The 125686-nt window shown below is 40.0% G+C and overlaps 3 protein-coding genes and 1 long non-coding RNA gene across 5 annotated transcripts in view; 1 reads left to right on the top strand and 3 right to left on the bottom strand.

Moving 5' to 3' along the window:
• TNNI2 (troponin I2, fast skeletal type) overlaps positions 1 to 3051 on the bottom strand; it is an 8198-nt gene extending 5147 nt beyond the window's left edge. The window contains exons 1-2 of the mRNA XM_087716653.1: positions 3012 to 3051; positions 937 to 1065 (exon numbers count right to left, since the gene is read on the bottom strand). Coding sequence (XP_087572779.1) covers positions 937 to 1059 — 123 coding nt within the window. The 5' untranslated portion in view covers positions 1060 to 1065; positions 3012 to 3051. The remainder of the gene's footprint in view (positions 1 to 936; positions 1066 to 3011) is intronic.
• Positions 3052 to 7145: 4094 nt separating this feature from the next.
• On the bottom strand, positions 7146 to 8787 carry LOC148049573 (uncharacterized). The gene is made up of 2 exons (XR_015696791.1): positions 8635 to 8787; positions 7146 to 7182 (listed from the first exon to the last, which is right to left on the bottom strand). It is a non-coding gene; the product is annotated as an uncharacterized LOC148049573 (long non-coding RNA).
• A 14716-nt stretch (positions 8788 to 23503) lies between these two features.
• On the bottom strand, positions 23504 to 60517 carry SYT8 (synaptotagmin 8). 2 transcript variants are annotated; one of them, XM_087716637.1, is made up of 9 exons: positions 60371 to 60517; positions 52095 to 52238; positions 46817 to 46977; positions 45113 to 45208; positions 41115 to 41282; positions 39455 to 39622; positions 27140 to 27257; positions 25500 to 25633; positions 23504 to 23962 (listed from the first exon to the last, which is right to left on the bottom strand). In XM_087716637.1, exons 2-9 carry the CDS (start codon positions 52219 to 52221, stop codon positions 23729 to 23731), a joined length of 1206 nt encoding a protein of 401 aa, XP_087572763.1. In that variant the 5' UTR covers positions 52222 to 52238; positions 60371 to 60517; the 3' UTR covers positions 23504 to 23728. The 2 variants fall into 2 exon arrangements, with proteins under 2 accessions (XP_087572763.1, XP_087572768.1); XM_087716642.1 differs by lacking the exons at positions 52095 to 52238; positions 60371 to 60517 and adding an exon at positions 51285 to 51364.
• An 11151-nt stretch (positions 60518 to 71668) lies between these two features.
• LOC106549899 (cytosolic 5'-nucleotidase 1A) lies at positions 71669 to 84934 on the top strand. The gene is made up of 7 exons (XM_087716628.1): positions 71669 to 71781; positions 74985 to 75042; positions 78222 to 78389; positions 79816 to 79945; positions 80395 to 80517; positions 81898 to 82076; positions 83786 to 84934. The coding sequence occupies exons 2-7, from the start codon at positions 74998 to 75000 to the stop codon at positions 84098 to 84100; spliced, it is 960 nt and encodes a 319-aa protein (XP_087572754.1). The 5' UTR covers positions 71669 to 71781; positions 74985 to 74997; the 3' UTR covers positions 84101 to 84934.
• Positions 84935 to 125686: the final 40752 nt, after the last annotated feature.

Below are 125686 nucleotides of genomic sequence, written 5' to 3'. Positions count from 1 at the left end.
AGATCTGAAGACAACAGGACATTGGGGGTGGGGAATGAGTGTAACTACTTTCTAAAAAACAGAAGTCTTCAATCAAGGAAAGAAACGGGAAGAAATGATTCATAAAAATATGCAGTGCTATAACCCAATGTGTCACTGTAATTGTACCTGTAACCTATAATTGTTTGCTTAGAATTTTATTTTTACTTAGTATGTGTTTAAACCTGCACTTTGATATGGCCTACACTATAGCCTAATATATATATAACAGCAGCTTCCTCAGCAAACTGCAATGGGGACAAAATGCAATATCAGCATATTGACATTATCACATAAATGTTGCCCTCAGATACTTACTGTCACGATTCCTAACACAAGCGTATACCGTATTTTTCAGACTATAAGACACACTGGTGTATAAGACGCATCAAGATTTTGAAGAGGTAAGTAAGAAATAAAGGTTTTTCTCCTCCCTGGCCCCCAGGAGCACTCTGCAGGCTTCAGAAGGGCTGGGGGAAAGCAACGATACCCCAGTTTCTGCGAAAAACTGGCAAAAAGGGATTTATTTTTGCAAAAACAGCAGCATTTCCCCCTTCCCCCAGCCCTGCTGAAGCCTGCAGAGTGCTTCTGGGGGTTGGAGGAAGGGGGAAACACCTCTGTTATTGTGAATAAGGTGGGTCTTATACTCCGAAAAATATGATAAGTTTCAGTTTTGGGGCAATAATCATTTGTCTCCTCTCCACAGACAGTCAGGCCTAGGCCTCTAATATGTTAAAAACATAAGCCAAATTAAGAACATATATTTATATTTGGGGATGATGGGTCTTTATAGTTTGCAAAAATCTAATTTGGAAAGAAACGAATTGTCAGATCAAATCAGCAAATCAACTAATGCATTATACGTGAAGTTTAATGCTCCTGTTCTTGGATAGGAGATGGAAGGGATGAAATCATTACCTGCAGTTCTTGCATGGAACTTGGCATGTGCAGAGGTGGACAGTGTTCTGCAAGATAATTGGCTTTTTCTTCTTCCTTAGCTACAGCTTCTTTTTCAAGCTCAGTAGCAGCAATCTGGAGCATAACACTCTGGAAGATAATTGGAAGAAGCAAAATTACATTGGCAGAAGAAGTATTTGTCAAGGAAGAGAGAGAGAATGCATCATAAGGTATATAATTGTGCCCAAAACAACAATCACCTCTGCTAACATCAAAATAAAGAGCAGGGCTTAGAAAGTAGCATAGAACAGAGTCAGTATAAAGGTAAAGATTCCCCTCGCACATATGTGCTAGTTGTTCCCGGCTCTAGGGGCAGTGCTCATCTCCATTTCAAAGCCGAAGAGCCAGGCGCTGTCCGAAGACGACTCTGTGGTCATGTGGCCGGCATGGCTAAACACCGAAGATGCATGGAACGCTGTTACCTTCCCACCAAAGGTGGTTCCTATTTTTCTACTTGCATTTTTACATGCTTTCGAGCTGTTAGGTTGGCAGAAGCTAGGGACAAGTAATGGGAGGTCACTCCGTTATATGGCACTAGGTACTCAAACTGCTGAACTGCCGACCTTTCTGATCGACAAGTTCAGCATCTTAGCCACTGAGCCATCATGACACAAATGGGAGATCTTTCAGATGTTACCAAAAACTACAGCTCCCAACAGCCATCAGCACTGGCCAAAACTGGCTGGATTACTACTATTTCTGGTTCAACAAAATATGAAGATCATCATTTCTCCATTCCTATGACTAGAATGTTCATTCATGTTGAGGCTACCCCATGAATTCCTAGCAGATTATCAGCAAATCAGAATCACTCAAGTCTCAATAAAAGGTGTTTAAAATTCAAAGTGTAATTATTCATGATTATTAATTATTTTCATCATTACTAGAGGTTAAGCACAATGTCCTTTAGTTCAATGAAAGAACTATCCCGATCATGTAGAAAGATGGAATGAAAGTCTGATCGCACTAACTTAATGAATTTGCCCATAAGCAAGAAGCTTTTTCCAATCACCAGTAGGTTACTGAATGTAGACTCTTTCCAGAGCATTTTCCCCGAGATTAATTTGTTATCAGAAATGACCTCAAGAGCAAACTGCGTTGTTGAAATGGGGTTCATGGAAGGTATGGGGATGAAAAGTCTTCCTTGTGTATCATCTTCTTTTAAATTTGGAGGGAAGGGAAATAATGAAAATCCACTCCTAGCACTTGGGCCAGACTTGCATTTAAAGTATCATCAGAATTGTCACTGTCACAGCTAACTTGCAGCTCCTGTACTTGAAAATGGGACAGAAATCTTAAACTGATCATTAACTTGAAACATTCTTTGTTAATGAATCACAGCAGATATCTGTATACATGTGGAATGTTCAGTCCAGTTCTAGTTTTTTCTGTCTCATTCTTGGCAGATGCCCAGTCATCATTTGAGAAGCATTTTGCTAGATATTGTAGAAGAGGAATTCTTCATGGCATAACACCGTGATGGGGAACCTATGGCACACATAGGTTGGCATGCATAGCCCTCTCTATGGGCACACAAGCCGTCACCCAGCTCAGTTCCACCACACATGTGTGCACACCTTCCACCGGCCAGCTGTTTTCCAGCTCTCTGCCACACATGTGGGAGATGTGCATGCATGTGCAGAGGGGCATGTATGGAGGGGCAGAAAGGGAGTTCAAGGAGGTGCGGTGTGCCCCCAAGCACCCCATTTTTGGTCCCAGGAGGCTTCAGGGAGGCCTGCTAGACCCAAAACAGGGCACAAGGGGGTGTCGCACACATGTGCCAGGGGGTCACAGGGGGTCACGCATATGTGCAAGAGGGTGGGGCACATTGCATTTTAGATGTGGGCACACACACATGTGCTGTTTTGCGTGCACACACAGGTTTGGCACGCAATGACAAAATGGTTAGCCATGACTGGCGTAGGACTTTTTACAATTACCTTCCTTCTTCTCTAGGGAGAAAGGCAAAAAGACAATAAAATAGCACTGCTTTTTTTTTAAAAAAAAATGATCTCCATAAATATGTATATATATACCTTGAGATGTTGCCGGCGGGCAGTGATAGCCCTCTTCTTTTTCTAAAATTAGGAAAAAGGAAAAAAAAAGACTTTGAGCTTTCACTGTACCATTTCCATGAGCCACATTTTTGTCTGCATCATTCCTAGAAATCTGACCACCCTTTACATGTAAACATGAAATAACATCACAAGAATAACATCCATAGTTGAAGTAGACAATAAACCCACTTCTCTTCTGTCCTGCCATTTGCTATTCAAAATTTTCTTTTATCAGGCTTGCTTTCACAATTCAAAGTGGTGCAAAGATTGAATTTGAGCCTCCCACACTCTGGAGACAGGAAATATTCAAGTCAAAATTTGACTCCTATTAATATTGTCCTAGTTCTACTCCTGATATCTTTTTTTTTTAAATTAGTTAATATAGATGTCAAAACGTGTCCTTAAATTATATTAACTAAAGAACTTTAACTTCTAAAAATTGTCTTCTCAACCTTATATTTTGTCTCTAATGGTTTGGTGTAACAGGAATAGTTACTCGTGTTTCGAATAGCTTCATGTGCTACTTGTTGCACATCCAAGTTAAGAATGTTTAAGAAATCTGATAAGGTCACTTCATTATGTGGACAGCCTCAGCTCAAAATTTGTCCTTTTGAAAGACTCGGTTCAACTTTAGTAAGTTTTGATCAAATATATCGTTTGTAGTTATACGTTTGCTCTAAGATGGCTGTTCCAGAAACCAATTGTGTAGCAGCTCTTCTTATGTACAGATAATCCAATTCAATATGGATGGGATTAAACAAAATAAGAAGTTCTGAAGTTATTTTTTAAAAAGGCAAACCCTGTACATTAAGAGAAATATTTAGAGGCAGAACAAAAGAACTGTATTATATTGTCTGAATTATTAGATTGATAATTCCTTCAGTTTGATCTCAGTGTAATATGTTAAGTCTGGAACACAAAAAAAGTTTGTTTATGCCAGCTTGGACCAGTGGTCCAGCTAGTTTAGTACAGTTGACGTTAGGTTTTCAACTGGAGTTTTCCAGTTTCATCAGGAAGTGACCAGGATTGAATCATTAGATAGGAAATATGTAGGTCCCAATTTGATTTCCATAAATTCTGTCATATTTGTACCCATATATTTTTCATTTTATACTGAAATAGAGATAATATTTCCATAAAGTATACTAATTAGCGACTTAAGTTTTGTACTATAATTTCACTTCTCTGGAAGTGAAACAGTACATTTTTCTAACATTTTGTTCCAAAGGGAGTAAAGGTTTAAGGAAATGCCCAGAACTGAATCCCAGGATATTTTTACATGCATACATGTGGTCTACCAAACATATGACTTTCAAGATAGGGCTTTCCCAGTCATTGCTAAAGACCGTGTGTATAAAATTGAATCTACCATGAAACTTTGTCAACCTACATTCTCTTGGTGAAAATAATATTTTTCCTATGAAACCTTTAAGAATGCAGCCAAGTGTTGTAGTATTGATATCTGTTCGCTAGTTTGTATTGACACACTGGTTTTCTTTATTGGTTTTGACTGATTATTTGAATGCAACTTATTACTTCACGTAATTTAGCTCAATTCAAGGTAAGGAGGTTGGAAAGAAAAAAACTAACCATGACTTCTTTATGTCTCTTTCAATAACTCAATCCCGCCTGGTAATACATGAGCTTAGAAAAGCTGTTGGTCTAGAATTCTTCAAATAATTTACAAAGCAATTACATAAAGAGAACAAATATAATTAGAGATAGAGCAAATTCTTCTGCTGTTACAAATTTGCTCTGGAAAACAGGATTCTAGTTATAGCAAAAGGAATTGTAGAATCATTACAGGGAGGGACAGGCTGTATATATTCTAGCAGCTTTTTAGTTCAGCCTGTAGCTATCTGCAGATTTAAGCTTGTAGATTTTTTTTCAGTTCTTATTAAGGTGAGGGACATGGAAGTTTAAAGAAGGAAGGATGCTTCTTTATTAAGGAGAGGGACATGGAAGTTTAAAGAAAGAAGGATGCACTTCACAATTGATTTCATCCTACATCCTCCTTTAAATAGCTCTTCAGATAGCAACTTTGCAAATCCTTCAAGGTTACCCACACAATTTATAAGAAAACAGATTGCCTTATTACAGTGCCATGATAGTTACCAGGAGAGAAGGAACCCTTGAGGTATTGTCTATTTAAGCTTTTTAAGTTACTTTAATAGCTTTTTATTATATAAGGAAAGCTGTGCTTGGCAGGATGACTTGTATAATGGTAAAGTTATCTGGTCCATGCAGTGTGTAGAGTGGTCCAAGGAGACTCTTTAAGAGGAAGGAAGGACCCCATCATTCTTCCCCTGCTTTACTGCTACAGCTGTTGCTCCTTCACTGCATGTTATGCAGTCAACATGCACTGCTTCCAATGGATCTTGAGAGTGCAAAATTCTGAGGTATTAAAAGATTTAAAACAAACCATCTTTGCCTGAAGCATGCCTAGGGGGCCGCACCAGCTGATTTCTTGCATGGTAGGGCAGAACAGGCTGGCTTTAGTCCTTAAAGTTTTGCTTTGGGGCTCCTCAGAGCATAGCTTTGTTTGTTCATAGCTCTTCAGATTACCCCAGAGCTTAACTCCCAAGAAGATAGAGGAAATCTTTGGAATGGCAGAGCCATTAGGGAGCAAGAGCAAGATACTGGAGGTCAGCATGCACTCCAGAGAATCACAACTGCTTTCCATTTGATACTATGAAATAGCCACTCCGAGGAGTGGGATGGGAATTTATTATAATCCAAATATTTTTCTTGTGTGCTACCTAAACTATCGATTTCATTTTACTTAACAATAAGGAGTTGTTAAGAGAATGCTGTTCCCTTTTGAGGGATGTTTTGAAAAGGATATGCAATCTAGTATCAGAAATGGGAGGGAGGCCTTCGCTTGCTATGACAGTAATTTGGGGAGTAAGATCAAATGTTCATTTTGGGAACAAGTCTCATCTACAACTCAGATCTTTTAATATATCTATCAAACATAAGCCTTTGTCCTGTATATGCAGCCCTTCCTCTTCCTTTGCATAGATTGTTTTCCTGGATTCTGTTGCTTTGTCACCCAAGAATATGTGATGCAATGTTGAGATCAGAGATGCCGTTTCAGGGGGACTTTGGACCAAGAACAGAATGTTTCAGTATAAAACAATGTCCCAACCCAGCAGGATTGGCTTTACCCGGATTTAAATAAACTAGTATATATTGTATATGTGTGTGTAGACAGGGGTGGATGGCTACTGGCATTACTGCTGGTTCGGCATGCAAACAAAAGTGTGTGTGTGTGTGTGTGTGCTTGGTTTGCTTGCATGCACGCCAAATGCGTGCTCTGCACGCATGCACACTTGCACCTAAAAAGGTCTGAGCGTGCGCACAATGTTAGAAAAGGAGAGAAAATGCATTTTTGCAATGAAGATTGTTCTGCGCATGCGCAGAATCAAAAATCAAGATGGCGGTGCTGACAATAGAACCGGTTCAGGAGCATACCAGGCCAAGTTACTACCTACTTGGCTGAATCGGTAGGAACCCACCTCTGTGTATAGTGGATGTCTAATAATCTATAATAATAACTATGTAATACAACTGAATTGAACTGGCTTTTATATGAAGAAGCTAGAAAATCTGTTATAATTATCAACTATTCATTGTTCTTCAGTTTCTTCTACCCAAGAGAAAAATTATGTAGGCCGACAGTATTACCAAGTTAATCATATTCTAATTCTAAATAAAGTCTCTAAAATAATCAATTTAAAAAAACTTACTTCTTCTCTGTTGGGAAAGAGGAGATGATCACAAGAAGAAAGGAAAGGAGGGAGGAGGAAAAAAAGATGGTTAGTTTGAAGGTCTGAAAATGAAACATAAGTACCATTATCCCTAAAATAAACATGGGACAGTAAGGGCAACACCCAAAGGTTACAAGAAAAAAAGCAGAGGAAAAAGTTCAGTGCCAGAAGTCCATAACTGCAAATGCACTTCCCACATCAAGATGAAGATAAGACTCAAAAAACTCATTTTCCACCTGCCTGGACTTCATATGGTTGGGGCACAGAAAACAGTTCTTTTTTTTTTAAATTGAGAATAAAAGATATTTGAATCTCATAAAAACATCCATATTACAAAGAACAACTTACTCTGAGGACATCTTGGTTTTGTTGACGAGACCCTGCAATAAACCAGAGGGAATAAACTTTTTAATAAAATTGAATTCTTCAGATTAGTTATTATTGGACACTGCTTTGAACAGAAAACAAATCATGTGATACCTAGCTCTTCTCCTTCTGTTGAGTGGAGAAAGTTACTACATCTATGGACAGCAGCCAAACATGTTGTTAATCATAGCTGGAGAAAACCATGGTCCACCAAGCATTTCAGAAAGTTTCCAAACTTTATTCCTTTTCTCCTAGAAATTGTGTCTACCTGAACAACTGCAAGCACTTTTTATAGCAAGGGATATTTTTTGAACAGGTGAGCAAAACATGTTTTGAGATTTAGTCCAACATCTCATATTTATTGTAAGGATTCTTGGTCAATGACATCTTCTACAGTCAATGTTTGCATACTGATTACTGTGGGTATGCTCACGGGTGCTGTGTATAACTATAACTGGTGTCTCAAGGATACCACGATGATAAGGTGACATTTTCTCTTATTAGTGAAGCTGCTGGTGTCCTTTTTTATGCTAGCCTCAGTCACCACCAATGTCCTTTTGAGTTGGAATAAAATGAGCAACTGCTTAAAGATGCCCAGCAAGGACATCCAGAAGGCGGTGGCAAGTCTCCCAAAAGAAATCTTATCCTAAAAATGTGTAGGACCTATCACATAACCAAGAAGAAAGTGCTTCTAAAAATGGCTTGCAAGGAGCTGCAGCTGTCTCCTTGGATTGTAGCCTTTTCCAGTCCCAACCACATGAGTTGTGAGGGAGTCGCTGTGGCAACGACAGCAGCCCAAAGTATGAGCGACAATAACTTTGACAAAAAATGTCAGCCCACAGCCTGGGAAAGCGGCACAGCTTGCCCTCCCTGAAATGAAAAGCAATCTCTCCCTTCTAATTTATTTTTTACCAGCAAATGTGAAAAAGACCAGGCAGCCAAGTAATAACTTCCCGGCTCCCTTTGAACAAGTGGTTTTAGTGTTTTCTGCCTGCAGCCTCAAACTGTTTCCATTTCTTTCTGCCCCAAAACGTCTTTTGGCAAAGCAAAAAATTGCTGCTTTTGTCCAAGCTTCCTCATCTGACAAGGTGGGATGAAGGGGGGGGGGAAACCAGGTAAATTTAGCCAGCATGCAAATGTATATTTTTCAACTTTAATGTATTGAGAATTAGAACAGAGGAGAAATGCCAGAATTTCCCTTCTGAAGTGCCATGAACCGGCATTCTTGAATGGAGTAAGAGCAGCAAGAAACATAGTAGGGAGAATGTCAGATGAAGATGTGTAAATTAAAAGTGGGGATTAGGGGAGAAATGGGACTTCCTGAGGTAACAGCTTTTTGATTCAATGCTCATCTTTAATCCTATAATTCAGCCAAGCACACACTGTTAATCTAAGCACTTCTATTCCTTCGTTTTAGTTCCTTAAAGGTAAAGAGAGATGAGTAAGAGACATGCAAAATGGCTCACCCAAGTCCCAAGAAGAAATACAGAGAGCGCTGGTGGGAGGGCAGGTTCGACTGGCAAGCCACAAGCAGCCGGCTTCCTCAGGAGGTATAAATGGGTTTCTTAAACAGCTCAGCAAAAAAATACCTCTCTTTAAGGGCATGAAGCCTTCCTCAGACCAATAGTGTGCAAGGATCCAGAAATACAAATCACCACCCTCAATTAATGCTGTCTGGTTGGGAAACCCTGAAGGAACCTTGGAGAAATCAGGCCCCCTATGGCTCTATCAGGCAATCCTCCTAAAGAGAAATAGGAATCTTTACCATTGGGACAGTAGGTAGGGAAAATTAATCTGGTGAATCAGAGGGATGGAAAGATGAACACACTGAATTTTGCATTAATCTTGCGTGTTAACTATGGCACTGATTTATCTAAGTTGTACAGATCTTTCCTTAAGAAGAGAGAGGTAGATTGGGCTGAGCACTAATATTTATTTTTAGTTTTATTTATTAAATTTATATGCTACCCATGTCACTGTTCAGAGACTCTTACAGGTTGTATGTGTCGTCAGCTCTTTGTGAAATATACTTTAAGTAACCTCCAGCATAAAGGTAAAGGTTCTCCTCGCACATATGTGCTAGTCGTTCCCAACTCCAGGGGACGGTGCTCATCACCGTTTCAAAGCTGAAGAGCTAGTGCTATCCAAAGACGTCTCCATGGTCATGTGACCAGCATGATTAAATGCCGAAGGCGCACAGAACACTGTTACCTTCCCACCAAAGGTGGTTCCTATTTTTCTACTTGCATTTTTACATGCTTTCAAGCTGTTAGGTTGGCAGAAGCTGGAGCAAGTAACGGGAGCTCACTCCATTATGTGGCACTAGGGATTCGAACCACCAAACTGCCAACCTTTCTGATCGACAAGCTCAGCGTCTTAGCCACTGAGCCACCACTCCAGCATAGGTCTATATTAACATTGCCATGAACTGTTATAAGGGGCAATATAGTACTTAGCATGTTTACTGCAGAGGGGAATTCTGAATTCCTGACTCCTCAGTGGAGGCTGTGCCTAACAAATGGTTCAGAGAAGTATTCTTTTCATGTTCCCACTAGGAACTGGAGCAAAGGACAGGTGCTCACCCTGCCCCATGGTCTGCACTTGGGTCTTGAATGCAGGTTTGCTGCTTGTCAACCCAGTGTCCTAACCACTTTACCCATCATGCTCCCTAGGCAGGATATAAATAAATAAATCCATATGGATATGTAAACATTTGTATCTCTCTCAAAGATTAGAAATGTATTTGTATGTATTCTCAAACTATGTGGGTCGGGAGCAGTGGTAGGTTTCCAAAGTTCACTCATGTGCGCACAATGCTTCTGCGCATGTGCAAAAGTGTCCAGGTGGGTGGGCGGAGCCTCCTGCCGCTGCTACTACCAGTTCGTCTGATCTGGGCCAAACTGGGAACAACCCACCTCTGGTTGGGAGGTGCTTTTTGAAAGAGTTTTTTCAATAGATTTTACTAATAATTTGTCAATTTACGCTAAAGATTCTGTTTTAAAACTACTTCAACATTCAGAATTTGAGTACAAGTTTAACTGCAAGAGATTAGTAAAGAAGAATGGCATTATTTGTATGAAGTAAAAGTTCTGAGATTGTGAAAAACTCCAATATCTGATTTATAATTTCCGTCAAACTGCAAACCAGAAAAAAGAAAGGCTAATAATCCATTAATTCTGTTGAAATGCCAGGCATATACTAACACTCCCCGCCCCCACCAGTCCTGCATGCAGATTGCAGCAGGGAGAAGACAGATGAGCTGATTCTGCATAACATCTCCTTGCCAGAAGAGTGGACATTTTTTAATATATATTTGCAATGAAGAAGGGCACCTTCCTTAATATTTAAATGCCCAAGTTATACATCACTTGCCTTGCTGGAGACAAGATAGTTTTCTTTTGCCACCTGCTGGTAGAGCTGCAACCAAAACACCAGCAGATGACAGGCAATCCAGCTAATGCCAACAGATCCTTGTGGAAAGGAATCAACAGGTACAGTGAGAGTAGAACCTCAGGCCAACGGAATTAGGACTGTTTCCACAACCACACCTTCTTCCTTTTGTTAGTGTTTCTTGAACCACATACCTCCCACCCCCACAATATGAAGTGACTCCCAAACCAAAGCAAAAGAGGTATCTGAGGAGGTGGAGCAAAGCCAGTATGAATAAAGTATGTGCTCAGTATGCATGAAATGGTTGATATACTGTAAAGGTAAAAGGTAAAGGTTCCCCTCACAAATATGTGCTAGTCATTCCTGACTCTAGGGGGCGGTGCTCATCTCCATTACAAAGCCAAGGAGCCAGCGCTGTCCAAAGATGTCTCTGTGGTTATGTGGCCAGTATGACTAGATGCCGAACACAGAATGCTGTTACCTTCCCACCAAAGGTTATCCCTATTTTTCTACTTGCATTTTTACATGCTTTCGAATTGCTAGGTTGGCAGAAGCTGGGACAAGTAACAGGAAATCACTCCCCTATGTGGCACTGGGGTTTCGAACTGCCGAATGGCCAACCTTTCTGATAGACAAGCTCAGCGTCTTAGCCACTGTGCCACCATGTCCCACTGACATCCCTCTAATATGGACCACAGAGCAGGATGAAAACATGTGAATGGGCTCACCATTATGCAAAACTGGCCCAGGTTTGGGCAGGAACCTACAAGAGACTGATTCATGGTAGAAAATTTGAAGATCTACAGACTTTCCACTATAGAGGGCTCTGCCAATCTAGTAGCTGCAGATATAGTTTCTTTAAATATATATTCCTCTATTTTTGAAACATCCAGGAGGTGGTGCTGGGTGACTATCGTTTGACACCTAGGCCACTAACCTAGGATGCCCTATATGGTTCTATCTTGCCCTCTGTGCTGTTTAGCATCTAAATGAAACCAGTGGGTGAGATCATTTAGAGTACTGAGTGGGGTGCCATTAGGATGCTGATGACAGCCAGCTATACAGGTCCCTGTAGTCTAATTTTAAAAAACCAATTAGCAACTGGGAATGTTATCTAAGATCAACAGGGGGAGGGAGAAAAATGGGAAATTAAATGCAGGCAAGGCAGAGTCAGTAGAAGAAAACTGAATTTAGGGATTGTTCTGCCCTTCCTGAAATGAGTAAATTTGAAGTTTGGAGATGCTCCTTGACCTCCAGTGGCCACTGAAGGTGATGTCTCTGGTAAGGGGTACATTGACTTAGCTAGCTACGGCTAGTGGTTAACTATAAACTTTGCTGAGGTGAGTGGACTTTGCAACCAGTATCCGTGTATTGGTTACATTCCCTCTGGACTACTGTAAGATGCCTTTCCTGGGGCTCTTCTTGAAATATCACATTTGGTATAAAATGCAGAAGCTCCAATCCAGTGAAAGATATTGGGATTATAGGATGCCTGAAACAAAGGATCTTCAATGATAATCTGAGCCCAGATTAAGGTGCTAATATTGAACTTTAAAGCAATGATCTTAGGGTTTGACCAAGCCCAACTCTGAACCTTTTCAGCTATTTACATCAGCAAATAATTCTTTTTTACATCTTTATTGCTGGAACTCACGTACCTGGCAGAAGATTATTTTATCCTATGTGGCTCCCAGACTATAAAATATCCTGCACAATGGAGTATATTTTTCACCCTATTTTTCCAGTATTCAGGAAAACAGTAAAATATAATTTCTTACACCAGTTATTGACTGAACTGATTTAAGTAACATTGATTTTTAAGTTTAAAATATATTTATTTATTAAATTTATTTCTTGGAACCTTCTTGTTGAAAGGACTGTTATAGACTGGAGATATATATTGTATCCCTCCCCCTCTGTTGAGAGAGGGCTGTTCAATTTTGACATAGATGGCTTCTTTGACCCCCATCTTTCAAACCAGCAGTCCTCTCTGTCCAAAATATGGACTTTGTTGTCTTCAAAAAAGTGGCCTTTGTCTTTTAAATACAGATGGACCTGGGAATCTAGTCCTGATGGGTTTGTACTCCTATATTGTGTCATAAGTTTATGAAGTGGTTGTTCTGTTTCCCCAATCTACAGATCTGCACATGGTTCATTGCAATGTACTGCATATACCATATTGTTCAGTTTATGTTCTGGTGTTTTCAGCTTCTGAAACCCTAAGATATTAGAACAACATGTTAAATACGTAAAAAATACTTTAAAAAAAAATCTACCATTTCTATGGATTTTTGTTTATCATAAATGAATGTGATAAGAAATTGTTAAGGCATGAATGGAATAAAGTATGAGAGGTTTCCATGTTGCCTAGACAAGGGGACAGCATTTAAACTTTCATAGCAAGTGTCAATGGATCTCAGATACAACTTATACAACAAAAAATAATATTTAGAATGTATTGGGCTTCATTGCATTTAGTGTGTCTAGAAAAGGACTGTCAAAAACAGAATTCTGTTGAAGATATAACAAAAGTTGCATCTTCTTTGAAAGACATGTTTTTGCAATCTCCTACACTTACCTAATTTTGGAGAAAAGAATTGGATTATATAAATATAACTGTGCAACAAAAGCTAACATTTCAGGCTATAATATTTTTTGAACAATATATCTCATACTTGAAAGTTGATAACCAGGCAATATAAATGGATTCATCATGCCCTTACCCTGATCAAAAGGGTGATGTTACAGCACGGGAGAGATAAAGGTATGGCCCATTTCAGCCAAAGGATTGAAAACTTGATTGCACTTGCCACTTATGAGTGGATTAACTATAGGCATAGGCTTTGTGCGGAGAAGTATAATGAACTATGGGACTCATTTATACAAAATACAATACATTAAAATGATAGCTATATAAATATGTTAGAAATGCACTCATGCACAAACACACTTCAATAACTGTGTTAGATAATTATATAGAGAATTCCAACATTTTACTTTTAAAATGATATATTATACCTCTTTCCGTTTTCTTTTGTTGATTTTTTTTTCATTTTTTAAAAAAGCACTGGGCGTTTTTCCTTTTTCTTTTATTTTTCTTTTATTTGACATGTACTTTTATCTTTGTGGAGTTTTTATGAGCAAAAAATAAAATAAAAAGGACAAAAAGATTAATCATCTCATTCCTATTTGGCAACTTAGCTAACCAGAAAGAATGAATTTAACCAGGTAGCTTCAAGATTATTTTGGATTTAAATTAACTCTTCCCCTTCCCCAATCCTACCCCAGAGAAACACGACATGAGAACAAAGCAGACAATTCAATGACAATTCAATGAGGATCAAAATCTATCCCAATTTATTCAAAGTTTCTAGATAGCAAATCATTTCATCAAAATAGTATGAAAGGAACAACTGTATAATTCATTCTATTAACCCCCTTCTCACGCACACACAAAAAGGTGCTTCTTCAAAAAGCAACTGGGGTTTATTTCTTTTTCCTTGAAGACGTTTCTCTTCTCATCCAAGAAGCTTCTTCAGTTCAGTCATTAGCATGCCCTCTGAGAGTTGTTGAGGCCTGCGGGATGTTTTCTTCCCTGTGTTCTTACACTGTACACAGGTGTAGGCTGTTGAGGATGAGTTTGTCTTGTCTGCATCTCAAATTGAAGAGCAAATGGTTCCTGTAGGCTAACCATTTTCTGGAAATCCATTCAAATTTCCGCACCATTTGAAGGGTGTTCATCCCACAGTGAAAGCTAAATATCTTTGGAGATTCTCAGTCATGGATGTCCCAAAGGTGCTTTTTCAAAAGTCAGCTGGACTTCCTTTGTTTTTCCTTGTAAATGTTTTGCTTCTCATCCGAGAAGTTCTATTCATTCTATTATCTTGAACCTACATTCTCCTGCAATTTGGACTAAGTGAAATCGGTTCAATGAGGCAGCTCCTGTGCAAGGGACATTTCATCAGACCAAGGCAGTGAGTCAGAGCATTGCCTTAAAACAACACTTTCAAAATGATGTACCCGTGAAGTAATTCAGGAAATGGCTCCACTTATTGCAATGAACTGCATGGGCTGTTTGCTTACAAACTTTACCATCTTTCCATAAAAAGACAGCCCTTAAAACTTCAATCTTGCAATATGTTATCCACCGAATATTAAGTTAAGTAACCTGCACTATAAATTTTATAGCATGCTAAACAGCATGGTTTAAATGCAAACAGGTGCCAAAGACTGACCAGTGGCTTAATTCCATCAAAAGGAAATTTCAAATGGATAGGTACTTGTCTGTGACCCACTGAAGCGAAGAGGGAAGAAAGGGAAATAAGAGAAGTTCTGTAACACCAGATTGTCACAGAACATAAAAATACAATGAAAAAGTAAAATTATCTAGTGGGGGAAAAGGGGGAGGACCCTAACCCTAACCCTAACCCAACAGTACAGTATCATCTTTCTTCTCCTTTACTGTAACTACTTTTTCCTTGTGTTACATTTTTTTATTCAGCATTGTCCATGTAACTGAGTTTGAATGCAAGCCGTCAGCTCCAGTGCGCATGTGCGGGCTGGCCAGCTGATTTTCAGCCTTCCGGAGGACTGGGAGAGACCGTTTTCACCCTCCCCAAGCTTCAGGAAAGCCTCCAGAACCTGGGGAGGGTGAAAAACGGGCCCAACAGGCCAATTGGAAGTTCAGAAACAATCTGTTTCTGTCTTCCAGAGAGCCTCCAGGGAAGTCATTTTCACCTTCCCCAGGCTTCAGGAAAGTCTCCAGAGCCTGGGGAAGGTGAAAACTCCCCCACATGGGGAGGGGGTTTGCGCACATGTGCGGGGGGTCGTGCGCGCATGAACAGGTGGGCGGGGTGCATTGCATTGTGGGTGTGGGCACACGCGGGCACACAATTTTGGCACACATTTACAAAAAGGTTCACCATCACTGCTATAATCTGAACTATGGGAAAAATGGTCTGAATTTATAATACAAGTGCTCACTTGATTTACTGAAGATTGCAAAGAGATTTAGCATGTTTCAAGAAAAAAACTAGAAAGACCAATTTGTTTGAGATATTGTGATGAAGATATCCAAGTGCATGTGTTAAATCAGGGTCTCCAACCCCCGGTCCAGAGAGTGACATGCCAGCCACTGGGCTGGTGGAAACAAGCAAAGCCGCATCTGCAAAATGCAGGCCGTATGCAAAACCACGCTTCCTCTGATTCGTGGAAAAACCACCCTTCACAGAACTGGTCCCCTTGTGTCCAAAAGATGGGGGGTTCTGTGCTAGATAGAAACAACTTAATTCATTACACACACACAGACACACACAGACACACACACCAGAACTTCCCTTTTCTTTGCAAGAGGCAGATGAGTGATTTTGCTGTTGGATGGGGAGGCAGTGAGGGAAAGTGAGATTGACTAGGAAATTGTCACAGAAATCTGAAAATGAAGACCATGTAATCGTAGCAACATCCCAGCAGCACAGCAGGAGACAGAGGGCCCAAAGGAGTCACATCTTCCCCAGATTTCACTCCCTCAGGAGGCACAGATCCCAGAGTTTAGACACATTCTATAAGTTAGGTACTTTGAGGTACTTTGTTTTTTTTTAAATGGTTGCTCTGTGATGCACCATTTCACCCAGTTAAAGGTCACAACAGAGTTTTAATAGTACTTAGATTAAACCAGAGGCCCCCAACCTTTCGGGCACCAGTGACCAGTTCTGTGGAGAGAGGTTTTTCCATGGGCCGGAGGGGACATGCTGCCTGCATCCCGTGGATGGGGCTTTACTTGTTTGTGTGGCCTGGTTTCTGGCATGCCGTGGACCATTGCCAGTCCACAGACCAGGGGTTGGGGACACAGTGGGTTTAAATCATAACAGCAACTGCAGCACTAAACTCAATGGCCCTAACGTGTGCAAAATGCTACTATGTTATGAGTTTGTCTGTGCTTCTGTGTTTTGGGTGGTGATGACTGATTTCTTAAAAGCTGCAGCCTGTTTATAATACATTGCCCTGGGAATCACATAATTAATACATGAAAAGATTAAATAAACAGCTTATGAATACAAATAGCTTTGTGACGCAAACAGCCAGCAGTCTTCCCTCCTATAGTCTATGCATTTACATCAGATATTTTTTGTTGACACTTACAAACAGATTCATCATCATCATCTCCCCATAGAGATCGATACATTTAAGGTTCTCTGCTCGGGGGACCCTTTGATTTGCTGTGCCTTTATTCCTATAAAGGTCAAGATGCTGAGCTCTGCTTCTGGGTTCCACCCAGAAGTTTTGCTTCTATGCCTGAATCCAAATCCAGCAAAGGTTTAGACGGGCTTTCAGATTTTAATTGAAATAACGTTTAGACCTCCTGGTATGTTCACTTATTGCCTATGAGATCTATATCCTCTAAATAGAGCATTAGGTGCTGCTGACCTGGATTTAAAAGAAAAGACAATTAAGCAAACTCTAATCACAACACAATGCTCAGAAAGTTTAAACAAAGAGAAGTATATCTGATGAAACAATAAAATCTTCAGAGGACTTGGGAATTATCACTGATTCCAAGCTTTGGGAGCAATAAGAAAACTCTGTTTCTTGTACGTTTTAGGTAATTTGTGGGTTATTCTATTGTATCTGAATGGCTACCCTTGGTATCCTGCCATTTTGAGGCAAGAAATATACACATCTGCTAAATAAACTTTACATCCTTAAGTAGGTTTAATATACTTAAAAAGCCAGAAAAGCAAAATGAAATATGCTAGCCCCTTCCAGTGGGCCCCCTGGCTCTGCCAAATTGCTCTCCTCAAAAGGGAGGATCCCTACCACCTATAAAAGTCACTTGTTAATTTAAAAGTAAATTATCTTGCAAACAAGATCCATCTTACAAGGAGCCAGCTGGTACAGAATTTAGCTTGAGCTGCCACCCCCCAAAAAACTAGCCTGGGAACAGACAGGCTGCTGCTGTATGAACCATTCAACATGCTAACTCATGAACTTAACCCCAAGTTACTCAATTTTCCCCAAGGTTTTCATAACAAACTCAACCATAAAAGGGTGGGCAGCTTTGCACAATTCACTCTGCTCAAATTTAGCTGGATAATTTATGGTTCAGTAAGTATGTGAACATAGGGCAATTCTGCATTGCAGTTAAAGCTGCTTGTCTCCCATGTTGCTGCTGCTTCCAAAACTGACTAAAAATTCTAGTCCAAATTGCAATGGGTTGGCAACAGAACTGGATGGGTGCCAGTGATGGGATTCATTTTTTTTTACTACTAGTTCTGTGGATGTGGCTTGGTGGGTGTGGCATGGCTTGGTGAGTGTGGCAGGGAAAGGATACTGTAAAATCTCCATTCCCTCCTGATCAGCTGGGACTTGGGAGGCAGAGAATAGATGGAGGTGGGGACAGTCAGAGATGGTATTTACCGGTTCTCCGAACTTCTCAAAATTTACACTCTCCAGAACCGGTCAGAACCTGCTGAATACTACTTCTGGTGGGCGCTAAATCTGGCCACCACAAGTCTTAATCCTTGCTTGGGTTTTCCTTCTCCTTAGTCCCCAATCTTTTCCTTTACTTTACCAGATGATTCACATATGTATGCATGTAGCCCCTTTCTAATTATCTCCTTTGACCCTTCCTTTCCTCCCTACCCAGTGGTGGGATATGACCGGTACGCCCCAGTAAGGGCATTCTGGTGCCTGCTGGGAGCACCAGGTACCATTCCAATACGGTACTCCAGAGGGCCCATCCACCCGCCATCCTTACCTGTATTTGAGCCGATTGGGGCCTACACACACGCACACAGAGTGTATGGAGCATCACGGAGCATCGCATGTGATAAGTATGCATGTGTGTGCTGCACACATGTTGCGCACATGCATGTGGTGGACGCCCAGCCCCGTTGCACTGTACTGATTGCAACAGGATCTGGAACCCACCACTGTCCCTACCCCAATTATGTCATCAAAGCTCCAATCCTACAATGATCAATGCGAAAGGAACAATTGTTTTTATGTTCCTCTCTTCCTTTTTAGAAAGAAAGGCAGTGTGCTTATTTTGCAACCTAAAGATATATTTTTAAAAAATAAGGAAAGGAAGTTTTGCAAGAAGGGAGTTGAAAAAGCAAAGGTTTGCTTTACCCAACCTGGGTAGAAATTGAAAAGATGCTCACTGAGAAATGTAAGGGTTGAATAGAATTGAGTTTTCAGGATTACAAATAGTCCATTGACTTAACAGGTTAGCATTGAGCATCAGAGAACATAAGTCTGATAATTCAGGGTGAAATGGCTACCCAGGACAGCAGCCAGCCAGTACAGGAGAACAGACATGCCAGGCATTGCTGTGGGAACTAGTGGGAGCTGAGGCTGCTATCAAAATAGAACAAGTACTGGAGAAGAGTTCATGGCAACTCAGAATGGGAAACAACCATTCTGAATTGAAACTCAAACATACAGAAAAGGTGTAGGATGTACTGAGATAAGGACAAGATCATCTGTTTCTGTACTCAGGAACCAGTGAATGACCCATAAAGGTGATAGTTGTCAGCCTTGCAGGATAGTTCAACCAAGATGCACACCCAGAAGTATTAGTTCTAATAATTAGTTCTAATTCTTTATTAGAAGGTTACACTCACTGAAACTTGCAAGTCTGAAAATGCACCTCTCCTTCCCCCACCTTTACAGTCTAAGATTCTATGGAGGGTCCTTTCTGAAAAGTTTGCCATGCCCACATTCCTTTTGCAGGCTAAGCTGTCACTTATGGAACTGTTGCCCTGGCTCTGGCTCTTCCCTCTGTATCTCAAGGTTATTTCCATATGCCATTACAATAGTAAAGGACTCTCAAAAAGGGCATGCACCTCAATCTTTGCTTCTAGGTCACATATATGACCTCTCATTTGCTTTTCATCTTAAGGCTTCACCCGATGAGTTTTAATGCAACTGAATTATGTGTCTATAGTATATTCTGAATTCCGGATTTCATTTCCCACCCTCATATTCAGATGTCTTCCTGCTTTTACATCACACTCTTTATTTAAGGCAACTGAAATCATTCAACAAAACAGATCAGCTTCCAAATTTAGTTGTGCAGAATGATTAAAGTAATTTAAAAACAAGGCTGTTTTCACTGTATTTTAACTACAATGACTCCTTTGATATCCTACTTGTTTTACTTGACTGGCAGGATGAGTTGCTAGAATATCCATAATTAAGTTATATGAATGGTGGAAATTATTAAAATATCTGTATGGCGGCACATTTGATGATGACATCAATCTCAATAAGAAAAATGCCTTGAGGTTCAGAAACACATTCACATTTTTCTCAGTAGGTGATGCTAAATTTTGAACATTTGAACATTGTGCTGGCTTCTTGCTCGATAAGGGTATATATCTTTATTTTCTACATACAGTATATTTCATATATGTATATGCATATGCAATGTGTGTTAGGGGTGGGTTGCTAATCCCGTTCCAACCGGTTCGGTTGGAATGGGGCCGGCGGCGTCCTCGTGCACATGCACAGTTCGCGCATGCGTCCCACAGAGCCTCGCGCAGGCGGTGTATGTGCCATCCAGCTGCTCGCAGAGCCTCGCGCAGGCGCTGTAGGTGCCATGCGCCTGCGTGAAAGCGCAGAAGCCTTCAAAGACCGGTAAGGAGCGCGGGCGGGCGGGTGGGCCCTTCGCCGTTCCTGGAGGTTACTTACTTTCAGGTTCGCCGACCAACCGGTTCGTGGGGACCGCCGCGAACCGGTTGAAACTCACCCCTGGTGGGTGTATATCTATATATGCTTACCTTTTGCATGCAGATATATATATGCTGTTCAATATGAGAACTCAAGACTCAAATATCAAAAAGTCAAGACTCTTTGATATTTGATATAGAGAGCCGTGGTGGTGCAGTGGTTAGAGTGCAGTATTGCAGGTTAGCTGGATAGTCAGCTGGATGCTGACTATTGGCTGCCTGCAATTTAGCAGTTCAAATCCCACCAGGCTCAAAGTTGACTCAGCCTTCCATTCTTCCGAGGTGGGTAAAATGAGGACCCAGATTGTTGGGGGCAATAAGATGACTCTGTATATCGCTTAGAGAGGGCTGTAAAGCACTGTAAAGCAGGATATAAGTGTAAGTGCCATTGCTATATTTTGCAACAAGTTGTCATTTGGTCACAAATGGCACCTGTGGGAACGGGAGCCAAATATCATGAAGGAATGTCTGTCTTTTATGTGCTTGTGGAAATCATCACTCTACCTCCCAAAGAAATGGCTTCTAGCTCTTTATATTCTGAAGGTGGAAAGAGGCACAGGGATGTGAAATTGGGTTTTTTTATCAATAGGACTTACTTTTGATAACCTGCCGTCCCTGGAATTGTTTTGTAATGGCTTCATTAATTTTTCTACAAGAAACCTCTTTATCAGAAATCCTTGTATTCTTGAATGCCTCTCTGTCTGTTTGCAAACTAGCTTTCCAAAGAAGTTTGATTGTTTAATGAAGCGGGAGATGTCTGCATATTATAGTCAGGCAAATACTTTTTCTTACAATTCTAAGCATGAATTGCTTGCAATAATCCAAATGTCACCTAGTTTTAAAAGCACTATGTTTAGCTGTTTTGCTTTTGCTTTGCTTCCTGTTGCTATTCCTAGACTGCCTGGTTAAATCAAGCAACCTCAACTAATAAAGGATACATAAAAATAGATAACCTCAGCTAATAAAGAGTAGATAAAGGAACACTTCTTCCACAGAATTGGCTAAGGTGGCTGATTTTTGCTATCTAATACAGTGTTTGCCGTGTGATGCCCCATCAGATGTATCGTGTCCCATATCTCATATCTATATGATGCCGCTAGTACTACATTTGTGTCGGGATCACCAAAGTGCTTCTAGGTTGAAAGGATTGAACAGTGACATCACCATTGTCCAGGGGACATCCAATTGGCGGCCCCTTCATGACCCCATTAAATTGCCCATCAAAATGGTACCCATCTATCTACTCGTGATCTCCTTCAGACTGCTGGGTCGACTGGTGGTAGAACACATGACAGAAACTTACTGCATCCCACAGCAGCAACCGGATTTTGAAAGACAGAAAAAGAACTTCTTTGCAATTGTATTGCACCAGTAGCTACAAAAAGGCTGTTGCAAATATCAATAGGGAAACAATAAACCCAGGAGGGATCCTTGAGAAGAAGTATCAGATAAGGGACATTTATTTATTTATTTATTTATTTATTTATTTATTTATTTATTTATTTATTTATTTATTTATTTATTTATTTATTAGACTTATATACCGCTTCATAGGGCTTTCAGCCCTCTCTAAGCGGTTTACACATTTTTTAGCAAATTGAGTCAGCAACTTGCCCCCACAGTCTGGGTCCTCATTTCACCCACCTCGGAAGGATGGAAGGCTGAGTCGACCTTGAGCTGGTGAGATTTGAACCGCTGAACTGCACATCACAGTCAGCTGAAGTGGCTTGCAGTACTGCACCCTAACCACTGCGCCACCTCGGCTCTTTTCAATGACATGACAAAATAATGTATAGCTATTCTTAAAAAGAATCGATTAGCTTGTTTTATTGGGTTTGCTATGATTTTTAATTATTACTCATTCCACGGAGAAGAAATCATATGTGTCATGGAATTGCACAATGAGGGTAACCCAGAGAAATTGCGACTTTATCTCAGGTGCAAACATAATGGAGAAATTAGTATTCGTGCCATCCAATTAATAGTCCATATCTTGAAGCATTCCATCAGGCAAAGGGGCATTGATACATCTCTAAAGAGATAGAATGGTAGCCTTTCTTTGATCCTTGAAAACAAAGAATCCACCATTTAAATTATTCATTTCATATATACAATCAGCATTTGCATTTGTTTCATCTGAATCCTTTTTTAAGCTCCCCTCCCCCCAAAAAGCAAAAAGCTTCTAGCAATGCCAAAGGAAACATTTACAAATGACTGCACACATATCTTGAATGGCAAAGTAAATTATTTTTTAAATATTTAATAAGGACAAGTTTAATAAGTACAACTCTAACCATGGTTATTTTCACGTTTTGTTTTCCCCTTAAATCTAGAGGGAAAAACCTGGCCCATACAAGTCCATATATTGATATGTTAACAGTTTGATTTTGAAGTGATACATGTTTCCCCCACCCCATCAAAGTAAAGCAATAGATTCGATCCATGGCAGTACATAACATTGTTGAACATGTCAATTTTTGTTGGATTCACAAGATTGTATCTAAGATTGGTCCCACATCTCTTTGTCTTCAGAACACCTTTAGACTTAGGGAAGTCATCAGCTGATGAGTTGGTTAACTTCCACTTCTGCTTTTTTGCTATGTGTTCTCTGCCACTATGAGGCAGATAGTTTTCCATCCCATCCTGATCTCCCCTTCTTCCTAAAGTGCAGTAGGGCTTTGTCATTCCTTCCCACCCAACCATCTCAATTTACACAGGCAGTGGGTTTTTTCAGCCTCCATGTTAAGACATTAAAAAGGAAGGTTGGTGCACTGGTTTTTCATCTCCCACTTCGGCCAATTTGTCATTCTATTGCTTCCTTATCTTCTCCAATCCCAGAGAACACCAATAAAGAGACCTTGTGCAGTTGTTCAAATTCTCTTCAAAAGAATGATCCTGATGGCAGGGTGCCTTGAGATAACTAAAGGTAAAGGTTCCCCTTCCACATGTGTGCTAGTCGTTCCTGACTCTAGGGGGCTGTGCTCATCTCTGTTTCAAAACCAAAGAGCCAGCGTTGTCTGAAGACGTCTCCGTGGTCATATGGCTGGCATGACTAAATGCCGAAGGCATATGGAACACTGTTACCTTCCCACCAAAGCTGGTTCCTATTTTTCTACTTGTATTTTTTATGTGCTTTCAAACTGCTAGGTTGGCAGAAGCTGGGACAAGTAAGGGAGCTCACTCCTTTTAGGCGGCGCTAGGGATTCGAACTGTCTTAGCCATTGAGCCACCACGTCCCTTTGAGATAACTATGGTTACCTAAATGTGGGATTCAGTGGCACAATGTCTTGCCTTCCCTTCCCTTGCCTAGAATAATTACAGCTATATCTTTAACTGAACCGGATGTGGTGATTTGTGCTATCAGGTTTTCCTTCATAAATAATAGCTGTGGGTTTCCTTCTGGAGTGGAGAGGCATAGAGAGAACTGTTTGGGGTGGTTGGGTTAGCTGGTGGGTAGTGGCAGTTTGAAGCGTGTCTTCAGTCCCAGAGTTTTGTCCATAACTTCCACAGGCTGCAGGCTATGCCACTGTGCGATAGGCCTGCGAGGATTAGCCAGCATATCTGACCAGTGGCGCAACTGGTTCCCTGTAGCTCGGCAGCTGAGAAACAACTTTCCGATCTGGTCATCCTTGGTCACTTTGTCATGATCCCAGACTGAGATCACCAGGTCCACATTCTAGCATGAAAATTACAAAGCAGAGAGATGAGAGGAGGAAAAGGAAGGGAACACAGAGATGGTTTTTACAATGCAAACAGAGAAATCTCATATCTCCTTACAAGGTGCTCTCTGCATGGGGAGCAGTGGTGGGATTCAGCCAGTTCGCACCTATTCGCGAGAACTGGTTCTTAACTTTCTAAGAGGTTCAGAAAACCAGTTGTTGGAAGAAATCTTTTGTTTTTTCCCACTTTACAGGGCTAATCCTATAAGGAAGGCAGGAAGGAAACATTCTGGTGTTGTTTCTAGCTTAATCTTTATTGCCCTGCTTACAGAAACTGCCTCTCTGGTTAACCCTTATTACATTGTAACAGCTAAGGCAAAGTGCCCATCGACCTGAGTTATGTTGAGTTGACGACGCCAACACAGTCACATGACCACTAAGCCCCACCTACCCACCTGGTCATTAGGACAGAGAACCGGTTGTTAAATTATTTGAATCCCACCACTGATGGGGAGCATTTGGAAGAGTTCATGCCTTTTTACCATTACAGCTTTAGTTACTTTCTGTCCATCTTTTGTACTCACTTATATTATTATTTTTCAAATGTCAGCCCAATCCTGCTTAAAAGAGCTGCATAATAAAGATTCATGGGTAAGGACTTTAAACTTTCCACGATGCTTTGTGATGCCCCCTGCCAAAATAACACTTATAATGTTACTGCAAGATGTCAAAAGAGGAAACTCCTCTAACCCTGTTTGACACCATTTTGGTAGGCATTAAATATGGTGTTGATTTTTTTTTAATTCTTAGTTGTTATGTTTGTTTAGTTTAGGGCCAGAAAAATAATACAGAAGTTGTGAATGCGCCAACACTGGAAGTTTTTAAGAAGATGTTGGATAACTATTTGTCTGAAGTGGTGTAGGGTTTCCTGCCTAAGCAGGGGGTTGGACCAGAAGACCTCACGGTCCCTTCCGACTCTGTTATTCTATATTCTAATAGCTTCTTGTAGCAAAAGAGAAGCAGAGTAACAGGAAATAAGTCACAATAAGAAGCAAAACTGACTTCAGTACAAGTATTCCTCATTTAATAATCATAACTGGAATCAGAATTTCTATTGCTAAGTCATGTGATCATTAAGCAAGACATCATATGACTGCAACTGAGATATGATCTCACTTCCATCATGGCTGCTAAGCAAAGCACCCATAATAGCTAAGCAAGACATCACGTGGTCATGACTTGTAATTTTACTGCTGGTTCTCCATCGACTCTGCTTGATGGAAGCCAGCTGTGAATCGGGCAAATGGTGATCACATGACTGCGGGAAACTGCAATGGTTATATATGCAAGGACCATAAAGTTACTTTTCCTTTGTAACTTCAAACAATACAGGGCAACCATTAAACAAGGATTATATGTATAAGAAGATACATTTTTTACAGCAGGCCTTCGTAAGGTGAGCTCAAAACATCTGCAAAAGCAATGATGCTTCTAGAGATTATTTCGTTTTCCAGTAACCTCGTTCTGCTATGAAATGGCTTCTACTGGGCCTACCTGGATCAAGTTGAAAGGCACTTCAAAAACAAAGGCCTCATTGAAATAGGGGCTCAAGGTGTTTTTCTTCACAGTTGTCTTCTTTTTCTTCCATTTCTTTTTGTTCAGAATAAGTTGCACTTTGACATATGGGTCTGGCATGGAAAGTAAAGCAAAGAACAGTTGAGGCAATTTAATCCAAAAAGAAGTTTCCCCAGACATTAAAGTGTTCCTGAAAACCATATTGCAGCCTCCATGAAAAACTCCTAACCCAAATATTAGCTGCCTTACTATAAAACTCAGTGGTTCTGCCAGAAGCCCTGTAGGGTGACTAGGTATTTTGAGGAAAAAACAACAACTGATCTTTCTGTAAAGGTCACTGTGAGACTAATGCTGTTGTGAGTTTTGGGAGAAAAATGTAATTCATCCCCACCAGCTTTCACAACCATATTACACAAATCATATTACTCAAATGTTGTATGGTTCCTCTTTCCAAAACAAAAATAATAATAGCAATAGCAATTAGACTTATATACCCCTTCACAGTGCTTTACAGCCCTCTCTAAGCAGTTTACAGAGTCAGCATATTGCCCCCAACAATCTGGAGCCTTATGTTGCTGACCTGGGAAGGATGGAAGGCTGAGTCAACCTTGAGCAGGTGAGAAATGAACTGCTGGCAGTTGGCAGATTTAGCTTGCAATACTGTATTCTAACCACTGCACCACCATGGCTCTTACAAAAATAACAGTAATCTCCTTTTGTTCCAATGATCAGGAGGAATCCAATAGCCTTTCTTTTCTGACTAACACATTTTATGAAAAGGCATCAGCTGTTCTAACCTATAGCTCATTTCCTCAGCTACGTAGATCCACTTATGCCTTTGATGAAATGAACTACAGCTCATAAAAGCTTTTATCTTTTAATAAAATGTGTTTGTCAGAAAGTCAGATTCCTTCTGATTTTGGTTACCATAGACTAATACAGTTCTCCTATCTCTTTTCCAGAGCACTGTGATACCCATAACAGCAGCTGTAACAAACTCTCTTTCATAGCCGAGGTGGCGCAGTGGTTAAATGCAGCACTACAGGCTACTTCAGCTGACTGCAGTTCTGCAGTTTGGCTGTTCAAATCTCACCGGCTCAAGGTTGACTCAGCCTTCCATCCTTCCGAGGTGGGTAAAATGAGGACCCGGATTGTTGTTGGGGGCAATATGCTGACTCCGTAAACTGCTTAGAGAGGGCTGAAGGCCCTATGAAGCGGTATATAAGTCTAACTGCTATTGCTATAATGCAAGAGAGGATTATAGTTCTTACAATAGAGTTCCATGCCATGTTATATCGTCTCTGCTGCCAAGATCAGCAGTAATTCAAATCAAGAGAGCTAATAGGGGCCTTCACGTGTGTCAAACTGGCGGCCCACGGGTCGAATGTGTCACACACAGGCCACGCCCACCCAGCTCCACAAATGGGAAAAATGTCATGAAACATCACATGATGGCAATGTGACATGGTGAATTTGACACCTTTACAAGTTTAGACAAAAAGGATTCAAAATAAAGCAGGACTCCGGGATGAATTTCAGCAACATGCATTAACAGGCTCTAAATAAGCATGACGTTCCTCTGCTCTCCACAATGAGCCTTAGGGATATGTCCTTCATACCTGATAATCCATCTGCATCCATAACCTTGAGCTTTTTGGCTTCCAAGATAACTACCGTTAATTTGCTGGTAGTGGGGACATATCGCAGTGAGAAGCATATTTCTCCAAGGTGCTCTTGCTGTGAGAAACAAAAAACACAGGAGAAGCCAGACTGATATAGTGAGGAAAGATAAAGGGATGAAGCCAAAAGTCCTTCTAACATAGTGCTAAAATAGGAACACTCTGAGGAATACTTCGAAACAATTATTGTTGCTCCAGAAATCATTTTTCTAAGCTCAGAAAAATGGAGAACTATTGACACCACAGAGGTGAAAGTATTCTTAATATGAACCAACTATTTTCTGCTGTAACAACCCTAATTCTTTTTTTTAAACCATTGGTTTTTGTTTAAATGTAGGCAAATTCAACTTCAGCCAAGCGACGTATGATGAATGATGTCTATGATCAGATTTTAAGTATTTAATAAAGATGACGTTAATAAAGGTGACTGACTGCTCTTTAGAAAGCCAAATCCTGAAGATGAAACTCAAATACTTTGGCCACCTAATGAGAAGGAAGGACTCACTGGAGAAGAGCCTAATGCTAGGAAAGATTGAGGGAAAAAGAAGGAGACGACAGAGAATGAGGTGGCTGGATGGAGTCACTGAAGCAGTCAGCGTGAGGTTAAATAGACTCCAGGGGATGGTAGAGGACAGGAAGGCCTGGAGGAACATTGTCCATGGGGTCACAATGGGTCGGATACGACTTTACAACTAACAACAACAACAACACCAAAATGTTGACATTGTTCATTTGCATCCATGGTTTATTTGGACACCTAGGACAAATGGGCAAAAAAATGTGAAGTGGAGGGTCTCCACATGCAGTCCCTGTGTATGTCTCTCTCTCTGTGCTTAAGAGTCAAATGGAATGTTCTCTTCCTCCTCTTGGATTTCCTTCTCTGTAGGTAGTTTTTGTAGTTCTTAACAAATCTACGCTTCAATAAAGGAGAATATTTGTAGCTCAGGGTTGAAATGAGGAGTCCTTGGTGCTCCCGGAGCTTGCTTATTTTCTTGCAAATGTTTCATTACCCTAACTAGTAACATCATCAGTTCAGAGGGTACCAAGGACTCCTCAAATCTAGGTTTTAAATCAAATGCAATGCATGTCTGTTTGCACTCATCCTCTTCATCCACATCAGTGATATTCTCTTTTGGTTAGGAGCAGTGTTTTGACTGGGATGTCCTCCTGCTTAAATCACTTGATATTGTTTCAGTACTCTGCTTAAGTTCTTAGGCAAATCCTTCCAAACAGCCTTCTTCTGATTTCAAGTGTCCAGCAGGGGGCTCCACCCTTAAAGTGAAGCAATAGTGCAGGGAAGGGGAGGTTTAAACCTATCCTTGACCCCTCCCTAGGTCCCATCCTTGTATGGATGTTATTAGCATCACTGGCAACTGGCATTTTCCAAACTGGCAACTTTGGGAAATGAGATGGGAAAGTAGTTTTATTTCCATAAAGCACCATACCCACAGGAAAAGGGTGATCTGATCAAAGATCTCCTGCAGTACAACTGCATTAATTGAACACCTTGCTCCTTGGAGGAGAACCTAGGCATAATTTGAAAAATATTTCTATTCCAAAAGTATGACCAAATATCTGTTTAAAACTAGGATCTCCCTCTTTTTTTAATCCCACAAACTGAACGTGTTAGGTTCACATACTGCACCGAGATAGGAGTTTGTTTCACTCATTAATTGTTGAATAAGACATAAAGCCTGCTTTCTTTTATGCTATTAAAGCATAAGCCATATTGACCAACTACAATGGCTATTTTCACACTGCATGAGAAACAATCAATGAAACTTCATTATAACTTGGTATATATAAAACCATAATTATGAATCCACCAATTGCATGTTGATTCATTGAATAGGAACGTGTGTGTGTGTGTGTGTGTGTGTGTGTGTGTGTGTGTGTGTGTGTGTAGATCAGTGGTGGGTTTCAAAAATTTTTAGAACCTCTTCTGTAGGTGTGGCCTGCTTTGTGACAGTGGCTTGCCGGCCATGTGACCGGGTGGGAGTGGCTTGCCAGCCATGTGACTGGGTGGGCATGGCCAACTTGTAAAATGTGGTGAAACTCACTTAAGAACGCTCTTGCTTAGCAACCAAAATGTTGGCTCAGGAACTCTGGCATTGAAGTGTGCAAGTCTTAAAGCTGTCAAATTACAAGACTCTTGCACCCCTAACCCTTTAGAAAAAAAAAACCAGGGCTGTTCAAACTTGACAGCTTTAAGACTTGTGGACTTCAACTCCCAGAATTCCTCCTCTCACTCTTCATCTTGATGATGTGCAGACGGGCGGGGGGAGGGAGCTGGAACCGGTTCTAAACGGCACTGTAGATTTCTATAGAAGAGGTTAGAACTGGCAGGAACCCACCCCTGGTGTAGATACAGAAATAAACACACTCAATTTGTAATATCACAAGCTTCAACCATTCATCACCGTGAGCAAGCTGCCTGTGTTACACATCAATAAAATCCATGCTCTGGGCAATTGATCCCAAAGTGAATATGGTTTTCTTCAACAAAACGTGACATTACTGCTCAGTGGCCTCAACACACAAACTTCATTAACTATTCATATTCAGCCTGAGATATTACTAGTTCCCTGGTAATATAATTGCTAATAGCGCCCTCTAGGGGATATTCCATTTCTACATCAGTAATATAATTATTAGAATTATCTCACAGATGTCAAGGTGCTATCAAGCTAGCATGCTCACAAGCCAAGCATACTTATTTTTCTTTATTCACTTCTGAGATTTGTATACTTTCATAATCCCACTGATGATCAGCAGCAGCAACCCAATTCTTTTAATGAGCTTAGGGAATGAAATGTGCTTCTTTCTATCTTGGAAAATTGATGTTCACCATCTTTTGATTAAAATGGATTTCAATTTTCAAGAGAAAGAAAAACAGCCTGTCTCTGAAGATATAATAACATCTGCTATCAACATATGCAGAATTCAAATGAGATGCCTTCAAAAAGCCTATGTTGATGATCAAGAGAGACAATACTTGGTTTGATATACACTGCAATAGACAAAAAAAAATTCCATTATTTATTGAACCCTTTCCAAACGCTTCGTTTTCCACTATTTTGGATTTGACTGTTTAATATCCCTTATTATAAAGTGCGTTAACATTAATGTAGTTTGGGCCTTGTCTCCACAGTGTTGCCCTTCTCTCTCACTAATGAAGGAGATAGGTATCAGCCATTATTAATTACATTGGTATAATAGTAGAATTTTTCCTTTAATCCAACACCATTCATGAACAGCTTTGATACGGGTAAAATGTTTCATCATGAAAGGTGAGTCAGGAGGCTAGAGGTACCTAGAAATGGTGCGGTTTGGGAGTGTTGGAAGCATAGACATCTCATAATCACCCTTATGATCATGAATGACCTGTACTTCAGTTATTTATCCCTCAGCTTTTATAAATGTCTTCTTTATTTCCTGACTTCCTTTTATATCTATCCAGGCTTTAAACAACTCTTTTCACTGAGAAAAGAGTGTGCGGGTGAGTATATGTTCAATTGCTCTTTCCTGTATTGGTTCAGACCTTGTTCCTTCCAAAATCAAGTAGACAGTTTCAGTTCTCCCACCTTATAGATTCTAAACTTTCAAATCTCTAAAACCCTGAGTCTCTATATTACATTATTTACGGTAAACCTAAACATAGGATAACTTTAAGAGATTGCTATTCAACCATTATCACAGGATTCTGTGGATCTCTTGGAAGGTATCTTTGAAACTGCAAGACATATTGGAGATAAAATGTGTAAAAAGTTCCAGCGTCCAATGGTATAAATGTTTTGTAGATTTGCTGAGCCATTATTGTCAGAGTTCTATAACGAATTATTTAAATCCAGTAAATTGTCTTTGTATTTTTATGAGGCTTCTACAACAACCCTGATTTTAAAAGCAGGTAAGGATTTTTAGTTTTGTACAATTTATATATCCATATGGTAGATGCAAGAATATTTATTGCTTTTTGTCTAGATGATTTCAGAGAGCGTCACCATGCATAATTCATCCAACTCGGTCTGGATTTTTCAAAACCAGACAGTATCCGATTATTTACACTCATAAATAGGTATGTTATACCTCAAGATAAATTGGATTCTGATGTATTAATGTTTTTGAAAAAGCTTTAGACACAGGTAAGCTTAATTTTTTTTAAGCGAGACATGTGTAGGTAAGGATTCCCAACTTCTTTTATTAGATGGATTGAAATTTATTATTTGAAACCAACAGCAAGTATAATAACTTTTTTTAAATTTTTAGACCAGTTGAGTTATCAGATGAGTTATAGTATGGCAGCTGTCATGGTTGCCCAATTGCTCCATTGGTTTATGACTTAATACTTGAGCCATTAACAATTATTCTCAGGCAATCTTATAATATTACTGGTATTATACTGGCATATGCCATGCTATTTAGATTCAGAATTTAATTATTTTACAGGTTGCTGCTATTTGGACAATATTATTATCAGATTAACTGGGACAATCTAATTTACTTTAATTGGAATCTAATTTATAAATAGGTCAATATAAGTTATTGGGCTTTGTAATTTGTACAGAATGTATTAAATATTTTGCTTTATATAATTTTAAAAACATCTCAAAATATGTGGAAATTAGTATATTGAAAGTTAAAAGTAAGATTCCAATGGCTAATGCATACATTTAAAATCTATTAAATTTAATGTTATTAAAATGAATATTACTACCTAATTGATGCATATTTTAAGATATGTACTGTTGTTCATTCCAAAAAGTTATTTTATTCAGATCAAGAGACTATCAAAGAAAATTATACGGGAAAATAAACTTCCAGGAATTTTACTGGCTAAGCTGAAATTATCTTTGATAATTTCTCAAAAATATCATTAGACATTTATGTTATCATTTATATTTGAATACCAACTTTTATAAGTTTTATTGTAAAGTTGCTATGTATTTCTGTTAAGATCTTAGCAATGATTTAAATTGGTATCACATAGCAAAAATAATCTTTCATTTCTTGGTTTACAAGCAAGTGGCTATATTTGGGGCCATCCACTAATCTCATGAATATTTGTTTTATGGAAGATGTCTACTATAAACCTAAGAGGTAAGGCTTTCTATTGGAAAATATAAGAAGGCTCTGGAATATTTACTTTTAATTAATTACTGTAATGATTATTTAAAGGAATGTCAACAACTCCAGATAGAATTTTCTTTGCCTAATACACAACTCTGGCAATATAAACCAGTAAATGTTTTGCTTCCTCAATATGAAGCAAATATCTAAGCCAAAGGTGGGTTGCTCCCAGTTCAGCCCAGTTCGGCTGAACCAGTAGAGGAATTCAGGCCGGGGTCGCAGAACCAGCAGCTACCCAGGCCTGCCAATCCCCCAAACTGGTTCCCTCGCCACCGCTGGGCCACCACCATTTTGGATTTTAGTGGCTGTGTATGCGCAGTTCACTGAAAATTTTTCTGCGCATGCGCGAAGAACAATTTACATTGAACAGCGTGCACACACGTTGCGTGCGGGTTGCAAACTGGTAGTAAAACGGGCAGCAAACCACCCCTGACCTAAGCCACCCCAAAGATACTATCATTTTTTTGATGGAACCTATTCTGAAATCAAATAAATTTTGCATCTAAAGCAGAAATTTTAAAATATTTTTGAAGTTGAAGTTAACTGACCTTATGACTTACGGAATGAACAATTGACATAACCAATAATGGAACATCAGTAGATGCCAATCTTTAAAAAATGTTTAAAATATTACTTTGGTCCTGGGGTTGATTCTGAATTCTTTGGACACTTAAAGAATGTTTCAGAAAGGATGGACGTAGTGTCTTAATGATGCAAAGGTGCAAAAATTATATGATTTTGGCTGTGTCCCTTTTCGTTTCTTTGTTGAATGATATTAGAACATGTCTTTGGTCTGCTGCACTATTATAACTTATCAATTAATTAGATTATCTCTTGGTTGCATGTACTTTAATTTTTAACATTTGTTTTATTCATTCTTAATGCGTTTTTATTGCAAATGAAGATAAATATGAATAAGAGATGCCAAAATGGGACTTCAAAAACCAGACAAACTTTGTGTGCTAGAGTCCCTAAATCAAGCCCATCCTGCAGACTCCTGAGTCATTTTTCCCCCCTGTAGCAGCTGACATACTGTAACAGCAAAGTGTGTGCAGAAAATTATTCATAGTTATATGAAAGGGCATGTTCAGAAATCAAGACACCACCTTTTGTCAATGACTCAGAACAGAACACTCAGATCCAGCCACAGGGGCAGCCAATTTTATGCCAGCATTGTTTTGAGCTGACTCATGGATGGGTGGGATAATCCTTTTCTCCAGCAGTAAGAATGCTCTTTCATCACAGGTTAAAATTTAACTACATTTCTACATCTAAACAAGATGGTTGAAGTATGAAGGGGAGCAGCAGCTGCTCAAGATATAAATGTGTGGTATCCAAGGCAGCGGTGAAATCTAATCCCCCCCCCCCGGTTCTGTGGGCGTGGCTTGTGGGGGGAATCATATGACTGGGTGGGCGTGGCCAACTTTTTTTCCACTTTTTAAAGCATTTTTTCCCTACCGGTTTAGACAAACTGGCAGGGAAAAAAATGGTTTAAAAATCTAAAAAAATAGCTTCGGACCATTGAGCCACGCCATCGTCGGAAGCTTTTAGAAAAGCTTTTTAAAGCACTTTTTCCGACCATTTGCCTGAACCGGCAGGGAAAAATGCTTTTAAAAGCGGGAAAAAGCTGAATCATGCAATCCTTGGAAGCTTTTTTTTAAACTACTGGTTTGTAGAACCAAGGACAATTGTCCCTACCGGTTCAGCCAAACCAGGCTGAACCGGGAGGATTTTACCCAAGGTGTGCTTGCAGATATTCCGGATCCATTGACTGATCAAGGTTTTCCTTGATGCTCCATCCTACTCTTCATTGCATTCGAATCCCTTGTCTGTCAGGCCTGTAGTTATGTTCCTTTTAGGATCTTTGGCCTGCCACACTTTCTAATATTTCATTATGCTGTTTCATTAGTGTACTAGTTGGAAGGGGGGAATAGAAAGGAGTAGAATTGTGGAATGTGTTGTTGTCATTCTTTTCTAGAAGCCAAGGTCATCTTTTGTCTCCGCACCTCTGCACCTCACCGGAACAAGCTGGGTGGAGAAGCCAGCGTGGCCGAAGAAGATTGGACCATGTGATGGATTTATGGGTGTGGGGATAAGTTCATAGACTTTCAACTGGGTGGAATCCCAGGAAATTTTCAGAATTGGGATTTTCAAAGATGTGCCAACATGTCTGTCTTATTAAATTGGAACTTTAAGGATAGATCTGCCTTGGACTCTGATTTAATTCTGCATGATAGTTGGAACGCTGATATTGTCCTTATTTTATTCTCTTACACTCTCCTGCAGAGTGTTTCAACCACTAAAAGAAATTAGAGAGGCTGGGTGGGAAGTTGAAACAACTTCCCTCGACAGCTTCACTGAAAATGCTGCACAGGATGGCTTATTGATATGGATTTTAATAGGGGACATCGAGTTTCTTTGATTCAAGGCACTTCTACCCTGCCACTGCATACATATCCCAATCCATCAGTCTGAAGGTGGTACACAATAAGAACAGGGATTGCACTGGATCAGCCCACTAGCCAAGAAGCAATATTTTCTTGTCTGACCTTTCAGTACATGGAATAAAAAAAATCACCATCCCACTATATCCTGGAGAAACAAACTTGTCCTCACCCTCATTCCAAACAAAATAGAAATAAAACAAATTGCTTGTATACTTTCCTCTGTGTCTTACTTGAAGTTGCACACCGTATGTCAGTTAGACATATGGGTGCGGGGGGGGGGACTTATACAGAGAGAATAGAAATGACACCAAGGCATCTTTCTCATTTTTTTTATTTAAATGAAGCCTAGGAGAAGCCAGAAGTTTCTGAAAACGGGAAAAGAGACAGATCCACAACATTTCTCATATATTTGCCCAGCCTTATGGTTTCAGTTACTCTATAGCTGCCTTGGAAGAAATCAGCTCAGCTTCTGAACATGGCCAATATCATAGGATCACTGTGGCCCAGAGTTGGTTCAAAAACTTTGGAAGTGACCTTAAAGAGCTTTTTTCAGTAAGCTTCATACATTCAGTTTAGCCTACAACTGGTGCAATAAGCTGCAGTGTTTAACTATGCCAAACTGAAACAAGGAGATTGGATGAATCCTAATTGTACATGCAGCTCCAAAAGATTAGTCCAGGTTATGCTATTAGAACTGACTCCTTGGCTTCATTCCCGAGACACAAAAAATACACATAGTTCTCACGTACTGACCTCAAATTGGGACTAGCAATTCTGTCACTAAGCAATGCAATCATTAAGTGAGCTGTTGTGTGACCATGCCAAGCCAGTTCTCCTGCAGTCATTAAGCAAATCACTATGGGTTGTTAAGCATGAACATCATGTGACGGAGACTTGTGACTTCCTGCTCCCCATAAATTTTGCTTCCCAGCTGTTAAGCTTGCAAAGGGCTCAGATTACAACTGTGCAACCACAGGGACATCACAATGGCAGCAAGTTTGAGGGCCAGTCATAAATCTATTTTTTTTTCCAGCGCTGTCGTAATTTCAAATGGTTGATGAACAAGGCAGTCAGTAAGTGAGGTCTGCCTGTATGGTACACTTGCCAGTTGCAGCATTTTGTAATTGGTTTTATAATTGACAAAAAACAAGAAGTATATATTGCAAGCAGATCTTTACTTTGAAAAAAAATGGATTATGTCTCTCCTCTTAGTTTTTATCACATAAGTAGCCTGATATTAAGTGATGGGTTGACTTTGCTCTAGTGGTACAAAATGGGTAAATTTCTTGCCACTACATTGTTTATGTAGCCCTATTATTTATTTAGTTATTGGAATTATAGCCTACTTTATTACCAAATGTGAACATTTGGTAAAAAATAACAATAAAATCTAGAATATTGATTAATAAATTAATATGACATATAGTTAACATAATTAAATAATAATTAGTGATCCTCCTAATGACATCAACTTACCCTAACCTCTTCTCTATTGGAATAATTTGATTACTTCAAAAGCAAATTTGGAGTAAGAGACTTTTGCAAAGAAAAGTGGTTGTTTGAACTGTAGGAAGTTAAAACCCATCCCTCTCCCAAAAAAATGAAATATCTTAGGAAATATTGAAAAGGGAGAATATTATATTTCCCTGGATGTGAAAAGGGAGAAACATGTTTTAAAGACAAATTAGCTCCCTGCCGCTTCCTGCACATCCCCTTTGTCAATGGGCCATTAAGATACCCAAGCCAGTCCCTTTACATAATAAAGAGTTCTAACCCTAACCCTTCATCTCCAGGGTGATGGGATTAAGGCATGATTAGCCTTTACCCACTCACCACATGGCATCTGAGAACTCAACCAAACCTGGATTCAAAACACAGCCTAGAGATTTGCCCCTGCATTGCCCCATGGGAGTCTGACAACCAACCAGAATACATTGCTTACACAGGAACAGGAAACAGATAGGTGGGGCCGAACAGATTATAAAAAACCCTGCAAGCCCCTTCTTCGCTCTCTCTTCTTCTCTACCCAACATTGAAGCATGTGATCATCTTTTCTGTTCAGGACTCAAGTCATGTGGTCCTGTCCACCATTAAAACCATCTTTCCAAGCAGCCTCCATGTCTCCAGTGTCTTTTTCCCCACTTGGAACCAAACCCAGAAGGACATTTCTTCCAACAGAACATGCATAGAATGTCTTACTAGTAAGAACTAATTTTATCAGAATATTCCAAATTATTTTTAGGAATTTTAATAATATTAAATCTATCATGTCTTCCTAATATGATGCCCTTCAGAAGCTGGAATGCAATACCCATTAGCCTAATATAATTATAAGAATAAGCAACTCTTTTTACCAGAATAGAAGGCTGAGCCAACCTTGAGCCAGTCAGGATCGAACTCCTGGCAATAGAATTCAGAGTTAGCCTGCAATACTGCATTCTAACACTGCGCTACCATGGCTCAAACCATAGTGTGCTTTGTTTGGCTTTGTGTTAATGTATTAGGCAAATCCAGCTAATGCAGTTTGTGAGCCATATCTGAATCTAGAAAGTCGTAAGTAGTTTAACAAACTATGATGAGCTGAAGTGTGGAGTTAGGCGATGCAGTTTTATATAAAAATTTCAGCATCCTGGTCAAGTTGGACATGCTGCTAACTTCCTAAGTGAACACAAGGGGACACAACCTCAAAACTACAAAATTAAATGCAGCATCTTTCTATCAATTTCAAAACATGACATCTATTGTGCAGTTCTTTATAGCTTCAAAATATGAAAACAATGAATATGGTAGGTGCAAAGCTGGAATACTTTGCAATATCTTCTTGGACAGAAATAAGAATGAAGTCCAAATGTTTTGTATAACGAAGTACAAGTCTTTCTATTTGTGATTTTTGAAAATGTTTTCTGTTTTTCTTTTCAGGAGTCTTCGGTCATTGTTGCATTAAGGTGCTATATTATCTGTTGCTAAACTTTTCAGTAGGTGATTCACAGACGATATTCTTTTGCAAATCTGACAAATTTTCAAGTAGTTCCACCAGAATTTTTTATTGGTTTTTTTTTAGATCTAGTCTTGACTTCCACGTAGTTCCATGTAGCTTTACTCTCACAATGTTTCTCACTGTTTCTAAAATTGCTTACTTTGTAAGACACAATTATCGCCATTTTCAAATACTCAGACAACTCTTTTAGAAGAGTCAAGGACCATTAAAATAAACAAACATCACAGCCTGAGAGATTTGAAGGTTCAGAATGTTTATATATCCAATGGAATTTTCTTCACCTCGGTAATTGTAGGCTTAATGACTCAATCACCTTCAGGGGCCTTATTAACCACTCTACTGTAAAAACTATAGCATCAAATCAAATTAATTTCTGCACCTGCCGATAGTCACAATGTTCTTATTGTGAATCTATAATCAACTGCGCATAAGTTAAGAATGCATTTAAATTTGTAGAAAGATGGCGAGCTTAACATTATACTATGTAAGAGTTGTGATAGCATCTGCTCTTTTGGGGATTTATCAAAGCTTACAATCTGAACAGGGCGACACAATATTTTGCACACAACAGGAACTAAATAGATTTATGATTGTATTGATTCCCTGCCTTTCTACCAAATAATGGTGCTCAAGGCACCTAATAGTACACAGAATAAAATAGTTCACACGTTCACAAATTAGGCACAAAACAAACAACAAAGCCATTTTTCCAGTTCTCAAAAGCCTGCCTGAAAAAAAAAACACCCTTTTTATTGTTGTCTTTTACTAGCAGAATAACAGAGTAATTTAGTTTAATCTCTTTTCACAGGGACTGCCAAATCTGAAAACAAACACAGATTCTCTCTTTGCTAACTTTATCTTACAGGTAAGGAGGGAAAACAGCTAGATGTTGTGTACTTTGTAGTTTCAGCAATCTCAGCCAGGTTGCCCCACAACAGAGAATTGAAGTTCAGCAACATCTGGGGGGCCACAACCCCCTCAATTTCCACACGTCCTATTATATTGCCTCAAAAAAGATCTTTCCTTCCTTCCTTGGCAACATATGCCCCACATGCAGAAGAATTTACAAAACCTTCAGCATGGGAAATAACTCCTATATAATTAAATTCCTTTAACAGTTAAGTAATACAATCTGCATAATTAAGCTTGGAAGAGCACTTTTGACTGGTCAAGAGAATCAGCACCAAGATCTAACTCTTCATTTAAATAGAGACAGTCAGCATTTTCCTTCCCCTGCTCCAGAGTTTCATAATGATGTCACGTGGACTTTTGTGAGATTTATTCCAGTCTGTGCATCAAAGCTGAGCAGGTATTTTGTGATCAGGGTCAGAGTTAATTGAGGATTTTTTTTCCAGCCTGGGGGTCCAAAAGAGGTCTGGCACTGAGAGAGTGAGATGACTAATGAGGAAAGCATCTAAATTATTTGCTTCTTGATTTTTCATTGAATATTTGAAATGAAATAATTATTCAGCTTATCACTCTCAGTTTACCGCTGTTGTATCTGAAGTGACAACCAACACTGCTGAAGGCAAACCATTTGTTTCCATATTCATATGATACAACTTCGGGAAGCTTTAGACCCATAAAAATTGAGCTGGGAGTTGTTTCCCTTACCCCGAATGAGTAAGATGCCAGATCACCCAAATTAGATAAAATTGTCACTCTCACTTCTGAGTTATGTACCTCTATCTTGCCAGCTGGAGAGAGATCAAGCCATTGTTCCATTACATGCTGTAAGTCCACATCCACAAGAGGCAGAGTCACCTCGCCAATTATGTCATGCTTGGAAAAGCGGTTGAAATCATACACTTGCATGACCAGTATAGCTTCAGTCACCTCTGCTCGGGAGACCTAGAGAAGAGGGGAAAAAAGGGAATGGCAATTTCACTTCTACCAATGGATGAAATCCCATGTCCTTCTGAAACGATGAAGCAGTGAATCTGAGCGATACAGGACAATCATCCTGCAAAGAATGGTGTCAAAAAGTTGCATCCGAAATCCATTTTGCTCAAGATTGGTTCTCCAACATTGGTTCTCCAACAGGTTAGGACCTGTATGGATCTCGGGGGGGGGGGGAATGGGGTTACCAAAATCAGGTGCTACAATAAAGAAGGTTTTGTAGAAAGTTAGCATCCACCGCTCTCTTTGAAGAATGAAACATTCTAGGAAATATTAAAAAGGCAGAATATGGTATTTTCCTGGATGAGAAAAGGAGAAACAATGTTTTTAAAGACAAAGCAGCTCCCTGGCCCCCACTTCAACTCCAGGGTGATGGTATTAAGATCTTCACCCTCAGGACATGATAGGATTAGCCCTCACTCAAGATACAAACCAGGACAAAGCCATTAAGCTGTAATAGGAATTGCCCAAGGCCCCTTCATTACATCACTCAGCAAGATTCAGTAAAGCCTGGGACTCAAGACAATCTACAAAGTTACCCCTGCATGGCCTCATGGGAGTCTGACAACCAATCAGAATACATTTCTTTCACAGGAACAGGAAGCAAGCCCAAGAAAGGGTATACATCTCTCTCTATCTTTCTCTCTCTCACCCACGTGCTCGATTGCCCAGGACCCCAAACCATGTGGTCCTATCCACCATTAAACCATCTTTCCAATCAACCTCCACATTTCCAGTGTTTTTCTTCCCACTTGATTTGATTTTTGATTTTATTAACATTTATAGGCCGCCCTTTTCCCTGAGGGGACTCAGGGCGGCTTACATAAAATAGGGAGGGGGGGGTACAAAACAATAAACATAAAACAATACATGAGAGTAAAATAGTACACAACATTCATTCATCATCCCGGTGGGGACAGATTGTGGTCTTTATCCCCAGGCCTGACGGGATAGCCAGGTCTTAAGGGCTGTGCGGAAGGTCTGGACGGTGGTGAGGGTACGAATCTCCACGGGGAGATCGTTCCAAAGGGTCGGAGCTACTACTGAAAAGGCTCTCCTCCATGTGGTTGCCAGTCGACACTGACTGGCAGATGGAACTCGGAGGAGGCCTAATCTATGCGATCTTATTGGTCGCAAGGAGGTAATTGGCAGGAGGCGGTCTCTCAAGTGGTCCTATCCACCATTAAACCATCTTTCCAATCAACCTCCACATTTCCAGTGTTTTTCTTCCCACTTGGAACTGAACCCAGATGGACCTTTCTTTCAACAGTGTGATTTCAATGGAAGACAGGGTTTGTAAACTCAACATCACAAATCATACTAAAGTCAATTAAACTAACCAAGAACATGAAATAGCAATAAAAAATGTGTTAATGAATATTTTTGCAAACTTCTAAACTAAATTTTAACAATATCAAACTGAATTGAAACAGGTCAATCCTACCTGAAAAATGAAGCTTTCGTTGAAAACGGGGCTGAGTGTCTTACGATGGACCTTTGTTTCATACTTCTTCCTTATGTCAGATGTCAGGAAGACAATCACGTAGGGATCAGAGGTACCTCCACTGTCCATGGCCTTTAGATCTGCTGCCTGCTTCACGCTAACCTTTAACTTAGAAAATCAATTCAAAAATATGAAAGTCTTGAAATGGATGTATATTAAGTTTGCAAATCTGTAGAAATGGACTAGAATTTGACTAGACAAGCAAACCAAAATAGAAAAGTATTTTCTACGGCCCCTCCGAGGCGGCGGATCCCGGAGACCCCCTTGGTTCACCGAGGAACTCCGGGAGATGAAGCGCCGGAGGAGATGCCTAGAGCACCGATGGAGGTCCGATAAGTCCGAATCGAACCGAGCAATGGTAACCACCTGCACCAAGGAATACACCAGGGCACTTAGGGCAGCGAAAAGATCTCACATAGCCACCTTGGTTGCGTCCGCTGAGTCCCGCCCAGCCGCCCTGTTTAGGATAACCCGCTCCCTATTAAATAAAAGGGAAGCGGGGGAACCCTTGCAGGGCAGAGCTGAGGATTATGCCCAATTCTTAGCGGACAAAATTGCTCGGTTTCGGTCGGACTTGGACTCCATCCCCGCAGTTCCAGCCGAGGCACAAGAGGATCAAGTAGAACATCTCTGGGTTGAGTTTCAGGATGTTACCCCCGGGGATGTGGACAAGGCCATGAGGGCTGTAAGTGCCTCCACCTGCGTACTGGACCCGTATCCCTCATGGCTGGTTACTAACAGCAGTGAGGTGACACGAGGCTGGATCCAGGCGGTTGTGACCGCCTCTCTTCGGGAGGGGAACTTCCCCGCCGCACTGAAAGCGGCGGTGGTGAGACCCCTCCTAAAGAAGCCATCTCTGGATCCAGCTGTTCTTAATAACTATCGCCCAGTCTCCAACCTTCCCTTCCTTGGGAAGGTTGTTGAGAAGGTGGTGGCCTTCCAGCTCCAACGGTCCTTGGAGGAAGCAAACTATCTCGACCCCTTCCAGTCAGGCTTCAGACCCGGTTACAGCACTGAAACCGCTTTGGTCGCATTGACCGATGATCTCTGGAGGGCCAGAGATGGAGGACATTCCTCCATCCTGGTCCTCCTTGACCTCTCAGCGGCTTTCGATACCATCGACCATGGTATCCTTCTGCGACGACTGCGGGAGGTGGGAGTGGGAGGCACCGTGTTGCAGTGGTTCTCCTCCTACCTCTCGGACAGGTCGCAGTCGGTGTTAGTGGGGGGGCAGAGATCGTCCCCTAGGCCCCTAACTTATGGGGTGCCTCAGGGCTCGGTCTTATCCCCCCTACTATTCAACATCTACATGAAACCGCTGGGAGAGATCATCCGCAGGCACGGGATCAGATACCATCAATATGCGGACGATACTCAACTGTATCTGTCCGCCCCGTGCCAACTCAATGAAGCGGCAGACGTGATGAACCGAGGCCTTGAAGCCGTTATGGACTGGATGAGGGTTAACAAGCTTGTGCTCAACCCAGAAAAGACCGAGTGGCTGTTGTGTTTCCCTCCCAAAGATTCCACCAATATTCCATCTCTCAGGCTGGGGGGTCAAATTTTATACCCCTCAGAGAGGGTTCGCAACTTGGGAGTCCTCCTGGATCCACAGCTATCATTTGACCACCACTTGACGGCTGTGACCAGGGGGGCATTCGCCCAGGTTCGCCTGGTGCGCCAGTTGCGGCCCTACCTGAATCGGGAGGCTCTCACAACAGTCACTCGGGCCCTTGTGACCTCTAGGCTGGAATACTGCAATGTGCTCTACATGGGGCTGCCCTTGAAGAGCATCCGGCGACTTCAGCTAGTACAGAACGCGGCCGCGCGAGTGATTGTGGGTGCACCTCGGTTCACCCACATAACACCTATCCTCCGCGAGCTGCGCTGGCTGCCTGTCGGTCTCCGGATGCGCTTCAAGGTGTTACTAGTCACCCATAAAGCCCTACATGGTAGTGGACCTGGATACTTGAGAGACCGCCTTCTGCCAATTACCTCCCTGCGACCAATAAGATCACATAGATTAGGCCTCCTCCGTATTCCATCGGCCAGCCAATGCCGGCTGGCAACTACAAGGAGGAGGGCCTTCTCAGTAGTAGCCCCGACCCTTTGGAACGAGCTCCCCGTGGAGATTCGTACCCTCTCCACCGTCCAGGCCTTCCGCACAGCCCTTAAGAACTGGCTAGCCCGTCAGGCCTGGGGATAAGGATAGCCGCCCCTCCCGAATGATGAATGTATGTTGCGTACTATTTTATTATATGTCTTTATGTCAATGTCTGTATTCCCCCTCCCTGATTTTATGTGAGCCGCCCTGAGTCCCCTTAGGGAAAAGGGCGGCCTACAAATATTAATAAATCTCTAATCTCTTCTTAAAAGTTGTGACCTTAGGCTCTCTGAATGAAATTTGACTCTAGGACACAGTTGGATTGTTCTGCTGTATTGGTCTCCCTACTGCACAAAAACACCCTTTAATAAACTTCTAGATTCTTTCACTGAGTTTGAGAAACTTTAATTTGCCTAGATGGCATTAAGTCATGAAATTGACTTAAGTCAATGAAGGTCCAAAACATGCTTGGCTAAATGTTAGATCTATTTTTTTTGTCCCAGACAATTGTGACAGGATCTTAGTAGAAGACTTTACCCTCAGTCCTTTGCTATGATCTGATCATTCTCTGATTGTTTGCTAGTGTTGCCCAAACATCATGGAGTACTTGGAGAACTCATTTCTAATGATCTAAGCCTCAGAGCTCATTGCAATAGAATTGCCAAAAAGACATTAAGAGTTGTTAATCTAATCTTGCGAAGCTTCTTGTTCGGTAATATTGTATTGCAAACTAGATCGTATAAAACCTTTGCTAGATCTATTCTTGAATACAAATCATCAGTCTGGAACCTGCACCGCATATCAGACATTAATACAATTGTGCGAATCCAGAGATATTTCACGAGAAAAGTACTACACTCCTCTGCTCATAACAGAATACCTTATACCACCAGGCTTGAAAGTTTGGGCTTAGACAACTTAGAACTATGCCACTTTTGATCTGACCTGAGCGTAATACATGAAATTATCTGCTACAATGGCTTACCTGTCATTGACTATTTCTGTTTCAACTGCAACAATACAGGAACTCACAATAGATACAAACTTAACATAAACCGCTCCAAACCTGATTTCGGAAAATACAACTTCAGCAACAGAGGGTCAATGCCTAGAATTCACTACCCGACTCTGTGGTTTCATCCCCAAACCCCCATAACTTTAACCTTAAACTGTCTATGATTGACCTCACCCCATTCCTAAGAGGTCTGTAAGGGTCATGCACTAGCACACCAATGTGCCTACCGTCCCTGTCCTATTGTCCCCACTTGTTCATATCCATTTCCTGTATTCATAACCTTGTTTATACTTATATCTGTCATTTATACATGCTTGACAAAATTAAATAAAGAAAAAGAAAGAAAGAAAGAAATAAAGAAATAAAGAAAGAAGGAAGGAAGGAAGGAAAGAAAGAAAGAAAGAAAGAAAGAAAGAAAGAAAGAAAGAAAGAAAGAAAGAAAGAAAGAAAGACCTATTGAGCATCACAACCAATCAAAATACTGGACCCATATTGGTTTCAGTGAATGCTTCAACTTTTCCCTTAAGTTCTGGTGGATAGCACTGAGGCCTTAGTCACTGCCTCAAATTTGTTGTAGTAGTAATGAATAGGAAGAACCCAGAAGCTGTGCAGGTTATCAGCATTTGCCAATAGGATGGTAGCATTTCTAAAAATGATCATCATTGGATGAAAGAATCAATGTAGAGTAAAGGAAGATATACAAGGCTGCCCACATGAAAACAAATATGCGAAATGCAGAAAGGAAAAGTATTGTTATTTAATATTGCTTTATAATAATAAAGAGTGCAAATTTGTCACTGTGGGATTTGTGAAATATACCTCCTGGCCACGGAAGTCATATTCTAGGGAATATTGCAGCCGTCCTCGTTTCTCATCTTCCAGTCCACATTCAATGTCTTCCAAATCAGGTTGGACCTACATCAAAATATTAGCACCTTTCATTCAAACATTCAATGCAATTCATATAATAAATGGTCTATGAAATATGAATGACTTTGGGTTGACTGTATATACTGTATGCCATCTTACATTCAGGAAGTCAGTGTATCCCCCACCCCCTCTTCTATTTTTCCCTATAACAACAATCCTCTGGTGTTTATTGTATTACATTCAGTTCTTGGAGACACAAAACCAATTCAAAATCTATCAATTCTTATCAATGGCAATGAAAAAATGCATGACCTGTCAAAACCGCGCTCGACTAAGCCGCGCCCGATTAAACCGTGTCGCTGACGTCATCAACAGGGCGACAACAGCCAGGGCGGAGAAAGAAGGGCGCTTTAAATAGTGCTTTGAAAGCAAGCCGATTCAACTTAAGGTAAGGGTTAGGTTTAGCATTAGCTTTAGGGTTAGGGTTAGGATTAGGTTTAGGGTTAGGGTTAGGTTTAGGGTTAGGTTTAGGGTTAGGGTTAGGTTTAGGGTTAGGTTTAGGGTTAGGTTAAGGGTTAGGGTTAGGGTTAGGTTTAGGATTAGGTTTAGGGGGGTTAGGTTTAGGTTTAGGGATTAATTTTAGGTTTAGGGTTTACAGCGTACTTCTGTCTCTGCGCTGTTGTCGCCCTTTTGATGATGTCAGCGACGCGATTTAGTCGGACGCGGTTTAGTCGAGCGTGGTTTTGTGGTGGAACCGAAAAAATGTACTTTGAAAATATGATGCAGGGAATCTTTGTGTAACAACAGTAATTGTGGCTGAAATTTCCATCTCTAAGTGATGCAATTGTAAAGTATGCTTGGTGATACCACTTAGTGACAGCAGTTCTGGTAATTCCTGGTTACTATTGTTAAGTGAATCCTCATGGATTGTTAAGTGAGGATCTCATGTGTCCACAACTTCTGATTTTCTGCCATTCCCCATTGAGTTTTGCTTGTGGGAAGGCAGAAGAAGAGGTTGCAAATTGTAATCCCATGACTGTGGGACACTGTGTTGGCCAGAAATCTTGGCTGGTTGCTGAGCACCCAGTTTGTCCTCTGTGTCAGCCAGACCCCTGAGCACCAGTCATAAGTACCCCCATCCAGTGCCATCACAAGTTTGAATGGTCACTGAACAAGTGGTTATTAACTGTGGACCACCTGTAGGTATTTGGAGCCAAGGAGTAAAAATCAGAGCTATATATGATTTCATCAGTGATCTATCAAATATATTAATGCACTCCAAGATTGAGCTTCCCAATCACTTAGCTACCAGGACATCTGCAAAGATTATCAAAAAGTCAAGGTGGCATACAAGTGCACAATTGAAGCTCTGCCCCTTTCCTAACAAGTACCATAAGTTTGATTATGCATTCATGGCCACCTATTTGATTTTTTTGACCGCCTGGTTGTCAGTTCTGGCTTAAGCCCTACTGAGATCAGTTGAATTGTATCCATCTTGTTTTCCTATCCACTTGCCATATATTTGTACTTCAAGCCTAGAAGGAGTTTTGTAACTAAGAACTCATTGAAAGTTCTCTGGGGTTTACAGTCCTCTTGAAATTTGAACTTAAAAATCAAAATGCTATTCCAATTCTAAAAGTCACGGTTACCTACCAAGCTGGCTGTTGTGGAGGCACCATTGATGTTTGTTAAGTTGAGTTTCTCCTTCTTCTTCCGTTTCTTCTTGCAGCAGCAGCACTTGATGATACAGATAAGGAAAAGTAGCAGGACTAAGCCTGCTGCTACAGCAATTGCAATGAGAGCCCATCTGGGTACTGTTTCAGCAGCAGGAGACAAGAAAGAGGAAAGAAATCATATAATGCAAATCAGGGAATTGTTTCTGGACGGTGACAAAGTCTCGGAGGCTCTAGTACAGGAGGCCCCAATCCCTAGTCCATGGACCAGCACTGGTCAATGGCATGCCAGCAACCAGTCTGCGCAAACAAGTGAAGCACCATCCATGGGATGCAGGCAGCATGCAAAACCATGCCTCTTCCAGTCCACAGAAAAATCTTTCTCCATGGAACTGGTTCCTGGTGCCCAAAAGGTTGGGGGATGCTACTCTAGTATAGCAGTAGCACTTAGACTTATATACCACTTCATAGTGCTTTACAGCCCTCTCTAAGCGGTTTACAGAGTTCAGCATATTGCCCCCAACAATCTGGTCCTCATTTTACTGACCTTGGAAGGATGGAAGGCTGAGTCAACCTTGAGCCTGGTGAGAATTGAACTGGCAAACTGCTGGCAGCCGGTGATCAGCAGAAACAGCATACAGTACTGCCAGTGGTGGGTTTCAAATTTTTTTAGAACCTCTTCTGTCAGTGTGGCCTACTTTTTGGGAGTGGTTTGCTGGCCATGTGACTGGGTGGGAGTGGCTTGTCAGCCATATGACTGGGTGGGGGTGGCCAACGTGTAAAATGTGGTGAAACTCACTTAACAATGCTCTTGCTTAGCAACCAAAATGTTGGCTCAGGAACTCTGGCATTGAAGTGTGCAAGTCTTAAAGCTGTCAAGTTACAAGACCCTTGCACCCTAACCCTTTAGAAAAAAAAACCCCAGGGGTGTTCAAACTTGACAGCTTTAAGACTTGTGAACTTCAACTCCCAGAATTCCTCCTCTCACTCTTCATCTTGATGATGAGCGGACGGGTGGGGGGGGGAGGGAGCTGGAACCGGTTCTAAATGGCGCAGTAGATTTGTGGAACCTCTTCTATAGAAGAGGTTAGAACTGGCAGGAACCCACCTCTGAGTACTGTAGTCTAACTACTGTGCCACCACAGCTAACTTCCAAATGTAGGCAAATCATAATCATTATCTGCAAAATAGAGGATGGGGCTGCTGTGTCAAAGAATTAAGCATTTACAACAATTAATGCCTAACCTAGTATCCACCAAAGATTTATTGATTTGTTAAATTTAATTGCTGCCAATCTTGCCTTGTAAGGCAGCTTACAATAATTAAAAAGAAAAAAAATGAAAGGAGTGTAAACAGAAGTAAGATAATATAGAATAATAAAATAAACAACAAAAAAGGAACACGAGAATACATCAATATGATAGCCAAATAGAGTTTGCCATCAATTTAGCAGACAGCTCCAATGTGAAACTCCCCCATTTGGTACCCAGGCCAAACTCCAGAGTCAGGACTCCAGTCTTTTATGGAAGGATAGGAGGGTGAGGGCAGATCTTAGTTTACAGGGTAAGATGCTTCAGACACTAAAGCAGAGATTACTCTTCTTCTGAATCCCGATAATCAGAGTTCTTTGACTGATAGGATCTGAAATAAGCTCTCTCCTAGCACAAGAAGGACAGGCCTATGAACCTATGACATCAAGGGCTTTAAAGGTCATAACGAATACCTAGAACTGCATTCAGAAGCAGATCATGTTAGACTCCCATTTCCACTACCCTCAGCTAAGATGCCTATTGACTGACATCATTCACCATGTCAGGGATTAGAATCTAGCACATCTGGAAGGTGCGAGGGGAACCATTACCTTTTCCTATCTTTTAATTCTTATAATTACTATGCCAAAAGGGTATAATAAATTATTGAGTCAGTTCCTTTTATTTTTTTAAAAAAAGAAGAGTTTCATTTATTCATCCAATGCCATCTCCCAATGCTAAATAATTTGTTCCTTCATCTTATCATGCCAAAGTCAATTAGCAAAAGATTAAAAAGGACATGCACAAAAGCTATTGTGGTAATAGCTTATTGATGCATGGGATCTATTTGGTGACTTTTTTCTTTCCCACAGTCTTCCAATTTATCTGTAAGATGGCAGATCTTATTGTCATCCTCAATGAATGCCTGCATTTTAATACCTCTCTGAAACATGAAAGCAAAAATGGGACAGTAAAGAATGAATGAGGAAGATTGCAGAACCAAAGACCGTGCTGATGTTAAGCTTGGACATCTTGACCCATGATGAACAGATACGGCAGGGACTACACTAAATGCTCTTCTTTTCATATAGATTAAAAACATTTTTGTCCTTTAGAACCGAAAAAGGGAGGTGATAAATGTTTACTGTCAGTCACTGTTAGAGAGAGAGGGAGGGGAGGGAGGAAGGGAGAAGGAGGCAAGGTCTCCCAGCAATCCTATTGTTTCAGTATGAGTTCAGTTTGAGTTCAGTCCAGGAGTACTTTTAAAGACTTGTTTTATAATCTCAGCAAGGTTCCCGGGCATTATGTATGTGTTGCCATGAAAATTAAATGGACAACTAATTTCTCTTGAATAACAAAACAAAATAATGTTCTAGAATAAATAACTATGTAGAATGTTACGAACATACAAGGAAGATTCCTCTTCTGTTGCTAAAATGATCTGATCAAGGCCGATTTACAAATAACAGGTTTTTAAAATCTCATTAATGAGTCTGCCTACTTTCATACATCAAATCAGGCTGTAGTTTCATTAACCATGGATTGTGTTACATTGATGAACCACATCTGACACTTTAAGCCTCATTCTATAATGACTTAATGTAATGTAAAGCCATAGACAACTATTTGTCGATACATTCATTCATTCATTCATTCATTCATTCATTCATTCATTCATTCATTCATTCATTCATTCATTCATTCATTTATGAAAATTTATATGCTGCCCAACTCATTCTTAGTGACTCCGGGCAGCTTACGAGACAAAAACCCAATATAAAAAAAATCAATGAAAAAATTAATAAACCTCCCACCCACCTGTGACTACTATTGATCAAGCCAATAAGCCACTTGATGGGCTCCATCTCACACTGGGTTCCCCAGCTCCATTGGCAAAACCAGATCTTCAGGGCCATGTGAAGGAGTATCAAAATGGGCCCAATTTATCTCCTCTTTTTCCTCTCTATGCCAATCTCCAGGATTTACTATCAAATATAGAACTGATGTAGGAGCAGTGGACATTAAATCAAAGCTTTCATTGCTTATTAGAGTTGTTTAGCAGTGTGTACATCACCATTTATGCCAGTGTTTCTCAACCTTGACAACTTGAAGTCCTGTGGACTTCAGCATAGCTGGCTGGGGAGTTCTGGGAGTTGAAGTCCACAGGACTTCAAGTTGCCAAGGTTGAGAAACACTGATTTATGCTCTACTTTTATATTTGTAAAAACAATCTTAAAATTCAAAATTGAGGGTGTCTTCTTCTCTAATCTAAAAGAAGCTAGAAAGATCAACAGAGACAAGTTGCTGCAGCCATCTCAGTTGCAAAGCATAAAATAATTGCTGTGTTAGAGAGGAATATTGGTTTTTTTAAACTAATGTTTGTAATACCTAAACTAAGTTCTCCCCTCCTTTTTTATTCTTATTCAGTTCTCGTCTCATTTCCATCCATTTTTCCATCCCTTCTTTCACATCTCACTACAGCTACATTTTCCCTATAAACTATCCTTCTCCATGTATATTCCCTCTGCTTTGTGGCTGTTTCTGATGGGAAAAAAAAAGGAAAGGAATACAGGCATGTACTTGTGTGTTTGAGCATTTGAGCAGTTTGTATACATGAAGAAAAAAAATGGTATGTCCAGATTTGGGAGGAAGGATTAAATTTAGAAACAGAGTATGTATATTTTAGGTAATTTTCGTCAATGTGACAATGAGGCCTTATTTTTCTGGAAGGTGGCTTTTAATGAGGACACACGCTCATTCTGCAACCACTTATTGGTTAGTGTTCTTGTGGTAGGGAAATTTCTGGGAGTAGTTTCAAGTGATGGTGATTGCTGTTAAATCAACAAGGTCTCTAATCTAAGCTAGGAAAATTATACACACATACACACTGTTCCTTGGAAGTCTTAAATTCATGGTCATCTTTTTTTAGTAAATGTATTTTAAGTCATGTATTTTTAGAATACATGAGTAAATGTTTTTTAGTAAATGTATCTGGTATAGAGGTTAAGCCATCAGACTAGAAACTAGGAGACTGTGAATTCTAATCCTGCCTTGGGCATGAAGCCGGCTGAGTGGCCTTGGACCAGTCCAGTGGTGGGTTATGACTGGTACACCCTAGTATGGGCATACCGGTGCCTGCCGGGAGCACCAGGTACTGTTCTAGTATGGTACTCCGGAGGGCCCACCTGTGTTCCTTACCGGTATTTGACATTTTTGGGGCTTCTGCACAGGTGTACTGAGCATATGGCACCTGTGCGATGCTCCACCGAGCAGCTGGAGCATCGTGGGTGGTAACCACGCATGCGCACGCTGTGCATGTGTGCATGTGCGTTGCGCACATTCATGTCGTGGGCGCCCGGCCCCCTTGCACTGTACTGGTTGCAACGGAATCTAGAACCCACCACTGGACCAGTCACTCTCTCTCAGCCCTAAGAAGGAGACAATAGCAAACCACTTCTGAACAACTTTGTCAAGAAAACTGCAGGGACATGTCTAAGCAGTCTCCAAGAACCAGGCAAAACTGAATGGATGAAAGAAAATAATAATAACAATAACTACACGGCTATGGATGAAGCATGTAACAGTGATAACCATTGTCATTGGCGCACTTGGCACCATGTCCAAGAATTTTACAAGATACATCAAAAAATTGCAGATTCTTACAATAACACCAGTGGAACTGCAAAACAACTGCGCTACTCGGAACATCTTATATTTTAAGAAGGTTCTTGGTTGATACCTAGGACGCTGCCAGCAAACCGTATCAACCATTAGCACCAGTCACTGGTACTTGTAATGCATTTTTGAATGTTCAGTTGGCTGACTCTCATGTTTAATGAATGAAGTATATAATGATAATGATTATTATTATACAAGTGATCCTCCAATCACTTGTGGAAAAGAAATCCAACAGGTATGAACTGGACCTTCTGGAACCTCTCAGCTGAGCTACACATAATAAGATCATTGAACAAACTGTTTGTTCCATCACGCCTTGAATTGACTCACATGGGATTTTGTTGATAAGTCCTTCAATGAAGCTGGGTGGGGCAGTGGTTAGCACAGGACTTGTAGTGAGGTTACTGGAGCCTCTGGGAGCAACAACAGTGATGCCAGATGATGCTTTAGAAGCCATGGTCCAGGAAAAGTGAGCTGGAAAAAAAGGAATAATATAACTATTTACAAGAGGCTGATTATGTTCCAATGTCACCATATAGATGACTATCATCTTTCATATAACCTGAATTTAAATTATACCTCAGTATCTGCATCAGCACTAGCCAATCAGATTCTAAACTAATACCAGGCAATGGCTCCTCTGAGCACCCAGAATATAATTTATGATATTAATAGGATCATTCCTTGATAGACGCATGCCTTTCTGCTCTTTTCTGTAGAGTCAGCTTAACTGACAGCCCTTCTAACCCAGAATTGGCTTTCCTATCTGTCAGCTCTTCAACTTCTTAAACAGGAGGTTTTTCAGCCCTAGCTGGCAATATCAGGCTTGAATTGGCATCTCTTGCTTGCAGAAGACGTATTCTCATTCAGCCCCGACCTCTCTCATGTTCCCATAGAAAATGGAGCTTTCAAACCCGGACATGCATGTAGGTATACATGCTGAATACTTTTCTAAGGTATGCTTATTCTTGTGAATGTGACTTAACCAAATGCATAAGGAATTTGTGGGATTTGCCTCAAGGAGCCACTGTGCTTCCTTCTGGCAGTGCTCCAGAGGTGAGTTCCTGCCAGTTCACACCAGTTCAGTAGAACCAGTTCGTCAAATCTACCGAACCGGTTAGAAGATGTTCCACCAGTGGACCTGGTAAGCAGGCCACACCTACAGAAGAGGTTCCAAAATTTTTTGAAACCCACCACTCACACACACACACACACAGAGAGAGAGAGAGAGAGAGAGAGAGAGAGAGAGAGGGAGAGAGAGAGGGAGAGAAAGAAAGAAAGAAAGAAAGAAAGAAAGAAAGAAAAGAAAAGAAAAGAAAAGAAAAAAAGAAAAAAAGAAAGAAAAAGTGAGAGAGAGAAAGAAAACACATGGCTGGCAAGCCACTCCCACAAAGGAGGCCACACCCACTGAGTAGGTTCGAAAATTTTTTGAAACCTACCACTGCTGTGTTCCTAGTATGAAGGTTAACAAATTTGTAATCCAGGCAGATGCATGTAGGAATTAGAACCAGGTATTACCAGGAAACTTTAGATATGTGAAACCTCTACTCTGGCTGGGATGGTCTTAGATATTGATAAGTAAAATGTACCTATAAGATGCTGTTGCTACCCCTGCTTTTGCTTTGCTTGTTAAAACTGTATAAAAGCCAAATAAACTCTGTGTAAGGCAGACAGACATTTTGGACACCACTGTTTGATGGATTTCTGAAACTACAGATGTGGAGATTAAAGTCCTCCCTGACAACCCAAGAGCCACACCAGATCAGGATGGTAGCCACATCACTGTTTTACCTTGGATTCTAAACAGCATCCACTTGTGTTGAGTGTTAACATACCTGGAATTAATCAAGGAACAGTGCTGGAAATGGCAAGTCCTATTTCCCCAGCTACATAAGAATTATTTTTTCTCAGAGCATTCCTTAATAAGAAAGCTCAGCTATTCTTCCAGGAGATAAAAATGTAAAATAGTTGTTAAAACAGAATGTGAGTACTGCATAAACATCCTTTACTAATTAATACCATTGCTCTTTGAGTTATTTTAATTGTTACATTATACAGAATAAAAGAAGCAAAAAGACAGGTTCCTCTCTTCTGAGTCCCACTCACAATGCCAGAAGGCCTTCCCAGGGATCATGGATTCATGGGTGGCCATGGAAGATAGCCTAGAAATTGCAACTAGCTGAGAATATAGAGGCCCTTGCATGTATATGCTTGATATGGTGTCTTTCCCACAATCAGAGTGCCAGTTTAAGGGATTTTCAATGATACATAAAACCACTATGTGACCTAAGGCCATTGAACTTATAGGATCACCCAATAGGAGAGAATTGTTCTGCATTCCTACATCATTCATTGGCATCAATGCTTAATTAGCTCTTTTCTGTGCTATGAAACAAATGTCCCAAGATTTTCTATATTTTAGTTTTTTAATGTGGTTTTACTAGATTTTTTAAAGTATTTTTGTCTTTATTATTAATGGGATTTTAACATTTTTATTATCTTTTTATAAGCTGCCCACAGAGAGTCTTTGTTTGTTGAAAGCCATGACCAACTAATCAACCAAGGTTACTCTAGGCAACGTACGAACAGTAAGGCATCAAATAAAGCCTAATGAAAAGAACATAAAACCATGGTACATGACCTACAAGCAATAATAAAACAAAAAGACAATTAAATGCCAATCCAAAGTGAAATAACACTATTATCCAACTGGGACTGTAACATGTTCCAATTGGATAGTAGTGACTCAAATGTCTGACAAAGGAAGCAGGCCTTGACAGACTTCTTAAAATCCAGCAGGGTTGAGCGTTTCATTAAGTCAGAAGGGTGTGCCTCTTGGATCCCACATGATTCCAATGAAGGTACTCAGAATAGGCTCTTCAGAGTGAATGAGGGGAAAGATATATTGGCGATAGGGCAGTTCCCAAAATAATCTGATCCTATGCCATATGGTTAAAGGGATGTGATGGCTCAGTGGCTAAGATGCTGAGCTTGTCAATCGGAAGGGTGGCAGTTTATCACTAGCACCGCATAATGGAGTGAGATCCCATTACTTGTCCCAGCTTCTGCCAGCTTAGCAGTTTGAAAGCCCATAAAAATGGAAGTAAAAAAATAAGGACCCCCTTTGGAGGGAAGATAACAGTGTTCCATGCACCTTCAGCATTTAGTCATGGCAGCCACATGACCACGGAGACGTCTTCAGACAGCACTGGCTCTTTGGCTTAGAAACGGGGATGAGCACTGCCCCTAGAGCTGGAAACGACTAGCATGCATGTGTGTGGGGAATCATACCTTTACCATCATGCCATATCATAACCAGCACCTTCAATTGCACCCAGAAGCCAACTGAGAGTCAATACAGCTTGCAGGGTATTGGTGTCACATGGGCATTGTGAAAAGCAACCATAACTATGTACACCACCACATTCTGCACCAATTATAGCTTCCTGGAGGTTTTCAGGGGCAGTCCCACATACAGCACGTTGCAATAATTCAAACAGCAAGTGACTAAGGCATAAGGCACACAAGACAAAATTGTGCAAAGCCCCTGATTACAACTGCCACCCTTCATGCAGGAGTAGTGAGATCAAGAAGATTCCCAAATTGCAGAGGGAGCCCAAGCAAGGCAATGAAACCTCACTCGGAGTTAAGGATGGAAAGTTTCCACTTCTAAGATCCACTGCCATTCAATCTTGGCAGGGTTAAGCCAAGCCTGCCAAAGCCTCGAGGCACTGGGACAGAACCTTAATCACTTCATGAGGATAGGTGGGACAGAGAATACAAATTGAGTACCATCAGCATCCTGCACTCCATGCTGACCCAGCTGCTTACTTTCTCCTTTGGCCAGTATACATTCAAAGACCTGCTATAATTGCTCAGAAGTAGTACAACACCTACTGACCATATTAACAGACCTGGGAGGATGGAGGTTCTCTAAAATATATACCTCTATATTTTCTCTGTTCATTCTATAGTTCTGTAGTTCTATGAAGATGCTGTGAAGAGCTACATTTCACCTGTTTCGTTCATAACCATCTTAGGTTTAAAAAGGACAACAAATCTCCTATTTTCTTCCTTCATGCTCCTTGAATTTCTGTTCCTCTTTTTCTATTCTTATACTACTAATATATGCATTACAAGATGTTTTTCCTTCACCACTGAAGAGATTGAGATGGATCCCAGCTAGGATTGACCTTTACTTATCCACAGGCATACATTGTTTTAATATTCTTCCTGTTCACACTTCTCAGGACTTATGTTAATTGCCTAAATCTTAACAGGTACTGGGGATCATTGGGTCTAGAATCTTTTCTTAATCATTCTTAATAGTTCCGTTTCTAGACCATTAAATCTCACTTGGACATTCCTTCTGCTCTTGTCTTTAGATTCCTTTCTCTTTGTATTGTCTTGCATTATCTTACTGGTGTAAAGTTTACCAACTTACTTACACAAGCAATGTGGCAGACCTCGTACCAATAAGGAAGAGTATAGATAAATAGAGGGATACCTGTGCTATGCTCCCACCAACCCTGGAATTCAAAATAGCATGTCTTTCCTTTTTTCCCATTGGCAAATTTCCTTAAAACTGCTTTCCTTTTTTTTTTTTGTTTCTTCCTCCTGCTTGCCCTCCATTTAATTTCTACACCGGCCAAATCCAAAATGATTCTAGGTGGCATACAAGGTAAATAAAACAAGATGAAAATATAAAGTGCAATTAAGAAAATTATAAATTCAGAAAGCCACCCTAAACCATATGCAATGTACAGTATGCCAAGGACATTTAAGAAGGAATTTCCTTCTCTCTTTTTTTGAAGGGGGGATTAATAAAATCAGGGATCCAGGAGAAAAGTCTTCTCTGCTGTGGCTCCTGTCCTCTGGAACATGCTACCCTCTGAGGTGAGATTGGCTCCTACCAGTGATAGGATTCAAGTAATTTAACAACCGGTTCTCTGCCCTAATGATTTCTTCTAAAAACCAGTTTGCCAAACTACTCAGAAAATTAACAATCGGTTGTCCAGAAGTGGTGCAAACTGGCTGAATCCCACCACTGGCTCCCACCATCCTGATGTCTAAAACCTTGCTCTTTCCAATGGGGGAGGGGCTTCATACAAGAGATGGTTGACCAATTAAAACCTAATCCCACCTCTCTGCCAGGTGTATCTGGCTCCCTCCTTTGCCATCTTGTATTCATGATTTTTAACTGCTTTGTTATATTACAATTTAGGATGTTAATGTTTTTTTAATGTCTTTATGTTCTAAGCCACCCAGAGTTGTTGGACACAAGAAGCCTGGCAAATAAATTTCATAATAAATAAATAAATATTTTTAATAATTAAGTTATTATATATTACAAATCAATATGAACAGCAGTAGTTTGCAGTGGGGTTTAAGATAAAAATCTAGACTATTCATAGGCATAGTACAAACTACAGCACTCAGCCAGCCTGAGCAATAGTACAGCAGTTAGAGAAGAGGTGTCAAACTGGCAGCCCATGGACCACACCCATCCCAGCCCCGCAAAGGGGGAAAATGTCACTAAACGTCACATGTCACAGCAACGTGACACCACAAGTTTCACACCACGAGTTTCACAACTCTCTCTATAACTTTGAGAGTTATAAATTCCTTAAACCCATAAATACACTTCTTGATGTGTGGTTTTAGGATTCAAAATATGTAAATAATGGTGTTTAGGATGTTTCATATATTTAATTCCAGATCTCCTGACAGGTATGCATTTGATATTTTATACAAAAATGTAATAAACATAATGCACCTGTTAACCTCCTGCATTTATTATTTCTGATTTCTGACACTGTATGCTGTGGGCTCAATAGCTATCTATTAGTCTAAGTAAGCTATTGGTAAAGATATAGCAGTTCCTTCCAAAGACACAGGATACAGACAAATGGTCAACGCACAACTTGTAATATTTTGTATTATTATCTAAACCAGGGCACAGTAAAATCAGTTTATCTGGTGAGTCCCAAGACAAGCTGTGCTTTTAGAATACAGAAATTATGTTGCATGAGATAATCAAAATGTTGCTCCTGCAGTGGTGCAATCAAACAATGAAATTATAATTGCATTCTTGGCTATGTATAAAAGAGACTGTTCACATTGTTGTAGAGCACAAACTGTGCACTGTGAGCATCAAATGAATGTTACACATCAAATGAATCCAACTACTGAACTGAATAACCAAATGCTGATTAAGGCATAACAATAGCTCTAATTGCCAACATTTCCTGCATAATGGTTTGAGATTCCTGGCTGGCTGAATATTCTGGAATCTAATTGGTTTTGAATGCCTGAATACGTAGGAGGCTTGTGAAATTAGTATGTGATTAAGTGCCCTCGGATTTCAGTTATATATCAGTTTGATTGATCACAGTGTCTACTTTTTTTTTCAGTGCCATTTTAATTTTGAATAGTCACTAAATGAATGGTTGTAAGTCAAGGACTACCATAGGCATGTGGAGTTTATTTTTACTTCCAAACTTCAAATTTGTGCTCATACAAAGATGTAGTCCCTCAAAATACAAGAAAAAAAGATAGAAAAAACATAACGTTATTCAATATACTATCTAAAGCAGACATATCTGCTTTAGATACAGTATATTGAATAACATTATGTTTCTTTTTTGTTATAAAATAATCTTTATTGGTTATACATTTTTAAAAAAAATAAGACATACAAATACAAATACAACTTTAAACATACAACCCCCCCTCCACTCCCCCCCACCCCCACCCCCGCGGTGACAGTCATTCACAGCCCAACTTTTTTTTTCTTCCTCATTGTTTAGTCTCTAACCAGCATCTTCTTGTTACAAAGTTCAGGGATCTATTACAATACCCATGTTCACTTCTGGTTCCCATTGTTAACAATTGCTATTTAACTTTCCCCGTTTTAAGTCCCTGCTGTTCTCCTTGTCGCCCACATATACCATAGGTTCCAGCTAAGATAATGTTCCGTTTCTCCTTTGTCCCTCAGCCAACCCGTCATTCTATCCATTTCTGCACATTCATAAATCTTTTTAATTATGGCATCTTCCGATGGTATGGTAGTAGATTTCCAAAATTGCGCATAGGTTATTCTTGTGGCCACAATTATATGTAGGCTCAAATGCCATATAGATTTACTCATGTTTTCTGGTTTTATGCTTAGTAAAAAGATCTCAGGTTTCCATTCCATGCTTGCCCCGGTAACCTCTGTTAGCCAGTTTTGAATCCTTCTCCAGTATTTCGTGGCCTCAGTACAAGACCACTAAATATGGTAGAATGTGCCATCCCTTCTTCCACATTTCCAACATAGTGGAGATAACCCAGAAAACATTTTGGCTAACCTCGTTGGGGGGAAGTGCCATCTATAAACCATCTTGTATATGTTTTCTTTAAACACTGTAGATATTGTGTCTACTTTTGAACTATAAAAGGAACTACCAGAGATTATTATAATAACTATGTACAAGCCATGGGACTTGTTATACTAAACAAAATTCAACATAAGCAGAAGCTATTCACTGTGGAAAGATAGCTGTGGTATTTCTAAACACGCTCTATGGGTCTTGCAAGTAAAAATATATCAATAAAATTTCAAAATACATGGAAATTATTTTCATATTCATTCCTTTCTTATGGAAGATCGGTTATGTCAGTGTCCAACACTTCCTCTCCAAGCAGAGACAGTGCTGTTTCAAATCTGAATTAGCCTGCAGGAAGTTATATGTATGAGTGATCCACAGGAGGAAAGGATATCACTGAAATGGATATACACGGAAATTATTAAAATAATAATGATATTAGAAGCCATTTCTTTGGGGGGAACTTTGCCCTTTTTTTATTAAAAAGTTTTTTTAAAAATTTTCTCTTTCAAATTAATTCACAAATATACACTCTTATAGTTACTATTTAGCATTTATCTATTCACCATTAATTTTATCGTTATTTTCTTACAAATATATAGAATACAGTTTGGGTCACTTCCTTGCCACCTTATGCCTCCATCTTATTTTGCAGCAACCTTACTCCTTCTATCTTCTCAACCTCCCTTCTCTGCCTTTTTCTTTCCTCCTCTCCTTTCCTCCTCTCCAACCTCCCTTCTCTGCCTTCTTCTTTCCTCCTCTCCTTCCTCCTTTCTTCTTCCTCTCTCTTTCCCTCCCTCCTCCACTCTCCTCCTTACCCTCTCTCCTACTCTTAATTCCCCTCCCTTACTTCCTCTGCTTACCCTTTCTTCCTTTCCCTCCTCATCCTTCCTCCTTTCCGTTGTTGCCCTTGCTTATTTACTTTCTCTGATGGGTTCTCGGGGTGGCATTTCAGCAATCCCAACTTTATGTTTTCATACAAATAATTTAATTTGTTACATTTTATTTCTAATAATAATTCCACTTGTATCATTTTTAACTTGTATGCATGCATTTTAATGCTTTCCTACTTCCGGGGTGGGGGGGGGAATGTTGCCTTTAAAGGCTCATTAACAGTGTGCATTTCCTTAAATATTATACATGGTAATACCTAGTTTCAATAATCATCAACAAAGTTAAGCTAGCAGTTTCAAAAACAAGCATTTAACTTACAACTAAAATGAAAACAAGACCACTTACTTTATTTCTTTTAATTTCTCTTCATTGTCCCTCAGTGGAAACTTTCTTCCTTATTTTCAGCCATACCGCTCCTTGAAGGGAGCACATCAGTGCTAAATCTGCAACCTCCAGCTAAGCATGTTAATATAATCTCAAATGGGATGAAGGTGCGTAGGTGTGGGTAGGTAAAGCAGAAACTAAACCGGAAATTCTTCTTTTCTCAACTAAGAAAAATGGATTGGAATGTCTTGGTTAGCCCCACCTGATTCATTGATCTATGTATCTTTATAGGAAAGGAAAACAAGTGTTGACACTACCAAGAGATAGCAAATTTTATCAAACTGCCAATAGCATTCTGTTTATTCATCTTTCTCTTTTATGATTTTTTTTCTTTTTTTTCCTCCTGCCCTTTCTATCCTTCTTTTCCCTCTTTTTCTTTTAATTTTATCATTTCATCTTTGTTTCACACCGAAGTTCTTTTTATTAATTTAGATGGTTTTTCATCAGTACTGCATTCTATTGTTCTATTTAGTCCTGTTCAAATATTATTGCTCAGAAGGTTTTATATAATATATTTAATTCCAGATCATCTGTCAGGTATGCTCTGTCTCTCTCTGTCTCTCTCTCTGTCTCTGTCTCTGTGTGTGTGGGGGAGGGGGTGTGGGTGGGTGGGTTTGTGCAGGGCTCACAGGGTCAGTATTCTCTCCGCTCCCATTCACCATCTACATGAAGCTGTAGGGTGAGGTCATCCATCACTACAGACCGAGATATATCATCAATATAATGATGATGCTCAGCTATATATCTCAGCCCATCATGAGTTGTTGTGCTGTGACCTGCCTTTCATTGTGATCTGCCTCTCACAGTGCTTGGAGGCTGTTAGGGGCTGGATGGGGAGCCACAGGCTGAAACTAAACCCTGACAAGACTGAATGGCTCTGGATTTGAGGTTCTTTGGTCCATGGAGAATTGCCACCTTTGATCCTGGATGGGGTGGCACTTCCCCAAACAGACCCAGTAATCTAGGGGTTCTCCTGGACTCACGACTCCTGCTGAAAGAGCAGGTGGCAGTCAAGGCCAGGAGGGTGTTTGCACAATTGCAGATTGTGCACCAATTGCATCCTTTCCTGGACCAACAATCCCTACTCACAATCACTCATGCCCTGTCTTGACTATTGCAACACGCTCTACATGGGGCTGCCACTGAAAAGCATCCTGAAGCTGTAGTTGATGCAAAATGCAGCAACCCACATGGTTTTGTGCAGACTTTGGTGTACATATGTGTCACCTCACTTGCGGGAGCTGCATTGCATGCCGATTCGCTTCTGGGTGCAATTCAAGATGTTGGTTGTCACCCTTAAATCCCTTCATGGTTTGGAACCAGGTTATCTGAGAGACCTATTTGTTGTGGCCCAGCAGGAGCCGATGGAGCTGCCACCAGACTCCGACAGCGAGGGGCCCTATGAGTCAGCCCTGGAGGATGTGGAGGACCCTGGACAGGGTTCCGACCCCGAGCAGGGCTCAGAGAGACTGGTTGGCCACCAGGTGGTGCCTGAGCCTTAGATCAGTGGGGAGGAGACAAGAGAGAGTGATCCAGAAACCAACAGTGAGTTGTTCCGGGATGCAAGCCATCAAAGGGCTACTCAGCGTCAAGAACAACTACGTAATTACAGGAGGTAAGTACGCTCAGCTAATGGTCATTAAGCTCCTCTCCAGACTATAAATGAGACTGCTTGTGTCATGCCCTTCTTGCAGAAGTCAACGCTTGGACTAAAGAGAAATGAACTTGGCAGGCTAGATTGCTGCTAGAGTTAGTCTGATTTGCTGCCAAGGTTTGTCGGACTTGCTGCCAAGGTCTTTGTCCGTTTGTTTATTTGGCTTTCAGCCACCGAGAGTCTGGTCTTGTTATTAAAGGACATTCCATTTTATGCCTGTCTCGGCTTTCGTTACTGGATGCAGGAGTGGGGTCAGAACACCTACTCTAGTGGGTTGAGACATCCATCCAACCCACTGGACTGGGGAGGCAAGGAATATTGCAATATTGCACGTCCTGTCCACTAAGGAGATACATCCATAAGGGATCCAGAAGTAGGGCCTTCTCTGTGGTGGCTTCCTTCCCTCTGGAACATCATCCCTCTGGAAATTAGATTGTCCCCACTCTGACACTCTTTTGGAAGGCCCACAAGATGTAGATTTGCCAGTGAGCCTGGAAAACCCAGCCTGGGATAGATAGCCATTAAATGGCTGGTATGATTGTGTGTTGTCACTGGGGGGGGGGGGGTATTATTTTATTATTTTTACTTATTTTATATTGTGTTCTTATTTCCTGTAAGCTGCCTTAATTCGCCATGAGAGAGTAGGCGGCAGTATAAATTTTCCAAATACAAAATATAATAAAATAATAAAATAATTAGGCTTATATTTGCCACAAATGAAAATGGAAGTTTCCTCCTTTGTTACTTTTTATCTGCTTCCTGCAGTTTTCTCTTTTTTCTTTTTTCTCTCTTTTCCTTTCATTGTTTTCTTCATTCCGTATTAGTTTGTATTAGTTTTTACCCGCCATTTCAAACTTTTAATAAAACATACACAAAATAATCGATACTCTGCTTTCATCAATCGCTCTGTTTCCACAGGAAAATACCATCTGCACAGGCAAAATGGCTGCCAGATGGTATTTGGTTATACATCTGTCTCCCTAATTGTAAACAAAGTAATTATGAGATTTCAGAGTGCTTTTTCAGTGTATTCTTAACATGTAATTAAATTAGGAAAATAAGAAAATGCCTACTTTTGCCCAGCAGGGTTGAAGTATATTATGCTGAATGATTCTAAGTTCTTATAGGCTTTGTCCCCAGTTGCCCTTGATAGCAATGGTGGCAGTAGCCTGTTCCTGCAAAATTGTGCCATCTCAAAAGCTCTTTGGGAAGCAGGAAAGTTGCTCACTTAGAATCAACTTTCTGCAGGGTCTCTTGGTGGCTGGATGGCACTGCCAGCCCCCCCCCCTCCTCACTTCCCTCCTCCAATAAGTTTTGTCGCCTTCCACTTTGCCACACTTTAAGAAAAATCTTAAAATGTTCATTCATTCTTTAGCCTTCCCTCCATAAGCAGCCTCACTTAATCTGATGCTGGATTTTATTTTAATTTATGTTTGACTCTATCCCTCTCTATAATCTATATTTAATCTATAATTTATATTTCTAAGAAGAAATTTCCTGACATTGAGAACAATTGGTCAATGGAACAGCTTGCCTCCTGGAGTTGTGCATGCTCTATCACTGAGGGTCTTCAAGAAAAGATTTGACAACCATTTGTCCAGGATGGTATAGTATGAAGTCTGGGGCAGCAGTTTGGACTAGAAGACCTCCAAGCTGTTTAATTCTATGATCTGGCTCTATGATTCTATCTACAATAGCTCCATCTATCATAATGCTTATTGTTACCACTTGAAGTCAGACTATTTTACATTTTTAGGATCATAGAGTTGGAAGAAGCCAATGAAGCCTTCAAAATAAGAGATCTGGTTATCAGCAGCAAGTAGATAGTTTTAATAATCCCACTTCACAACACCTAGTTTGTTGCATTGTCAAAGCAAGGCCTCTCTCCTTCCCTCCTCTTTGGAGTTATTTCTGGCGTGGGGGGAAAAAAGAGACAAGCCAATCTAGAGAAGGCTAGGCAAAGTCAGGTTTACTATCTTTAAGGAAAAGTATTCATTTTAAAGTCCTGGATCTCAGAACACACGAAGGAAGTATCTCTCATCTTTTGCTGTTCTTCCGCATAAACTGGTAATAACTTCTGCTCCTGCAGGTACATTACATCTAGCCAGCATGATTTCACCAATGCCCTTCTAAGACAACATAAACCAGTCACCATTATCACAACATGTGGTTACAAATTCTATTATCCCCCATAAATTCTTTACAGCTGTTTTTTTTCTCCCAAATGTGAATAAACAAGTTCCTGGGGAACTGTCCTCTTGAAATGCTTTTTTAATTTGGACACTGCATAAATTAATATTAGTTTAATCAGCCTAGTTTTTTAAATGATATCTGTTCATCTTGTTATATTCAAGAGACAAGTCCATGTAATGTAAATGCTCTTTCTATGGTATTCTACTTTATTTAGGAAGAAGTACGCAAGAGATCATTTGATGTGACATTCACTGAACCTTGAACAATCATGTACATCAGTGGTGGGTTTCAAATTTTTTTAGAACCTCTTCTGTAGGGTTTGTGGGAGTGGCTTGCCAGCCATGTGACTGAGTGGGAGTGGCTTGGCAGTCATGTGACTGGATGGGCATGGCCAACTTGTAAAATGTGGTGAAACTCACTTAACAATGCTGTTGCTTAGCAACCAAAATGTTGACTGAGAAACTCTGGCATTTGAACCACGCAAGTCTTAAAGCTGTCAAGTTACAAGACCCTTGCACCCCCTAACCCTTTAGAAAAAAAACTCAGGGGTGTTCAAACTTGATAGCTTTAAGACTTGTGGACTTCAACTCCCAGAATTCCTCCTCCAGTCATGTTGGCTCAGAAACTCTGGCATTGAAGTGTGCAAGTCTTAAAGCTGTCAAGTTACAAGATCCTTACACCCCTAATGCTTTAGAAAAAAACCCAGGGATGTTCAAACTTGACAGCTTTAAGACTTTAAGGTTTTTGGGCGATTGGTGAGCCAGCCAATCAGTAAGCGGTGGGCAAGGCAAGTGTGGTGCAGACGGGCAGGGGGAGGGAGCTGGAACCGGTTCTAAATGGCACAGTAGATTTGTGGAATCTCTTCTATAGAAGAGGTTAGAACCAGCAGGAACCCACCCCTGATGTACATGCTCAACTATGTCATATCTTCAATCAAATCTCAAATCAATAAACAGAGATTCTTTATTCTTCAGACTTCTCGTGTAAATCACTCCAATATTTTTTTTCAAGCACTGTTCAACAGAATATGATTTGCACCCCCTCCCCAGATGTAATTGTAACAGTATTTGCATAAAATATGTCCTTTAATTCTTGACAGGCAAAAGTCAAAATACAACAGGAAAAAAAGTGTTTTCAGAAAAGCTAGATGCAATTCATTCCCTTTAACAATAGTGTATGGTAGACAAGACAACTCCACAAATAATCCTAGAATTTAAAAAAAAACACATTGAAGGATGACCTTTGAAGGGGATGATTTCACAGTCTTGTTAAATGAAGACAATATTGGAGTGGAACACAGTAGGGTTATGTAACATTTTAAAAATTTGATTGTAGAAAGGTTCTTCAGACAACAAAAGACTACAAACATAGCAACTGCCCACAGCTCCTTAAAACAGCTGTGTCACTTTCTGGAATGTTTGGTAGACCAGCTACACAATATATTATTTAAGATCTAAAATAATAAAATAATGGGTCTCAAGCTTTCCTGAAATAATTCCATCTTCTTGGAAACTACCATAAATTTGGATAAAAGTTATGTTTATAAATATACTTCCCTTTATCATCCCAAAGGTGCTTTTTCAAGAGGCAATTTTATCTTTTTTTTCCCTTTTTTCTTTTAGTTTGAGAAACAGGTAGATTTGTGCTCCTCTCTATGGCATGGATGTCAAACTTGTGGCGTCATGGCAACATGTGACCAGGGGTGTTATTCGAATTTTTTCATATCAGTTCTGTGGGAGTGGCTTGGTGAGGGGATCATGTGACTGAGTGGGTGTGGCCAACTTGCCATCACTCATGGCCCAGTGTTGGGTTTCAAAAATTGTTCAAACCTACTCTGTGGGTGTGGCTTCCTTTGTGGGAGTGGCTTGCCGCCCATGTGACTGGATATGAAGATGCCGATGACACTTGTCAGAACTACCTTAAATTACCTCACACACAGCACTGGCATGCATAAGAATATGATGTAAACTTGTTTTTTAAAAGGCATCTTTGGTTTGCGTTAAAACAACTTCAACACACGCAATGTTCTGATTGCACCACAAGCACAGTAGTCATCCTTACCTTTCACAGAGGCACGGAGTTTAGAATAATCATATCCAAGGACCAGTGGTGGGCTTCAAAAAATCTTGGAACCTCTTCTGTAGGTGTGGCCTGCTTTCCGGGTCCACTGGTAGAACCTCTTCTAACCAGTTCGGTAGATTTGACGAACCGGTTCTACCGAATAGGTGCGAACTGGTAGGAACCTACCTCTGTTATGGCCATGCCTACTCAGTCACAAGAACTCCTCCACCAAGCCAGACCCACAGAACCCGGTAGGAAAAAAAATGAATTTCTACCTATCTACCTATTTTCTGCCCAGGCCTGGCCTAATCTGTCAAAGGCCTCCTCCTGCATGCCGCCCCCTCTCATTTCCTTTCCTTCAGAGGCCCCGGCCCTAGTCCTGCTTCCTCCCCCAAGACGGTCTCTTTCTTTTGGCTTACCTTCCTCTCCCAGTGGCTGGTCCAGACTCCGGAAGGCAAGCTCTCTTTTTGGGTGCGATTGCGAGATCCAGCCGCTGCCTCTTTGCCAACCGCTCCGACAGGCTAACCAATGTATGGCAGTAAAAAGATACAAAACTCCAACTATTTCTATTGGACATTTGGAGTTATGGAGCTCTGATACAGTAGCTCAAGGCAAGTCTTTTCTGCAATCTAACTTAGACTGAGCCTGACACTGAAATTTTAAGATTTTTTAACTGTAACATGCAGAGTGATTCACAATAAATGAGGATATAAGAGAAGATGAGAAATGAAGGAAATACATTTTTAAAAATTATGTACTTTTATTGCTGGATTTATATGGCCATCTATCTCATACCATGGCTCTAGGCAGCTCACAACAATCCATAAAATATTAAAAACAAAAAATACCCTCCCACCCAGGTATTGAACAAACCATCTTACAGCTTATCCCTATCAATCTCATTGCTTCTGGGAAGAGCCTTTGCACCTTTCCTGAAGGCTTACCTAATAGATATCTGCAGGGATTGAGCTAAAGATAAGGAAATTAGAAATAACGGGTGTATCAGTGGTGGGATTCAGCCAGTTCGCACCTATTTGGGAGAACCGGTTGTTAACTTTCTAAGCAGTTCGGAGAACCAGTTGTTGGAAGAAATCTCATTTTGTTTTTTTCCACTTTACAGGGCTAATCCTGTAAGGAAGGCAGGAAGGAAACATTCTGGTGTTGTTTCTAGCCTAATTTTTATTGCTCTGCTTACAGAAACTGTCTCTCTGGTTAACCCTTATTACAATGTAAAAGCTGGGGTGAAGCGCCCATCGATGTGAGTGATGTTGTGTTGGCCACGCCCACCCAGTCACATGATCACCGAGCCTTGCCTACCCAGCTGGTTATTAGGGCAGAGAACCAGTTGTTAAATTTTTTGAATCCCACCATTGGAGTGTATGTGTGTAAACACAAACCCAAACTTTCACAGTTCCTCCTAAGAGCCTTTTTTTATAAATTGGGATTCATCAGGTTCTATGAGATGACTTTTTAATTCACAGTAAAGATCATGATACCTGGGGTAATTATGCTAAACAAATTAGTTGGACTGTCTGGTTTACAGATCAGTTTTGAAAACTCGTTTTGAGAGTGGCACCCTAATTCCTACACTACGGTTTTTAAAATCGTTCTGTGCCAGAACAGTTCCATGTTGATATAATACAGGCAGTCTTTGATTCATGACTAGTCACTTAGTCACCAAATTATGATGCATGTGCCCTCCCAAAGGTAAACACTGAAGTTCCGACGGCCCCAGTCATATGACCACATTTCAGGTGTTTAGCAACTGGCTTGTGTTTCCAGGGCCCTATGGTAACATGATCACAATTTATGAAGTTGTTTGCTGAAAACTGGGGGTTTGTTTATTTATTTATTTACAGTTTTCAGCAAAACACTTCATAGCAAACGCGGCTTAACGACTGATTCACTTAACAACTGCTACAAAAAAGGCTGTAAAAGTTGATCAGTCGTGTGATGACTCACTTTAGAACTGTCATCACTTATGTTGGTAATGGGCAGCCTCCATTATGGTCATAACTCGAGGACTATCGCTAAGGCAGCCTGTAAAAATAAGAAAACACGGTAACCTCCTTGCACACTTGAGCTGTTTTTCTTGTTCTATTCCACTGTGTGATGGAGAAGTAATAAATACCAAAGGCTCCATAGGCATTTCCACCTGAATGCCAAATCCACTAAAGCCTTGTCTGAAACATAAAAGGTGTGTCATCAACTCTAGAGCAGGTTCGCCCTGTTTCTGTTTAGCAATGAAGACAGGGTGTAGTGATATTTCAGTTTAAAGGTCTCCAGGGTCATTTTGGAGTTTCCCTTTCTTTTTTCTTTTTCTTTTCTTTTTTTCTAAAAGCAGCAACAACAGGTCAAGCCAAACCTCAAAACAACAGAAACATATCAGTGATGTATATACTCATGGAACATTCTTTTTTAAAAAAAAAAAAAAAAAAAAACCTTAATGAAGTATTATTAATCACAAGTCTTTCCAGGCAATTCATAATGCACAAGATAGCCATTTATTATGCATCTTCATATGCATTAGATGCATGGGACTCAGATATTTTCTCCCTCTGAGAAATTGTTCCTATGGCAGATATGAGATATCCTAAGCCTTTATACTGAAATGACCCATTACTGGGGACAAGGTAATTTTGTTCCTCGCAATCTCTTGATGTCTCTCTTGGATTTGTGAATGTTAGCTGTAATTTAGTTTCTCAAAGGCCACAAGACATTAACATAAAGCGCTCTTTGTTGATTAGATTTACATGCTACCTACTCATACAGAATCGTGACAGCTTACATCCACAATTAAAAACAACCTGCAAACAGCAGTTTAAACTTCCATAGTAATGAATAGACTACAAGTAAAACATCCACAGTAGTAGTAATTAATATATTAATTAAACAGTAATAATAATTAATTTGCCTCTGGGTCTAGATATTGTTATGTGTATAGGTAGCCCTTGATTTACGACCACAATCGAGCCCATAATTTCTGTTGCTAAGTGAGACATTTGTTAAATAAGTTTTGCCTGATTTTTACAACCTCTCTTGCCACAGTTGTTAAGTGAATCAGTGCACTTGATAAATTAGTAACATGATTCTTAAGTGAATCTGGTTTCCCCATTGACTTTGCTTGTCAGAAGGTTGCAAAAGGTGACCCCCAGGACACTGCAACTGTCACAAATTTGAGTCAGTTGCCAAGCATCTGAATTTTGATCACATGACCATGGGGATTGTAAGTGTGAAAAACGGTCATAAGTCACTTTTTCCAGTGATGCTGAATCTTCGAACAGTCACTAAATGAACTGTTGTAATTTGAGGACTACAGGTTGTGACAGAATTGTCATCCAATGCCAATAGGATGTGTGGGTTTCTGTGTGAGTCCCAACTGGCATCCCAACCTTATTTCCTATTCTGTCACATCCTGAAATCTCATCCACTTGTAAACTCTTGGTTTGAGGCTTGCATTTTTAATTTTCCTTAATTTTAGTAACATGATAGAGCATGGGTGTCAAACTCCCGGCATCACTTTGCTGTCATGTGATGTTTTGTGATGGTTTTTCCCCCCCCTTCTTGGAGCTGGGGTGAATGTGGCCTGCAATGTGGCAGCCCGCTGCCTGCCAGTTTGACCCTCCCTGTTTAGCGCTTCATCTCTTTTTCTCACTGCTGATCCCAATTATACTACAAAGTCACTGAAAAAAACTCTGACCCCCCACTTCTTATTCTCCATTCTAACGTTCACAATCTTATATGTATTTATTCCAAAGCACTTCCCGGTGAGTCCAGTGAAGCATACTCTTCTGTAAATGAGTCTAGAACTGCAAGTTAAATAATTATTCCATTCCCTTTCAACTCAGTTGGAGTTGCAACTGGATGGCAGCAGAATTCAAAACCCTTATCTGGAATTTACAAGAAATAAAATTGCCCTATAATCCATAGTAACTCACTGACTAACTTTCACAACTTACCACACAGATATGCAAAGGGAATAAAATGAAGGCTTTGAGCTTCTGGAGGTCAATATCAATATCAATCTAACCAATCAGAAATATAAACAGGGTGAGAGTTAAGAACAACCTTTAGTAAACAGATTAAATGCCTTACCAATCAATCAAGATTTGTCATCCAACCAGCTACCAAAAAAGCATTTTTATTATTTCCTGTTTAAGATTAAGAAGCTGTTCCAATTCCAAAGAGAAAGGCAGCATATTTATGCTCAGAGGTGCTTTTCCCTAAAGCTATTCTGTTAAGGAAAATTGGAAGGCTCCAATTCCCTTTTTGCCTGCCAAAATAATTTTGCTTGCCAGGAAGTTTTGCACACCAGTGAATTATGTCCATTTCTTTTAGTTGTCTTGTCCTTTTGGCCTCTGTGAATTTATACGCCCATGCCATGATCATAACAAGTATATCTCACCAATCGATTATGCCCACTGCAGGCAAAAATATTTTGGATGTGAAATTTTAACACTAGTGGTAGATAAAAAGGGAATAAGTACTGAAGTACACTTCAGTATTGTTTCTGCAAAAATGAAATCCGTGGAATCGAGGTGGTATTCAGCAGGTTCTGACCAGTTCTGGAGAACAGGTTGCCGAAATTTTGAGTAGTTCAGAGAACTGGTAAACAGCATCTCTGACTGGCCCCACCCCCATCTATTCTCTGCCTCCCGAGTCCCAGCTGATCAGGAGGAAATGGGGATTTTGCAGTAACCTTCCCCTGGAGTGGGGAGGGAATGGAGATTTTACAGTATCCTTCTCCTGCCACGCCCACCAAGCCACGCCTACCAAGCCATGCCCACAGAACCGGTAGTAAAAAAATTTGAATCCCATCACTGGTGGAAGCAGATGGTTCTTGAATTCTAAAGTAGAAAGTTTTAAATAAAAGCAAGGACAGATCTTTAATAAAAAGATGTTTTATTTATCCCCTTTAATATTTCCAAGCTATATTTTCAGATGCCTCTAATGGGTTGTATTTAACAGTGACATTTTATTGCTCATGAAATGAGAGGGCTAGAAGAAAATTATAATCCATCTCTGCCAGTGAAAATAAAAATGCCTTTGACAGGGTTATGAAAGATGACTGCACAGTCTGTCCTAAATTGAAAGGCTGGCCTGTGGGAACCATGAAATGAAACTCTGGATCTCCCGCTATTTGTATCCTTTCCCTTGTGGACAAACTTCAAACTGTCCTCACTAGGAGAATTTATCCATCAACTTGTAAAACAACGCCTTGCCCACGCCCTATTTATTTTAGCCAGCGCAAGGCGCTCTGGGAAAGGGAGTCCATTCTGATCTTTCTCTCCGTAAATAGACATGTGGCCTTCCGGAGGTGCCGACTACAACTCCCAGCATTCAGAGGGACTTTTATATCGTAGGGAGAAAAAAGTATACATAAAAGAAGCAGCATGCGCTTAGTTGTAAACTTGATTCTTCGAATGCCGCTGGTTTTGAAACGAGCTTCTATGAATGATAGGTGGTGAGTTTGGGGATATTTGACTATTAAATATTTGAATATTGAATTGCATGCTTGTTTTTGTCATTAGAAAAACTGTAACCATCCAACTTTTTGCGATCAATCACCATCTTTTCTATCGCTTCCCCAATTCGTGCCGGCTCCTTAAAAGGAAATATTTGCCTAATGCTGTTTCCTTTCAATCTGTTCTGTTTCTCCGCTTATGTGCGCCTTTCTCTCCTTGCCAGAAACCAGGAGGGAAAGTGAGATTTAGTGGCTACAGTATTGCAGTCATCGGAGATGATGAAGGTAGATTAATTATTTATGTGTGAGTAGTATAGGACAAGGAAGAAGGCGAACCAATAGTTATCTCGGAATTTATTCATTTCATTTCACTCTGGTCCCCATGACCGACCCAGCTTGGATCTGGCAACATTATTCTGGGACTCGTATATTTGCCTTAATTCATTTGTTCATGTCTACTTAATATGACTAGCTATAAACAAGGTGCGGTTGAATTGCATCCATAGCCAACTTTTGTGATTCTCTGAGCACTGGCTCTGAGTTTCTTCCTATAATTTATCCATTTTCTCTACTTATTTATTATAACTTCTTGATTGCAAACAGGTATTCCAACTTTTATAGATGAAGCTGAACTGCCCCAAATTATTTACTAGCTAGAAACTAACATATAAGCATCTCGCTGAATCCAGTCAAGCTCCCTCGCTATTAAACCTTCAATTAATAATAATCAAGGTTGACTCAGCCTTCCATCCTTCCCAGGTGGGTAAAATGAGGACCCAGATTGTTGGATGCAATAGGCTGACTCTGTAAACCGCTTAGAGAGGGCTGTAAAAGCACTATGAAGCGGTATAGAAGTGTAACTGCTATTCAGTGGTGGGTTGCTAACAGTTTACCCCGGATCGGGCGAACCGGTGATGGCAGCAGGAGCTCTGCCCACCCACCCAGACGCTTCTGCACATGTGCAGAAACATCATGCGCGCACACAAGTGAATCGGTAGTAAATGAAATTGAAGCCCACTACTCGTGCTATTGCTATTGCTAATAAACTAAAGAGTGTTGTGAAATAACACTTCCTGGGAGCCTCCAAACCATCTTTAAATGCAACAAATTGCAGAACTGAAATAGCAGTTTGCTGTAAGCCTGATTCCAGACTGATTGCAGCAATGTTAGTGATAAAAATGAGAAGTTGATTCGTTGCTCTTATAGGCATTTTTATATGTGGCACTTACAGTGTGGAAGTACTTAGGATGGTATTCCTGGAAGATTTCTATAGACGAATGATTCTTTTCTAGCCCCTTTCTTAAATTTTTACCTAGGCCCCTTCTTCAGCCACTTTAAATTCTGTGGCGTTAATTCTAATTCACTTTAGAATTAGAGCCGAGGTGGCGCAGTGGTTAGGGTGCAGTACTGCAGGCCACTTCAGCTGACTGTTATCTGCAGTTCAGCGGTTCTAATCTCACCGGCTCAAGGTTGACTCAGCCTTCCATCCTTCCGAGGTGGGTGAAATGAGGACCCAGACTGTGGGGGCGATATGCTGACTCTGTAAACCGCTGAGAGAGGGCTGAAAGCCCTATGAAGCGGTATATAAGTCTAACTGCTATTGCTATTGCTTTATCTACCCAGAGAAGGTAAATGTCATCCAGCACAGGAGTCAAGGAACCTCAGTGATCCCCCATTCAGGGCTTTGAATTGCTATGATTGGCACAGCACAGCAAGAGGCTGTCAGGGCTGACCATAAAATTTTGCACATCAAGGAAAGGGCAATACAGGAGAACCAGGGCTAAGGTAGGCACTGATTCTTGGTAATATAAAAAGCAATTATTAAAACAAATCACACTCCTGAAACTGTCAAACTGGCTAATGCTGAAGTTGGGAAGATGCTGAACTAGACTGGACTGGACTGGATAGACGTTGGCCTTATCCAGACACAGTTCTTTTATATACTTATGCAATGTTTCAAGACAAGCAAGCCTACATTTGCTGCAGTATTGGAGCTATATCAAGTTGGCATGGCACACATACAATAGACATTTTATTCTCCAGACTGGTACAAAGAATGCTCAAGAATCTATTTTTACTCCCTCTTCCTAAAAATTAACATTATAAAGAAAAATCAACAGGTATCTGTACTTTTCATTATTTTAAAAAGTGTGCCTTGTATTTATATCCCGTCTTATCTTATGCAAACACATCAGGCATACATGGGGGTTTCCCCTCATTTCATCCTATAGCAAAGAGTAGCAGAAGGAATTACTGGTTCAAAATAATCCCATGAGATCTTTAGTCAAGTGCAAATTTGAGTGTGCTTGGATCTAGTCTGGTCCCTAGATAGCTTCCAATGAACAAAAGTTATTTTATTGAAAGAATATAACAGTGACAAGCTTTACTGGATGAAAAGTTCTATCAATCTGATACCTCCCAATAAAAAATGATTTGGCTTTAGGCTTGTTTATTTATTTTTTAAGAAACATAACACTTTTTTAAAGTCCCCAAATGTTAAAGCCTTTTTTCAGGATCTGATTATAAAAGATTCACCTATTTTTATATAAAATATGTATTTCCATTCCGAGCAACAGACAAATCAGTAAATCAATACAAAAGTGCCATATTTTTTTACTTTGGACTGAATTACATGTCATAACAGAATGTTCGCTGAATGCATACTCACTCATTTGGGGTTCTCTGTTTTCTTTTTTTAGCAAATTGCATGACTAAGCTGTTATTTCTCAACTCAATTTGAATTAGATTTCATCATTTACAGTTGGATACTGGCTCCATAGAACAACATTTTGTCCAATTATATGAGAAGTTTATGCTGAGTGAAAGCAGGCCCGGCTGTAAGGCAAAATGAACTTCAGACAGCCAGTGCTTGTATATAGCACTCCCCGAAAGTAGAAGTGGACCTTCTCCTCAACTCCATATCTGCTATGCTAGTCTGTTGCCTTCAAGAACAGTGGAAGATGTCTCCATAGCCAATATTAACAGAAAGCTTTTGCTCATGGAAGGAACACCATCTTGTTTTTTGTTTTTTTTACCTCAGAAAGCTTATTGCTTCACTCTATCTTACAGCATATCACAGCACAGATGTGAAAGTGTTTTCTTCCTCTTTGGGGTATAGAGTAAAGAATGCCATAAGTCTGATATCTGCTCTCTTGCCATTAAATGAACTTGATGGATCAACTATTTTCTTTCTCCCTTTCAAGGTGAGAACAGAAGATGGCAGACCCTCACAGCACCATCATAAACCCCAGCATTAACCAGGTGAAGTATTAATCACAACAATGCTTTACATGCACTACTATTTGAAAGGTTTGTGCCACTGTCTGCTTTTTGCAAAGGGGTAAGTTTTGCTGCTCAGCTTCTGCAAATCATGAAGGAAGAAGCACTTTCATTTTGCCTAATATTGGGCCAGCAGCAAGCCTGGGTCCCCAAAACAGCGTTATATGGTCCCAAGCTCCTTGTTTCTTTCCTTGATACCACCACCCTTTAAAAATAGAGGGATTTTTTTTTTTGACAGTAGTGACATAACATGCTAATCTACTGTATGTTAAACTAAAATGTGGTTTGTAGAATTATCTCAATTATTCTAGAGTTGAGAAATCACAATTCTTCTCACTGAAGTAACATGAGTTGTCAGTGTACTTTGTGTGACTTTGCAACCAGGATTGGCACTTTAGATACTGGAAGAAAGTGCAAAACAGGGAAGATATACCCACTCTGTCTTTAGAAGCAAGAAGACTGCATGGTTGTAGGAAGAACCTTTTAAGAAATGCTTTGCACAAACCTTCAGCAAAATGAAACACCCTTTTGAAAATTTTGCATAGGCTATTAGATTCACAAGAATTACAAACATATTCAGGTTAAGTTCGTAAATCCTTATAGATGGCATTATATAGTCACAGGGACTTGGAGCACAGCATGCTGCCAAAATTTACCAGATGAGCAAAAACTACTGAAGATAGATAATATGTCAAACATCATAAGGAAAGCTGAGTGCCATAGAATTGAGGCCTTTGAATTGTGGTGCTGGAGAAGACTCCTGTAGTTCCTTGGACTGCAAGGTGATCAAACCAGTCAGTCCTAGACGAGATCAACCCTCACTGCTCTTTAGAAGGCCAGATCCTGAAGATGAAACTCAATACTTTGGCCACCTAATGAGAAGGAAGAACTCACTGGAGAAGAGTCTAATGCTGGGAACGATTGAGGGCAAAAGAAGAAGGGTACGACAGAGAATGAGGTGGCTGGATGGAGTCACTGAAGCAGTCAACATGAGCTTAAATGGACTCCAGGGGATGGTAGAGGACAGGAAGGCCTGGAGGAACATTGTCCATGGATTCGCGATGGGTCGGACACGATTTTGCAACTAACAACAAATATGTCAAACAACCAGATCCTATGCCATTAAGGGCTTTATTAACAATAAGCAGCACCTTGAATTTTAACCAACAATTAATTGCCTTCACCACTGAACTCTGGATTGATATTCTGGATAGTTTTTGAATACTCTTCAACAGCAGCCCCATGTAGAACACATAGCAATAGTTTATTCATGACGGGACTTAGGACTCAAGTGTCTATCTGAAAATCTCCTTGATCCAAGAATAGGCCCAACTGGTACACTAGAGAAATCTGAGAGTCCATGGTCATCCCCCTCACTAATCTCAAACGGGAAATGTTTCTCCTTATGGGAGGCAACTCAGGTTTTTGAAGGCTATCTTTGATGTCTCTCAGAAAGCTCTCAGTGCTGCCCTTTGCTTGGAAATAGAATCTATTTCAGCAGAAATGCAAGCCTGGCTAAGAAAGAGCACTTATTGGCTTAAACTGACATTCTGTTATGAAGGCTAATCTCCCCTGATTCTTCTAGATAATATACTCAATTTGGAAGGAGACCTTAGAGGCAAACTACACAACTGTGGATCTATCTATTTTAGCTTTGTAACCTTTGGGTTCTAAAAGAGAATTGCTAATGGATATTGATTTACAGAGAGAGAGAATGCTAAGGGCTGTTTTTGCTTTGAGAAGGGAAATCTATGAAAAGCTTTCACCTGAGTAAGTATATATAACCTTGATATTGCAAAACATCAAAAGGGACCTTAGCTCTTGTTAATGCTATACTTTCAGTCTTACTGGAATGAATGTATCCGTTTGTAGAGAGGGTTTGCCTTGTCATTCAGTCATTATATAACTCCAGGTAAGGCTCTAGCTGGGGTTACATAATGTTGTAACTTGCTTTCTGTGCAGCTTTTAATGATGTCATTTTTAAACTTGCCAATTTAATCTCATTTATATGATTTCTCTCTGGGTTGTTAATTGTTATCATAAATTTACCAGTTGTTACAAATTGATTTTGAGCTGGATGATGTATTCCTTGGCAGTTTTTGTGTTCGGGCCATGTTGCTATGTTGATTGCTTATCTGAAATTTAAAGCTTAATTTCAGAAATATTTTAGAATGGATCTGTATACTTTTAAAATAGTTACATTAACTAGTTTTGAACAATATGCCTTTGAACTAAAAGGGGAAATGTTCAGTAACATGGGCAAAAGTATATGTGTGGACCAGCTGCCCTCTAAAAAACAAGTGGACAATTAAATTTTCCCTAGAGGCCACATGATAAACTGACACTGTTTGGATGGCCAATGCAATAGGGCTGTGAAGGTGTATAGGCATGCACACACCCAAATACATTTTTTTTTTAAAAAAAAGGAGTCACTTTCAAAATAAAAGCAATCCATACAGGCTGGACAGGAACAGCCAAAGGGCTGGTTTGGCCTAGAGGCTGTAAAATGCCCAGGTCTATTCTAAAGCCTTTATGTCTCTCTTCTGGATCTCTTGGAAGCATCAAGCTGAACACTGCTGTCATTTATTCATGCATTTAATTAGGGAGTGGCATTCCAGCTCCTTCCAATTTTTTCTTTGTGCGTTTTTTTTTTCTTTTGTCCTTTCCTCTGGCGTATCTTTAAGACACTTCTCATGATGAGTTGGCAGCCAATTTAAAAAAGCATGTATGGGCCAAGTTTCACAACTAAAAGGAAGATTTATGGTTGTTGACAGAGAATGTGGAGTCTCATTACGTTCATGCAAGACTCCCTTGAACATTATTATGGGAATCATGTATGAGGTGATGACCACTGGTTGATTACAGTTCCTAGTTTGATGACTGATTTCCTAGCCATCCCTTTCCTTGGCAGTGTGCAAGGTCAGGCCCAGGTTTCTAGGCTGGAATAACTTCTGCATACTATGTAGTAATTATGCTGTAAATACAGGTTTTGCAGAGTTTTTTTTTTAATAATTAGCTTTCTGAATACAATGCTAGCTCACAAGGAGAGATGGTGCAGTGTGATGATGAGAAAGGTATGAAAGAGGAGAATGTACAAGTTTCTTTCTCTTCCTTTCCAACCCTTTAATGTTACTTAAGTCAATGTTCTTGAACATCTCCAGAAAGATCCAAAGGAAGCATTGGTTATTGCTGTGACAACCAGGGCCATTTTCAATTTGGAGAGAGAGCATGAAATCTTCTTGACAAAGGGCAAAGAGGAATATGTGAAACATCAGCAAGAAAATGAGAATAGCCCCTTGGAGCAGGGAACAGCTTTCCCTTTCATTCAGGTAAAAAGAAAATTGAGGGGACGGGATTTCTTTTAGCAAGTTATTTGTAAGTAGTGCATATTTTAAGTTTTTAAGAGAGTCCTCATCCAGTCCTCATGTACTAAATTAAAACATAAGAGTAAATGCAGATGGGACATTTGTAATAGCAATCACAAAGTTTTTCACCAGCAATGATTCTGGCTTGACTGGAATTTTTTTATCCAAATACCGTATTTTTCAGAATATAAGACACAACTTTTTCCCTCAAAAAAGAGGCTGAAAATCTTGGTGCGTCTTATACACTGAATACAGCATTTTTTTGCCTCCTGAAACCTCGCATCCTTTGCAAAAATGGCCGTGCATAGCTTGTAGGCGGCTTTCAGAGAGCTCCTGGGGGCTGGGGAGGGCAGAAATGAGCAAAAAACGGGCCGTTTTTTGCTCTATTTCCCCCCCCCCCAGCTCGCAGGAACACTCTACAAGCTTCCTAATGCCCTTTTTTATGAAAAAATGGGCCATTTTTGGTCATCCCCCCCCCCCCCCGAACACTCTACAAGCCTCCTAAGGGCTATTCATAGTCTTTTAAAAAAAAAAATGGGCCCGTTTTCATGAAAAACGGGCCGTTTTTATCAAGTTTGCAGAGTGCAAAACCTTTTTTTTTTAAAATGCCTCTTCAAAACTTTGGTGCGTCTTACACTCCAGTGGGTGTTATACTCCAAAAAATATGGTATATGAAGATAATCAAGTTTTTGACCAGTGTTCAGTTTTTTCCTCTTGCCCAATAATTGTGTCTCCATTTTTCTAAGAAATAAGAACTTCAAGTGTTTATGAAGAAGTTACATAAGGGTTATGGGCATTTTGTAATAGTTGTGTTTTATTTTTTTAAAAAAAAACCTCAGTGGTGTCCACAAGGTATGATTAAAAAAAAAATCCATCAAAACGGTGACTTGCTCATTTTCTTATGTGGGTTGCACATGTAACATGTGATGGGAAGCTTTTGATCTCACAGTTGTGGCTGCAGCCTTGACATTTTTGACCACGTTCTAGAAACATTCCTGCATATATCCATCTATTGCTGTTCAAGTTTTTCCATCTTCAGAATTCACTCCAGATCATTAGTGTGGACAACAATTGCAACTACATTTAAAATGTGATTTTTGCAAAGTGTATCCATATATGGCCATTCAGGGCTCGCCTTCAGAGAAACCTGTGAGTAATGCATGTCCCAAAGGTGTTTTTTCAAAAGGCAACTGGAATTTCTTTGTTTTTCCTTGAAGATCTTTTCATCCAAGAAGTTTCTTTAATTCATGGATGAGAAGCAAAAGGTCTTCAAGGGATAAAAAAGAAATTGCAGCTGTCTTTTGAAAAAACACCCTTGGGACAGTCATGATCTATATGACTGAGAAGCTCCATAGACATATACTAATACATCTTTGCCTGCTCCTTTTAGGCAGTGCAGTTTGTGAACAAGAAACTCCTTGAAAGAAATCCAGAAGAAAAGGGCCTCTTTGATGTCATTGTTCTCTCCAATAATAGTCCGGAGACTGGTGTGCGAATAATGAACAGCGTGAAACAATATGGTAGGTTGTCTTTTGAGTTGGTCTCCCAAAGATTTTGAATCAGTTATTTTCTTTTAGTGTCACTGTTGTTGAGAAAAATAAGAAGAGGGGGACTATGTATGTGTCTTGATCTGCTATAGTATATAAATCTGGTCTAATAACCATACTTTTATAACTTTAATGTCATCATATGAGGGAAAACACTGGGCTTGAGAATTAGTTATTCTTCTGCCAAATCCATTTTTTATCAGTTATACAAGCCAAATAGCCCTTTCTCTTCTTTCCTTATAAAGTTTCAAATGTGATCTTGCTCCATTTCAATCACCATTAAGAAAAAAAACCTCTGGAGGTGCCAACTCAGCACTTCATAGTTTTTAATAGTTGGATTGCGAGAATGAGATTTCATGATATACCTTTTTGCTGCTTCAACTTCTATTTGTGTTCCCCCTTGTTTGTTCCTGGATTTTAAGGTTTGGAAATCTCCAAGTTTTGCTTTGTCAGTGATGAAGATTCTACTCAATATTTGAAAACCCACAATGTGAAACTTTTTCTCTCAGCTGACCCAAAAGATGTGTGCAATGCACTTCAGAGAGGTTTGTCCTTCTTTTCTCTTCCTTCCCCTTTTATCTGAAATATTTACTTTTCTTATATTTTTCTGCCATCTCCCTGGTTATGTCCTGAGATGAATGCTCCTCCTCCATTATAGCCTATCGCAAATTCTACAAGGGCCCTCCTGAGAAAATCCTTCCGTGCTCTTCCAAGATCAGACAACAAGGAACAATATCTCCTCTTCGTTGGCTTTTCAACTTTGACACTCTCATGTCAATTACTTATATCAGGTTATTTGTAGCATAAACACCGAGGGCGGCAAGTAGTGTAAGATGCACTAAATCCCAGTTGGTGTCACTGTTTAGCAGTGCAGGTTTTGTCATCAGGGAAGTAAGTCTATTTTCATTAAAAAGGAATACATATTTTCTGTCATGCTCTTCCAGTATTTCAGTAAAACTATTAGAAGCACATTGAGTGATCTAGTGTGTTCTTCTCTAACTTGGTTTCCTATTTAACCTGCAATCCCTCAGAATTTCCAACCAGTTGAGAATTGTTAAAATTGTACGTCTTGTAGAAGGGGAGGAGATAGATTTTGGTACCAAGAAATGCTTTCCTATCTCTCTCCACCTACTCCATGGGGCCTCGTAAGAAGAATTTTAAAGACAAGAAAATACAATTGAGCGAGTCCAGAAGTATTTCACGAGAAGAGTACTACACTCCTCTGTTCGCAACAGAACACCCTACACCACCAGGCTTGAAATTTTGGGCTTGGACAACCTAGAACTATGCCGCCTATGGTCAGACTTAAGCATAGTACACAAAATTATCTGCTGCAATGTCTTACCGGTCAACGGCTACTTCAGCTTCAGCTACAATAATACAAGAGTACAACAAATACAAACTTAATGTAAACTGCTCCAAACTTTATTGCAGAAAATATGACTTCAGCAACAGAGTGGTCAATGCCTGGAATGCTCTACCCGACTCTGTTGTTACATCTTCAAATCCCCAAAACTTTAACCTTAAACTGTCGACCTCGTCCCATTCCTAAGAGGTCTATAAGGGATGTGCATAAGTGTACCATTGTGCCCACCGTCTCTGTCTTTTTGTTCCCATTTATTCATCCCCATTTTAGTCATACTCATGTTTATTCTTATACCTATTATGTTGTAAATGATTGACAAATCAAATCAAAGAAAGACAGAAAAGTTGTCAGTTGTATCTCAGAAACACATGATTTGATAGCTTCTCCTAAGGGGTCTATGCAGCCATAAAGCATTTTTAACCATTTCTGCTTCATGTAAATATATAATCCACATCATCTTCAGGAAATAAGGAATGATCAGGGATGATTTGTTAAATTGGGACCAGAGCCAAGATGTCTCTTCTGAACAGGCAGCGTAACAAGTCTATTTGTCATGCAGGAGTCTCAGCAGCCCTCATCTTTCAGCAGGAGATACAGGCTCCTAGAACTCAATTACGAGTTGTCTTTGATGGTGATGCTGTACTCTTTTCGGATGAGACTGATCGTGTCTTTCATGAGAAAGGTCTTGAGGAAGCAGTGGAATATGAGAAAATTATGGAAAGTGTACCCATGGGAGAGGTAAGATTGCCCTGTTCTTAGAAGATACCCCTCTCTAAGAGCCATGATGGCCCAGTGGTTAGAATGCTGTATTGCAGGCTACTTCTGCTGACTGTCGGCTGCCGGCTGCCTGCAATTTGGCAGATCGAATCTCATCAGGCTCAAGGTTGTCTCAGCCTTCCATCCTTCAGAGGTGGGTAAAATGAGGACCCAGATTGTTGGGAGCAATATGCTGACTCTGTAAACTGCTTACAAAGGAGCTGTAAAGCACTGTAAAGCAGTATATGTCTAAGTGCTATTGCAATTGCTATCTTCTCTCTTTATTTCTTCTTGAGATAGACAAGGTTTTCAAGGTTCGCTATGAGGATCTGACCTTAGCATTTTCTAAGTGCAAAACATGTGTTCTGTTACTGAGCCTGAACCCAAGTATCTTCCCACTGCTGTTACTGATCTTCTTAATGGTTACTTCACTCCTGTTTTCCCATGCCGTCCTATCAGCTTGCCCACCCCCTGGTCTTTCCATTGTCTTCCTGCTACTTCATGTCAACTCATTCCTTCCATCTTCATCTGTATGTTCTACAACAATTGTAGAAATGGTATTTTTCAATCAATTTAACAAAGAATGACAACAGATGAGATATAACTTTAAAAAAGAATTAATTCACAGCTGGTTAATCCAAAGTCTGCATAAATACTTCTGCTTTACCTTCACAGGTATATTCAGTTTGTTTGTTTGTTTGTTTTTTGGATTTAGTTAGTTCAAAGTTCGGTTAGTTCAAAGACTAACTGATGACAAATTTGCTTTAATGTATTTGCCGTATTTTTCAGAGTATAAGACGCAACTTTTTCCCTCAAAAAAGAGGCTGAAAATCTGTGTGTGTCTTATACACTGAATACAGCATTTTTGCCTCCTGAAACCCTACTCCCTTCACCAAAATGGCTGTGTATTGCTTTTAGGAGGCTTTCAGAGTGCTCCTGGGGGGTAGGGGGGCAGAAAGGAGCAGAAAACGGACCACTTTTTGCTCAATTTTGCCCCCCTTCAACCCCCAGGAACACTCTATCAGCCTTCTAAAGGCTATGCAAGCCCCTTTTTTTGATGAAAAATGGGCCCATTTTCATGAAAAACAGGCCGTTGTTTGCTTGTTGGGGGGGAGGCACCCTCCCAGGAGGACTCTACAAGCCTCCTAAAGGCTATTCATGCCCTTTTTTTGAAAAAAAAATAATGGGGCCGTTTTTGCAAAAAAAACCAAAAAACGGGCTGTTTTGGGTGGTCTGCAGAGTGCAAAAACTTTTTTTTTAAATTTGCCTCTTCAAAATCTTGGTGAGTCTTATATTCCTGTGTGTCTTATACTCCGAAAAATACCATATTTATGTCTACAAAACAGCCCCTCTAAATGTTTTTTTACACAATGTATTAATGATCATGAAAATATTACTGAATTGAGATATGAAAATACAATGTAAAGTTCTTCCATGTTGCCTAATGAATGGATTTAGATTCACTACTTAACTACTTAATTGCCTTCATGACCAACCTTTATTGTTAATAGACTAAAGTAAGATCCCCATGTTGATCATATTATTCATTGTAAATTAAAATTATAATAGAGAATTATAATAGAGCTTAATTGTCCTTCTCTGAGTATAATAAGTGGGTTTTCATTTCTACTCAGCAGCTGTCTGTATAATAATACAATACCATTCTTTCTGCTTCCTGCCATCTTTTGCAGGGCCCCCTGAAAACCTTCGCTTTGCATCTTGGGAAGATGCGTAAAAAGTTTGCTCAGGAGGATTCTCCCATCCGCATCTATTTGGTGACTGCCCGCAGTGGCCGTGATATGGGCACCCGGGCCATCAAAACCCTTCGGGAATGGGGACTGCCGACTGATGAAGCCTTCTTCATGGCTGGAGCTCCAAAAGGTCCTATCCTCTCCAAGATCCAGCCCCACATCTTTTTTGATGATAATTTTCACAATATCCAAGGTGCTCAAGATGTTGGCATACCCTCTGCATTGGTTCCTTATGGCTGCCAGAAAGGATCATAGGATCACAGTGTTCTGTCAGTTAACCATACCAATATTTCTAAGTAAAGGATGCAAACTTTTAAATGTACAGAGAGAGCAGTGTTTAGAATAAATTACATTTATAAAAAAAAATAGGAAGTGACTTTACCTGATGAGGGTAAAGATCGTATTGAAACAAAGGGGGAAATCAATGCTTATAACATGTAGCAAATTGGTTCCTTTCTTTGCCTGTGCAATCATTTTTTCAATTGATGACATTTGGAGAGTCTGTGTTATTACATGTAGGTTTTCAGAAATCCATCAAGCAATGGTGTCCAAAATGTCTGTCTGCCTTATGCAGAGTTTATTTGGCTTTTGTACAGTTTCAACCAGCAGAATAGAGCACAGAAAGCAACAGTATTGTTTTTGGTTTACTCCCTCCTTTTTCCCTTGTGAATCCAGAAGGCTATCCCAGCCAAGGTTGAATCTCACATAACTCCCTGATACGGCCTGTCTCTGCTCGGTGAGATCATGGGCTAAAAGATAAGTGGCTACTTGAGATCATGGCTGTAATGCGCATGTCTGTATGTAACCTTTCCCGCATCTGGTTCTGCTAATTAGGTGAGCTTGTAGGTATCCGAGATAACCAGCTACTGAGATCGCAGTAGCTTACTACGCATGTCTTTACGCAGCCTTACCTCTATTCCTGCAATCACAATAAGAGGTCAATCCAAACAAAACATTCTGGACTTCTCTATTGTTCTGTAACAAAGAGAAAAGCTATTTGCATGGGACAGACTTTGCTTTCCAAGTATAATTACTATAACCATAAGAATTCCATTCAAGCCTGTCCATGAAAAATTAACTTTTCACGCTGTTTGAATTGGATCTATCTGCCCCTTTTCCTGGATTCTGTAGTTTTCCAGCTCCCTTCTTTCTATCAGTTTCCGGACTGAGTTACTGGATTATGGCAGCAAATTGCTGGTTTGGCAGAAAAACAGGAATATTTAAATCTTGGCTTGGGTTTAGTTTATCAGAAACCAACATCCATCTACAACACCCTAAAGAACTCCCCCCAACCCCTAGAGATCCATGTCCATCACGTTGGTGACATAATTTTATTTTGTGATCCTTGACCACCATTTCCCTTAACCCAAAGTAATAGCAATAGCAATAGCAGTTAGACTTATATACCACTTCATAGGGCTTTCAGCCCTCTCTAAGCGGTTTACAGAGTCAGCATATTGCCCCCACAATCTGGGTCTTCATTTTACCCACCTCGAAAGGATGGAAGGCTGAGTCAACCCTGAGACATTGAGATTTGAACTGCCGAGCTGCAGAACTAGCAGTCAGCTGAAGTGGCCTGCAGTACTGAACCCTAACCACTGCGCCACTTCGGCTCTTCAGCCACTTCAGCCTTTAGCAACACTTTGGAAATAATTTCAAATTGTATTGTATATTGTATAAGTTTATTTATAGGCCGCCCTTTTCCCTGAGGGGACTCAGGGCGGCTTACAACTTATGTAGGAGGGGGATACATACAATGACATATAGGACAATACATAATTAAAAGAATAGAGCAACATTCATCATTCGGGCGGGGATGGATTAAAATCTTTAACCCCAGGCCTGGCGGGATAGCCAGGTCTTGAGGGCTGTGCGGAAGGTCTGGAGGGTGGTGAGGGTACGAATCTCCACGGGGAGATCGTTCCAAAGGGTCGGAGCTGCTACTGAAAAGGCTCTCCTCCGCGTAGTTGCCAGTCGACACTGACTGGCAGATGGAACTCGGAGGAGGCCCAATCTATGCGATCTGATGGGTCGCGAGGAGGTAATTGGCAGGAGGCGGTCTCTCAAGTACCCAGATCCACTACCATGAAGGGCTTTGTGGGTGGTAAGTAGCACCTTGAAGCGCACCCGGAGATCAACAGGTAGCCAGCGCAGCTCGCGGAGGATAGGTGTTATGTGGGCGAACCGAGGTGCATCCACAATCACTCGCGCGGCCGCATTCTGGACTAGCTGAAGTCGCCGGATGCTCTTCAAGGGCAGCCCCATGTAGAGCACATTGCAGTATTCCAGCCTAGAGGTCACAAGGGCACGAGTGACTGTTGTGAGAGCCTCCCAGTTCAGGTAGGGTCGCAACTGGCGCACCAGGCGAACCTGGGCAAATGCCCCCCTGGTCACAGCCGACAGATGGTAATCAAAGGTCAGCTGTGGATCCAGAAGGACTCCCAAGTTGTGAACCCTGTCTGAGGTGTAATATTTGACCCCCCCAGCCTGAGTGATGGAACACTGGCCAAATTATTGGGAGGAAAACACAACAGCCACTCGGTCTTTTCCAGGTTGAGTACAAGCTTGTTAGCCCTCATCCAGTCCCTAACGGCTTCGAGACCCCGGTTCATCACGTCCACCGCTTCATTGAGTTGGCATGGGGCGGACAGATACAACTGCGTATCGTCCGCGTATTGGTGGTATCTTATCCCATGCCTCCGAATGATCTCGCCCAGCGGTTTCATGTAGATGTTAAATAGTAGGGGGGACAGGACCGGCCCCTGCGGCACCCCATATGTTAGGGGCCTAGGGGTCGATCTCTGCCCCCAACCAACACCGACTGCGACCTGCAGAACAGTGCCTCCCACTCCCACCTCCCGCAGTCGTCGCAGAAGGATACCATGGTCGATGGTATCGAAAGCCGCCGAGAGGTCAAGGAGAACCAAGATGGAGGCATTGCCTCCATCCCTGGCTCTCCAGAGATCATTGGTCAATGCAACCAAAGCGGTTTCTGTGCTGTAACCAGGCCTGAAGCCGGACTGGAATGGGTCTAGGTAACTGGCTTCCTCCAAGAATGACACCTAAGAAAATTCACTTGCTATTCACATGCAGGGAAAAATTTTTAAAAGTTGAGAGTAGAATTCTGAAGTGCATTTTTTTAAAACCTCAAACTGAAAGATGAATTTGAACTTACCTTTAAAAGATTACTTTCTTTAAGTACACATGAGTTACTCCATTAGAAAATGGAGCATAAATAATTTAAATGGTCCTAAGTGTCAACATCTTGAGTAATCTTGAAGAAAGCTAAGCAGGATGAGACTTATACATAAATCACTCAGCACCATCTGATAATGACCGCAGCTTTTCCTGGTTCCATTTCAACTTTGTAGTTTCTCCTACATTTTTACATTTATTTTTATTATTATCAAGCCTACTAAACTGAATAAAATCACTACTGAAACAGTCAGTAAATGAATGGGATGGTAGTTATTATGATCTTCTGTAATTAAAAAGCAACTATTGACTCTGTCCATGATATAACATCACTAGTTCCAGTTGTGACCATTCCCGTAGCAGGAATCCCTGGCAAGAGTCATGTGTTTGCTTGCCATCTCTTGAATAGATACTGCAATGGACTGCGCATTTCAAGACCTTTGAAGAGTCCTGGTGGTTGGTTACAATGCAGTATTGCAGGCTAACTCTGCCCACAGCCAGGAGTTTGATCCCAGTGGGGCTCAAGGTTGATGCAACCTTCCATTCTTCTGAGGTCGGTAAAATGAGATATCAGATTGTTGGAGCGATATGCTGACATTGTAAACTGCCCAGAGAGTGCTGTAAAGCATTATGAGGCAGTATATACCGGTAAGTCTAAATGCTTACCGGTATATACTGCCGAGGTGGCGCAGTGGTTAAATGCAGCACTGCAGGCTACTTCAGCTGACTGCAGTTCAGCAGTTCAGCTGTTCAAATCTCACCGGCTCAGGGTTGACTCAGCCTTCCATCCTTCCGAGGTGGGTAAAATGAGGACCCGGATTGTTGGGGGCGATATGCTGACTCTGTAAACCGCTTAGAGAGGGCTGAAAGCCCTATGAAGCGGTATATAAGTCTTATAGAGCCGAGGTGGCGCAGTGGTTAGGGTGCAGTACTGCAGGCCACTTCAGCTGACTGTGATCTGCAGTTCAGCGGTTCAAATCTCACCGGCTCAAGGTCGACTCAGCCTTCCATCCTTCCGAGGTGGGTGAAATGAGGACTCAGACTGTGGGGGCAAGTTGCTGACTCAATTTGCTAAAAAATCTGTAAACCGCTTAGAGAGGGCTGAAAGCCCTATGAAGCGGTATATAAGTCTAATAAATAATAATAATAATAATAATAACTGCTATTGCTATGCTAATGCTATTGTTCTTGGTATTACTCAGAAACAAGCATTCGTGAAAAGAGCAGTAGCCTACTTCCTGATAGCCATTCCAACCATGGAATTCTGATTTTGCAAATGCTGTGTTGGCCACCAGTGGACAGAGTAAAATGTAAAAAGCTCTTCTCCAGCACTCTCTCATAATACATCCTATACATCTGCTGTATGTAGGCAAACTCTTTAATTCAAAGGGTTAAATATTGTGAATTTGAATATAAATGCTGCCAAATTTCTTTAATAAATAGTTCATGCTAAATATCTGATGTGAAAAATGTATTTTCTGCCTCTTGTTTTGCAAGAACTTACTTAAATTTTAACATGTGATGGTTGTGTAATTGCAATGTACATTAATCTAGTTTAAAATAGTTATCAGTGACTCAACACTTCTACACAAAAATTATTTCACTGACAACATGGAACATTTTTATATCAATATATATAGTGATATTGTTATGAACTCTTCATAAGAGAATACTTTAATATATCTTTAATCTACTAAAACTAGTGTTTGCCCAAAAAAGTGTGTTGGAATGATGCTTATTACAGGCAAAATAGTTACTACAAGCAGAAGCATCAGAAGCTATAAGAATGAGGACATTCATTGCATTTGCTGAAAAGTAGCTAGGCATATTCTTTATAAGATATACAAATAATGCTCATTTTATTTTATTAAAAATCATTTTAAAGAAATTAGAAATAGTTTCTAGTGTAGAGATTTTCAGTCTTTAGAAACTTAAGGTTCACTTGCCTTATCAAAAATCTAAGCCCAGGAATTTAATTTTTTATTTTGTATAAAAGTTATTAATGTAATGACAGGAAATCTGTAATGATATTTATCATTTATTGTTATTTTAAAAATGAGGTTTTGGTTATCAAGTGTTTCACAATAAACAAACAAATGTACTAGTCCACTTATGGACAACAACTGATCTAGATAGCTGATAGGCCAATCAGTTTGCTATCCAAAATTGTCCATCAGAACACATCATACAACTCTTTAGCACAATGATTATTTGAAATATAATTAAATAACATTATAAATGTTAGTTTGCTCATCTGTGGGGGGTGAGGTAAGTGGCAATGTGTTCAAAAGGATTATATGTCCATTTTAAATGCTGTAATCACGGGCTTCTTCTGGAATTAGCATTTAACTAGCTGAAAGGACAAACCAAGAGTCAGGATTAAGAAGAAAGGCAAAACGAGATCCAGGAAAATCAGTGGTATAATAATATGCCATTGCTGAAGGAGACAGCCTTAACTAGTGTAGGAAAGCTTTACATTCCATACTGGCAGGAAAATCCTGTGAATAGTCTGGATTAACAAATATATTCCAGAAACTGGAAATGCCGCATTTAAAAGCTGCCACCTGCAATTTTATGGTTTACCATTCAAAGCAAAGCTCCTGCCACTGCTACCATTGTACAATTTAGTGAGGTGTAGGTTCCAGTCACTTGGAAGTTGTAATAACTATGATGCAAAAATTATCTCATGTTTAATCTGTACACGGCAACCTATAAAATAACCATGTGTAAGCAATGTCATATAAGCAAAATAAGTGCTTATGTGACATTGGACATAGCCAGCAATTGGACACAGAACTCAGATTTGGAATAAAAGTACAGCTCTTCTTTGATTGTTTTAGCATATTAGAAAAAAAAAAGTATGTTAGTTAAGAAGCATGACATCTACTCCAGGGGTGTCAAACTGGCAGCCCACAGCGATCTACTCCTTTAAGTGAAAATTGCTAGATAAGAAAGTCAGCTAAAAATCTTCACATCAGTGAATCTCACATATACAGAAAATAGTGTTTTAAGTCATGTTAGCAATTAAAAACAATAAAGTAATCAAAAACTGGAACAGTAATTTCCTCAAAAAGTCTTTGCTGTATACTATATACCCATTCCACAATTATCATTTCAGGTAGAGCTTACGTGTCACAGAAATCAGCATAACCTTGACTATATCTTAAAACATAATTTAGAATCATCATTACTTTCTTGACTTACAATGAATACTTCTTTATTATAGTTGTAATATATACACATGGATTGCAATCATGAAACAATTTCATTTTTTCTCCCATCAGTGTTCAGCAGCCTTAGTCTGGATCTTGAAAAACTATTGCAGAAGTTAGGTGCACTCCATAGCAGCATGAAATTAATTTCTTTAATTAAGGAAATTGTACTCCCTAGGATTTCTTGACATTGCTAATGGCGGGCTCAAACGTCTATGTAAATGGAAATTAAACAAGGCAGAAATGCTGGGTAGAAGCTAAGATCTTGCAGGCAAAAGGACTCCGTTGTGAAGTTCTTCAGCAGCATGATGGGCAAAGGGAAACACTCACTCACAGAGCTCGGATGACCTGTCACCCTGAGCAAGCAAGATTGCGTAAGTGCAAAGTCAGAAGGAATAAACAGTCATGTGCATCAAACAAAGATTCATCAGCACATAGGCTGAAGAATGACCAAGCAAAAAGTGGTGTTGTTTTAAGATATAGTCAAACCGGAGGGGGGGGGGAGTTTGGGTTTTCTTTTTTCTTTTTCTATTAGCTCAGCAGAAATTTTGAGCAGCTTGCTTAATTTTATAATGTACGGAGAGGGATCATAACTTGAGAGTAAAGAGCATGCTTAATCCCAACTCCCCCCAAAACCTAACCAGTGACAATATTAGTTTCCTTGCACCAGTGATCTTTTCCGTGGTTAAGTTCATGTGACATGGTAAAACAAGATTAATGGAACACTTTGCTGAGATGCGTAATACATTCTATTGAAACTGTTTTATGGCACAATATTCTATTGAAACTGTTTTATGGCACAATATAATGAAGTGGTTCATACAAAATGCTAAGACAATGGCTTAGGCACAAAGCCAGCCACATGACTGTGGGCCAGTTGCCACCTTTAAGTCCTAGGAAGAAGATAGTGGCAAATTACTTCCAAATAATGTTTCCAAGAAAATTGCATGGACTTCTCCATGTAGTTGCCAGGTGACAAGAATGACTCAAAAACACCAAAACAACAACCACAACAGCCAATAGCTAGTTCATGCCACATGCTAAGCCAATGGCAGGCGTTCAATATCATCATGATATTGAACAATACAATCAAACCTCATTTTCACCTAGTCCAGTGGATTCCAGACAATGAAAGCTAATTTCAAATGTGCATAATCAATCATATTTTTTCATAAATTACTCCAAAAACATATGAATTTCTTTCTATATTTTACCCTCAAAAGAATAAAGTGAGCAGAAAATATTTCCCAGTTTAAAGCTACCCAGAGGAGTCTGACTTGGTGACGACTTCAATCTAGATCCCTCAAAACTTACTGCAATGTACCTTACACTAGCCTTCCCCAACTGAGTGCCCTCCAGATATACACTTCTTAATTGTTAACCAGAATGACTGTTGACTATGCTTTACATACATATTAGTCCATTGATACAAATCAAGTTAGTAAGGATTATTGTACTACAAATTTCATATGTGATGAAGTGCAGTTCCACGGTTGAGAATATGCTTTGTCTGCAAAGAACTTTGTGGGCAAGAGATGATTGATTTTCCTAGATGGGTGTGATGGGAGTAATAATCCAACACATCTCAAAGGCGCCATGTTGCATTTGTAATGCTGGCTTCCTTGGTAGATCTTCAAAATGTTTTGGAAAGTGTTATGCCAAATTCACATCTCAGTATTATTTACTAAGATGTTCTCCTCGTGAACTGAGAATTCTAAAACATGGTTTATGGCTTTGTGTGTTCGGTGAAGCTGGTCAATTGAAATTTGTTCAACACATCATATTAAAACTTTATTTTTCCACAATTATTCCTGTTCAAAAACAAGCAGGTCAGAGGTGGTATTCTGCCGGCTCACCTCGATTTGGGCGAACTAGTATTGGCGGTGATGGAAGGCTCTTCCCACCTGCCCAGACATCATCACAGATGCTCTGCGCATGCACAGAAGTGCCACACATGAGCAAAGCAAGCACACGCACATGCGTGCTCCCGATCCCGAACCAGTAGCGAAGGTAAGAGGATTTCATGCCTGAAACAGTTTCATAGCAGCTAGAGCTGATTCAAGAAAACCTCCCGACTACTGGTCAGGGAACAGAGTACAATTTGACTTATGAAGAAATCCTAGTTTTTAGCTAAGTTACATTTTAAATCAGCTGCCAGCCAGACCAGGAAATTAACCAAAGCAACAGCTAACAGTTTCCAAGCCCAAATAGAAATCCATAGCAGATGATCTCAGTCCAGTTTGCTTGATCTAATGCAGAGAATCTTGGAGATGGACTTGAGTGGAATATTTAAAAGCCATTACAACAACAAAAAGAAGAGTGGTATTCCTTAGCTCTGGAAAAGGAAGAGATTCAGGCTGATTCACTATAAGAGGGACCAAATAAAAACACAAACTATCAAAAATGTGTTACTATTGCCTACTTCAATAAAGCTTTGTTCTAGATTTCTTATGGAGTCTGTTTTCTGGTCTGGATAATTCTGAAGGGTTGACACCTGACTGGCCTTGTTTTGAGGCACATGATCTAAGCAGCTTGACCTGAAAATATTACAGTAACTCAGGGTCACTTCATGAGATATGATGTGGCTATTTCATATCAAGCAGAACTTAAGTGGTTAGAGTTACTTTGCACTTCCTGATTTTTCAATCAGGAAGTTATTTTGCACTTCCTTCCATTTCACCACAGAAGGGGTGTCAAACTCATGTCGCCACAACGGCTTCACATGAGGTATCGGGACTTTTTTCCCCTTCACTAAACTGGGCATGGGCATGGCCAGCATGTGATGCCTCCAGCCCTTGGGCTGGGAGTTTGGCAGCCCTGCACCACAGCCTCACTCTAAAAGCCACTTTTAAATGTTAATTGCACGAAAACATTGAAGAATGAAGCACAGCCAGCATGCAGTAGAGGGGTGGGTGGCATTCATGGTCATTTAAAATTGTATTCTAGAGGACTTAGGTGAACCTAGAACCTGGAACTCTTCCAACAACTATGGCCACAATGTTCTAGTAAAAAGCCTGACCAAATGAGACAGGGTTTTTCTTCATTGAAACCAATGCCAACTATAACTAGATTCTTTTCACAAATTGGTTCATTAATACTTGTGCCACAGTTGTCCTGAAGGTTATGTGAAAGCAGCCTAAAGAAAATGATTAATGAAAGGGAACCAATTATTTATTTGCAATCCTTTTCTAACTGGCAAATTGAGATGCTTTTTAATCCCTCAATTCACTTAGCCTGTTAATGAGCATTGAAATGTTGCTTGTCTTTTTCAAATCATGTAATCTTCCAAGCTTTTTCCCAATGAAGTTGCCAAGTTCCTTTTCATATTTCTTCTAAGAATCTTTTGAGTGCAGGTCCTGTGCACTTCCAGAATATCTCCCCCCACTCCAAAGTGCAGGATCTTTCCTCATGAAGTGATTGTAGTGTAACTCAACCTTTGTTGGATTAACATATCAGGAGATAAGTCATATCTGCCATCTGTGGAATAAAAAGAGTAGGAACAACAGTGAAAGAGGGTTATTTCTTGAGCTTCAGCGTCTGAGCAGCCATCTGGATATTTGAATGGCCTTTGATGAGAAGCAAAATGTGGGACTGAGATGGACCTTGGCCAGATCCAGTAGGACTATTTCTATGTTCTTATGCCAGGAATGGCACTTTTCTTGTGTTGCCATATAGTAATCCTACAATTTTTATTGTCACTACTGCCATCATACAGTAGATGATATGCCTTCAACATAAACTAAGGCAGGTGTTTTCAAACATTTTCAGGCTGGGAAAACTCTAAAAAAAATATGGGAGGAAAAAAATGATTAGGTAAAGGTAAAATATTCAGTGCACGTTTGTAGCAGTTCTTAAGCTCTTTATTTAATTCTCTTGACAACAAATTTGCTCTTTGGACTGGAACTTCAATCAATGTGAAATAATCAGCCTTATTACATAGGATGGTCATAGTGTTATAAGACAGTAAAGTTGTCAGGTTCCTAGAACCAATTTGGTCAGCAGCTTCCTCCCCCTATCAAAAGCTTCTGCGGTATCAGCAAAACCTAAGGCAGCATCTGGAGCAATGAATAACAATAAGCTTACTAGAACCTTTTGATAAAAGTAAGAGATTTTCCAAACCTCTTTCCCTTCCTCTTTTCATAAGTTTTAAAGGTAAAGTTAAAAAGCCTATGGAGATCTCCAAATGCTGTATGTATTTCATATGTATGCATATGAAAAAGCACACTTTCATTACTGTATATACTGTAAAAAACTGAAGAAACAGATTGAAATTAAATTCCTGAATTAGTTGTGTATTGAATACATTTTAGACCATTTCAAGTTATTTGTTTAAAAACTAGCACTAATTGCCAAGTAATCGCTTTAAGTGGGGCAGCAATGTGGGGATTCCCCTAATTACTGCTGGATAAACAGGTGAGTGGCTAATAGCTTAGAAGAGCTACTGTATTGGTCACTATACGCCCACAATGGTGAACCTATGGCATGCTGCCAGAGGTGGTATGCAGAGTACTCTCTATGGGCACGCACGCCGTCACCAGCTGGTCCTCTGGTTTCTGGCGAGTGTGGGTGCAGGCGCACCGGCCAACAAGTCTTTGAGTTTCCAGCACTCTGAAACATGTGAATGTGTGCACATGTAGCAGCCAGCTGGTCTTCGGGTTTTCGGTGCTCCAATGCCTGCGTGCATGCGTGCGTGCACGTTGCAGTTTGGGCACTCGGTGCTGAAAAGGTTAGCCATCACTGATATATGCTTTAGGATAAAACAAGGAACCATCTTCAATGTTCCAAGCATCACCTTCATTCCTGAATTTGACTTATTCATAAAGGTATTTAGAGGTTGATGCCTACTCATTGGACGACTATGGGTAATAGTTTTAATTACACTGTTGAAGTTATGATGTTATTGGTCATTTAATGAATTATTTTTATTTTAATTCCACACTGCCACAAGTCCTTATGGAATATGGCGGTATACAACTATTACAGGTATGTCTGTATCTGTATGTATTCTATATATTTTGCAGATTTGTGATAAGGTTAATGAGAAGAATACAAAGCCTACGCACAGTTCTATGATAAATAGGATAAATGTTGTCCTTCCAGACCAAAAAAAAACACATTAAAAACACAGTTTAGTAAGCCACCAGATAATTTTTTTATGTTAATTGATCTCTGCACTGATGCTGCCCAAAGATTTTGCTTTATTAAATTTTGGCTGAAACTTAAGGCTATTTTGAAAGCTGGGTGGTGGCTGGGAGATGTGAAATGGCAAAGCAAACCAAAAATGAGAAAATGTGGCTTGAGACATATACTGTAGTAACATTTTATCTTCTCCATTAGCAACAGAAAGTATCTTTTGTTCATTTTATCAGGACAAAAAATGAGAAAGAAATGTGCATGATAACTTTAAATAGGGCCAAATCTGGGAAGCCAAAATCCAGAGGACCACTACATCATTTACAGTAAATGTTTATGGTCTAAAGTGGTATCCGTGCTGTAAGATGTGTGACTGTGCAAAAACAAAGAACAAAAATAAAGAGTAATCACAAACAGTTATAAAAGCTCTTTTACGACTCAGTATTTTGAACTCTATATTTTTCAGTAATGTCCAATCCAACAAGTGGAGCCCCCAGCTCTGTCATTGACAAAGTGATACAATGTCCTCAAACAGCAGCTTTAGCCTAAATGCGAGTTAACTATTCTTTTTTGTATATAGGATATAGGTATATTTGTTTAACAACTACCATCAAATCTGAATTTGTAGAACATTTGGGATCACAGGGTTCATAGAGTCACATATGTGCAAATCTATGTTCAAGAAAATTGTTTCTAAGGTCTTATATTGCAGCTACAATTTTACAATTCCCACATATATTCCTCCTTAGGAATCTTTAATGTATTTACATTGGTTGTATCTTGGGTGGAGACCAGAAAATGGAAATTATAATATCTGCTGTAGGCAGTTTCTATAGTTCTGGTATCACTTAGCAAACTGGAGAAATGGGAAAGAGAAAATTACATTGGCCAGATTTCAAGGAGCTAAAAGAAGCTCCTGGAAATTTTAATACTACGATAAAGATGACTAGCAATAATTAGGATTGGTGTAAGAATTAATTAGACTGAGTGTCAGAAGCTCTGAATCAGAAGTGGCTTACCAATAATGTGTTGATAAACACAGTGAGTGTTTCAAATAATAAGTTAGATATGGAAGTACAAGATAACCACAAAGGAAATCAAATGACACAGGAATATCATATCCTACAATGTAGCATTTTAATCTTTTTATTAATCCTGATTGTTCACCCCTAATTCTATGCTGTCACTGCTGATTTATTTCCTGTGCAGCTAGGACTACTATGTAAGAGCTGCAAAACACTGAATATTCACTGGATAGCAGCAAAAGGAGTTCTGGCTGGATTTTTTATTTTATTTTGCTGCAATATAGAGGTGGCCCAGATGTTTGCAGCGCAAATGCGGTAGCTTTAAATATGGTAATTTGTGGTAGTCAACCTTTCTCATTTGCTTAACTGGCAGAACATACTGAATAAAACTCTGAATGGCCATTACATTGCAGAATTGATTGATGGATGGATTGATTTATTTTTGCTACCCTCTGTGATCTAGAAGAAACAAGGGAGTTTACGTTTGAATAATAAATAAAATAAGCCTCTTGGGGTTAATCATGACCAATTTATAGACATTTTCCAGGTGCAGCTCAGAGAAGAAAACAAGCAAAAAAAATGAGTCAAGGAACTTCAACGTTTAAACCTGGGCCATGCCTATACAAAGAACATGATTTTTAGTTTTTGTAGAAGCTGGTTTTTTTTAAAACCTTACTATGATTGTTTCTGGAATAAAATATCTTGTCTAATCGTATCAGGTTCAGTCCTCCAAGCTTGAGATTATTTTGTCCTTGTTTTGAGTCCTGATTTCAAACTTGTACCCATCGATTTTTTTGTCCTACATAGAATTCAAACAAGGATTCCTGGCAGAAGTTCACATTTCAAACTAGAAGAAGAGCATGTAAAGGCATTTCTAATATTATGTATTAAATTGTTGAGGCCTGAAACAGTGATATTATTTACTCTGCCCCAACATTTATAGCAACAGCATCATCACAGACCCCACAACCTCATAGACCAATACAGTACTCCTTTAACAAAGTCCAAATATAATAGCTTCTGGTCACCTAATCTAGAAATAGATTATATAATAATCTATAGAAATAGAATAATATCTTTGTATTTAATTAAGTTTTTCTTCCTTAGTTTTGAGGAAGATAGACTTTTAACCAACCAGTGCTGTGACTGAATTTATAGCATATACTGTATGTATCAGATCCTTTCTACAGATAAATTTTCTAACATAAACTTTTCATATATTTACCAGCTTCTCCAACTTGATGTCCTACAAGTGAAAAATTATGGAAGGTGTTATGGAACTTACGGACAAGCCAGTAGGTTAGGGAAACCTTGAACTAGAAAAGACTTCAATGGCCTATGGACCCGCAGCAAACATAGGCAACTTTTCAATAGCTGCAGCTGAGCTCCTGAGTTTCTGGCAGGTTGTAGGTTTTATCCAGGAATAACACAGAAGAAATATGGCCGTTTTTCAACACATATTTGGGTGGAGTTGAAGACTCCCATGGAATGATATCCATCTGTTACTGGTACAAAACTTAATTCCATAAAATTTGATATGCTCACGGCCCTTCTCTACCCTTTCCCTACCCTTTCTCTACCCTTTCCCTATAGCCTCGGTTCTTGGCTGGCTGCTAGATAGAGGTGTTCGTATTTCTGGTGTGCGACTTGCATGAAAGCAAAGGCATAGCCTTTGCTGCCTTCCCCATTTCTGAAAATTGCTGGTTGATGGAAAATTCTGCCAATGTTTTAACAGATAGGCACATAATTACTGCCTCTATTTGAATGGGTAACTCAGCTATCCCACCAATTAGTTGTTCAACAGGTGTTTTGATACAGGGTCCAGCAAGCCTGGGAATTTCAAAGAGCATTCAACCAAATCGCATTCAAATCAGGTCAACAAAATGATTGGGGGGGGGATAAATTGCCCAATGAAGTGGGAGAACTTGCTCAAGCCACAATTCCCACTTTACCAGGGTACTCAATCCGCTGCCAATCAGCTGTTTGGGAAGCTGAATGGAGCAACTGGTCCACCAGAAGATGCTTTCTGCTGCTTTCTTCTGAAAGGAAAACAAAAAGAATAGTAGCATAATGTTGAGTACGGATGGATGTTGTTAAATTTACATGTTTTCACATGCTCACCGGGTATTGGTTTCCCAAACTTCCCGGGAAGTTTAAACTACTGTCATTGGCCGGTTGGTCTGCCAGAGCTCTTTAAAAGACGAGCTCCAGCAGCCCAGCTGGCAGAGCCCAGTCACTTACCCTTGCAATAGAAAGTGCTGAAACTCACTAGTGCCTCTCGCCTGCTGATTCTCTCTGATCTAACACATAAGTATTTTTTCTAGAGGCAAATACTACATTTAATCTTAGCCAAAATTCCGATGTAAGTCCCCCTCACCAGTGCTAGTAGTGATATGGACATATGAACATCTGCCCTATTAAGAGGCTCCCATTCTAAATCACCTCACACCATTGCCTCTACTTTGACTGAGACATGCAGAAAGTTGTCTCTAAGATGGAAATTGCTATCATTCGCATTTTAAATAATCACAAATCCTGAGGGGGGGAAGTATTATCTGGGTTTTACTTTACTTTTAGCACAGTAGTTTAAGAGTATGTGAAAACAGGAAGCCTTTAGCCTTCCCACATTTAGAATAAAATAAAGAGTTGGAAGGGACTTTGTACGTCATCTAGTCCAACCCTTGCTCAAGCAGGAGACCCTATACCATTTCTGATGGCAGTCCAGTCTCTTCTTGAAAGCCTCCAATGATGAAGCTCCCACAACTTCTGAAGGCAAACTGTTCCATTGGTTGATTGTTCTCAATGTCAGAAAATTTATCCTTATTTCTAGGTTGAATCTCTCCTTGATCAGTTTCCATCCATTATTTTGTGTCTGGTCTTCAGATGGTTTGGAAAAATAAATTGACCCCTCCCTCCTCTCTGTGACAGCCCTCACTGCAATTCCTCCTGTAGTTATAATTACAGCTAGTCCTCAACTTACAACTACAATTGAGCCCAAAAATTATGCTGCTATGCAAGGCAGTTGTTAAGTGAGTTGTGCCTCATTTTATAACCTTCTTTGCCACAGTTGTTAAGGGAATTACGCAGGCATTAAGTGAAGCTGGGTTCCCCCACTGACTTTGCTTGTCAGAGCCACCTGGGAAAGTTACAAATGGGAATCACGTGAACCCAGGATAGTGCAATTATCATAAATACATGCTAGTTGCCAAGTGCCCACGTTTTGATCATGTAACCATGGAGATGCTACAACTGTTGGGTTCAGCTTCAACCGCAATAATACACGGGCAAACAATAGATACAAACTCAAGGTAAACTGCTCCAAACTTGCTTGCAGAAAATATGACTTCAGCAACAGAGTGGTCAATACCTGGAATGCTCAACCCAACTCCGTTGTTACATCCATGAAGAGCTGAGGTGGCGCAGTGGTTAGGGTGCAGTATTGCAGCCACTTCAGCTGACTGCTAGTTCTGCAGCTCGGCAGTTCAAATCTGACTGTCTCAGGGTTGACTCAGCCTTCCATCCTTTCGAGGTGGGTAAAATGAGGACGCAGATTGTGGGGGCAATATGCTGACTCTGTAAACTGCTTAGAGAGGGCTGAAAGCCCTATGAAGCGGTATATAAGTCTAACTGCTATTGCTATTGCTATTGCTACATCCTCAAACCCCCAAAACTTTAACCTTACATTGTCTAATGTGGACACTTTCCTAAGTGTCCACACTAGACACCTTTCCTCATCCCTTTCCTCAGAGGTTTGTAAGGGTGTGTGCGTAAGCACACCAGCGTTCCTAATGTCCCTGTCCTATTATCCCCATTTGTTAGTACCCATTTCCTGTGTTCATGTCCATGTTTATACTTATACCTGTTATCTCGCACATGTTTGACTAACTAACTAATTAACTAATTAACTAAGTAAATAAATAAATAATAAATAAATAAATAATAAATAAATAGTCATAAGTCACTTTTATCAATGCTGTTATAAGTTGGAATGGTCACGAAACCAACAGTTGTAAGTTGAGAACTACCTCCACTCAGCAAAGGAAATCAGACAGCAACCCTTTTTCTTATTCTTTCATAGTATTTTGCCACAGTCTGTTATGAGTTACCTCATGGGTCTTCTCACCTGATCATCGTAACCGAAATAGATTTTCGTGTGCTTATGAAAGCTCTTAATCTCCATTTGCAAAGCTGCATACCGACCTACGCCAGTTGGAATATGAACTAGGCACAATGCCTTCTGCTTTTCCACTCCTGTTTATTTCATTCCAGTCTTCAATTAAGGCAACCAGCTCTTCAGGGTAGGGAATGTCTTTGTTACCAGATGAATCTGCAGGTGCTAAAATAATTGAATGACTTACTACTTATAATTAGGTCAAACCTGACTAACACCCACTTGTTTGCTGATGCTTTTAAAACAGATGGAGGATCTTATTTTCTAGACATGCATTTTGACACACACACACACACACACACACACACACACACACACACACCCCGAGATGGCAGTGCCTATTACAAGATTGTTCTGTTTCTGTGCTAGTTCGAAGTCATCCTGGTAAAGTTTTAACAACAGCTGAGCATATTTGATGGGTCGATGCTGTATATAAATCAGGAATTCTTTTATTACGGATATTGTAATTAATATTACAATATTAATTGTATGAAGTATTAATTTAAATGTATTAAAAATATTAGGAGAGCCAATTTGGTCTAATGGTTAAGGCACCAGGCTAGAAAACGGGAGACTGAGTTCTAATCCCGCCTTAACCCTGAAAGCCATCTGGATGACCTTGGATAACTCTTTCTTAGGCCAGCCTACCTCACAGGTTGGTTGTGGGGAAAATAGGAGGAAAAAGCTATACTGGATATGTTGACTGCCTTGAGTTATTTGTAAAAACAACGGGATACAAATAAATAAAAAAAATTAGACATAGTTTTATTATTGTAGAATAATATTTAATTTACTTTTCCATCATTATAGAGCTTATGGATTTTACTTAAATAAAACCCAAAATAAATGACCTATGACTACATACAATTGAGATGGAACTGGAACTCTTTATATTTTAATCCAATGTTGTTCTCATTTGTCGCAACCTGAGTTTATTGTCCTTTTTCTATCCAAGGGATCAGGACACACAGAATCAAATTAAGATTTGAGGGCTGAGAAAGGTACAAGATGAAGAATAAGAAGAGAGCCTTTAGGAGCTCCTTTACTCATGGATCCAGGCACTAGCAAAGGATTGGAGTAAAGTTTACTCCTTTCATCTTTAGGTCATGTGCCCCAACATCTCAGTCTCTGAATCCTACAGGAGATAATGGCCCTCTTATGGAGAAGCAATAAGATGAAGTACACTGGTAGACGAGATTATAAGGCAGACTCCTAGGGAGTAATACTCTCTTTGAGAATTGCTAATGGGAAAGTACTAATGAGTACCAGCCATAAGTATTAGATAGGCTCCTTTGCCTGGAACAATTTAAGAGCTTACATGGCTGGTTAATCCAGTTGTTAGAAAACAGCTCCACAATCAATGTGACTATGTAACCATCAGATGTACTGATTGGGTGGTTCCAGAGGTAGTATTAAGCCAGTTCTGACAAGTTCTAGAGAACCAATAGCAGAAATTTTGAGTCGTTCAAAGAACTGGCAAATAGGTTGGCCCCGCCCCCACTGATCTTCTACTGTTGCCCTGAACAGGAGGATAGAGCTGAAAAGCAGATTAGTGGAATGGGGAGGGAATGGGGATTTTGCAATAATCTTCCCCTGCCATGCCCACAAAGCCACGCCCACAGAACCGGTAGCAAAAATTTTGAATCCCGCCACTGGATGGTTCCTATACATATATGCTCTTGTGCCATGTGTCCGAGTAAATAAAATGATAAATTTATAAAAGTAAATGGGAACTGTAGTCTTTTGGTAAAACAGGGAATTAGATACTTCACTTAGTTGATGTCCTGTTCTGATTCTTGTAGAACTCAAATCTTGTTGAGACACTAGGCTTTGGGTTATATGAATGGGTATGTGTATATGTGAGTAGAGATTTTAGCTCAGAAAGTGAAAATTGTGAATCTTAATTTGATTCTGTGTGTCCAAATCCCTTGGATAGAAAAAGGACAATAAAAAGCACTAGTAGTGTAAAAAAAAAAAACACCATTCCTTATAATCCTTAGTCTCACAAGCTTTGTGCCTTCTACTTAAAAATCAGGACTTCATAGCTTTTGCCTATTCCATTTGCAACTGTTATTACTTTTGATTTGTAATGTGTTGAATCTAATTATTCTTTTGTCTAGCAATCTTGTATGAACTGACTTGTGGACTTCTGACTCAGTTGTCACAATTAATTTATCTCTAAAATTTTGCACTGGAGATTATTATTGTACCAATTCCATTAGGAAAAAAAATGATTATGTATATTCTTCAAGTAAACTGCAATGCATCTGATAAGAGCAAAACATATTTCTAATTTATTTTTTGTTGGTAGCAAATAGAGCTTAGATTTGCTGAAAATAAGTCAGAGCAACCAGGAAAGTTGGAGACTAGATGAAACTGTTGGGACCATCCAGCAAGGAATTTAAAAAGAGGAGCACACACCTCCTTCAGGGAAGATGTACCATATTTTTCGGAGTATAAGACGCACCAAGGTTTTGAAGAGGCAAATTTTTAAAAAAGTAGGGAGGTGGATAGAGGGAGAGAGAGGGAGAGAAAGAGAGAGAAGTATAGCAGGTAGGTAGGGAGAGAGAGTAGGTAGATAGGTAGGTAGGTAGGTAGCTAGGTAGGTAAAGGGATAGAGAGAAATAGAGAAAGATAGAGAGAGAAATACAGTAGGTAGGAAGAGAGAGTAAGTAGATTGGTAGGTAGAGGGAGAGAGAGAGAGAGAAATACAGTAGATAGTTAGGGAGAGGAAGAGAGTAGGTAGGTAGATAGAGGGATAGAGAGAGAAATACAGTAGGTAGGTAGGGAGAGAGAGAGAGGTAGGTAGATGTTTCCAGGTGTATTTATCCATGTGCTGGAGAAGAAAATCGCTGACAATCTGCAGTACCTAAGACTTTGTTTCTGCTGGCACAGCACTTGATCAATGTAATTCTTATCAATCAGTTAAAGAGCTTTCCAAAAGTGGAAGAAAAAAAGTTTTTGCACTCTGCAAACCTCCGAAAAACAGCCCATTTTTTGCAAAAATGGCCCCTTTTGTTAAAAAAAAAAAAGGCATGAATAGCCTTTGGGGGGCTTGCAGAGTGCTCCTGCGGGGTGGTGGGGCCAAAGACGAGCAAAAAAACGGCCAATTTTTTGCAAAAACGGGGTTGTTTTTTGTCAAAAAAATTGCATGTATAGCCTTATGGAGGCTTATAGAGTGCTGCTGGGGGCGCAAAAAACAGTCTGTTTTTTGCTCATATCTGCCCTCCCCAGCCCCCAGGAACTCTCTGAAAGCCTCCATAGAGTATGCACGGACATTTAGGTGAAGGGGTGGGGCTTCGGTAGGCAAACAAATGCTGTATTCGATGTATAAGACGCACCCAGATTTTCACCCTCTTTTTTGAGGAAAAAAGGTGCGTCCTATACTGTGAAAAATACGGTAATCATTCCTTTACTCAAGGATGCATTCACCATATATCATCTTTTGGGCAGCCTTAATTGACCTGGTGAGACACCAATCTATAGGACAAATGGCCCACTTAGCAATCTGAAATATGTTGTCCAGGACAAGACAATGCCTTGGTTAACTCACATGGACTCATCCAGTAGGGTTCTAACTCTGAGCAGATCTGACCAACTTTGTCTAATGGGTGATTAGAACATTCCTTACAAAAACTTTGTATATATACCTGTGTCTTCTTCCTCCCCAGTGAAGAGGGAGTCACATTAAATGAGGCCATTGTTTTGCACCCAAAAAGCAATAAGAAAGAGAAATATAAGCAGCCTGCAAAACCAAACAACTTCAGCGACTCAATTACCAAAAGTTCACTGATGATATTACCTAGTTTGGCAATGAAACGTTTGCAAGAAATCATCCCAGCTCAAAGAGCACCAAGAATCCCAGAGGTTAACCCTGAGTTACAACTATTCTCTTCTATAAGTATTGTTAAATAAATAAATTCAAGTATCAAAAGCAGGCTTTATAACACATCTTCTGGCTAAATCTAAACATTTATTATCAAACACTAATCTTGACTTCACATGAGTTTTTAATTTCTTAGGCTCATTCATCCTCTTTTACAAAAATAGTAAATGTTTACTCTAATTGAAGCTTTCAGTAAGGTCACAGAATTTGATAATAACTCAGAACAAAATAATATTTCAGGATTTCCCCCCCCCCCTTTTATTCAAACAGTCAGAAACACAAGCAAAGAAGCAAGCAAGCAGTTTTAGTTCCACACCTACTTTTTTTCCCAAGTTACATTCGGTAGCAGAGTTAGCAAGTTATTTATAGCTAGAATGACAACCCATCTTCTTCTTCCCATTTTTAGATGAGCATAACCACTTGAATTTACAAATTGCAGAGTAAGTGACATTTTCCTTCTACCTAATTTCATATAAGCACTTTCTACTTGAATATATATGCACTGTGGGGATGACTTTCTGTGTTTCTACAGTATATTCTACCTACTTCCTAATTCAGAGTTTAGGAAGAGTTTATAGATGCTGATGGCAATTTTTCCTCTGTGACTCAGACTGTCATCTGGCTTTTCTTTGGTTGGTAAACCTTTGGCCTTCAATTCTCTTTAATCCCTGGAGATTATTTATGCAACAAAGACTTTGTCCCTTAATGCATCTTCTGCTATAGTGCATCTTGAGGACTCTTATCTGGATTTGCTCTGAAACTAATAAGTCTTCCGCAACGTAAACCTGATTCAACCTAAATTGATTTTACCAGTATTTATTTATTTATCTATCTATCATCTATCTATCTATCTATCTATCTATCTATCTATCTATCTATCTATCTATCTATCTATCTATCTATCTATTTATCTATAGTATTTAGTATTTAGTATTTAGTATTTAGTATTTAGTATTTAGTATTTAGTATTTAGTATTTAGTATTTAGTATTTAGTATTTAGTATTTAGTATTTAGTATTTAGTATTTAGTATTTAGTATTTAGTATTTAGTATTTAGTATTTAGTATTTAGTATTTAGTATTATCATTTATCATTTATCATTTATCATTTATCATTTATCATTTATCATTTATCATTTATCATTTATCATTTATCATTTATCATTTATCATTTATCATTTATCATTTATCATTTATCATTTATCATTTATCATTTATCATTTATCATTTATCATTTATCATTTATCATTCTTTATTTTTCATTTATTTATTTATTCATTGTTTATTGTTTAGTTTCTATAGCCCCCCCCCCAACTCAGTTAAGTGACTTTGGATGGCTTACAATTCTAAAACAACGTAAAAGTCATCCAAACGCTAAAAACATCCACAAAATAAATAAACAGCAGCAGTGAGGATTAATCAACTGATAGTAAAACCAAGTAACAGAGCCCTTCACATATTCTGAGTCCCTGGCCTGGGTACATAGTCCTTTTTAAAGCTTTGTGAAAAGCCAGTTTATTTGGTAGCCATATACACACTTTTATTCCATTTTTTTGCTCCTTTCTTATTTCTCTCTTGTGTTTTATGATTCTTCCATCAGTGCCAACCCAATAATCCTTCTTCCTTCTCAGGGAAAATTTCCTTATGAGAAATTAAACTACCCCAAATCCCAGATTTTCTTATCAGCCAGGCGGCACAAAGCATTCCTTGGAATTTATGCATTTCTGCTGCAAATGCCTAGGCTATCATTCATTCACTGTGAGAAAGAGAAGGTACTCAAAAGATACCAATCTGCTCAAAGCTATTCAATTTATGCTTGAATAAAACTGTGAACCCTGACTCAATCCCAAAGATTTATCCCTTGGGCTGTATTACAATTTTAAGTCAAGAACATACAAAAATGCGTAAGTTATTTGATTTTCAATGTGCTATTCCTTAGTTTAACTTCTAGTGAAAGTTATGTAACCTTTTCACAATGTTGGTCTCCAATCTCCATTGGTTGTTATGTTAACCGTCACTCAACAGCAGTTGGCTATTCAAATCCTTTCTTTGTAGATTTATGTTTGCCAAATCACTGGGAAAAAACAGCTTATACTAATACATTAAGGCAAGGTTGATAATCATGTAGACTCCAAATCATGTTAGCTATATACAGCATGAGTTTAATATATTGGCATATTTTTTCCAGTGTAGGTTAAATCGTTGAACACCATCTGAATACAGTTTAGATTTAATTCTTTCTTAAATTTACCATGAAAATATGTCATACTTACAACTTCACACTTACAGTTATACTGTAGAGAGTCCTATCATAATTCCCGTATATGCTACAATTTATTCTTTAAACTCTTAATGCACTGTTGACACTTTGCCCTGATTAATGAGAGGTTTTTTACATAAATCTATGAACAGAGGACAAAATTTAAGTACCGGATCTTTGCTAATAGAAAAAAAAAACCTGTACAGCTTGTTTGCATACTCTTTAACTATGGGTTAAATATCGGAGTACGTTTATTTTTTTCACTCCTCTTCAGTACTCATAATAATGAGTCAGATATGAGAAATTATTGTCCATCTTTCTCCCTAACCTCAAAATACAACTGCATCAGCAGATGGAGTTTTGCTATACGATAATGATGTCTTATTTGCCTATTTGATGTCTCTTTAATTCAGTTATTTGTGGCACAACAATGGGATCCTGACCGAGGTCAGTGATTCAGATCACTTTGATTCTGATAGGTAAGTGTTGTGAGATCCAAAGACATTACTCAAACCTGCTTACTACTAGAGCCTCACTGACCCCAAATCTTGGGTGCTCTGATCTTCAACCAATCCTTTAATGCTCTCACTACTTTGCTATGCATTATGTGATATTTACAAATGACACAGCCATCTGATTTAGACATGTATAAAGTACTCAGGTTTTGTTTTAATTGAAATGAGGAAGTTCCATTTTCCAACATGGCAGAGCTCATTTGCAATATATGACAGTCTTAAAAGGGGGGGGGGATATCAGTTCAGTAAATCTTATTTGATACACTTGATGAAGAGTTCTGAATTTGTAGCCTACTGTCTACTTCCCACTACCTGCCCTATTAAAAAAATAGGTGGATTAACCTATAACTAAGAAATCAGCAAGACTTTCTGATACTCTCTAAGCTAAATCATAGCAAAATCAACTTATTTGGTATTAGGTTGTTAAGCATGGATTTTTTTCATAAAAAGACGGTAAGCCCACTTTTCAATTTGGAAAGATTGAATTAGAACTCTGAGACATGTTCTTGCTTCAAAGTTGCTAATTTGCATAATACTTTGCTAGACCAATTCAGGATTTGATAAAAAGAAAACCACATACATTTGTCCATTTGCAGTCTCTTGATCTTTAACTACAGTTCCCACTTCTCAAGTCTGAAGTAGAAATTCAAGATTTTAAAACCCGGTCTATATCTTGGCTGATGGGGGAAAGAGGAGAGAGCTCTACAACACAGAAGAATAGCATCATCCAATTCATTATGTCAGCTAGCATAAAGTGGAAGGGACTAAATTGTATAATTGGAGGAAGACTCCAAGTGCAACACAGAACAATCTGGTTGCATGATGCAGTGTGGGAGACCCCTCCCACTGCACCATAAAACCTCTTTCAGCACTTTTCATCTGTCTCTTAACACCTTACCAGTGTATGCTGTGGAGGGAGCAATGGAAGTGTTGCATATTGCAACAGAAGGGGAGGCTCTCACCGATAACACAGAAGAGGTTTCAGGTTTTCAGGTTTCGTTTTATTTATATGCCGCCCTATTCCCAACGGGACTCAGGGCGGCTCACAAACCCAAGAGGGGAAGGGAAACATAAGAACTACAAATACAAACTTTTAAAATAACCAACAGACACACAATCAAGAGGGGAAGGGAACTCATCAACCCCAGGCCTGCCGACACAGCCAGGTTTTAACGGCTTTTCAGAAGGCCTGGAGAGAGGTGAGGGTCCAAATCTCTGTGGGGAGTTCGTTCCAAAGGGCCGGCGCTGCCACAGAGAAGGCCCTCCCCCAGGTAGTAGCCAGGTGGCATTGGCTAGTAGATGGAACCCGGAGGAGGCCAACCCTGTGCGATCTAATGGGTCTTTGGGAGGTAATTGGCAGCAGGCGGTCTCTCAAGTACCCAGGTCCAATACCATGAAGGACTTTATAAGTGACGACTAGCACCTTGAAGCGTATCTGGAGACCAATCGGTAACCAGTGCAGCTCGCGGAGGATAGGTGTAACGTGGGTGTACCGAGGTGCACCCACAATCGCTCGCGCGGCTGCATTCTGGACGAGCTGAAGTCTCCGAATGCTCTTCAAGGGCTGCCCCATGTAGAGTGCATTGCAGTAGTCCAGTCTTGAGGTCATGAGGGCATGAGTGACTGTTGCGAGTGCCTCCCGGTTCAGATAGGGACGCAATTGGTGCACCAGATGAACCTGGGCAAATGCCCGCCTGGTCACAGCCGACAAATGATGGTCTAAGGTCAGCTGTGGGTCCAGGAGGACTCCCAAATTGCGAACCCTGTCTGAGGGGCATAAAATTTCACCTACCAGCCTGAGTGATGGACTACTAACCAAATTTTTGGGAGGGAAACACAACAGCCACTCAGTCTTGTCTGGATTGAGTGCAAGCTTGTTGACCCCTATCCAGATCCTGACAGCCTCCAGGCACTGGCACATCGTGTCAACCGCTTCACTGAGTTGGCACGGGGCGGACAGATACAACTGGGTGTCGTCCATGTATTGATGGTATTTTATCCCGTGCCGTCGAATGATCTCACCCAGCGGCTTCATGTAGATGTTAAACAGGAGGGGGGATAAGACCGAACCCTGTGGGACCCCATATTTCAGGGGCCTAGGGGTCGAGCTCTGCCCCCAGACCAACACCGACTGCGACCTGTCCGAGAGGTAGGAGGAGAACCACCGAAGGATGGTGCCTCCCACCCCCACCTCTCGTAACCGTCGCAGAAGGATACCATGGTCGATGGTATCGAAGGCCGCTGAGAGGTCAAGAAGCACTAGGATGGAGGTGCGACCTCCATCCCTGGCTCTCCAGAGATCATCGGTCAGTGCGACCAAAGCGGTTTCCGTGCTGTAGCCAGGCCTGAATCCGGACTGAAAGGAATCCAGTTCAAAACCCATGTTTTAGAATAGCTTGCCAAATTGCTGACAGGGTGATGGGACTGTAGATGTCAGTGTCTCTTCTACTGTGTTTTGCGGTTCCTCTATCTTTCCATCCTCAGCTGTTAATGTCATCTTTCTTTCAAAGTCCAGGTCGCCAAGCTACATCAGCTCAGAAGCCTGGCAGAAATAGAAATCTGAAGGAAGCAGATTCTTCTGTTGTCCAAATTAAAATGTCTTGGAGAACCATGCCAGGGACCAGAGTGGAGGTGGTTTGACCACACCAGTCTTAAGGGGTCCTAAAGTAGGACATGGGTCAATCCCATCCTTGGGGATCAGCTAAGGAAACTGCCAAAAGAAAGAATGAGGATTGAATTTGTCAGATTACATCCATGATAACATATGCACAGGAATAAGAGGGGAAACACTACTTCAATACTGGATATAGCTAAGGTCCATTTAAAGCTGTCATGGGTTCAGACTGGCTAGCTGATGAAGGCAATGTAATGGTGACATACAACAAAAAAAGAGGTTGTCATGACATGGTCAATAAAAAGAAAAGCACATAAATTTGTTAGATGACAGTAGTTTGATTGCATCTTGTACTTAGATGACAGTAGTTTAATTGCATTTCAGCTAGGCAAAGTAAGTATGCCTGCTTTCAAACCAGCCTTCTGTTCCTGAAGAAAATAAAGCATTCATTCTGAGATTCCAGATTCACAAACTGTAAAGGCAGCTATTGATAACAACTTCCTACATCCTCCGGTTTTAATGATCCTCCAATAACAACTCCCATACTCCTGACTCCTAACTATTCTGTCTGATTCAGGCAAGTTGGAAGTCTCCAAGAAATTCCATATATTATCCATCCTTCTTTCTCCAAGAAATTCCATATATTATCCATCCTTTCCATATATCTACCTTTGCTAGATCCAGATTATAGAATTAGTTTCTCTTTTCATAATGGCTATTGCTTATCCTGTGACATGTGCACCAAAATGCAACAGAAACTCTTAACATCAGGTGCAAATACTGAAATGAATACCCTAATCCTCTTGTTTGAAAGCTACTCTGGTCAACAATTCAACTTTTCCCAGCCCTTCATCATTCTGTCTAACATACCATTAGTTTCTTATCAACATAGCCTTCCCATTTCCCTCTACATAATAGATCTTTCAGACTTCAGTGCTCTGAAGAAAAAAAAAACACATCATGATTCTGCAAATACCAGTAATAATCTTAATTTGGGCTGTTAGGCAATTGTTCTGCATCTGTTCTAAATAAAACTATAAATGGAGCCATGAAGTCATATGAGAATGAGTGTATGTGTCTTACCCTGGACCAGAGCACTATATCAGTCTCTCCTCAAAGGATGCTGATCTTTGAACAGGATAATAGTGTTCAGAGTTAAAGTTCCAATTGAATCCTTTCAACTACATTTAAATAATTTTGTGAGTAGCAGCAAATACATAATCTCAATTTCCTTGCAACCAGCAGAAAAAAGGGAGTTCATGCCAAACCTGTGTTTTCTTAATTTTTTTGTTTCTATTCCCTTCTATTTATTATGATCTATTGTACACTATGGTGTTTCTTCATCAATTGACCATCAAGAATAAGCTCAGCAGAGATTTTAATAAATAACTCTTTTCAAAGTCAGACTTGAGTCTATGAAGAAGTTGATCTCCTTCCAAATTCAGAGACTGTTCTCCAATCCAGAACAAGTTCAAAATGGTAAAGAGTTACAGTGTCCAAATGTATAACTTGTACAGTTCATGATGCTTGGATATAATACCAATATAATAGTAACAATAGTAAAACCACTGTTTTATTGTAATGTTTCTTCTCATTAGTGTTATTTACCCATTGAAAGATATTATTTGTTAAATTTATTTTCCACCTAACTTGCCATGGGGCTACTGTAGAGAGTTTACAATAATAAAATTGAGGATTTTTTTTTTAAAGCATAGGACATATAACAATCCTCTACATGGATTGTTCTCTTGTACTGGTTAAAATGCATGTGTATCCCAATGATGATCCCATCAGCCTCATCCCAAAGAGTTACTGGGAAATCTCAGAGAGTACATATGAACAACAATAACAATTATGAAATGGCTGAATTAAAATTAGAAGGATGTCCAGTCCACCTGCTAATGTGGCCATAGGAAAGTTCAGTGTTGCAAAGATATTAATACTATTGGTACACTGAATTCTAGAACCATGAACCAAGGCAAATTTTGTCAGATGTTGTCAGAGTAGAAATGTCAAAAGTGAATATTGATATTCTAGGAATCAATCAGTTGGACTGGACTGGGTCAATTCACATCAGAAGAGCATCAGATCTTCTAATTTTAAAAAAAGAAAAATGTTGAGAAATTCAGCAGCCATTATTATTAACAAAAGGATATCAGAATTAATGCTGATGAAGTGATGAATTGTCAAAGCTATGGTTTTCCCTGTTGTAATACAGTATATGACTGCATGCAGGATCGTCAGAAAGCATGAACAAAGAAAATTGTTTATTTATCGAATTGGTCTTTGAACTGTAACATCAAAAGTCTTAGGAATACCTGAGACTTCAAGAACAGATCAGTCACTAAAACAAATTATCAATATCTTTTCCTCCAACGTTATTAGGATTATACAAACCACTTCTTTTAACAGTAACGTAATAAGACATGTTTCAACATCTAGAGAGATTATCTGACAAATATTCTATAGTGGAGTTCCAGAGACATAATATTCTCTTACTTTTTTTCAAGCTGTGACCTAAGAAGACAGGAAAAACAAATAATTCAATTTATTCCTCAGCTAGCTCCCATCTCCCTTTCATCTCTTAAGCAATATAAAATAACTCAGAAAGAATATAAAGAAATAAGAACTACTTCAGACACATTTTGACCAGGGGTGGGCTTCAAAAATTTCAGCAATGGGTTCCCTGCCCAGTTGCTGGGTGGCTGTGGCCAGGGGTGGGCATGGCCTAGTCGGCCTCCTGCACCATGGTGGGGGCGGGGGCATCACCAGGCTCCGGAGGCTTTCCTCGAGCCTCTGGGAGGGCAAAAACTGCCTCCCCCGGGCTTCAGAAGGCCCATTTTCCCTTCTCCCCAAACCTCCATGTCGTGGGCCCTGCACTTACCTTGCATTCAAAACAGGCTGCGTGGAGACTCCTGGCAGGGGAGGGGTAGGGCCAGCCAGAGATGGGATTTGGAGGTTCTGCAAACTGGCCACGTTAGCTAACGTTGCAAAATTGGGTCATGTGATGGCTCACTTAATGACATTGCTTAGCAACCAAAATTCATATTTTAATTGTAACCACAAGTTGGGATTACTTGCACGTCGCTTTTGAGGGAATGGGTTTGTTCAGATGCATGGGATTTTTCTTATTAGTTTATTTAATTGTAAAAAGAAATTGGACACCCATTTCTTCAGAATGGCATAGAGTCTCCTGCTTGATCAGGGGGGGTTGGACTAGAAGACTAGAAGACCTACAAGGTCTCTTTCAGCTCTGTTATTCTATATTCTGTATATTTTTAATACAAGCTATCCAGAGTCTCTTTGCAGCAAAATGGCTCCTAAATTGTGTAAATAAATAAGATTAATTCATTATAAATTAGGCTGAGGTTTTATGATTACAGCTTCCAAGGGTCTTTATTTATTTAAGACTGGTGTTAAAAAAAATACCGTACTGAAATCCATGTAGTCTTTGCTTTCTTTCTCTTGCCTAGCTTTGTGAAGCCTGATATTAAACTGCATTCTATTCAGGTAACTACTAAAACTAGTCCTTTCGCATTTACTGCACTTGTTTCCAAAAATCTTTTTCATGGAAAGTTTCTGTAATCCAGAACTTATGTTCTTTTAACCTTCAGCCTTTCAGATACAAATAAGGCCACACTTCAGTTGTTGCTATTTCACAGTAACAATCCCTCACTGAGTTCTTCTTGTTTCTTATTCTCGAAGCATTTACTTAGATATATTTTCAAAGAAATTTCAGCATCCAGTAATTGCAACTTATTGTTCATCATATATCACTTAGAGTTGGACAGCACAATTTAGACCACAAAGTCCTAACCGGGTTCGAAATCTAAATTAAAGCATCCCTGATAAATGATGGTCTAACTCTCACATAAACAGAGGTGGGATTCAGTAGGCTCTGACCAGTTCTGGAGAACCGGTAACGGAAATTTTGAGTAGTTTGAAAAACCTGTAAATACCACTTCTGACTGACCCCACCCCCATCTAATTATCTGCCTCCCGAGTCTCAGCTTATCGGGAGGAAATGGGGATTTTGCAGTATCCTTCCCCTGGACTGGGGAGGGAATGGAGATTTTACAGTATCCTTCTCCTGCCATGTCCACCAAACCACGCCCACTAAGCCATGACATGCTCACCAAGCCACGCCTACAGAACCAGTAGTAAAAAAAATTGAATCCCATCACTGCACATAAAGATATCCAGATATTACTTCTCTTGGTATTCGATTTCATTGTTGAATTGCCCATACTTAATCAAGTTTCTTCTAACATTGATTTGGATTTGCTTTTCTACAACTTAAATTCATTCTGTGTCCAGTGCCCTGGAACAAATGACAGAGAATGGATCCTAACCTAATGTAACAACTTTTCATATATTTGAAGAGTGTTATCAGTGAGTTGAGATTCCCTCAAATCTTTCTAAATACAATTTAGTTTTCAGTCACCTATTCCTCCTCAATATCCCTATTTGAACCTGTTACATTTCCAGGAATTCTTAAAGGCTGTTGCCCAGAACTGGATATGATTGAGGTGGGATATGACCAATGCAAAATAAAACAGAATATTTTATTGTACTCAAGATACAATATGACTTCAGCATACGACCAATCTATTAAGGAAGCTACCCAAAAACCTGTATATACTTTCCCATTTATATTTTGGGTAGCTGGTGCAATGGTAAATTGGGTAATATGTTTATTTTGAAAGCCTATACATTATGAGATATTTTTTCCTGTTTCTCAGTTGAGAAATCATTTAAGAAAAAACATATGGAAGTGCAGATCTCGTTAAATTCATATTTAGCAGATAACGATCTGTACCAGTCAGAAGATGAATAGGAGGCATAAAACATTACACACACACACATCTGCATACACATGCCCCTGTATCTAACAATCTTACAGCAATACAATTACTGCCTTACTGAATCTGCCATTGAAAGAACCAGCTGGCCTTTCTAGAATTTCAATCTCATGTAAATTGGCTCAGGGATAATGAGATTCTAGAGATATGATTTTGTTCTGAATAAACTTAATAGCTTTAGTCCATCTACTACAGATTATTCCATTGTCAGTCTTCCCAGGTAGACCAGACAGGATACATGACCAGAAGAGCTGATTTCATTTTATGGTAGGACTACCTTAACAGAATCAAATCTGAAAATACAAATCTCTCACTGTCTCCTCCCTTAAGTGAAGGGAGGGTCCTTTCTCTACCTATTATGCATTTTCATTTCATTTTCATTTTCCTTTATTTGCATGCCACCCTTTTCCCTGGGGGGACTCAGGGCGGCTCACAGTTCAAAAAAGGGGGGGGGAGGACAAACAATTTCTAACATAAAGACAATACATCATAATTAAAAACACAACAGTCACACAATTCGAGTGGGGTTAGAATCTTAACCCCAGGCCAGCCAGGACAGCCAGATCTTTAGGGCGGCGCGGAAGGACTGGAGGGTGGTGAGGGTCCGAATCTCCATGGGGAGTTCGTTCCAGAGGGCCGGAGCAGCCACTCCGGGTAGTAGGACTGCAGCTGCAGTCTGTACCCTATCTTATCTGACTGTTCCCAAGACAGCCTTTCTTTGCCTGTCTCTCAAGGTCTTTCTTACATACTGTTACATCCACTGATTTCCTACAATCTTCCAAATGAGGCAGTTTGTTCTCAGCCCCACCTTTCTCAATTACTGCCAAAGGTTAATCTTACTGAAAAAGGAGTCTTTCCTGAGTACCTCATCAACCAATGATAAACAATCCCTCTTTGATAAGTAAAACATATAAAACACAAGAAATAGAACTTCTGGGTTCTAAAGTAATACAATTGATACAAGATGTTATCAGACTATTGTAGAAAGTACAGAGAATGCTAGTATCCAATCCAAACACAGCCTTAGATTCTGGAAATAAGGTAGAAAATATTATTTAGACTCTTCTAGTATTAGAATATTCTAAATGCATTAAGATCACAGTAAATATATTTCAACTGACCGATAAGCCACCCAAATGAGATGATTCTAAGAAGCCTCATTGGGAATGACTGAACGTTTTGATATATATTATTAGATGTAAACATTCAAACATTTTTTTTTAAAGATTTTATTGGTAAAAAGAAAATACAACATCCATAACTTGTAACAAACAATACAACTACATTTCGAGATATTCCCATACTATCAAATCATTATAAACATCAAAGGTTAGGTATCTTTCCCTCCCTCTTTTCTTCCCTCCCCCCCTTACTTCCTTCTCCCCTGCCTTCCCTCCTTTCTTTTCTCCTTTCCTCCTTTCCTTCCCCGTCCTTTCTCTCCCTCGGTCCCCCCCTCCTTCTCACATACCTTTCCTCCTTCCCTGCCTCTTTCCCTCCTCCTTCCTTTTCTCTTAATCTCCCTCCTTTCCTCCCTCCTTCCCTCCTTCCTTTCAACTCTCCTTCTCTCTTTCTTTCCCTCCCTCTTTCCCTCTTTACTACCCTCTTCTCTTCCCTCCCTCCTTCCTTCCCCAGTTTTTCCTCTTTCTCCTCTCCTTCTTCCTTCCCACCTTCTTTCCCTTCTCTTCTTTCTCTTCCTCCTCTTTATCCTTCCCCCCTTCTTCTGCCTTTCCTATTCCTCTCCTTTCTCCTCTCCATCCTGACTTCCCTACTGTCCTCCCTCCCTCCCTTCTAACCTTTATTACATTCAAACAATTTATATAGTCACAATATTAAGTAAACACATCATAATCTCATGTTTCCTTGACAGAGATGTTCCTAGCCTTTTCTTGTTATAGAGAAAAGCCTAGAAATTACAACACCTTCCATAATCTTATATGAGTCAAAATAATAACACTATTATCTTTCAAAAATTTTTTTTGCAATGCTAGTTACCATTGTTAATTTCTTTTTATCTTCCAGGTAATCTGGAATTTTGAATTAGTCAGATTATCAGATAAACATCTGAATCGGTTTCCAATGTATTTATGCTTGGCAACTGGTTTCTCAGAATTAAAAATATCTGGGTCACTCTAACCTAAAGCTTTTAAAAACAACATGCCACAGGTGAGCAAGATGGTGCCTACTGCATTCATATGTCCAGACAAATCCCTTGATGCCAATCATGCTCCATGCCCTCTGAATCTATTTTGCTTAGTTACTAGACAACCCAGGACTCATTGAATCATCCTTTCAGAGATATTTCCCTACCTAAACAGAAAGACAGAATAACCACAGGCAATTATTACAAGGCAGCATTTCAGGCTAACTTGTTCACTGCCAGAGGTTTGATCATCACTGGCTCAAGGTTGACTCAGTTTTCCATTCTTCCGAGGTTGGTAAACTGAGGTCCCAGATTGTTAAGGGCAATATACTGACTTTTTAAACTGCCCAGAGAATGCTGTAAAGCACTATAAAGGTCTAAGTGATATTATTACAGCTATTGTTTTGGTTTTAAAATTAAAGATGGTGTCTTTTTACTAAAGAAGAAAGATGTTTGGGAAGACAAATATAGATGCTTTTTATTTAATGTAGTACATTTTTGATGACAATGTTTATGGTTGAACTGACATTCTTTAAGAACTATCTAATTTTATAAAGTTTATCTTTTGAGTTATAATGATTTACCAAAGCTTTAATTGTGGACAATTGGCAGTAGTATCTGCAAAGATTGGAAATTATGGAGGAATTAATTGTGTCTCAGTAAGTTTTTTCTATAGGCAGTTGAAAAATATTACATGTAATCTTCTACAAACAACTGGTTATTTAATGACAATTGAGAGTTACAATGGCCTGGGAAAGTTGCTTTACGGGCCAATTGTAAAATGTTGCACTACACCCCACCTAGCTCACATTTGTGACTGATTGCACTATTCTGCATGTGACCACAATTTGTAATGATTTCTTGCCATTTCTCCCTGTAAAAATTGTTCAGGTTAGTGCAGTAAACTTTCAACATCTCAGGGAAAATTAACTCAAATTATATGAGTTAATGTTTCAAAACTCATGCTGCTGGAGACACAGCTTAGAATTTGGAACATTAATTCATATGGTTTGATCCTATCATTGCTACATTTTGGATTGAAATAGAATCTTTGAAGAATATTGTTTATTTATTAGATTTTTATCCTGCCTTTATTATTTTTATAAATAAGGTAACAAACATACTTCTTCTCCCTCCTATTTTCCCCACAACACTACTCTTGTGAGGTTGGGCTGCGAGAGAGTGAGAGGCTCAAAGTCAGCTTTCAGTCAGCTTTCATGCCTAAACCAGGATTAAACACACAATTTCTAACGGGGTGCCTTAATCACTAGACCACTGGCTCAATTCTATATCAATCACTATGCATCAAAGAAACATATGTTCTTCTTATATTGGTTTTTAATAATTGTAAGCAGCCTAGAGTCACTTCCAGGCAAGTTGGGCAGGCAGACAAGCTGAATATATGGATATCAAAAACTATCAATTTTTCAGGCATTGGTCTGGCTAAAATAATTGTAACAGTGGATGGTTGATAACTCTGTTTGGTCAAAAATGTATTTTTTTTTCAACCAAGGGGCAAAGAAGATTTTTGACACTTAATTTCAGTTTCCTAAATGTTTTTATCATGATTATTGATTCTTAGGTCATACTACATTGTTCACAGTGCTGTAGGAAAGCTTCCTCTTCTATTAATTAGAATGCAGAGTGCAGAATGCCACATTATACCCTGAAATCTGTTAAGAAGCCTCTAAGAAGGAACACATCGAAGATTATATCACTAGCATGTAAGATTATGATGAAGCAGTGCACATGGATGAATGCTTACCATTTTTCTAAGAAAAGAATGAAAACTATGTTAACTCTATTATAACTGAAATCAAAGGAAAAGGGCTTTTCCATAGGGATGATATGCATTGGATTATATGTTTCCCTCCTCCTCTTAAATGAGTGAAAGCAACTATTATATAAAAATATCAGCTTTTAAAGAGAAAAACAGCTTAATTATTATATCATGCTACTAGCAAAGAGATAGGTAATGTCTAAAAGGTAAAGGTTATCCTTACACATATATGCTAGTCGTTCCCAATTCTAGGAGGTGGTGCTCATCTTTGTTTCAAAGCCGAAGAGCCAGCGCTGTCCAAAGACGTCTCCGTGGTCATGTGGCTCGCTTGACTAAATGCCAAGGGCATACAGAGCGCTGTTACCTTCCCACCAAAGTGATCCCTATTTTTCTACTTGCATTTTTTACATGTTTTCAAACTGCTAGATTGTCAGAAGTTGGGACAAGTAACGGGAGATCACTCCATTACGTGAAGCTAGGGATTCGAATCACTGGACGGCCACCCTTCTGATCAACAAGCTGAGCATCTTAGCCACTGAGCCACCACGTCACTCATGGTAACCTCTAAGTCTCCACAAATGGCTGAATGCCAGACTGCAATTTTTATGTGGAGTGGAGTAGGGAAACTGTTTTTTTTGTGGGGGGGGGTTGCATATGGCACATGTTAGCCAGGGATCACTGAGGTGGCTGGCTACCTCTGTGAAAGGAATTTTTTCAGGCGGTGTTATCTTTTACCCGCGGGATGCCCTGAATGCCAGTAGGCGATTGGGGGAGGCTCCTTTCTTGTCCCTATGTGGTTTATTCACTCACGGGAATCGAGCCGCCTACATCAGCAGTGCGCAGGCCCAGCGTCTTACCACATGAGCCACCGCGGTGCCAAGGAGAACTGTAAGACACCACTAAACAAGCCTGGAATTTAATAGAATATAACAGAATTGGAAGAGAGCTTGGAGGTCTTCTAGTCCAACCCCTGCTCAAGCAGGAGACCCTAGCATCCAGTGATGGAGCACCCATAACCTCTGGGGCACTCACAACTTCTCAATCACCCACAATTTCTGGAGGCAAGTTGCTCTGCTGATTAATTGTTTTCACTGTAAAGAAATTGCTCCTTAGTTCTAGGGTGGATCTCTTCATGATAAATCTCCAACCATTATTTCTTGTCCTGCCCTCAGGTGCTTTGGAGAATAGGTTGACCCCTTCTTCTGTGTGACAACCCTTCAAATATTGGAAGACTGATATCATGTCACCCTAATCCTTCTCTTCATTAAACTAGACAATTCATCATTAAGGTTTAGCCTCCAGTCCCCTAAGCATCTTTACTACTCTCCTCTGCACTCTTCCTAGAGTCTCAACATTTATTTATTTATTTTGTATCATGGTAAACAAAACAGGATGAAGTATTCCAAGTGTGGTGTTACCAAAGCAGTATAAAATGATATTAACACTGCATGTGATCTTAACACTGTTAAGATCAACTCTGTTGGTGCAGATTAGGATTGTATTGGCTAAATGTTAAATAAATTTTTAAAGTCATTTGTTGATTCTGTGAGAATCTTTCAAAATTGAGTTGTGCTCCGTGGTCTGAAGATAGAGGAAATAACTGTTACTAACCACATCTTCCTGCTTGTACTTAAGCGACAGAAGAACAGAAAAAAGCAAGGTTACCTTATTTGAGTTGCAGAAATATGGATAATACAAGATAACGTCTTAGAGATAATAACTTTTAACCTTTTGCTGCCGGCTAGTGTCACCCAGTTCTTTGCAATATTTGAGAGAGGAGACAGTGTTGTTCTTGCTACATGCAGATCTAAAAAACATGCTTTTTTTAAATCCTTTTTTTTTATTGTTGAGAATGCCCAAAGCCATCTAAGGCAAAAAAAACAAACTATGATTGACAGAAGGTCTGTGATCACTATATTGTACTATCATAAATAAGAAAGCAACATAGGAGAGGCTCAAGACACATAGGTTCATTGATGTATTCCCAATCTGAACATAGAGACTTTCCTCTCTGCTGTCCATCCAGCAGACACCATGTGGAATTTGCTTTCCCCATCGCCTGAGATGGTGTCTCCTGATAACACTGGATAACAATTTTTTTCATAAGTTTTGCTTCCTGAAAACTTTTAGTGATTATGATAGATCCCTTCAAACTGAAAACAAATATAATTTCAGAAATATTGCATCATGTAGGAATCTTGAGACACTTTAAATGACTAAATTTAATCACATATTTCCAACATGCTACATGAGTTCAACAAGGCTAAAAGGGTTTTGCTGATGATTTTCATTTGTACTCAGTGTCTGATGCATCTTATGACTGTGTCCAAAATAGTCAGCCAGCATTGATGGATTCCAGTTGCCTTGATACTCTTTTACCATTGTGGCAATGTCCTAGTGAAACCTTTAACAATGTTTGTTACTGACTGCAATTAGATTTTTGGAAAAGAAGTCCAAGTGTAAATGCAGAAATCTGATTCTTCAGTGACATGTTGTATTTCATGGTCTTGCATGCTATAAGTTTATCAACTAACTGAATGTAGTCTGGTGCTCTGTAGTTGCCAAGAAAATTCTCAATGACATCCTTGAATGTTTTCCAGGTGATTTTCTACAGCTCCCACTAAACTGTTCTTTGAATTACTCATCATTGATGATGTATCTGATCTGTGGACTAACAAAAATGCCTTCCTTAATTCTTGGAAATGTATCTCCCCAAAGAACAAAATTTTTCACCATCCTTGTTCATCACTTTCATAAAACTTTCCATCAGTCTGAGTTTTATGTGAAGCGGAAGTAAAGATATCTGTCAGGTCAACAAGTGGGTCATATGCCAAGTTTTTCTGTTCTGGAACCAAAGTCTTTCAGAGTGGCCATTTCTTTTTAATGTAATGCAATTCTCTTACATAGTTGTCCCAGTTGCATATGTAACAAGCAATACTTGGTATACCTGTATTCCCAGGAGCAGAGCCACTACTTTTAGATCTCCACAGATATTCCAGTTGTACTTGGTGTACTGGATGTGCTTTAAAAACAATTCCATGTTTTTGTATGTTCTTGCATAGCCAACGGGTACTACACAATTGCCATCGTATAAAAGTAGATTTATATGAAACTGTCTGTGATAAGTTAAACTAAAGGTTATTGTTGTGATTAGCAGCCAAAAATCTCTGAAGCAAAACCATTGTTGTCCAATGTAATGTGTGTGCTTCTCATAGCAGGACAATTGATTGCTTGATTCCTGTGCCTTTTCTGCCCTCCTTCTTCAGTCTGACAATTTCTGGCAGAAAAACATCCATCAATCATAGCACTACTACAGGAACTGGGCATGTGTGTAGCCATGGAACTCTGCCCGGCATGATTAGTATCCATTCTGTGTATTTTCTCCTACATCCTGTTCTGTTGTAACTCAACCTGAATAAAATGTCTAAATAAAATTACACAAGGAGCTGAATTATAAATTGTATTTAGGATTTCTCTTTCCTTCCTTTTCTACCAGGTTCTTAAAATTTCACAGTTACTTCGCTCTTACATTTTTGCTGGTTAACTCTTACACCATTTTACCATCACAGTATTTAAAAACCCAGAAAAATATATTTCCATTCAATTCATATGACTTTAAAGTGATAAGAGCAGAATGGCGAGGAATAAAGCTAACCAAGGCCAGAGATCAATAAGCACCTCTCAGATGGCATCTACCACTCAATAGTGAAATGTCCCTGGATGCTGTCACATTAAAGGAGAATGTTCTGACCTAGGCTACCCAAGGGCATGAAACAAACTCCTTGTTCCGATAAAAGCCCCTTTTATTAATTTACTGTGAATTTGGCTCATTCACATCCACCAAAGTCTTTCAAGGGAGGATGTACAGTCACAGATCTTATCTGGTTTGGACAGCTGACATGCCAATATCTATAAAATTTGACAAGGAGTCTCGAAGGGTCACGAACCAATTAAGAAAACTGTCTCCTGCAAAAACTCCACTCCCCTTTCACTCCTCTTTTATTTCCTCTGGGAGGGGCCTTTCATTGTCCACCTTACTCCCAAGTCAACCCCTGTTCTTTAGCTGTTCCCTTTGTCTGGCAACTCTGAGCATGCACACACTGGGAACAGGCTCCAGCTGTTTATCTGCCTCACTGATGTCTGACTGAAGGCAGCTGATAACTGGCATATGACTCTGGCCATCCCTCTGCTTCTGACACAGAGCCCACATCAGAGCCTTCCCCAGACTCCAGGCGCATGTTCCTCCCCAACCTCCTCGCTATCTAAATCTGCTGCCAGCTCTGCTGGCCGTTGGCGGGCCACAACAGAAAATGCTACTTTAACTCTGGCGTACTAAAGGATACCTAAACCTGTCTCATTCATGGGCTGGGGATGAGATGCAGGCAATGTCATAGAACTACATAAGAAACCAGATATTTGGCTTAGATGTAAGTTGGCTACCCTGGGATTGGAATGCTGCATTATACACTGCACTCGTGAGACTACACTTAGAGTACTGTGTACACTTCTGGTCACCACAATACAAAAAAAGATGTTGAGACCTTAGAAAGAGTACAGAGGAGAGCAACGAAGATAATGGGTCTGGAGGCTAAATCATACGATGAATGGTTGAGGGAGCTAGGTATGTCAAGGCTATCAAAGAGATTGATTGGGGGGGGCACATGATCATTGTCATTATTTAAGGAACTGTCACAGAGAAGGGATCATTGACTTATTCTACAAAGTTCCAGAGGGCAGGACGAGAAGTAATGGGTGGAAGCTTATTAAAGAGAGATCCAACCTGAAAGTAAGAAGTTTTCTGATGGTGGGAATAATTGCTTCTAGGAGTTTCCCTGAAGGTTTTCAACATTAGACTGGACAACCATTTGACTAGGATGATATAAGGTCTCCTGCCTTGGTTTGGACTAGAAGACCTCCGAGGTCCCTTCCAGCCTTATGGTTCTTCTATGTTCTAATTATGGCAGAGTCTCTTTGAATGATGAAAATGCTCCTTCCCAATTTCTTGCCACCTGGGCCGAATTGCCTTTTATAAAATAAGTGACCAAGAGATTCCCTTCTAACTCTTGACTGCTTATATGTGAACCCTCTACCATCCCAACCTTCTTTCAAACTTTCAAACCAAATCACTTAGCCCTTGCACAGTCTCTTCCAAGTTCAAATCATCAGTCTCTCTCTCTCTCTCCTGCCAATGCCTGTTCACTCCTTCATCTAATCCTTCATCACATGAAACTTTCTGTCCTCTTAAGCCAGCTGTCCCAGAAACAGCTGCAATAAACTCCTTAGCACTTTTCTTATATCAGTGGAACAAAGCTGGCTCACTATTATTTGCTGAACTAGGCCACAAGAACTATTTAGACATTTGTATTTGGAAGAATCAAAGCTGCCTTGTAATTAAGACCTACAGATTACATTATTATTTACTCTCAGTTGCTACATGCCAATTGTGACCAGGTGATCACTAATTACATGGATAATTTAGAACTTGTGTATGGGTAGAAGCAGGATCTGGACTACCCAAGATGCAGAAAAGCTGGACGATGGGTTTGATTTGTCTCCCTGTCAGATACATTGGGGATGTCAAAATCTGAGACCAATTCAGATTTTTCTTTGCATTTGTGGCAGAACCAACAGTCTTTAAACCCTAAAGTGCAAATATGTATTCATTGCTAAACAATCCACAAAAATAAAGCTTTGATTTTAATTTTACCTCCCTTTATGTTTACATTGAAATAAAAGATTCAACAGTGGCAGGGGGTTTTGAATTTTGAAATTCAAAAATTTCAGCAATGGTTTCTCTGTCTGGTTGCTGGGTGGGTGTGGGTGTGGTGGACATGGCCTACTCAGGCTTCTGCACCACTGCAGGGGTGGTGATGTTCACCTTGCCCAGGTTCAAGAGGTTTTCCTCAAGCCTCTGGAAGGTCAAAAACTGCCTCCCCTGGAGTCCTTCTGGGAGGCCTGTTTTCACCTCTCCCTGAACCTCCGCACAAGCCCTGCACTTACCTCGCATCCAAAATGGGCCGCATGGAGACTCCTGGGAGGGGCAGGGCAAGGTGGGAGAGGTGGGGTGGGGTAGATGGGTCAGCCAGGGATGGGATTAGGAGGTTCTCTGAACCAGCCATAATGTAAACTACAGGTTCTCCCGAACCTGTAGTTTACATTATATGCAGCTTATGGTACAGGTACTTTAGCACTTCCAGGCTGTCTGGCTTCATGCCGGGCTATGACCTTAGCAGGGATTATTCCAGCAAATTAAAAGGGTGGGTTCAAATGGATTTCTTTCAGTGTGGGAAGGCGAATGCTTCCCAGTAGCAGTTGCTGGTAACATAAATGAGAGGGTGTTGTTGCATTCATGTCCTACTTGACGGCTTCCCAGCAGGTTACCAGCTGTGGGAAGCATATGTCTAATTAGATAGTCCCTTGATATGATTCAGAAGTAATCTGTATATTTATGCTGGTCATTATGAAACATATGACAAATAAAATATTTACGGGCATTCTAACCTGTGATAATAGTGAACCTCAGAAGCTAGTAAAAACTAGTTCTTTGTCCTTTGACTTCTTGAACTCACTGAATCTAAATGCAACCTCCTTGTGAAGTTTGGATTTAGCTTATAATATATTAGGACTAAAGGGTCACAGTGACTCAGTGGTTAAGACACTGAGGTTGTCGATCAGAAAGGTTGGCAGTTTGGTGGTTCGAATCCCTAGCACCGCATAATGGAGTGAGCTCCCGATACTTGTCCCAGCTTCTGCCAACCTAGCAGTTCAAAAGCATGTAAAAGTGCAAGTAGAAAAATCAGGACCCACCTTTGGTGGGAAGGAAACAGCGTTCCGTGCACCTTCAGTGTTTAGTCATGCCAGCCACATGACCACGGAGACATCTTCGGACAGCGCTGGCTCTTTGGCTTTGAAACAGGGAGGCGCACCATCCCCTAGAGTCAGGAACGACTATCACATATGTGCGAGGGGAACCTTTACCTTTGCCTTAAGTTAGAACTAGCCAATTCCATTTTTTAACTCTAGCTTTTCTCTTTTACATGCCAACCATT

This window comes from Thamnophis sirtalis, unplaced genomic scaffold, assembly GCF_051295495.1.
Source record: "Thamnophis sirtalis isolate CommonGarterSnake01/CBP01778 unplaced genomic scaffold, rThaSir2_p1.2 scaffold_1, whole genome shotgun sequence".
Classification (NCBI taxonomy): domain Eukaryota; kingdom Metazoa; phylum Chordata; class Lepidosauria; order Squamata; family Natricidae; genus Thamnophis; species Thamnophis sirtalis.
Note: the sequence above shows the minus strand (reverse complement) of the source record. Positions and strands in the feature narration are given on the sequence as shown.

Coding starts and splice junctions, on each gene's coding strand:
- LOC106549899 (XM_087716628.1), top strand. CDS start 74,998: ATGGCAGACCCTCACAGCACCATCATAAACCCCAGCATTAACCAG. Junction 78,390..79,815: donor CAGCTTTCCCTTTCATTCAG/GTAAAAAGAAAA, acceptor TGCTCCTTTTAG/GCAGTGCAGTTTGTGAACAA. Junction 80,518..81,897: donor GTGCAATGCACTTCAGAGAG/GTTTGTCCTTCT, acceptor TTTGTCATGCAG/GAGTCTCAGCAGCCCTCATC.
- SYT8 (XM_087716637.1), bottom strand. CDS start 52,221: ATGGCTTCTAAAGCATCATCTGGCATCACTGTTGTTGCTCCCAGAGGC. Junction 46,978..52,094: donor ACTTATCAACAAAATCCCAT/GTGAGTCAATTC, acceptor CTGCTGAAACAG/TACCCAGATGGGCTCTCATT. Junction 39,623..41,114: donor ACGAAAGCTTCATTTTTCAG/GTAGGATTGACC, acceptor CCTCTTCTCTAG/GTCTCCCGAGCAGAGGTGAC.